General features: G+C 46.4%; 2 protein-coding genes and 1 long non-coding RNA gene across 7 annotated transcripts; 2 read left to right on the forward strand and 1 right to left on the reverse strand.

Annotated features, from left to right (window-relative positions):
* Nucleotides 1–13,379: 13,379 nt before the first annotated feature.
* Nucleotides 13,380–62,271, reverse strand: LOC141076126 (uncharacterized). Its single transcript, XR_012227420.1, has 2 exons — nucleotides 62,135–62,271; nucleotides 13,380–14,561 (listed from the first exon to the last, which is right to left on the reverse strand). It is a non-coding gene; the product is annotated as an uncharacterized lncRNA (long non-coding RNA).
* On the forward strand, nucleotides 20,161–41,878 carry SKIC8 (SKI8 subunit of superkiller complex). Of its 2 annotated transcripts, none has more exons than XM_073563433.1 (11): nucleotides 20,161–20,241; nucleotides 20,413–20,447; nucleotides 24,100–24,127; nucleotides 24,624–24,729; nucleotides 31,997–32,169; nucleotides 32,285–32,433; nucleotides 32,531–32,624; nucleotides 34,524–34,617; nucleotides 36,147–36,239; nucleotides 36,340–36,418; nucleotides 40,545–41,878. In XM_073563433.1, exons 2-11 carry the CDS (start codon nucleotides 20,436–20,438, stop codon nucleotides 40,632–40,634), a joined length of 918 nt encoding a protein of 305 aa, XP_073419534.1. In that variant the 5' UTR covers nucleotides 20,161–20,241; nucleotides 20,413–20,435; the 3' UTR covers nucleotides 40,635–41,878. The 2 variants fall into 2 exon arrangements, with proteins under 2 accessions (XP_073419534.1, XP_073419533.1); XM_073563432.1 differs by having other exon boundaries at nucleotides 20,225–20,337.
* CNPY2 (canopy FGF signaling regulator 2) lies at nucleotides 57,461–101,918 on the forward strand. Of its 4 annotated transcripts, none has more exons than XM_073563435.1 (6): nucleotides 57,461–57,612; nucleotides 64,414–64,538; nucleotides 71,074–71,189; nucleotides 90,298–90,495; nucleotides 99,913–100,009; nucleotides 101,741–101,918. In XM_073563435.1, the coding sequence occupies exons 1-6, from the start codon at nucleotides 57,596–57,598 to the stop codon at nucleotides 101,782–101,784; spliced, it is 597 nt and encodes a 198-aa protein (XP_073419536.1). In that variant the 5' UTR covers nucleotides 57,461–57,595; the 3' UTR covers nucleotides 101,785–101,918. The 4 variants fall into 4 exon arrangements, with proteins under 4 accessions (XP_073419536.1, XP_073419535.1, XP_073419537.1 ...); XM_073563434.1 differs by having other exon boundaries at nucleotides 57,469–57,774; XM_073563436.1 differs by having other exon boundaries at nucleotides 57,475–57,664.
* Nucleotides 101,919–118,293: the final 16,375 nt, after the last annotated feature.

The raw sequence follows: 118,293 nt of genomic DNA on the forward strand, positions 1-118,293 counted from the left end.
AATACGCATAAGGTCCAGCACTAAATACATAATTATAATGCCTTCCTAGTACGAACGTCTGCAGATCAGCAGATTGAGGGCTTTCAAGATTTAGGAGAAGGGGGTGACAGCTTCTACCCCATTTACAGCCCCTAAATGGTTGCAGAAGGGCTGTTAGATGCATTCATAAACGAAGACTCCTACCCGTCCCATCCTTGGGGAACATGGCTTCGCTAGGTTTATATCCCCAATCATTCCCCGTACTCCAGGCAGCATCTGTCCAATAATGACAATTATTGTTGTCTTGTCTGGTAACACACATATAGAACTGGATGATCCCCTCTACCACCCGTTCAGTCTCAAGGCACTTGACTACATCACAGAAATCAAATCGCCAGATATTCACCGGGGCTGTCAGGTTTACCCAGAGAATAAAGGGACCAGAATTCTTATTTACAATAGGGGCCGAAGAGGTAGGGGCGAGGATGGCCCCCAGTCCCAAGGTCAAAAACAACAGCAACATTTCCCTTCAGTCACTACTGTGACTAAACACTGGTTCGGTCTCTTTTACAGTGTGAAGCATGAATCCAGGTGCTCTTTCCTTCAAGTTTTACTGCAGTGGGGGTGACCAGGATCACCGTGTGGGGTCCTTCAAATCTCGGCTGGAGACAATCTCTGCGCACAAACTTTTTCACATACACCAGGTCTCCTGGCACAAAGTCATGGACCACGTCACCTGTGGATTCTGGAAGAGAAGCAGAAACTGTAGAGTGGGTGTTAGACAGTTCCTTAGACAATGCAATCACAAATTGTACAACTTTATCATTTGTCTCAGACAACTCTTGTGGCCTAATGTCTCCTATTTTAGGTGGAGCACCAAAAAGAATCTCAAAGGGAGTCAGGCCGTGTTTTCCCTGTGGGGTGTGTCTGATATGGTATAGGACCACGGGGAGCAAATCTGGCCATGGGAGTGGGTGGTCCTGGCTCATTTTAAGCAACTGGGTCTTAATTGTGGAGTTCATTCTCTCAACTTTGGCTGAACTGGAGGGGTGATAGGGGGTGTGCAGACCCAAATCTGTCCCTAACATGTGCCACAATTCCTCGTAGACATTGGCAGTGAAGGCTGGGCCTTGATCTGATTCAACAACTTCGGGAATTCCAAATCTGCACGAAATTTCAGTGATGAGCTTCTTAGCTGTAGTTTAGGCAGTCATGTTGGTCACTGAGTAGGCTTCGGGCCATCCTGAGAACATATCCACAGCCACTAGGACGTACTCATACTTTCCTGACTTGGGCATCTGAATATGATCAACCTGGATTCTCTGCCAAGGGTAGTCTGGTTTGGCAAGATGCTGAAGTGGAACCTTGGCGGTGGCTGTTGGGTTACAGATGGCACAGACTGGGCAGGCTCTTGAGTAGGCTGTGACAGTGGTAGAGATTCCTGGGGCCCAGTAGAGCTTCTTGATACAGGCCAGAGCTTGGTTCTTTCCTCGATGAGTTGATCCATGAGCCCATGCTGCAACGGCTGGATACATTCTTTTGGGTAGACAGGGTTTCCCATCCACCTTATAGAGTCTAGGAAATTGGTATTGTCCGGCAGAACTACGATTCCCATGAATGGCTCCTGCAGCTTCCCACTGCTTCTTTTCTTCTTTAGAGGTCAACTTTTGTTCTTCCCACAATCTCTCTTCAGGTGGTCGGGCTGGCTTCCAGACAGATCCGGTGGCAGGGTATTCCATTTCCATGTCTTCTATCAACTCCCTCTTCTTTCTTCGGGCTTCGGACTTCTCAAAGTCTCATTCTTCTTCGGCTTGGGTAGCTTCTTTGGTTGCCTGTTCTCTTGTTTGTGCTCTGGTAAGCACAGGCATCACAGGTGTATCAGTGCCTTCCCAACAGGGTTTTTCTGGTGCTGTTTCTTCTTCTTCCCACTTTGCTGAGACATTCTTTATGGCAGCAGCTTTGGCAGCTTGATCTGCTAAATGGTTTCCTCTAGTCTCCTTCGAATTGACTTTCCCGTGAGCTTTGACCTTGATCACCGCAATTTGTACAGGTAGCTCCAATGCCTTCATCAGGGCTTTAATCCTTAGTGCATGTTTAACAGGGGTTCCTGTAGCCGTAATGAACCCTCGGGACTTCCACAGGAATCCAAAATCGTGACAGATTCCATAGCCGTATCTTGAGTCAGTGTAGACATTGGCCGTCTTCCCTTCCGCTAGATAACATGCTTGTTGTAGGGCCACAAGTTCGGCTTCTTGAGCCGAAAGGTGAGGTGGCAAGGCTTCAGCCAGAAGGACTTCTGTTTCAGTGGTGACCGCATATCCAGTGTGGAACTTGCCATAAGAGTCTGCAAATCGAGATCCATCAGTCCATAGTTGCAAATCAGGGTTGAGAAGTTCTTGAGTTACCACATTTTGTGGTGCAGAGGCTTCTTGTTCCAGTGCTTTTACACAGACATGCGGGTCATCAGGTGACCTCCCGTCTGGTAAGTCCTTATACCCGTCAGGGAACTCCCCCCTAGAATGTGGAAGCAAAGTGGCTGGGTTGATGGTAGTACATTTCTGGAAGGTGATGTTGGAGGGCAGAAGTAGAGAGCACTGAAGTCTGAGATGTCTTTGGCTCCTTAGATGCTTAGGAGATGTTTGTTGGAGGACAGCAGAGAGATCATGTCCAGCTTGAATGACCAAGTCATGACCAAGTGCTATGTCAGCAGACTTATCCAGAAGAACATGGGCTGCATGCACAGCCTTGAGGCAGGAAGGAGCAGTTCTGGCAACAGGGTCTAGCCTGGCTGAGTAGTAGGCCAGAGGACGGAAACGATCAGCATGTTTCTGTGCCAGCACACCAGAGGCATGTCCTTCAGATTCTGAAACAAAGAGATGAAACGGCTGAGTGTAGTCAGGGAGACCCAGAGCAGGGGCGCTGACAACAGCTTCCTTGAGAGCCAGGAAACAGTCCTTTTGCTGAGCATAGATATACGGATTTTCAGCATGATCCCAGTCCGGTCCTCCAGTCTTGAGGCAATCATACAAAGGTTGCATGAGTCTTGAAGCATCCGGAATCCACTGTCTGCAGTAGGTAATGAGTCCTAAGAAAGACTGCATAGCAGAGTATGTCTTTGGATAAGGGATATCCTCGATTGCATGTTTTCTGTCCTCGGTGAGGTGTCTCGAGCCTTGAGAGATGCAGTGTCCGAGGAAGACGACTTTCTCTTTGCACCACTGGACCTTGGCCTTTGAGACTTTGCAGTTGGCAGAATGAAGAAAAAGGAGCAAGGACTCAGAAGCAGCAAACAGATTCTCTTCAGTTCCACAGAGGAGTAGGTCATCAACATACTGGAGAAGCGTGACATGAAGATTCTGTAACACCCACGGATCCAGGGTCATCTTCATAGCATGAGTGAACTGGTTAGGGGAGTTCTGGGCACCCTGTGGTGTCCTGGTCCAGGTCAGCTGAGATCCTTGAAACGTGAAGGCAAATAAAAACTGTGAGTCTTCATGAAGCGGGACACTGAAGAAAGCATTAGCCAGGTCAATAACTGTGAAGAGTGTTGCTGAAGTAGGCACTTGAGAAAGCAAGGTGTTTGGGTTGGGTACCACAGGAGTTTCCAAGATGGTGGCTGAATTGACTGCTCTGAGGTCCTGTACAAGTCTGTACTTCGAAGGGTCTCCAGGAGCTGTCTTCTTCTTCACTGGAAACAGGGGTGTGTTACAGGGTGAAACACATCTGATTAGCACTCCAGAATGTAAGAGGGAGGTAATCTGAACTCCAAGGCTCCGCTCTTGGGCAGCCTTAAGCGGATACTGAGGTAGTCTGGGGTATGGGTGCCCAGGTTTGAGGTGGACTTTTACTGGAGGCACTTTGAGCAGACCCACATCCTCAGGTCCAGTTGACCACAGAGTGGTAGGTAGATTGGGCAAATCCGGGGAAGGTGTCGTTTGCAGAGTCATCATCATCAGAGGGAAAGCCTTAAGGACTAGTGTTGAGCATTCCGATACCGCAAGTATCGGGTATCGGCCGATACTTGCTGTATCGGAATTCCGATACCGACTTCCGATATTTTTTCAATATCGGAATTCGGCATCGGAATCGGAAGTTCAGTTGATTGACGGCCTGACGTCATCATGATGCGCGGTGTGTGCGCATCATGATGCGCCGTCATTTCGGGCCTTCCGGGGGTCTCTGCCGGCCTGCCGGGGGGCTGTGCCGGCCTGCCGGGGGGCTGTGTGGACTGCCCGGGGTCTGTACCAGCCTGCCGGGGGGCTGTGCCGGCCTGCCGGTGGTCTGTGCACCCTGTGGGGGTCTGTACCGGCCTGCCGGGGGGCTGTGCCGGCCTGCCGGGGGGCTGTGCTGATGTCCGGGGGTCTGTGCAAGCATCGTCCGATGGGACTACAAGTCCCATCGGGCGATGCCTGCTACCATGACAGTGATTGACACATTAGCCAATGATGGGACAGTAGTAGTCCCATCATCCGGCTAATGTGTTAAATGTTAAAAAAAAAAAAAAAAAAAATACTACATACATACTACATGCATGCTACATACATGCTACATGCATGCTACATACATACTACATATATACTACATACATACTACATACATGCTACATACATACTGCATGCTACATACATACTACATACATACTACATGCATGCTACATACATACTACATATATACTACATACATACTACATACATGCTACATACATACTGCATGCTACATACATACTACATACATACTACATGCATGCTACATACATACTACATGCATGCTACATACATACTACATACATACTACATACATACATACTACATACATACTACATACATACTACATGCATGCTACATACATACTACATATATACTACATGCATGCTACATACATACTACATGCTACATACATACTACATATATACTACATACATACTACATACATGCTACATACATACTACATGCATGCTACATACATACTACATATATACTACATGCATGCTACATACATACATGCTACATACATACTACATATATACTACATACATACTACATACATACTACATACATACTACATACATGCTACATACATACTGCATGCTACATACATACTACATATATACTACATACATACTACATACATGCTACATACATACTGCATGCTACATACATACTACATACATACTACATACATACTACATGCATGCTACATACATACTACATGCATGCTACATACATACTACATGCATGCTACATGCATGCTACATACATACTACATGCTACATACATACCACATATATACTACATACATACAATACATTCATACAATACATACATAGACATACAGTACATATAACATAGAGTAACATACTTACCAATACTTGTCACATTGTTCCCCGAAGCCATTGTCTTTTCCGGGATAAATATTAACATAACAAACCACAAAAATACTCACCCACGATCCGAAGCAGTCCACGAGTGTGTCCCACGACGATCTTGGGTAGAGAACTGCAGCATCAGATGATGCTGCCGTTCTCTACGGGCTGCAGGAAACCAATGACGGAAGGTAGGTATCCTTCCGCACTGTATTCCTCCGCCACTTAAAAAAAAAAAGTCCCTAGTCTCACTTTATGCCATTGCTGTGTGGGAATTTCCCACACAGCAATGGCATAAAGTGAGACTAGGGACTTTTTTTTTTTAAGTGGCGGAGGAATACAGTGCGGAAGGATACCTACCTTCCGTCATTGGTTTCCTGCAGCCCGTAGAGAACGGCAGCATCATCTGATGCTGCAGTTCTCTACCCAAGATCGTCGTGGGACACACTCGTGGACTGCTTCGGATCGTGGGTGAGTATTTTTGTGGTTTGTTATGTTAATATTTATCCCGGAAAAGACAATGGCTTCGGGGAACAATGTGACAAGTATTGGTAAGTATGTTACTCTATGTTATATGTACTGTATGTCTATGTATGTATTGTATGAATGTATTGTATGTATGTAGTATATATGTGGTATGTATGTAGCATGTAGTATGTATGTAGCATGCATGTAGCATGCATGTAGTATGTATGTAGCATGCATGTAGTATGTATGTAGCATGCATGTAGTATGTATGTAGTATGTATGTAGTATGTATGTAGCATGCAGTATGTATGTAGCATGTATGTAGTATGTATGTAGTATATATGTAGTATGTATGTAGCATGTAGTATGTATGTAGCATGCATGTAGTATATATGTAGTATGTATGTAGCATGCATGTAGTATGTATGTAGTATGTATGTAGCATGCAGTATGTATGTAGTATGTATGTAGTATGTATGTAGCATGCATGTAGTATGTATGTAGTATGTATGTAGTATGTATGTAGTATGTATGTAGCATGCAGTATGTATGCAGTATGTATGTAGCATGCAGTATGTATGTAGTATGTATGTAGTATGTATGTAGCATGCATGTAGTATGTATGTAGTATGTATGTAGTATGTATGTAGCATGCAGTATGTATGCAGTATGTATGTAGCATGTATGTAGCATGCATGTAGTATGTATGTAGTATGTATGTGGTATGTATGTAGCATGTAGTATGTATGTAGCATGCATGTAGTATATATGTGTTATGTATGTAGCATGTAGCATGCATGTAGCATGCATGTAGTATGTATGTAGTATATATGTGGTATGTATGTAGCATGCAGTATGTATGTAGCATGCATGTAGTATATATGTAGTATGTATGTTGCATGTAGTATTTATGTAGTATGAATGTAGCATGTATGTAGTATGTAGTATGAATGTAGCATGTATGTAGTATGCATGTTGTATGTATGTAGCATGTAATTTTTTTTTTTTTTTTTTTTTACATTTAACACATTAGCCGGATGATGGGACTACTACTGTCCCATCATTGGCTAATGTGTCAATCACTGTCATGGTAGCAGGCATCGCCCGATGGGACTTGTAGTCCCATCGGACGATGCCTGCACAGACCCCCGGAGCCTGCACAGCCCCCCGGCAGGCCGGCACAGCCCCCCGGCAGGCCGGCACAGCCCCCCGGAGCCTGCACAGCCCCCCGGCAGGCCGGCACAGCCCCCCGGCAGGCCGGCACAGCCCCCCGGAGCCTGCACAGCCCCCCGGCAGGCCGGCACAGCCCCCCGGCAGGCCGGCACAGCCCCCCGGAGCCTGCACAGACCACCGGCAGGCCGGCACAGACCACCGGAGCCTGCACAGACCCCCTGGCAGGCCGGCACAGCCCCCCGAAAGGCCCGTACAGACCCCAGAGAGGCTGTACAAGGGCAGGAAAGGGTTTTTCTTATTCCGATACCGGAAGTCCCATAGACTTGAATGGGACTTCCGGTATCGGAATCGGCGATACCGATACTTTTTTTAAAGATCGGCCGATACCATCCGATACGATACTTTGAAGTATCGGACGGTATCGCTCAACTCTATTAAGGACACAACGATCTTCAGTGCCTTGTTGTGAGGCAGGATCTTGTAATTGCAATTCCATCCCTTGATCACCGAAGATGATGGTAGCGTGAAGCCTTTGAAGGAGGTCAGCTCCTAGAAGGTTGACGGGGCAGGTTTCAGACACCAGAGATTTGGCAAAGACACCAGAGAATGGGCCAGCTGGGACGGGAACAGTGAGTGGTGATGAGGTTTGTTGACCTTCAACTCCAATACATGTGAGGAAATCTGAAGACAGGGAGATTGTAGGAGGCAGCTGAGATGAAGAGATAACAGAGGTGGCCGCCCCAGTGTCCACTAAGAACTTGAGAGGTTGATTGTCCACTTCCAGGGTCACTGTACCACAAGACGAGGAAGTACAGGTGGCGGGAAAAGTGGGCACCGGTTGGCCTGAACTTCATGAGTGTGGAGGAGGAAGAGGTCTCTGAGGGTGCCCCCTGCGAGGACAACTTCTTCTCATATGACCAGGGCTGGCACACTCCCAACACAGAGGTCTCCCTTGGTCATCACGAACTGGTCTGTCCCTGTAGTTTTGGCCCTGGGACCCTCTCGGCCTCAAGCGTGGTGATCCATACCGATCCTGAGCCTGATACACCATAACAGGTACTTCTGAGGCTTCTGCCATATACATGGCTGGTTTCTTCTTGCCTTTGTCCTTCTGTGCTTCCTTCTCTGCTTCCTTTTCTGCTTCTTTTTCTTCCCTTTGAAGCATTTTCTGATAACTCTTCACAACAGTGAGGGCCTGTTTTAGGGGACCATCAGGTAATTCGGGACGAAGCTTCATGACCTTATCCTTCAGTGGATCTTCCAGACCATCAATAAAAGCACGGACCAACAAGGCTGCCTGCGTCTTCACATGAGTTGAATAACCCAAGTCTTCAAACTGCATAGTTAGTCTGGCAGCGTATTTCTCCACAGCTTCACCAGATTCTTGTTGTATATCCTGTATTGATCCTGCTTCGTCACAGAGACGATCCTGGGCCCACTTTGTGAGTTGAGCGATAAACTCCTTTCCAGACTTGAACTTGTTGAGAGGTCCTGCTTTAGTGGGGTCCAATTCCTTCATGATGGTGGGGAGAAAATATTCGGAGGCTTTGATTGAGGTGATGCCTGATAGATCAGACCATGTAGCCCCGTAGATGCTCCTAGTCTGTTCCAGTTTCCTTACATACTGCATGGGAAATTTGTCCGGGTCAGGTAACTTGTTAACAATAGCATCAATTTGTACCGGAGTGAAGGGTTTGTATTTCAGCTTCAGCCCTTCTTCTTCTTCGTCATGTGTCACTGCCTCATCCTTCGGGGCAGTTGGGGGTGCTGTGGGTATTACCTCATCCAGGGGCTTTATACCTGTGTGCATCAGTGGTATCATGTATTCAGCTACCAAGGGCATGATGCCCTCTAATCCGGATTCATGGTAACAGACGATCCTAACTTCTTGTAAATCGAGATCTGGGGTTGATTGGAGACAATTCTTGATGACTTCAACGTGTTCCTTCATACAGGGGCCCAGTGGGTATCCAAAGAGTCCTGAAGATATCAATGGTATAGCCAAAGTTCTACGAGGAAGTGTATCTTTCCCTAGCCGTCCTGCAAAGATAAGCACTGTCTGTAAGGCGGTCTGCAATATTGTACGGCAATGCTCGGGTGTCCTGTAATCATATATAGGGCCTGCAGTGTGTAACACTATATCACAGGGCAAATTCCCTCCCTGGGTGGACATAGCGTCTCCTGGATGCAAGGGGCCATAATTGGTAAGGTAGGCCTGACACTCTTGGGTTATGGCTGGGCCTCCCTTTTTAGCTATCTGTTGGGCCAAACCACCTCTATGCGACAGGGTAGAGTTAGCTGGGTTCACTATGGCTCCTACCTGGTGGGTAACTATGTCCCCATACCCCACTGAGAAAAGAACCTGGGAGCCCTGAGGTGTGATGTAATAGCGTGAATGACAGGGGAACCAGATTTCAGGGTCATGGGGCAACCTAGAGGATTTGTTGAGAGGGGTAGGTAGTGGGCTCCTTCCGGGCCGGGGGGATTCGAACGGACCTAATAGCAGTGGCGGGGCAGGGGGAATTGTAGCAACCTGATTGTCAGAATCTTCTGATCCCTCATCATCTCCGATAGCTTGGCGCCTCATACGCATTACGGACCGGAAAGCCGTACTGCCGGTCAGGGCATCAAGAGTGAAGGGACCTTGACCAGGTGTATTTACAAATATCACAGTGGGTTGCACCGGGAGACTAGGCCCAGAGGCCGGAACAGAAACAGGAACATTAGAGGTGGGAACAGCATCGGTCGGTGCCGGAGGTTTCTCAGGAAGTGGTGGTCCCTGATAGTACTCGCCGGAAAGTGTTACCAGCGGACATAGTGGCTGGGGAGGAATTCCGGGTGCACCAAGATGGCTGCCGGTGGAGGCGTGGCATGCCCCACTTCCGTCCATGGTCTGGGCGGAACCCCAAGGACGGCCCGCCCCACACACACGGCAGGTTTCCACCCAGGTTGGATTCTGCACGCCACAAACAGGACACACCCACGCTTCTGGAGAGCTCGTCTTGTCGCCATTATAGGGCGGTGGTTGGGACTGCATTTTCATCATCAGTGGCACGGCGGCCATTTTACAATCTATAAGATCACAGTTCAAAGGCATTTTATAACCAAACACAGGTTCCGCATTGTCTGATCCTCCTTCCCCATCAATCTCTTTCCATCCTTCATTCTTCAAGCCTCGCGCAACTCGCAGATGAGCTTGTGCTTGTTCTAACAATCCTTTATCTTTCAACATGCCTCGTTTGTTCTCTATGAGATTATGCCACATAGCCGGCTGTAATCTCCCTGACGAGGGCAATCCTACATGCTTATACAATCTCTCAACATTCTTGACTGCCTTCTTGCCTTCCCGTGACGCTACTATTGCCTTGACCTCCACAGCATCCTCATCTAACTTGTGGGGCACAGACTTCTTCTGCTTTAAGATACGCAGCATGACTCTTACAGAATACTATGGTTCTCTGCAGAAAAACCACTGGTAGCGATATCAACACTGATGTTCCACAGTACGGAGCCTCACGTTCGACGTACTAGGAAAAGAGCCTCGCGCTCAATATTTCCTTTCCCTAACCTTGAACAGCAGTGATTAACAGATTATCCTGCCACGATATTCCAACAGTCGGGAGGCGGTCTCCTAGTGAGAGCCCTCCACAGAAATACAGGTGGTCCCTTCTCGGGACGTCTTAATTACCTAGCTGGTACAATATCACAGAGGCTGCGTCTCCTATCCCTTCCTCTAAGTTGCCCCACAATCTGCAACTAGCTCAATTTATCACTCCACTTCACTACTAGACAATAGTCACGGGTAGGGTGGTTAAATGGAGTACAATGACCGGTGGAGGAGGTGTGGTGTACACGAGGACGCGCAGAATGCGACGTCTCTCAGTTGCTGGTTCAGAGCGTGGCACAGGATCGCACTCAGTCTCACCACTCGACCGGTCACCCCTCAGACCCAAGGAGACCACAGACAAACCAATAACGGCTGAGACACTAGCAAGTGTGACACATACAGTGTATATGATCTCACTTACCGTGTTTTGGAGGGTGATCAGTCCTCGAGGTCAGCCACTACAGGTATCATCCACAGACATCCAGGCATGGGTCCAGAGGAGCCTCGGATCACTGTCCACGCCCCACGTTGGGCGCCAAATTGTCGGGGTCGTAAACGACAATAAATCCTCATTCACCAGTCATTCCAAATCATTGTGCGAGCGCAAAACATCTGGTACCAATTAAGAATGACTCAGACACGCAGCTGATTCAGTCTTAGCTAATGTCCCGCATCCACACCTGTCAGGAGCAGTACAACAACTGGCTTTATTTACAAATACACAATACTATATTGAGTGTTAGGGGAAGGCGTGCATTAGGCGGGGTTTATGCAGTATACATCTAGTGTCCAGTCTCTCTCTGATTCGTCAAAAAGTCTCCCGATGGTTACTTCTTCTTCACATTCCTGAGTTATCTTTTTTTAGGAGAAATGAAACTTAACTTAACTCTTTAGACACTGAATTTAAGTGAAAGTGAACACTGGCAGCCATCTTTAATACAGTTACATTTGCATTAGCAAGCAATTAGGAAAAACTTATTGTTTCACAGTATAAAAGTATAAAAGTTATATAAGAAAATATATTTTCACCTTGACAATATGGTGTGCTGCTTTCTTTTTTGATGGACTATATATATACTGTATATAAATATATATATATATATATATATATATATATATATATATACACACTGCTCAAAAAAAAATAAAGGGAACACTAAAATACCACATCATAGATATCACTGAATTAAATATTCCTATTGCAAATCTTTATTCATTACATAGTGGAATTCGTTGAGAACAATAAAACACAAAAACGATCAATGTAAGTCAAAATTAATATCTCATGGAGATCTGTATGTGGAATGATACTCAAAATCAAAGTGGAAAATCAAATTGCAGGCTGATTCAACTTCAGTGGAAATGCCTCAAGACAAGAAAATGTAGTGTGTGTGGCCTTCACGTGCCTGTATGACCTCCCTACATCGCCTGGGCATGTTTCTGATGAGACGGCGGATGGTTTCCTGACGGATCTCTTCCCGGACCTGGACTAAAGCATCCGCCAACTTCTGGACAGTCTGTTGGGCAACGTGACGTTGGTGGATGGAGCAAGACGTGATGTCCCAGATGTGTTCAATCGGATTCAGGTCTGGGGAACAGGCGGTCCAGGCCATAGCTTCAATGTCTTCATCTTGCAGGAACTGCTGACACAGTCCAGCCACATGAGGTCTGGCATTGTCCTGCATTAAGAGGAACTCAGGGCCATCTCCACCAGCATATGGTCTCACAAGGGGTCTGAGGATCTCATCTCGGTACCTAATGGCAGTCAGGCTACCTCTGGTGAGCACATGGAGAGCTGTGCGGCCCTCCAAAGAAATACCACCCCACACCATTACTGACCCACTGCCAAACCAGTCATGCTGAAAGATGTTGCAGGCAGCAGATCGCTCTCCACAGCGTCTCCAGACTCTGTCACGTCTGTCACATATGCTCAGTGTGAACCTGCTTTCATCTGTGAAGAGCACAGGGCGCCATTGGCGAATATGCCAATGCTGGTGTTCTGTGGCAAATGTCAAGATTCCTGCACGGTGTTGGGCTGTGACATCCCACATCTGTGGACGTCGTGCACTCAGACCATCCTCATGGAGTTGGTTTCTAACCGTTTGTGCAGACACATGCGCATTTGGGGCCTGCTGGATGTCATTTTACAGGGCTCTGGCAGTGCTCCTTCTTGCTCCTTCTCCTTCTGGCAGTTCCTTCTTGCACAAAGGCGGAGGTAGCCATCCTGCTGCTGGGTTGTTGCCCTCCTACGGCCCCCTCCACATCTCCTGGTGTACTGGCCTTTCTCTTGGTAGCGCCTCCAGCCTCTGGACACTACGCTGACACAGTAAATCTTCTTGCCACAGCTCGCATTGATGTGCCATCCTGGATGAGCTGCACTACCTGAGCCACTTGTGTGGGTTGTAGAGTCCGTCTCATGCTACCACGAGTGTGAAAGCACAACCAACATTCAAAAGTGACCAAAACATCAGCCAGAAAACATTGGTACTGAGATGTGGTCTGTGGTCCCCACCTGCAGAACCACTCCTTTATTGAGGGTGTCTTGATAATTGCCAATAATTTCCATCTGTTGTCCATTCCATTTGCACAACAGCATGTGAAATTGATTGTCAATCAGTGTTGCTTCCTAACTGGACAGTTTGATTTCACAGAAGTTTGATTTACTTGGAGTTATATTCTGTTGTTTAAGTGTTCCCTTTATTTTTTGAGCTGTGTATATATATATATATATATATTCTAACCTATTCTATTCTATACTCCACACAGAAAAAATGGAGCAGAGAGACACCATCCAATAAAAAACAATAGAAATTTTATTGATTCAAGGAATATATAAAAGATGTACATGCCAACATTAAGGCTTTTGCAATAAAAAGGAAAGGAGGAATACCACGGCCAATACAGGGGTACACATAATAATACTGCAACCAAAGGTCATACAGTATGCATGATAGTGATACAATATGGTAGGATAAATCCCAAGCAAAAATTTCCATAGATGCGTGAGCAATTCAGTACAACATTGTCCAAAAACAATCACCAAATCAATACGCTCATCCACATCAATGTGAATAACACTTGCCCATTATCACCAGTACGCCAATGTGTCCTCCTGTAACCCCCTGATGCGCGTTTCACGTTGGGTGCTTTTTCAAAAGGGGTACAAAAAGACGCCATATCCTTGTAATTATATAGTGGTGCCTATCAATGCCGGTATACTGGGCACGCGCGCCGATGACATCACACGCCAGGAGAATTTACTCCCACCTCCATGGCCGTCAGTGAGCGGCGCGCATGTAGGTGGAACTCCACCTGCTGACGTCAAAGACATGCGCGCCAGGCTGGTATAGATAGCTGTGGAGGAAAGTAGGAGGAGCGTGGAGTAAAAGTGCGCGTGCTTACCTAAACCGCCATTATAATGGAGACCATAGCGGCGCAGCCATCTTGGAGAAGATAAATATCGGCCCATATAAAGTGCATATAATGTTAATATAGCCCGAACTATAAAAGGGCTGCAGTGATCACGTGCTAAATGAAACACAAAAACATAATAATGACAAAAACAACAAGTCGTTGATTATATCTCAAATAGCAATATAAAGTGCAAAAGTGCATATTAAAAGTGACAGTGCAAAATCATGTATTCATATCACAATATAGTACAATATTATAAATGCACACATATTACACAGATCAGTGATAATATACAAAAATTACATAAATAAAAATAGTAATAAAGAAAAAAGAAGTGACAAAAAAAGTATGTATAAAAGTGCAAGGGCAGAAAAAATAATAACAAAGAAAAAAACAGACAAAAGTAGTCTTCTTCTCCAATTGGAAAAAATCCTTTGATTCTGTTTAAATATTAAGTGATATCCTAATATATTTTCCACAATGTTGACTGATGAGATATCATGTCAGACGCAGGCTCCAAAAATCAAGACCCGGCAAGGCAAAAACTAAAAAGAAAAACTAAGAGAAATGACAAAATTAAAATTAATACATAAAAACGTTGGACGGTGAAGCAAATTTATTTTTTATGTAAAAATACATATATAGAAGGACGCTACCACAAAGACTAAGACAGAGATGGGTGGAAATAACAAAAAAGAACCCATCAAAGGAAGGGAACAAAGGTTTTTCATTGAGTCCTTTCGGTGTGACGGTGTCAAGAGTGACAATCCACCTACATTCGCGTTGTGCAAAAAGGCAAACCAAATTGCCACCCCTGACACCGCCATGGACCCTATCAATGCCCCTTACCCTAAGGCCGCTGGGATCAGAATCGTGATACAATAAAAAGTGTCTTGGTAGAGTCTTAAGCATGTAGGATCCACAGCGTCCCTAGCGCTGCATCTGCCGGCTTTTAATCTATCTATTGATATATGTTTTGAAGACTATTTGGTTTTAAAATGATGTGTACAGATGTATTTTACAATGCGATTTTAGCATGAGTTTTTACATAGAGAGAACTGCTGTATGTAAAACCTCATGTTAAAATCGCATTGCATACGGATTGAATACGCATGTTATACGGATGTACCGTGGGAAAAATCGCACGGAAATCGCATGACACTCGTCCGTTTTTTCTGTCTGGAAATCATACCGTTTTTTTCTCACAAATGGGTAGGAGCCCTAATGCATACTGTTGTTGAGGCAATAAATAGGGTTGATGATTAGGATTTACATTAATTTCAGGCCATGGATCTGTTAAATGTCCATTTTGCAAGGTTGTGAGAAAATAACAGCATACGGATGTCACATGAAAATCGCATCCTTGCATTGAAACGGATTACACACGGATCACCATATGCAGAATATTGGTGCAATTCTTGGCCGTCAAAATCGGACCGATTTTTTATACGTTAAGTGTGACTCCAGCCTTATAGAGCAGAAAAATCTCTGATTACTTGATGGACATGACATCATACTGTTTGCATGTACAGAATTTAATTATTTATCGTTTCTTGTCTCTTTCCTTGTACGAAGCCATAATGTTTATTCTCGCTTAAAGTAACTCCGAAGCCAAGAGTACTGGGATTTTTTTCACTGAAATAGTAACGTGTTTGTAATGGTTATTGTTGATAAAATGTACTATCTACTATATAATCGTCTAATTCTATCTGTCTCTCTGTTTGTAACGGAAATCCCGCGTCGCTGACTGGTCGCACCCGGCCGGCCGTGACCAATCAGCGACAGGCGCAGTCCGGCCGCGTATTAGCGCGGAATTTGATTTGAACGACGCACACTACCGCTACCGTCCAGAAATCTCCCGACGGTTGCCGCGGGTCATCTCCTGCCGCACGGAGGTCAGCTGCGGAAGTATCCCAACTGGCGCTAGCGATGTCGCTCAGTGTGGAATCTGTCACCGGAACTTGCAGGCCTATGTAAATGGCCTGGGTCCAGTCCAATGGGCGGAGTTTCTTCTTTTTTCTCCACCCCATCCGTGGCCCCCGTCAGCGCTCTTCTCCGGTATTCTTCTCCATCGTTTGCGCATGTGCAAAGCAATCTTGGTTCGCGCACGCGCAGTATGCTTTGCCCAACTGCGGGCAAAGCCGAAAATCATTACTGCACATGCGCTGGTACACTATGTCCCGGAACACAGAAAAATACTTCTGGGACATAGTGTACCAGCGCATGCGCAGTAATGATTTTCGGCTTTGCCCGCAGTTGGGCAAAGCATACTGCGCGTGCGCGAACCAAGATTGCTTTGCGCGAACGATGGAGAAGAATACCGGAGAAGAGCGCAGACGGGCACCAGGAATGGGGTGGAGAAAAAAGAAGAAACACTGCCCATCGGACCGGACCCAGGCCATTTACATAGGCCTGCAAATTCCGGTGACAGATTTCCTTTAAACTACATACATATTCTAGAATACCCGATGCGTTAGAATCGGGCCACCATTTAATTTTATATACAGTTGTGGCCAAAAGTATTGACACCCCTGCAGTTCTGTCAGGTAATACTCAGTTTCTTCCTGAAAATGATTGCAAACACAAATTCTTTGGTATTATTATCTTCATTTAATTTGTCTTAAATGAAAAAACACAAAAGAGAATGAAGCGAAAAGCAAAACATTGATCATTTCACACAAAACTCCAAAAATGGGCCAGATAAAATTATTGGCACCCTCAGCCTAATACTTGGTTGCACAACCTTTAGCCAAAATAACTGCAACCAACCGCTTCCGGTAACCATCAATGAGTTTCTTACAATGCTCTGCTGGAATTTTAGACCATTCTTCTTTGGCAAACTGCTCCAGGTCCCTGATATTTGAAGGGTGCCTTCTCCAAACTGCCATTTTTAGATCTCTCCACAGGTGTTCTATGGGATTCAGGTCTGGACTCATTGCAGGCCACCTTAGAAGTCTCCAGTGCTTTCTCTCAAACCATGTTCTAGTGCTTTTTGAAGTGTGTTTTGGGTCATTGTCCTGCTGGAAGACCCATGACCTCTGAGGGAGACCCAGCTTTCTCACTCTGGGCCTTACATTATGCTGCAAAATTTGTTGGTAGTCTTCAGACTTCATAAAGCCATGCACACGGTCAAGCAGTCCAGTGCCAGAGGCAGCAAAGCAACCCCAAAACATCAGGGAACCTCCGCCATGTTTGACTGTAGGGACCGTGTTTTTTTCTTTGAATGCCTCTTTTTTTCTCCTGTAAACTCTATGTTGATGCCTTTGCCCAAAAAGCTCTACTTTTGTCTCATCTGACCAGAGAACATTCTTCCAAAACGTTTTAGGCTTTTTCAGGTAAGTTTTGGCAAACTCCAGCCTGGCTTTTTTATGTCTCGGGGGTAAGAAGTGGGGTCTTCCTTGGTCTCCTACCATACAGTCCCTTTTCATTCAGACGCCGACTGATAGTACGGGTTGACACTGTTGTACCCTCGGACTGCAGGGCAGCTTAAACTTGTTTGGATGTTAGTCAAGATTCTTTATCCAACATCCGCACAATCTTGCGTTGAAATCTCGTTAATTTTTCTTTTCCGTCCACATCTAGAGAGGTTAGCCACAGTGCCATGGGCTTTAAACTTCTTGATGACACTGCGCACGGTAGACACAGGAACATTCAGGTCTTTGGAGATGGACTTGTAGCCTTGAGATTGCTCATGCTTCCTCACAATTTGGTTTCTCAAGTCCTCAGACAGTTCTTTGGTCTTCTTTCTTTTCTCCATGCTCAATGTGGTACACACAAGGACACAGAACAGAGGTTGAATCGACTTTAATCCATGTCAACTGGCTGCAAGTGTGATTTAGTTATTGCCAACAGCTGTTAGGTGCCACAGGTAAGTTACAGGTGCTGTTAATTACACAAATTAGAGAAGCATCACATGATTTTTCGAACAGTGCCAATACTTTTGTCCACGCTCTTTTTTATGTTTGGTGTGGAATTATATTCAATTTGGCTTTAGGACAATTCTTTTTGTGTTTTTTCATTTAAGACAAATTAAATGAAGATAATAATAACAAAGAATTTGAGTTTGCAATAATTTTCAGAAAGAAACTGAGTATTATCTCACAAAACTGCAGGGGTGTCAATACTTTTGGCCACAACTGTATATATATATAATCTGTATAGATGTTTGGTTCTCCTGTCTTGAATGTAGTTTTGAGCCGCTATGTGTATAGGCCAAGAGTTTTGTTGACAGATATGTGAATCTGGAATATTTTCTGAGTTTTTCTCCAAAACAAATCTTTTGGGTATCACTGCATTAGTAAAAGTCCCAGCTATGAAAATATCACATTTATTTTCTTATGTGGTAAACATTATAAAAAAAAGTGAAGTCCCAGCGTTGCCGTTTGATCTCCGCACCTCTTTTAATACAGTAAAAAGCGATCAATATGTCTTTTGTACCCCAAAGTTTTATCCATAAAGAAACATCAGTTCACCATCCAAAAAAACAAGCCCTCACCCGGCTCTATCGAACCAAAAATAAAAAAAATTGTTACCGCAACTTCCATTCTACCGTAATCACAGCAACCCGGAGAATGTCGTCAGCTAATATTCACCGCACAATGAACGCCCTCTAAACCCAAAACAGCAACTGCATTTTCACGGCTGCGTTGACAGAAAAATAGAAAAGTTATGGATTTTGATAAAAAGGACTAAAATGGAAAAAAACATAATTTCCCAGTTATGAAGAGGTTAAAACAAACAAACAATGCAGACACAATCTAACTTAACCCCTTAATGTCCAATGACGGACACAGTCCGTCATCAGACAACTCCCCTGCTTTGATGAGGGCTCCGGCGGTGAGGCCGCATCAAAGCCGGGACATGTCAGCTGTTATGAACAGCTGACATGTGCCCGCAATAGGCGCGAGCGGAATCGCCGTCCGCCCGCGCCTATTAACTAGTTAAATGCCGCTGTCAAAGCTGACAGCGTGCATTTAAATAGCATTTCCGGCCGCCGGGCCGGAAATGACGTCACCGCCGACCCCTGTCACGTGATCGGGGGTCGGCGTCATGTTGCCTGGACAACCAGAGGTCTCTATGAGACCTCTATGGTTGTTCCAGGCATATGGCTTTCAGCGCCACCCGGTGGTCGGCGCTGAAAGCACAGCAGTAAATCTGCCACATATGGGCGATCTGCTCATCGCCCATATGTAGCAGAGCCGATCGGGTTGCGCAAGCTTCTAGCCTCCTATGGAGGCTATTGAAGCATGCCAAAAGTAAAAAAAAAAAAATGTTTAAAAATAAAAAATTTTTAAAAAAACCTAAAAGTTCAAATCACCCCCCTTTCGCCCCAATCAAAATAAAACAGTAAAAAAAAAATCCCACATACACATATTAGGTATCGCCACGTTCAGAATCGCCCGATCTATCAATAAAAAAAAAGCATTAACCCAATCGCTAAATGGCGTAGCGAGAAAAAAATTAAAAACGCCAGAATTACGTTTTTTTGGTCACCAAGACATTGCATTAAAATGCAATAACGGGCGATCAAAAGAACGTATCTGCACAAAAGTGGTATCATTAAAAACGTCAGTCCGGCACGGAAAAAATAAGCCCTCACCCGACCCCAGATCATGAAAAATGGAGACGCTACGGGTCTCTGAAAATTGCGCATTTTTTTTTTTTTTTTAGCAAACTTTGGAATTTTTTTTCACCACTTAGATAAAAGAGGACATAGACATGTTTGGTGTCTATGAACTCGTAATGACCTGGAGAATCATAATTGCAGGTGAGATTTAGCATCTAGTGAACCTAACAAAAAAGCCAAGCAAAAAACAAGTGTGGGATTGCACTTTTTTTGCAATTTCACCACACTTGGAATTTTTTTCCCGTTTTCGAGTATACGACATGCTAAAACCAATGGTGTCATTTAAAAGTACAACTCGTCCCGCAAAAAATAAGCCCTCACATGGCCATATAAACGGAAAAATAAAAAAGTTATGGCTCTGGAAAGAAGGGGAGGGAAAAATGAAAATGTAAAACCAAAAATACCCCTGGTCATTAAGGGGTTAATTCTACTTGTGCAGGACAGCACTGCCTCCTGCCGTCATATTCACACACAGCGTCAGTCAGTCTGCAGACGGCGGAGAAGAGAAAACGCAGCCAGAGCCCAACCTTCCCCGCCCCGAGCCACGCCCCTTCGTAGTCGTGATCTCTAGTGAGGGGACACGTGATAGCGCAGTCTTTCCTCTAGCGCCCGGTAAGTTCTGTGGTGGTGACGTCATCAAACAGCGACTTTTATGTCTGTGTCGGCGCTCGTGAGCTGCTAGTAGCAACGACAACTAGAAAACCACAGGTAGAAGGAAAGCGGCGCTGAGGGCGCGGGAGAGCGGGTGTGGCGGGTAATAACCGGACTCCTTGTGTCTTTCAGATCCGTTATTGTGACGCCTGGACATGAGCACGCAGGTAACTCACCGCACACATCCGCTATAGTGGGCTCAGCCGGACTCCTGACCCGCTGGCTCTATACGACATAGAAATGGTGTTATAAGGCTGCCTTCCCCCGTTATAAAGCTGCTCTCCTCCTCTGCTGCTCCCTGGGCATCACACGGAGACCACTGACCATCTCTGGTGACAGCTGTGCAGGGAACCTAGAACATTTACCTAATAATCACCTAAAACTGAGTGAGGGCAGAACATTGTGAAAAATTCCCCTTTTTTGTAACTTTTTATGTTTTGATTTTGTTTTTGTCCCCAAATGTTGAGTGAAAGTTTGTATTGAACTAAGAAAATTGCTGCACATCTTGTCCAGTTACTGTGCAATTATTGCCTCTCCTATGTAGGACGTTAGCAATATGAGATCGGTGGGATCAGGGTCGCCAACCGTCCACAATTTCCAGGAGAGTCCGTAATATTAGGATTCCTTGTTTTTACCGTCACTAAAAAAAAAAATTGACTTTTTTTTAAATTATTACTTATCAGCAGTTTTTAGTGATTGCAGCTGATGTCTACATATCAGAGTTATGGGCTGGAGACATGGATCACTTAATATTATAATGATTTATTATGGTTATCCAATGTGTCTGTAAAAAAATATTGCTGTCTGTGGCATTTTTAAATGGAATCTGTCAGCAGGTTGTGCACAGTAACCTAAACACAGTGTCAGGTCAGCGCTGTTATACTGATTACAATTATACCTGGTGATGAAATCTGTCTTAAGCCGCGTTCACACGTTGCGGTTTTCAACCCGCGTTTTTGCTGCGAAAATGCAAAAAAACAGCATCCCATGCATTCCTATGGGATTGCGCAATGCTGTGCTAATGATGCGTTTTTTTTCCGCGGCGGAACCTCATCGTGGAAAAATACGCAGCATGCTCATTAATTTTACGGAATCGCGGGGATTCCACCCACATAGGAATGCATTGTTCTCCTTACTTTCCGCATGTGGCTGTGACCACCATGCGAAAAGTACGCAGAACATTTGTGGTTGGTACCCACGGTCCGGAGGAGAGGAGACTGTTCTCCGGGCTCTGGGTACTATATCCCTGTAAAAATAAATAAATAAATAAAAATTGGGTTATATTCACCTTCCGGTGTCCCACACAGCCTTCCCGGGCCTCAGCGATGCTCCCGTTCCCAGTAATGCCTTGCGAGACCTTTGATGACGTTGCGGTCTCGCGATTACTGTAGCGGTCCCTATTCCTCGCGAGATGGCTACAGTATCGCGAGACCGCGACGTCATCAAAGGTCTCGCAAGGCATTACTGGGAACGGGAGCATCGCTGAGGCCCGGGAAGGCTGTGCGGGACGCCGGAAGGTGAATATAACCCGATTTTTTAAAATTACTTTTAACATTAGATCTTTTTACTACTGATACTGCATAGGCAGCCTCAATAGTAAAAAGTTGGTCACACTCGTCAAACACTATGTTTGACGAGTGTGACCAATCTGTCAATCAGTCTTCCAAGCGATGCTGCAGATCGCTTGGAAAACGCTAGCATTCTGCAAGCTAATTACGCTTGCAAATCGCTAGTTTTTCCGCGGGAATTTAAAATGCGATTTTCCCGTGGAATGGAATTGTGGAAGTTATCGCTGGAATTCCGCAACGTGTGCACATAGCCTTATGGTTGTTGTTTAATTTTTATTTTCAGTTAATGAGACTTTCGTGCTCCGGGGCGGCCTGTGGGAGGGTCTTTATGTGGTGCTCTGATTACATATGCATCTGTATGAGCTTATGACAGGTGACTGATCCCTCGGTGACCTGCCTCCTATTTTATATACTGAATATAATATTTATTGAAAAAAAAAATCACACTCAGCAGACAGGCGCTAACGACTGCTCCTACTCTGCAGCATGATTGCATTTGTAATATGCATTAAATTTTATTTAGTGATATACATTTATTCTAAAAAAAAAAATGACGCCGGCCGCACCTGCATAGTAGCATCTATCTATAGTATAATACACACCCCATAGTGCAATGGAGCAGCTGAGTATCGAGGATGGGTGAATATCACACTGACTCAGTTCCTGACCTAGAAGGGTATTTCATTTAGGTCAAACTGTGGGCCTCTATTTTCTCATACCTATGGATGCTGCCTTTTTATGATGATTAAACAGCTTCATAGTGAGATGAAAGTACACAGCCATAGAGCTGAAGCGAAAGAAATGCCTAGATGAATGATAAAAACTTAACACACTAGGTACTAGTAATTTCGCTGCCCTGTATCTCCACAACGTAGTGGAGTTAAAAATGAAATATGTATGTACATTTCTGCTACAGTGTGCAGGAATGTACATTTTATAAGCAAAAATTATTGAAAGGTCCTCCTTAAGATATTGAAAAGTCTTACAAATTATCATCTTTAACAAGCAGCATTTAGTACGTTAGTATAAACCTTTTCTAACATTGTGAAGTTTACTACCATGCCAAAAAGATGAGCTGGTGAAATTTGCACCGCATTTAGGGCTTGCTCACACGAGTGTGTAACATGACCAAATGCTATTTGACGTTTTATCGGAAAGTACTCGGACCCGTGACATTCTATGGGGCAGTACAGATCTGCAATTATTAGAGAAACTAGGAGCACAGTGCACCTAAAGTCGGATCAAACGCTATCAGAGTGTCATTTACATAATCGTCCCTGATTCTCTCACACGAGAGAACATAAGCTTGTGTGACCCCCCAGCCTCATAAGAGCTTGTTCAGATATGTGTTTATACATTTGTTTGTGTTTTTCATGGCCAGAATATATACCCATTATAGTCTATGGATATATTCGCGTATTCTATTTTTTTGTGGACCATGTGACTGCAAAAAAAAAAAAAAAAATCGGAGAAATGTCCTTATTGATCGAAGGTCACAGACCAAAGTCAACCAAATGAGTCTATGGGTCAATTACAATCGCTGACCGCACACAGATGCCATGTCAATTTTAAACATTGTAATGTTTTACATTTTTTGGAATATGATGAAAATTGTTCCTTTTTTTTCACATACCAGCAAAAATCGGAAATCTGAATGAGGCCTAAGTTTTGACATATGATTAAATATGGAGTTTCAGAGTTGAATGAGTACATTAAAGGTTTGGTGAAACTAACTCCATTTTTGATAAGTGTGGTCCTCTGGTAAAGTGATTGGCTCCATGGCACAAACCCCAAACCCGATGGATGTCATTATTGCCAATAGGGTCTGGCAAGTCTGAGATGGACTAGTACATCGGAAATAACTAATGCACATGTGTGAGCATCCAGTGGCAGAAAATACTGCTGCAGTGTGAGTGAGCTCTGTCCATTCTTCTCTTAGTACAGATAGGCTATCTTTTCACTGCACAGTCAAAATCGCAGTTTTATTGGTTGTATCCACATTGTTGAAATATGCTTATTGGCAGCGGTTTTTACTGGTGAAATGTCAAATGTGACTCGCCTGTATAAAAATAAGTGTGGCCTGAAAACACATCTTAACTACACGACAATTCACTGTAAAACCATGAGCATTTTTCTGATGTGGTTCTCGCTGTGTCCAATGGAAGTGTGGTGTGCAAAGACTAATAACACCACAATAGTTGCAGTACATCTTGGGTTACTAATTTTGGTGTTGTATTTTGTCTTCCTACAGTATAGTATCCTCTACAAGCAAGAGCAAGGTAAGCTCATGGTGGAGGGGCAATCTGGACATTGGGGAAGATTTAATAAGATAACTGCTCCAGAGTTCACACACAAGTCCTGACCGCAGGTCTAGTGTCCCAACAGCTTGATGTATGAACCTGACAGTCTGGGTTGTTAGAACCATGGTTAGGACAGAATATGCGTCTGTAATAATCTCTTCTCAAATTGCATTACAATGTTCTGTCTAGTACATACATGGCCTGGGATAGGGCTGTATGGGTCAGAGATTCCTACTTTTTTAGCGTATAAATCTGTGACTTGTGCCTCTCCTTCTGAGTATTTCTACTTGTATCTGCAATTGACATAAAAAGATGCAACATTAGACAGGCCGGTCCAGTGGCCTCTGCAACTTATAATTTCCCCAAAGTTTGTCTTCATCTGTGACCTCCATATTACCCTAATGGGACACAGTCTTTCAAACATCAGCTATTATTACAACTTGTAACATTTGTATGTTTTATATATTTTTTCCAGCCCATAATGATGCTATATGGTCTGTAGCATGGGGGAAGAATACAAATGATGGAGCAGAAACTGTAATTAGTGGTTCCCTGGATGATTTGGTGAAAGTTTGGAAATGGTAAGTTGATAGGATCCATATCTGCATAGTTAAAAAGTGTAGGTTTGGATGCCTCACATTTTGTACCCGAGTATACTGGGGCACTTGTGACTTTAAATAATAACTATACTCCTTTTGTAAATCAGTTGTACAAGTGAATTTAGGAAACTCAAAAATTGCCAACATCTGTAAACAGGACAAAAAAGGCAGAGCACATGAAGAGAAAATACTGCTAATAATAAAGGACACAAGTCATTAAAGGCCAGAAATAGTGTTGTTCCTCACATACACACATTTGACAGCTCACTCTGAAAAGTCACCTTAAAGTTTCAGTGCCAGTGCATTACACGTTAAGCTTTTTTTTTTGTTTTGTTTGTGAACTGTCTTACTTTTACCAAGGAGTAGAGTTGAGCGAAACGGGTCGGTCAAATTCATAAGTCTCCGACTTCCGCTAAAGTCGGGTTTCATGAAACGAAACCCGACCATAGCATGAGGTCGGCGACCAGAGCGCCAAAGTCGCGTTTCAAATGATGCTTCCAGCGGCCTTTTTCAGCCAATGATGGAGGACGCACACTGTGGGCAACGCGATGAAATGGGCAGTGGTCACCGCCATCTTTGAAATGGGCATGCAAGTGATTGGCTTGTTTTGTGTGGCGTCACAGGGGCTATAAAAGGGCGTGCACGCCGACCGCCATCTTACTTCTGCCAATCTTAGCATAGGGAGAGGTTGCTGATTCTGAATAAGTGAGAGCGTTAGGCAGGGAAGAAGAAAAGAAAACCCGCTTCTGCTGGTAGCGATTTTCACTGTACAACACAACAGTTTGTGTGCAGTGGCAGGGGAGGATATATTTTTGTGCATCAGCTCTGTTGGTTATTAGGCTGCCTTATAAGGCTCCCTGATAGCTGCATTGCTGTTTGCACACTTCTGTGCAAACTGCTTTTTTAAAAGCAAAAATACTTTTCTTCCTCTTTTCTGCACAGTTACCAAGCGTTCATTTTTCCACACTTTTGTGTGCAGCAGTCCTGCTTATTAGGCTGCCTGCTGCCATACTTGGACTGATAGCATCATTGTCAGCCTCCTAAAATCTCTAGGGAGATTCAAATTCTCCCCAATACTATATACACCTTGTACCTTATCATACACCAGCCGATTTCAGCCTGTTAAATTGAGGTGTAATCTATAGTGGGCCTGAGATAATAGTTCAGCCTCCTAAAATCTCTAGGGAGGTTCAAATTTTCCCCAGTACTATATACACCTTGTACCTTGTCATACACCAGTGTTATGAATAAGTCACCGAGGAGGAAAAACAAAAACAAGCTAAGCCACAGAAAACCAGAGAGGTTGGTAACTAAGCGGATTGCAGACCCCTGATTCTATCCACACAACTAGCAGTAGCCGTGGAGCGTACCTACGATGATCCTAGATGCCTCGTCACAGCCAGAGAACTAAATAAACCTAAAGCAAGAAAAGAGGAAATCTAAACTGCCCCAGAGCAGACCCCAAAGCAATAGACAGCCCCCAAACATGTATTGTCGGTGAGACAAGATGAAAACACAAACACAGATAGAAAAATAGGCTGAGCAAACGATGAGGCCCACACTAACTAGAAAGGACAGGAAAGGAAAGATGCTGTCAGCAATCACGCACAAAACCCTGCCAAAAAATGTCCAACACTTTCTGATAACAAAAACCCTGAAGTCACTAGACTTCAATTCCCTATATCAGCACTCTGGTATATTCTGAAGACAGAGCAAAAAGAGACCAATCTGATCAGGGACAAAAAGAAAAATGGCATAAACAGAGACATAAGAATGGAAATTCAGCGCAGCCCCAGCAGGGGATGGCTGACCACAAAACCTGAGTAAACCAGACCAAATCTCATGTGAAAAAATAGCAGAGCACACTTAGCTTGAGAAGGCAGGAACAGAACTGGAAACCAGAACCTCAGGGCAGGAATAATCACCAGCACAAAATTAGGGAGTCGGCTGTCTTAAATCCAGTCAGAGACTCCTGATGTCCACTCACAGTCCTCCTCCTCAGGTGGCAGGTCTCTGCCATTTAGATCAGCTTCATTACATACTGTCACCACTAGAGGGAGCCCGGATAGAGAACTCACGACTCCTCTGTCAACACAGCCAGCTCCACCACCCTCACCAGAAGCCAGAGGTAAACCAGAAAATGACTTCACAACACACCAGCCTATTTCAGCCTGTTATATTGAGGTATAATCTATAGTGGGCCTGAGATAATAGTTCAGCCTCCTAAATTCTCCCCAATACTATATACACTTTGTACCTTGTCATACACCAGCCAATTTCAGCCTGTTAAATTAAGGTGTAATCTATAGTGGGCCTGAGATAATAGTTCAGCCTCCTAAAATCTCTAGGGAGATTAAAATTCTCCACAATACTATATACACCTTGTACCTTGTTTTACAGTACCATATAGCTGGTGGTATTTTGGGTACATTTTCCCAAAAATGAGGAAGTATGGTGGAAGAGGCCGTGGAAGTGAGCGGGGGATGCCAGCTGGTACTGATGATGGTGGTGCATCTGCTGGTAGTGGCAAAAGCACAATAGCATCTAAGGCAGGAGGTGTTGAGCCTGCGTCATCGTCTGGCTCCACAAGGCCTCGAAGGCTCCCTTTTCTGGGAGTAGGTAAACGCTTTCAAAGCCGGAGCTTCAGGAACAAGTTTTGGCTTACATTGCTGACACAGCTTCCAGCTCTATCGCTACCTCTTCAGAAGTTTCAAAAAATAAAAGCTCTGAGTCGTCAGTGGAGGCTCCTGGTCAGGAACAACACCTTGAGTCCTTCACCCCTACCAAAAGTGAAGGATGCGGCAGGCCACACTACAGATTACTCCATGGAACTCTTTTCACATACCATGCCTGGGTTATCAAATCAAATCGTGAATTCCCCAGTCCAAGATGAATCTGACATGGAGTGCACTGATGCACAGCCACATTGTCCTCGCAGTGTACTGAGGCAGATTCAGACCCTGATGAAACTCAGGTGCCCCTTCCCGCATACTATACCACCTTTCACGGTGACACAGAGGAAGGTGCACATGAAATTGAAGAGGAGGTAATGGATGACCCAGTTGTTGACCCAGATTGGCATCCATTGGGGGAAGAGGGTGCCGCTGCCAATAGCTCAGAAGAGGAGGATCCGCAGCAGGCAACGACATCGCAACAGCTGTTATCTGGCAGGACCGTAGCAGTCCAAAAACGTGTTACAAAACCCAAAAGAGTTGCAGGACAGCTTGGCCAGATGGTCAAATTAGCACAGCGTGCAAGGTCTCAAAATGTCTTCCATAGTAGGAAGAGTGCAGTGTGGCACTTTTTTGAACAAAATCCTAATGATCAGGCAAAGGTTATCGGTAAGAAGTGTGCAAAGAACTTTAGCCGAGGGAAAAATCTGAGAAATTTGAATACCAGTTGCATGCTTAGACGTTTAACCACATGTGCACCTGCTCCGAATGTTGAGGTGTCGTCGCAAAGCCAAAGCAGTCAGGGAATCACAATGTTATTGCTACGAAAGACTGAATCTAGGCCATCAGCAAGACCACCAACACCATCCCCAACCCTCTCTGTCCGCCATGTCCACCGCTAGTTCCACCATTTGCAGCTCTCAAGTCCAGCTCACCCTACCAGAGACTCTGAGTAGGACAAGAAAGTACTCATCCTCTCATCTGCGTACACTGTGTTTGAACGCCCACATTGCCAAACTAATCTCGTTAGAGATGATGCCCTACCGGTTGGTTGAAAGCGAAGCTTTCCACAAGCTCATGGCCTACGAAGTACCACGCTATGACCTACCCGGTCGGCACTTTTCTCGAAAAGCCGTCCCAGCCCTCCACCTGCATGTGAAAGACCGCATTGTCCATGCACTCAAGCAATCAGTGAGTGGAAAGGTGCACCTCACAACAGATGCATGGTCCAGTAGGCATGGCCAGAGCCGTTACGTGTCCATCACTGCGCACTGTGTTCATGTGGTGGATGCAGGGTCCACAGGGGACAGCGGCGGTGGGACAGTGCTGCCTAATTCACGGTATAGGAAACAGTTGGCTGTAGGCCACCCTCCTCCTCCAGAAGCGAAAGCTAGTCCACAGAGCGCAGTCGCACGAGCACTCAATCCGCAGCTGCCAGTGTTGCACACGAGCTGTCCCACTATCGAACAGCTAGTGGTAAGCGTCAGCAGGCTGTGTTGAAGATTGTGTTTGGGCGACAACAGACACATCGCGGAGGTACTGGCCAACTACTTGCAGTGACAAACTGAGTCATGGCTGGGCAGTCTACATCTTGAGGCAGGCAAGGTAGTTAGTGATAACGGACGGAATTTTGTGGCAGACATAGCTCTTTCAAAACTCAGGGAAACTCAGACACATACCTTGCCTTGCTCACACTTTGAACCTGGTGGTGCAGTGCTTCCTCAATAATTATCTGGAGTTAACAGCCCTGCTCCATAAGGTGCGAACACTGTGCTCGCACATCTGCCGGTCGCCCGTACACTCTAGTCGTATGCAGAAGCTGCAGCGATTGCTCCACCTTCCCAAGCAGCGCCTAATTATCGACATTGCAACAAGGTGGAACTCCACCCTGCACATGGTTGAGAGGCTGTGCGAACAGAGGCAGGCTGTAATGCGTTTGTGGGAGGATACACGGGCAGGCAGTTTGAGTGCAGACATGCAGTTGTCGGGTGTGCAGTGGTCGAAGCTGAAAGACCTCTGTAAAGTCCTTCAGTGTTTTGAGGAATGCACACGGCTGGTAAGCGCAGACGACGCCATCATAAGCATCCCACTTATGCGTCTGCTTATGCAAACTTTGACGCACATTAAGGAGCAGGCGTCTGCAGCCGAGGAGGAGGGAAGCCTTGATGACAGTCAGCCATTGTCTGCTCAGGGAACTCTCCTGGACGAGGTGGAGGAGGAGAAGGATGATGGGGATGATTATTTAGGGGAGGAGGATGCTTCTCAGGGGGCAAGAGAAAATGTTGGCGTGGCAAGGTCAGGTACAGGGTTTGTGTGTGACTGGAGGGATGTGGATTTGCCAGAAAGTGCTCCTCCACCCAGCACTCGCAGTGCATCACTGACACCTGGAACATTGGCCCACATGTCAGATTATGCCTTGCAGATCCTAAAAAGGGACCCCCGCGTTGCCAAAAGGATGAACGATGACGACTACTGGTTGGCCAGCATCCTGGATCCACGCTATAAAGGCAAATTCCAAAACATCATGCCACAGGAGAACCTAGAGCTAATATTGACTAACAAACAAGCAACTCTGGTAAACCGTTTGTTTGAGGCATTCCCAGCACACAGCAGCGGTGATGGTTCTCACACGAGCCGTAGGGGGCAACATGGAAGAGGTGTTCGTGGTGCACACATCCAAAGTGGCGTTGGAGACAGGGGTTTCATGACCATGTTGTGGACTGATTTTTCAAGTACCGCTCACACGACTGGTAATACTGCATCGATTGAAAGTGACAGGAGACAGCAGTTGTCAACTATGGTTACAAACTACTTCTCCTCCCATATCGATGTTCTCCCTCACAGGTCATTCCCCTTTGACTATTGGGCCTGTAAACTGGACACCTGGCCTGAATTGGCACAATATGCCTTACAGGAGCTCGCTTGCCCAGCTGCAAGTGTGCTATCTGAAAGAGTCTTCAGTGCTGCTGGATCAATCCTGACAGAAAAAAGGACCCGTCTGTCGACCCAAAATGTTGATGATCTAACCTTCATTAAAATGAGCCATACATGGGTTTCAAAGGATTTTGTCCCACCTTCCCCTGATGACGCATAGGTTGCCAGAAAAATGGCTCGCTTTTGTCCTCCACTTCCTCCATTTGCAGCTGCTGAATGTCCAACATCAACATATGCCATTTTTTCAACCTCCCTAACTGGGCTGCCCCCCCCCCCCCCAGGGCCGGGGTCACCACCTGGCGCACGCACCCGTGCGAGTGCCGTTGCCCTGGACAGGTGGGTGGGCCCACTCTTGGGCGATGGCACTGGGTCCCTCATAGTACAATCAAGTGTCTCGGACGGTGGGAGTGCACACCCACCGTCAGACACACCGCCATACTATGAGGGACTCTGTGCCAGTGCTGTCGCCAACGAGTGGGCCCCCCCTCTTTGCTCAGGATCATAGCAGTTGCAAAGTTGAAATACTTACCTCTCCCTGCTCCACCGCCGTGATGTCTTCCGCGTTTCCTGACAGTGACATTCTGGTCAGAGAGCGCGATGACATCATGTCTGTACGCCCTCTGCCTAAACAGGAGACGAGGAGTCCAGAGTACAGGGATTCCCTAGCGAGGAGATTTATTTAATTGTTTTAAAGGTTGGGAGCAATTTTTGGGGAGCACTATACTCGGGAGAATGATATATGGGGCCCACCATACACTGGAGCATTCCAAAGGTGGACATCAGACACTGGAGCAGCATTTACAGGGCCCGTTATACACTGGAGCATTAGAAATGGGGCCCATTATATATGGAGCATTATTTGGGCCCATAAGACACTGGAGCATCATCCATGGGGCCCATCAAATACTGGAGCATTGTAAATGGGGCAGATTATATATGGAGCATTATTTGGACCAATCGTACACTAGAGCATCATCCGTGAGGCCCATCATATGCTGGAGCTATCCAAATGGGGGACATCAGACACTGGAGCAGCATTTACAGGGCCCATTATACACTGGAGCATTAGAAATGGGGCCCATTATATATGGAGCATTATTTGGGCCCATAAGACAGTGGAGCTTCATCCATGGGGACCAACATATACTGTAGCATTATGTGGAGCTCATCATATACTATATTGAACATTATATGGGACCAATGATTCTGTATGGAGAAATATATGGGCCTCAATACTCTGTATGGCGCACTATGCGGTGGCCATAATACTGTATGGAGTAATATACTGTCCGTTTTTGGAGCTATTGAAGAATTTAAAATGGATATCGGTCATGTGATGTAAGAAGTGAAGTATTTTTCATTGTACTATACCGCTATTTCTCTGGCGTATCAGAGGATCATGAATTGTGGCATGTGTTAAAGGAGCCCAGTGACACACTGTCCCAGCAATGGGTTATTTAGTCTTATATAGAGCAATGCATGCATTATTTGCAATAGAGACTTGACTATAGACCCTCATTTTATTGGTAAAGTGGTCCTATATACCAGTTAATGATGTGAGGCTTGGTAGTGTAAATCAAAAACCCCATGGATGACTTTTGGTCACAGGAATATTAGTTTATATGTTGATTCTCCTTCTGCAGGTCTGATGAACACCTAGAACTACAATGGACACTTGAAGGCCACCAGCTAGGGGTGGTTTCTGTAAATGTGAGTCCTAATGGAAACATTGCAGCCTCTAGTTCATTAGATGCTCACATTCGACTTTGGGACTTGGAGTTTGGCAAGCAGATCCGGTCCATAGATGCTGGGCCAGGTAAGAACGAGACCTTTAGTTCACTGACCTTTATTTATGAGTGTTTTAGTCTATGTAAGATGATTAGCTTCTAATCCATGCCCAGATGTATTGTCTAACCTCTTTATGTCCCCAGTGGATGCCTGGTCTGTTGCCTTTTCACCGGACTCACAGCATTTGGCTACTGGAAGTCATGTAGGAAAAGTGAATATCTTTGGCGTAGAGACTGGAAAAAAGGAATACTCTCTGGACACCAGAGGCAAATTTATCCTTAGTATTGCTTATGTACGTTGCTTTCTTTAGTCTGTCGGACTAGTGTTGTTTGCCTGTTTTATACTAGTCACACTCCCCTCCCGCCCTTTTTTTTTTTTTTTTTTAACAGAGCCCAGACGGAAAGTATTTGGCTAGCGGTGCCATAGATGGCATTATCAATATCTTTGATATTGCCACAGGGAAACTTCTCCACACGTTGGAAGGTAAGATGGTCTCTCTGAAATTTATATGAAGGAAACATTAAACAAAGAAAAAAAAAAAGCCCTCCCATAATTATTACGATAACAGCTTGCCGAATCTCCTTGTCAAACCTATTTTGTCTCACACTGCTATTAAAAATAAGAAAAATAAAAAATCTGTCACAGGAGATTTATGAGCCACTTTTCCATGATCTTGTGTTTGGCCTTAAGACAACTGTCTGCAGCAGGAGCCTCTCCCCCCCCTCTTCTTTGTCTGTAGCAGGACAGTGATATTTGGAAGCTGCCTCCCCATGGCCTTTTGCCAGCAGGAAAATAACCCTTGCATTCTCTAAAGAATGTTTGCAAATCATTTGTTTGTTTCAGGATCTTGCTGCCGACTTGACAAGCAGTATTGACTAGTTTATCTCCTGTTTACTGTCATTTTTAGGTTTAGTATTCTTTTCTCCAACTCAACTTACCTGATTAGATTAGTTCCGATCTACAGTTACCGCTACAAAATGTAGTTTTTTTCTTAACCTGTGTACAGATGCCATATAACTAAAATAACTAAAGGAAAATACTATAAGTGTTTAGAAAGCCTAGCAAGGGACAGCGCAGGGACGAGCACAGCCCCTGAAATGAGCGTCACTGATGACATTTCTTTTCAGGGAAGAGAAAGAGGCTGTGACAGTGATCGCTGCCTCTTCCCCCTGCTCTGATGATGCTTCATTTCAGTATCAGCATGCACTGTGGACTCTAAAACTAATCGTCCTCAGACAGGAAGTGAAAACAAAATAAAATAGACAAACTAAATAGTGTAGTTAGGGAATTTTTAAAACCAAGTATATTAGAAAATAGCTTAGATTATGGTATCAAATGGATAAGGAGTTAGGAGGAAAATAATTTTTGCCTTCGGAACACCCCTTTCAATAATGCCACATTTGACAGAGGTTGGCTGTCTGACTCAATAGTCCCTAAAGGTCCAGATTGAGATTGACCTGTTATCACCCCGCTCATTTATAGCTCTCCTACCCTTTTATCAAACTTTATATTACTCTCTCCTAGTGCCCATTCTCTCATCCTCTGAGGAAATTGCAGGAAAACTGTAAAAAGGCAGCCCCCCTCCCCCATATTAGCCCTTTTATTAGGTAGATCAGGCAAAATGTAAACCTGTTTGACAGCTTCATTCCTTTTTCACAACTATTGCAACATGACCTTTTATTTCCCCCCACTGCAGCTAATGTAAGGCAGGATTCACACATCTGTGGTTCGTGATCCAATGATGGACTGCAATACACACACCGACTGTGTGTCTCCCGAGATCATCTGCATCATTTGTGCATCTCTATGGCTGTCTAGTCCATGCAAAGCAGACCCTGAAACACAGATGTGCGAGTCAGATCTAAGGCTCAAATTTTCCATTTGCTCTTTACTCCCTCAGGGAATTAAGGTAACTAAAAGCAAATATTGTTAATATGCCATAACAGCCCATTAATAGTCACAGTAGTGAATTTGTATTTTTGGCAGTAGTTTAGTACAGGGTTCCCCAACTCCAGTCTTCAAGACCCACCAACTGATCATGTTTTCAGGATTCTCTTTGTATTGCACAGGTACTGCAATTATCACCTGAGCAATACTAAGGAAATCTGAAAACATGATCTGTTGGTGGGCCTTGAAGACTGGAGTTGGGGAACCCTGGTTTAGTATATGCAAACTACCAAATGGACTGATAGAGACAAATTAAAACCTATCTCATCGTTCCAAAAGACGACGTTTCACAATGAATACAGAGGCTTCAATGGCCCTGGTCTTTAAAAGGTTAATCAAAATTATGATAATCTGTGTTTTTATAGTTTTCGCTTAAAAAAAAAAAAAAATGTACAACTTAGGATTACCTCTTTATTTTAATTTCCCCCCCATCAGGTCATGCTATGCCTATTAGATCACTAACTTTCTCTCCGGATTCCCAGCTGCTAGTTACAGGATCAGATGATGGATATATCAAGATCTACGATGTGTGAGTTGCTGCCTCTTATAGCTGCAATGTTTTCTTTTATAATTTATTGCTATTCCATTTGTAGCATATTGTTGTCCACAGTCATTATAGTTGTTACAGTCTCTTTGTAGCTACATGTTTGAAGATTCTTTAAAGAATCGATGATGAAACTGCATAACTAACAATTTCCTTATTAATTAGCTTTAATATTTGCTGTGCTGCTTATTTGAGAGCAAAGTACATTTTTCATCTAATTTAATAATCTAGGCTGCATACATGTAATCTAAACAACTTAAAGGGAGGTTTTTGGCATGCAATCCAAGCATAGCATGATGTAGGGGCAGATGACCTGATTCCAGCGATGTATCACTTACTGGACTGCTTGGTGCAGCTTTAATAGAGTCCCCGTTTTATATCTGCTGGACCTGTAGCTGTATCAGTAGCCAGAATGCTGAGCTGTGTATAACTCCACCCACAGTTTTGATTGACAGCTTCCTGCATGCACTGTACATTGTCAGCAAACTGTCAATCAGTGGTGGGGGGTGTGGTTGCATAGATTAGCTGGAGTGTCTTACACGCAACACCTAGTCCTGTAGTGATAATTTTCTGCTGATAAAACATTGGTTGTATGGAAACTAGAGTCAGGGTCCCGTTACACATAGCGACGCTCCAGCGATTCCCGACAACGATATGACCTGGTAAGAATCTCTGGTACATCTCTACATGGTCGCTAGTAAGCTGTCAAACAGGCAGATCTACTCAACGACGCAGCAACGATACGGCGATCCGTATAACGACCTCGGCGGTCGTTGGGACCTTGTCACACAGCAGCTATTCTGACGACTCAGACCTCGATAGGCGTGCTTCAGCGTTGCCTTTTCCACGCCCCTCTGCTCCGATTGGTGGCCACTACTGCGCTATCACTACGCGGTTTGCTTCAGTGTCCCTGTTTGAGTCGCTAGTGCGCTATTTATTCGTGGATCCACAGTCACTGACACGAGGACACGCGATTATTATAACTGTACATGTTAAATGTTATGATTGCATATAATTGATCCTATAAAAGGAAACGCTACAAAGATCCTAATTTGAGACCACCAATCAGAGCTGAGGGGGCATTAAAAAAACAAAGCAAAATCACGCCTACGTCCCTGAGTTCTGAGTCGCCAACGAGGTCGCTCGTCGTTATGGCGTCAAACACAGCAATGCTTGCTGGCCAGCAGGACACCAACGATCAAAAAATGTCCTAGGACATTCGAGCACGATCAGCGATATCGCAGCGGGGGGCCGGTCGTCGCTATGTGTCACACGTAGCGAGATCGCTGGCGCATCACAAAACCTGTGACGTTTCAGTGATCTCGCTAATAATCTCGCTATGTGTGAAGTACCCTTAAGCTGCTGAGTAATCAGTCTCTATGCCCCTACATTATGCTGCTGCAGATTAACTAGTATAAACCTGCTGACACATTCCCTTTAATAGGTTGGAATGGCGGGTAAGACAGAATAAATGAATGTAAGCCAATGCATTATATCTGTATTTATTTTGTTAGGCAACATGCTAGTTTGGCCGGAACACTGAGTGGACATGGCTCCTGGGTGCTGAATGTGGCCTTCTCTCCTGATGACGCTCACTTTGTCTCTAGGTAGGACACATTGGTGACATGTGTCTTTCTGTATACAGTACATATCTGTAAGAGATCTGTGGCTGATGGGAAATATTATACATCTATCATCTCTTTTTAGCTCATCTGATAAAAGTGTAAAGGTCTGGGATGTTGCCAGCAGAACATGTGTACATACTTTCTTTGACCACCAAGAACAGGTAACACAAAGTAGATCTTTTTATTTTCATAATACTTCAAAATGTATTTTATTTTGTGTCTCACAGCTGTCTGAGGTGTATGGCCACGTTAATATTTTACTTGGAATGAACAGGGTTAGGGCTCATTCCCACTTGCGATGAAATCGGACGAATGCAATCCGATAAAAAAATCGGATTGCATTCGGACCAATTATATTCTATCATTTGTGTGTTCATCTGCGTTTTTTTTCCCAGATCAGATCACGATCGGACTAGAAAAAACTTGCAGCATGCTGTGATTGTAATTGTAAATCGGATAGCATTCCGCAATAGAAGTCAGTGGGTGCGAGAAAAAAAAATTGCACAACACTCAGACCATGCGAGTGCTGTCCGATTTTTACACACCATTCGCCCTTGAAACGCTGGCAATTCACTTGCCGCATACAGTAATATCACAGCGTGACCCAACAGAATAGATATATACATATAGGAGATATATATATATTTCTGGCATTTAGCCTCACTCTTCCCACTTGCCCTGTAGCGGTGGCAAGTGGGGTGATAGTTGGGGGGGGGGTTGATATCACCTTTGCATTGTCAGGTGACATCAAGTCCCGAGATTAGTAATGGAGAGGCATCAATAAGACTCCCCCATTACTAGCCCCATAGTCATATTGTATAACAACACAAACAGCCAGAATAAAGTCCTTTATTTGAAAGATTGACCTTTTAATAAATCTTTATTAAACCATACTTATGACCTCGCCCATTCCCCCGACACCATTGTCTTCTGCAAAAGAGTTAATATAAAAAACAACAATATCCTCGCCTTTCCCCAGAGAAGATGATAATCCATTTGTCCCATGAAGGGTCTAGCTGTGGTACATGTAGATGACAGGTTGCATGATGCGACCATACAGTCTGTCATCAGGCAAAGACACTGAGCACGTGTGTTCAGTCTCTCTCTGTGAACTCCTATTACCTATCTGATGGCACTGTGAGTGTAGGAAAGTTCTCCTGCTCGTGGGGCTGCCAGACAGGTCCTGGGAGTTCACAGCCAATGAACTCACTTCACCTATCTGACGTCAGTGGGAGGGCCGTGTGAGAATTTTTTGTTTTGAAGAATATTTCCTTTGAAAATGATGTGTAAATGACATACAGCAATTCTCTATGTAAAAGCTCACTTTAAAATCGCATTGCAGTCTGAAAGCAATCACATTGTATTCAGATGGAAATCGGATGCTAGGTGTGAAAAGTCGGATTGTACTCGCATGAAAAACACATGACACTTGCATTACATTCGTCCGACTTTGCAGGAACAAAATCAGACTGATTTTAAAATCACTAGTGTGACTCCAGCCTTAGGCTATATTCAGAAACTCAGTCACTGAAATCTTTATTATGTGCACATTGTTGGTGGCCACACTGCTCTTGGGGGGGGGGGCTACATTTTTTACAGAGTAAATTACAAACTAGAAGCAATTATTTGTGCTAAAAATAACCCAGCTATACACATTATAAGGGGGTGTCTATTCTGAAGATTACTTATCCATCCTCATCCATTTATGGGAAAGGGTACGATAAGAGATGCTGTTAACATGTGTGAGCAGATACTGATAATTATAGATGTGTCTGTAGGACTGGAACAGTAGCCTCTAAGGCCTGTTTCACACCTCCGCTTTTTGACGTCAGTTGCAATCTGTGAAAAGTGCTAACAACGGATCCGTTTCCGTTGAGACACCGTGTGGCACCGGACCGTTGTTTTGACGGATCCGCTGAAGTCGGGTTTTTAAAGGAACCGCTGCCTGGAAAAGGAGAGAGAGAGAGACGCATTTCATGGTTAAAATGCGCTTCCCGGTGTAAAGCTTCCGGGCATGCGCACTTCAAAATACCGGACCGTCAAGGAAAAAAAGCGTTGCAGGCAGGGCTGTGGAGTCGGTAAGCCAAACATGCGACTCTGACTCCTCAATTTCCCTTACACTGACTCCGACTCCCACATATATTGCTTATATTTAAGTGAAAAATTTATTGTAGTACAATGTGAACATCAGACATTTAATCATTTTTATGATACAATAATCAAGACATTTAGATAGAACATAATATATATTTATTGGAATACAACTTTAGATAAAAAAAACTGTAATAAATTGTAAATATGTAATACACTATAATATCTTTTATATATATATATACATATATATACACACACACACACACACACACACACACACACACACACACACACACTCTATAATAAACTATGTAAGTGGCAAAAAAGTTTTCAACAGCAACATACTAAATAACACTTGTGAAGTCTATGAATTTGTTCTAAGAAATAGAATTGCCTCCATCAGATCCTCCTTCATAGATGACCTAAAATCTGACCTAATAATTTTAAGGCCAGAAAGCAACCTCTCTACACTAACTTGAGTTGGAGGCAAAGCCGGTAACCACATGGGCAACATCTCTAACAATTTCCAAGTGTAAAGGAATTGCCTCATGCACAGTCAGTTTTGATGAACGGTTGAATTTTTCTTTTTCTTTGAGAGCAAGTGAAACATTTTGCTGAAATATGGTCAATCTGCTTGCTATAGGAGACAGAGTGAAATCTTTTTTCTTGCAGCAACGCTTTGCCTGCTCCATATCATCCAAATACTTGTCAAAGTCAAACTCCTCATCTGATGAGGATGAAGATATGGCAGCAGTAGCACTGTCAGGACCCAAGTCCTCTTGCGCCTGGCAGTCCTCCTGTAGGCCACTCATCCTAACTGCTACCTCAGTCAGAGCTTCTTTTCCTTTAGTAAGCTGTTGATCATCAAGCAATATACGATGACTTGGGTCCACATAAACAGCTGCCAGAAAATTTTTATTTTCCAATAGCTGTGTCTCTCCGTTTCATTGAAGCAGAAATGCCATCTGTGATTAAATCTCTTTGGGACAGGCAAAATAGCAAGTTCTTCCACTCCCTTATGAAAATGCCAGGAGTTAAATCCTCAGCTTGTAATTTTTTAGTCACGGTAAATAGGTGACTAAGCAATTCCTTCAATTCAGCCACCTGTGTCCATTGACCTTCATTTAGGGTTACCTGAGGGTTTGCCATATCTATAAGAAACTGTTTTAGCCAGGATCAAAACTAGGGGTGGGCAGAATCTCATACTGCACACCTCAGCTGCTGCAGAACCTTGTACTGCACACCCCTACACTTGAAAATAAAGCCTGCACCTTAAGATGTGGTGAATGCAGTCTATTTATTCCAACTATCAATTGATGTTGATGTGTTACTGAAGACGAGCAATGCCTGTCCTGAGCGTCCTTTTGGGCAGCTATGATGTGTACCTGACTAGTGCTTAAAAAAAAAAAAAGGAGTGTTAGTCTCTATGCTACCCGGCTTTCATTCTTTTGGTACAGATAAGATGTGGATAGACAGATATGGATAAATGGATAGAACAGATTTCTAACCTGCTTTTGCTATTGAAACCATTATCTATGAGCTCAAAAATCTTTCAGGTGATGCGGTTTTTTAAAAAGCTGATCTGCTTTTGCAGCTGAAAAACGTATCCTCAAAAAACGCAGCAAACACGCTGTGTGTGAATGTATCCTTAGATCAGGAATAGATCAGCCATTTATAGGACATTTCATAACTTTCCCAAATTCCTATGAAAAAATATTCAGCACATTCTGCATTGAACTACTGTACCCAATTTATTATATATTTTAGGAGTCTGAGTCGGACCATTTTATTCCGACTCCACCAAAATGAGCTACGACTCCGACTCCACAGCCCTGGTTGCAGGGTCCGTCTCATCCGCACGGGAGACGCTAAAATCTTGGCGGATCCATCAAAAAACCGGGGGGACTGACGACCGTCAGTCAAGATCCGCCAATAATGTAAGTCTGGGGGGAAAAAACGGACCCGTCCCTTTTTTTTTGCGGATCCGGTTTTTTTTTTTTCAAAATTGGCGGATTTTGACTGACATCTAAAAACGGAAGTGTGAAACAGGCCTAACAATCACTTAGTCTTTTTAGTCCCAAAATAAAATGAAATCTTTTACTATGGATGAATGTTTTGCAAAGAAAAAAAAATGTAATTCTTTCAGTGCATAGTAGTAATTTACCAAACATGACTCCTGTGTTTTCCTCTTAGGTTTGGGGTGTACAGTACAATAGAAATGGATCGAAAATTGTCTCTGCAGGAGACGACCAGGAAATTCATATTTATGACTGTCCTATTTAAGACGTCTGATCTTTCTCTCGTGGGGCGATGATCTGGCAGCGATCTGTCATTCCAACTTGTCTGATTCTAATATAAACTGTTATCTGACCATCATTATCCCGGACCTGTATGTGGTACTATAAATGAGGAAGCATATTTATATTGTGGAAATATGGCACTGCATTGCGTGAACCCATCTAAAACAGAAATGGCTTTTGGAAATAACTGGCTGTTTTATTTTTAGGTTATTTTTCCCTTTTTTGGCAGTGCAAATGTGATTAAATTTTTAATGTGTCACCTTTTTTTTTTTTTTTTAATAGTGTGCACTTCTTGCGATCTACAGTTTACTAATGACTATTTCTTTTTCATTTTTACTGCAAGTGCAATCATGAACTAATTTAGGATAACTCTGTTGTATGTCAGAAAGGTGCAGGATACACACACTATTGTCATTTCTTTCTACAGCATATTGTTATTGGATTGTGCAATTAATAACGTGGAGTAATATATTCTTTAAGGGTAAGTTCACACTGGGCGTTTTTGCTGCAGCAGAATCTGATTTCTTGGCAGGAAAGAAGCTGCCGCGCAAACGCAGGTTTGGTTGTGTTTTTTGGTGCATTTTTTGGGTTAACCTTGTGTCTTTGTCCATGCTATTGTCCATGACTTTTTAGCAGCAAAAATGCTGCAAATAATGATACCTGCATTTTTGCTGCATTTTTTCAACACCCATTCAAGCCAGTGGATGAAAAACACAGCAAAAACGCTGAAAGAAGTGATATGCTCTATGTCCAAAAAAGCAGCAAAGCACAATATCCTGATGACACAAAAAAACAATGTGTGTGCATGAGATTTCTGAAATCTCATAGGCTTTGCTGGTACTGTAAAAAGCAGCTGAAAATTAGTATAAAAAAAGCAGGAAAAATGTCCAGTGTGAACATACCCTTATAGCACAATATAGATGTCATGCAGATTTGTAGACTACATCTCCGATATATCCTGCTACAGTTAGGTCCATATATATATATTTGGACAGAGACAACATTTTTCTAATTTTGGTTCTAGACATTATCACAATGAATTTTAAACAAAACAATTCAGATGCAGTTGAAGTTCAGACTTTCAGCTTTCATTTGAGGGTATCCACATTAAAATTGGATGAAGGGTTTAGGCGTTTCAGCTCCTTATCATGTTCCACCCTGTTTTTAAAGGGACCAAAAGTAATTGGACAGATTAAATAATTGTAAATAAAATGTTCATTTCTAGTACTTGGTTGAAAATCCTTTGTTGGCAATGCCTGCCTGAAGTCGTGAACTCATGGACATCACCAGACGCTGTGTTTCCTCCTTTTTGATGCTCTGCCAGGCCTTCACTGCGGTGGTTTTCAGTTGCTGTTTGTTTGTGGGCCTTTCCGTCTGAAGTTTATTCTTTAACAAGTGAAATGCATGCTCAATTGGGTTGAGATCAGGTGACTGACTTGGCCATTCAAGAATATTCCACTTCTTTGCTTTAATAAACTCCTGGGTTGCTTTGGCTTTATGCTTTGGGTCATTGTCCATCTGTAGTATGAAACGACGACCAATCAGTTTGGCTGCATTTGACTGGACCTGAGCACACAGTAAGGCTCTGAATACCTCAGAATTCATTCGGCTGCTTCTGTCCTGTGTCACATAATCAATAAACACTAGTGACCCAGTGCCACTGGCAGCCATGCATGCCCAAGCCATCACACTGCCTCCGCCGTGTTTTACAGATGGTGTGGTATGCTTTGGATCAGGAGCTGTACCACGCCTTCGCCATACTTCTCTTTCCATCATCCTGGTAGAGGTTGATCTTGGTTTCATCTGTCCAAAGAATGTTCATCCACAACTGTCCTGGCTTTTTTAGATGTTTTTTAGCAAAGTCCAGTCTAGCCTTTTGATTCTTCATGCTTATGAGTGGCTTGCACCGTGCAGTGAACCCTCTATTTACTTTCATGCAGTCTTCTCTTTATGGTAGATTTGGATATTGATACGCCTACCTCCTGGAGAGTGTTGTTCACTTGGTTGGCTGTTGTGAAGGGGTTTCTCTTCACCATGGAGATTATTCTGCGATCATCCACCACTGTTGTCTTCCTTGGGTGCCCAGGTCTTTTTGCATTGATGAGTTCACCATTGCTTTCTTTCTTTCTCAGGATGTACCAAACTGTAGATTTTGCCACTCCTAATGTTGTAGCAATTTCTCGGATGGGTTTTTTCTGTTTTTGCAGCTTAAGGATGGCTTGTTTCACCGGCATGTTTCCTTGACAGCAAAACCTTCCAAATGCAAGCACCACACCTCAAATCAACTCCAGGCCTTTTATCTGCTTAATTGAGTGACATAATGAAGGGATTGCCCACACCTGTCCATGAAATAGCCTTGGAGTCAATTGTCCAATTACTTTTGGTCCCTTTAAAAACAGTGGCACATGTTAAGGAGCTGAAACTCCTAAACCCTTCATTCAATTTTAATGTGGATACCCTCAAATGAAAGCTGAAAGTCTGAACTTCAACTGCATCTGAATTGTTTTGTTTAAAATTCATTGTGGTAATGTCTAGAACCAAAATTAGAAAAATGTTGTCTCTGTCCAAATATATATGGACCTAACTATGTGTGAGCACAATGGTATATGAATTATTATCCCTTTGTGATAACATCACAACCCCTATTGTTGTGACATTGTATGTTCTTGATGCTGTGATTTCACTTTGTCCCTTAACCCACACACAACACACATAATGTGTTATCTGAGAAAATAACAGTTCTGTACATTGTGCCTGGTGCTAAAATCAGACAGTTACAAAGTGATTATGTACTTATTAAATCTGCACCGAAATGTCACAGCAAAGTACAGTATATTATAAGTGGGTTTTATAACAAACCCCATTCACATTGTGTGGAAAAAAACCCATTGTGCATTGCAAGTAGACCTGCTGCAGATTAAAGGTGCATTCACACTGCGTTTATGCACCCATTCAGTGGCTTCATCGGTGCTTACGTCTGAGCACCCAGAAAAACGGGATTTAGACGTTTCCACCGATGGGGCCGTAGACTTTAATAATGCAGAGTGAACGTGCACTCTTCCATGCATCATTTTCTGGATTATATTCCTACTGGAGGTGGACAGTCAGATGTAGTAGTCTGGGTGTCCGCCTCTAGTATGTGTCATTTTCTGGCGTATATACCTAACAAAATGCATTTTCACTCTGTCTGCATCATTATAGTTTATGGCCCCATTAGCGCATATGCCCGAATCCCATTTTGCGGGGGAGGGGGTTCGGACTTAATTCCTGATGGACACACTGAATGGGTGCCTGATCGCAGTGTGAAAGCACCCTAAGGGCCCTTGCAGCCAAGATTATGAGAAGACGTCCCAAGTTTCATCTAGATAACTCGAACGATGGGGTTTTTTTTTTTTTCTAACAACATGCGTGTACCATCCATGTGTCTGGTTTTTTTTACAGTGGTGTAACATCATGTGCTGTCAGTTTTAATACAACTACATAAAAAAAAGTACATGATTAGTTTCCTAATTTTGTAATAGATATTTATCCGTAATAATTGGATATTACTCGGATGTTATGTGTTTAGTTTTTTCTTAGCATACCCATATGCTTGAATGGGCAAGTCTCATTTGAGAATCAGAAGAAAGTATTGACTGCTGCGATTTTTTTTTTTTTTTCCCCTCTCTCATTTCTGATCGGACCGAGAGAATAACGTGGGTTAATGCTCTCTGTGCTATCTGATTAAAAATCTGTCAACACACGTCCGATTTTCCGCTCGTCTAAATAAGAAAATGATTGAAAATATGTTTTCTATTTATGATGTAAAGAAAACCCATTTAAAACAATGTACTATGCAATATACTGCTTATTAAAAATTGCAAATAAGTAAGTGCTAATCTACCCAGAAACTGCATAAGATGATGAAATCAAGGACATTCCCTCTGAAAGGCATAGGATAATTTTAGTGATGTCACTCATGCTCGGAGCCGCAGGTTTTTTTTTTCATTCAGTGTTTTAGCAAGTGTGGTTGGTCGGAACGCTGCAAACCCTATAGATAGCACAGCCCTAATCTGGAACTGAGGACTTATCATCACATGCATGCATCATTGGTGTCCGCATCGATTCTTTCTGCTTGGCTGATGTGCATATTCAGTGCAGGAACACGCTTTTGTTGGGCTATTAGCGTGAATTCACATGCTGCAGAAAGTTCAGCAACTGCCTGATTCATCTGAAACAGTCCCATTAAGTTCAATGGGACCAATTGTCACAGAAACAACTGTGGTGAAGGCATTGCCCTTAAATTTCCAGTATGTCCATCAGTTGCAGAAATGTGCCTTGGTGCAGACTTTACCCATTCATTTCAACTTAAACCTCAATTTCTATAACATAAAACACAATCAGTGTGGAAAATAAACAAATTTTTAATGAAGAAATGCTGCAGATTTCGGTTGAGAAATCTGCATCTATGTGACCCTAACCTCACAGGTGGACAGCAATCCTAAGGTGTGGTAAATGCAGGGGAATGAGGGCTCGAAGTGACGTACCCAGCTGCACAGCCAGTGCGGCATCATCATCCTCACAGCCAGTAAAACATCATCCTCGCAGCCAGTGCGGTATCCTCATCCTCACAGCCAGTAAAACATCATCCTCCCAGCCAGTGCGGCCTCATCATCCTCACAGCCGGTAAACCATCATCCTCATAGCCAGTGCAGCATCATCCTCCCAGCCAGTGCGGCCTCATCATCCTCCCAGCCAGTGCGGCCTCATCATCCTCACAGCCGGTAAACCATCATCCTCATAGCCAGTGCAGCATCATCCTCACAGCCGGTAAAACATCATCCTCATAGCCAGTGCAGCATCATCCTCACAGCCAGTGCGGCATTATCATCCTCACAGCCAGTGTAGCATCATCCTCACAGCCAGTGCAGCATTATCCTCACAGCCAGTGCGGCAGCATCATCCTCACAGCCAGTAAAACATCATCTTCACAGCCAGTGCGGCATTATCATCCTCACTGCCAGTAATAATAATACATTTTATTTTTATAGCGCCGACATATTCCGCAGCACTTTACATTTCAGAGGGGATTTGTACAGACAATAGACATTACAGCATAACAATAATCACATACAGTAGGTTATAACAAATACCAAGAGGAAAGAGGGCCCTGCTCGCAAGCTTAGTCTATGAGGAAAGAGGTAGACACGAAAGGTGGGTGGTAACAGTTGCCCTGATTGTATGGACCAGCCAGTAAAACATCAGCCTCACAGCCAGTGCGGCATTATCCTCACAGCCAGTGCGGCATCATCCTCACAGCCAGTGCGGCATCATCATCCTCCTCACAGCCAGTGCGGCATCATCATCCTCCTCCTCACAGCCGGTAAAACATCATCCTCACAGCCAGTGCATCCTCCTCCTCACAGCCAGTGTGGCATCATCATCTTCCTCACAGCCAGTGCAGCATCCTCACAGCCAGTGCGGCATCATCATCCTCAGCCAGTGCGGCATCATCATCCTCCTCACAGCCAGTGCGGCAGCATCATCCTCACAGCCGGTAAAACATCATCCTCACAGCCAGTGTGGCATTATCATCCTCACAGCCAGTAAAACATCATCCTCACAGCCAGTGCGGCATCATCATCCTCCTCACAGCCAGTGCGGCATCATCATCCTCCTCACAGCCAGTGCGGCATCATCATCATCCTCACAGCCAGTGCGGCATCATCCTCCTCACAGCCAGTGCGGCCTCATCTTCCTCACAGCCAGTGCGGCAGCATCATCCTCACAGCCAGTGCGGCCTCATCATCCTCACAGCCAGTGCGGCAGCATCATCCTCCTCACAGCCAGTGCGGCAGCATCATCCTCCTCCTCACAGCCAGTGCGGCATTATCCTCACAGCCAGTGCATCCTCCTCCTCACAGCCAGTGTGGCATCATCATCTTCCTCACAGCCAGTGCGGCATCATCATCCTCACAGCCAGTGCGGCCACATCATCCTCACAGCCAGTGCAGCATCCTCCTCACAGGCAGTGCGGCATCATCCTCAGCCAGTGCGGCATCATCATCCTCCTCACAGCCAGTGCGGCAGCATCATCCTCACAGCCGGTAAAACATCATCCTCACAGCCAGTGCGGCATTATCATCCTCACAGCCAGTAAAACATCATCCTCACAGCCAGTGCGGCATCATCATCCTCCTCACAGCCAGTGCGGCATCATCATCCTCCTCACAGCCAGTGCGGCATCATCATCCTCACAGCCAGTGCGGCGGCATCATCCTCCTCACAGCCAGTGCGGCCTCATCTTCCTCACAGCCAGTGCGGCATCATCCTCCTCACAGCCAGTGCGGCCGCATCATCCTCCTCACAGCCAGTGCGGCCGCATCATCCTCCTCACAGCCAGTGCGACAGCATCCTTCTCACAGCCAGTGCGGCAGCATCATCCTCCTCACAGCCAGTGCGGCAGCATCATCCTCCTCACAGCCAGTGCGGCATTATCCTCACAGCCAGTAAAACATCATCCTCACAGCCAGTGCGGAATCATCTTCACACCCAGTGCAGCCTCATCCTCACAACCAGTGCGGCCTCATCATCCTCACAGCCAGTGCGGCATCATCATCCTCACAGCCGGTAAAACATCATCCTCACAGCCAGTTCTGCCTCATCATCCTCACTGCCAGTGCAGCCTCATCATCCTCACAGCCGGTAAAACATCATCCTCACAGCCGGTGCAGCATCATCAACACAGCCAGTGCGGCAGCATCATCCTCACAGCCAGTGCGGCAGCATCATCCTCACAGCCAGTGCGGCAGCATCATCCTCACAGCCGGTAAAACATCATCCTCACAGCCGGTAAAACATCATCCTCACAGCCAGTGCGGCATTATCATCCTCACAGCCAGTGCAGCATCATCCTCACAGCCAGTGCGGCAGCATCATCCTCACAGCCAGTAAAACATCATCCTCACAGCCAGTGCGGAATCATCTTCACACCCAGTGCAGCCTCATCCTCACAACCAGTGCGGCCTCCTCATCCTCACAGCCAGTGCGGCATCATCATCCTCACAGCCGGTAAAACATCATCCTCAGCCAGTTCAGCCTCATCCTCACAGCCGGTAAAACATCATCCTCACAGCCAGTGCGGCAGCATCATCCTCACAGCCAGTGCGGCAGCATCGTCCTCACAGCCAGTGCGGCAGCATCGTCCTCACAGCCAGTGCGGCAGCATCGTCCTCACAGCCAGCGCGGCAGCATCGTCCTCACAGCCAGCGCGGCAGCATCGTCCTCACAGCCAGTGCGGCATTATCATCCTCACAGCCAGTAAAACATCATCCTCACAGCCAGTGCGGCATTATCCTCACAGCCAGTGCAGCATCAACCTCACAGCCAGTGCGGCATCATCATCCTCACAGCCAGTGCGGCATCATCATCCTCACAGCCAGTCCGGCAGCATCATCCTCACAGCCAGTCCGGCAGCATCATCCTCACAGCCAGTGCAGCCTCATCATCCTCACGGCCGGTAAAACATCATCCTCACAGCCAGTGCGGCAGCATCATCCTCACAGCCAGTGCGGCAGCATCATCCTCACAGCCAGTGCGGCAGCATCGTCCTCACAGCCAGTGCGGCAGCATCGTCCTCACAGCCAGTGCGGCAGCATCGTCCTCACAGCCAGTGCGGCAGCATCGTCCTCACAGCCAGCGCGGCAGCATCGTCCTCACAGCCAGCGCGGCAGCATCGTCCTCACAGCCAGCGCGGCATTATCCTCACAGCCAGTAAAACATCATCCTCACAGCCAGTGCGGCATTATCCTCACAGCCAGTGCAGCATCAACCTCACAGCCAGTGCAGCATCATCCTCACAGCCAGTGCGGCATTATCCTCACAGCCAGTGCGGCAGCATCATCCTCACAGCCAGTCCGGCAGCATCATCCTCACAGCCAGTGCAGCCTCATCCTCACAGCCAGTGCAGCCTCATCATCCTCACAGCCAGTGCAGCCTCATCATCCTCACGGCCGGTAAAACATCATCCTCACAGCCAGTGCGGCATTATCATCCTCACAGCCAGTGCGGCAGCATCATCCTCACAGCCAGTGCGGCAGCATCATCCTCACAGCCAGTGCGGCAGCATCATCCTCACAGCCAGTGCGGCATCATCATCCTCACAGCCAGTGCGGCAGCATCATCCTCACAGCCAGTGCGGCAGCATCATCCTCACAGCCAGTGCGGCATCGTCCTCACAGCCAGCGCGGCAGCATCATCCTCACAGCCAGTAAAACATCATCCTCACAGCCAGTGCGGCATTATCCTCACAGCCAGTGCGGCATCAACCTCACAGCCAGTGCGGCATCAACCTCACAGCCAGTCCGGCAGCATCATCCTCACAGCCAGTCCGGCAGCATCATCCTCACAGCCAGTCCGGCAGCATCATCCTCACAGCCAGTGCGGCAGCATCATCCTCACAGCCAGTGCGGCAGCATCATCCTCACAGCCAGTGCGGCAGCATCATCCTCACAGCCAGTGCGGCAGCATCATCCTCACAGCCAGTGCGGCAGCATCATCCTCACAGCCAGCGCGGCAGCATCATCCTCACAGCCAGTAAAACATCATCCTCACAGCCAGTGCGGAATTATCCTCACAGCCAGTGCAGCATCAACCTCACAGCCAGTGCGGCAGCATCATCCTCACAGCCAGTCCGGCAGCATCATCCTCACAGCCAGTCCGGCAGCATCATCCTCACAGCCAGTCCGGCAGCATCATCCTCACAGCCAGTCCGGCAGCATCCTCACGGCCGGTAAAACATCATCCTCACAGCCAGTGCGGCAGCATCATCCTCACAGCCAGTGTGGCAGCATCATCCTCACAGCCAGTGCGGCAGCATCATCCTCACAGCCAGTGCGGCAGCATCATCCTCACAGCCAGTGCGGCAGCATCATCCTCACAGCCAGTAAAATATCATCCTCCCAGCCAGTGCGGCAGCATCATCCTCGCAGCCAGTGCGGCATCATCCTCCTCACAGCCAGTGCGGCATCATCCTCCTCACAGCCAGTGCGGCATCATCCTCCTCACAGCCAGTGCGGCATCATCATCCTCACAGCCAGTGCGGCAGCATCATCCTCACAGCCAGTGCGGCAGCATCATCCTCACAGCCAGTGCGGCGGCATCATCCTCACAGCCGGTGTGGTGGCATCATCCTCACAGCCAGTGCGGCATCATCCTCACAGCCAGTGTGGTGGCATCATCCTCACAGCCAGTGCGGCATTATCATCCTCACAGCCAGTAAAACATCATCCTCACAGCCAGTGCGGCATCAACCTCACAGCCAGTGCAGCATCATCCTCACAGCCAGTGCGGCATTATCATCCTCACAGCCAGTCCGGCAGCATCATCCTCACAGCCAGTCCGGCAGCATCATCCTCACAGCCAGTCCGGCAGCATCATCCTCACAGCCAGTCCGGCAGCATCATCCTCACAGCCAGTCCGGCAGCATCATCCTCACAGCCAGTCCGGCAGCATCATCCTCACAGCCAGTCCGGCAGCATCATCCTCACAGCCAGTGCAGCCTCATCCTCACAGCCAGTGCAGCCTCATCATCCTCACAGCCAGTGCAGCCTCATCATCCTCACGGCCGGTAAAACATCATCCTCACAGCCAGTCCGGCAGCATCATCCTCACAGCCAGTCCGGCAGCATCATCCTCACAGCCAGTCCGGCAGCATCATCCTCACAGCCAGTCCGGCAGCATCATCCTCACAGCCAGTCCGGCAGCATCATCCTCACAGCCAGTCCGGCAGCATCATCCTCACAGCCAGTGCAGCCTCATCCTCACAGCCAGTGCAGCCTCATCATCCTCACAGCCAGTGCAGCCTCATCATCCTCACGGCCGGTAAAACATCATCCTCACAGCCAGTCCGGCAGCATCATCCTCACAGCCAGTCCGGCAGCATCATCCTCACAGCCAGTCCGGCAGCATCATCCTCACAGCCAGTCCGGCAGCATCATCCTCACAGCCAGTCCGGCAGCATCATCCTCACAGCCAGTGCAGCCTCATCATCCTCACAGCCAGTGCAGCCTCATCATCCTCACGGCCGGTAAAACATCATCCTCACAGCCAGTGCGGCAGCATCATCCTCACAGCCAGTGCGGCAGCATCATCCTCACAGCCAGTGCGGCAGCATCATCCTCACAGCCAGCGCGGCAGCATCATCCTCACAGCCAGTAAAACATCATCCTCACAGCCAGTGCGGCATTATCCTCATAGCCAGTGCAGCATCAACCTCACAGCCAGTGCGGCATCAACCTCACAGCCAGTGCGGCATCATCCTCACAGCCAGTGCGGCAGCATCATCCTCACAGCCAGTCCGGCAGCATCATCCTCACAGCCAGTCCGGCAGCATCATCCTCACAGCCAGTCCGGCAGCATCATCCTCACAGCCAGTCCGGCAGCATCATCCTCACAGCCAGTCCGGCAGCATCATCCTCACAGCCAGTGCAGCATCATCCTCACAGCCAGTGCAGCATCATCCTCACAGCCAGTCCGGCAGCATCATCCTCACAGCCAGTGCGACAGCATCATCCTCACAGCCAGTGCGGCAGCATCATCCTCACAGCCAGTGCGGCAGCATCATCCTCACAGCCAGTGCGGCAGCATCATCCTCACAGCCAGTGCGGCAGCATCATCCTCACAGCCAGTGCGGCAGCATCATCCTCACAGCCGGTAAAACATCATTCTCACAGCTAGTGCGGCATTATCATCCTCACAGCCAGTAAAATATCATCCTCACAGCCAGTGCGGCATCATCATCCTCATAGCCAGTGCGGCATCATCATCCTCACAGCCAGTGCGGCAGCATCATCCTCACAGCCAGTGCGGCAGCATCATCCTCACAGCCAGTGCGGCAGCATCATCCTCACAGCCAGTGCGGCAGCATCATCCTCACAGCCAGTGCGGCAGCATCATCCTCACAGCCAGCGCGGCAGCATCGTCCTCACAGCCAGTGCGGCATTATCATCCTCACAGCCAGTAAAACATCATCCTCACAGCCAGTGCGGCATTATCCTCACAGCCAGTGCAGCATCAACCTCACAGCCAGTGCGGCATCATCATCCTCACAGCCAGTGCGGCATCATCATCCTCACAGCCAGTCCGGCAGCATCATCCTCACAGCCAGTCCGGCAGCATCATCCTCACAGCCAGTGCAGCCTCATCATCCTCACGGCCGGTAAAACATCATCCTCACAGCCAGTGCGGCAGCATCATCCTCACAGCCAGTGCGGCAGCATCATCCTCACAGCCAGTGCGGCAGCATCGTCCTCACAGCCAGTGCGGCAGCATCGTCCTCACAGCCAGTGCGGCAGCATCGTCCTCACAGCCAGTGCGGCAGCATCGTCCTCACAGCCAGCGCGGCAGCATCGTCCTCACAGCCAGCGCGGCAGCATCGTCCTCACAGCCAGCGCGGCATTATCCTCACAGCCAGTAAAACATCATCCTCACAGCCAGTGCGGCATTATCCTCACAGCCAGTGCAGCATCAACCTCACAGCCAGTGCAGCATCATCCTCACAGCCAGTGCGGCATTATCCTCACAGCCAGTGCGGCAGCATCATCCTCACAGCCAGTCCGGCAGCATCATCCTCACAGCCAGTGCAGCCTCATCCTCACAGCCAGTGCAGCCTCATCATCCTCACAGCCAGTGCAGCCTCATCATCCTCACGGCCGGTAAAACATCATCCTCACAGCCAGTGCGGCATTATCATCCTCACAGCCAGTGCGGCAGCATCATCCTCACAGCCAGTGCGGCAGCATCATCCTCACAGCCAGTGCGGCATCATCATCCTCACAGCCAGTGCGGCAGCATCATCCTCACAGCCAGTGCGGCAGCATCATCCTCACAGCCAGTGCGGCATCGTCCTCACAGCCAGCGCGGCAGCATCATCCTCACAGCCAGTAAAACATCATCCTCACAGCCAGTGCGGCATTATCCTCACAGCCAGTGCGGCATCAACCTCACAGCCAGTGCGGCATCAACCTCACAGCCAGTCCGGCAGCATCATCCTCACAGCCAGTCCGGCAGCATCATCCTCACAGCCAGTCCGGCAGCATCATCCTCACAGCCAGTGCGGCAGCATCATCCTCACAGCCAGTGCGGCAGCATCATCCTCACAGCCAGTGCGGCAGCATCATCCTCACAGCCAGTGCGGCAGCATCATCCTCACAGCCAGTGCGGCAGCATCATCCTCACAGCCAGCGCGGCAGCATCATCCTCACAGCCAGTAAAACATCATCCTCACAGCCAGTGCGGAATTATCCTCACAGCCAGTGCAGCATCAACCTCACAGCCAGTGCGGCAGCATCATCCTCACAGCCAGTCCGGCAGCATCATCCTCACAGCCAGTCCGGCAGCATCATCCTCACAGCCAGTCCGGCAGCATCCTCACGGCCGGTAAAACATCATCCTCACAGCCAGTGCGGCAGCATCATCCTCACAGCCAGTGTGGCAGCATCATCCTCACAGCCAGTGCGGCAGCATCATCCTCACAGCCAGTGCGGCAGCATCATCCTCACAGCCAGTGCGGCAGCATCATCCTCACAGCCAGTAAAATATCATCCTCCCAGCCAGTGCGGCAGCATCATCCTCGCAGCCAGTGCGGCATCATCCTCCTCACAGCCAGTGCGGCATCATCCTCCTCACAGCCAGTGCGGCATCATCCTCCTCACAGCCAGTGCGGCATCATCATCCTCACAGCCAGTGCGGCAGCATCATCCTCACAGCCAGTGCGGCAGCATCATCCTCACAGCCAGTGCGGCAGCATCATCCTCACAGCCGGTGTGGTGGCATCATCCTCACAGCCAGTGCGGCATCATCCTCACAGCCAGTGTGGTGGCATCATCCTCACAGCCAGTGCGGCATTATCATCCTCACAGCCAGTAAAACATCATCCTCACAGCCAGTGCGGCATCAACCTCACAGCCAGTGCAGCATCATCCTCACAGCCAGTGCGGCATTATCATCCTCACAGCCAGTCCGGCAGCATCATCCTCACAGCCAGTCCGGCAGCATCATCCTCACAGCCAGTCCGGCAGCATCATCCTCACAGCCAGTCCGGCAGCATCATCCTCACAGCCAGTCCGGCAGCATCATCCTCACAGCCAGTCCGGCAGCATCATCCTCACAGCCAGTCCGGCAGCATCATCCTCACAGCCAGTGCAGCCTCATCCTCACAGCCAGTGCAGCCTCATCATCCTCACAGCCAGTGCAGCCTCATCATCCTCACGGCCGGTAAAACATCATCCTCACAGCCAGTCCGGCAGCATCATCCTCACAGCCAGTCCGGCAGCATCATCCTCACAGCCAGTCCGGCAGCATCATCCTCACAGCCAGTCCGGCAGCATCATCCTCACAGCCAGTCCGGCAGCATCATCCTCACAGCCAGTGCAGCCTCATCCTCACAGCCAGTGCAGCCTCATCATCCTCACAGCCAGTGCAGCCTCATCATCCTCACGGCCGGTAAAACATCATCCTCACAGCCAGTCCGGCAGCATCATCCTCACAGCCAGTCCGGCAGCATCATCCTCACAGCCAGTCCGGCAGCATCATCCTCACAGCCAGTCCGGCAGCATCATCCTCACAGCCAGTCCGGCAGCATCATCCTCACAGCCAGTGCAGCCTCATCATCCTCACAGCCAGTGCAGCCTCATCATCCTCACGGCCGGTAAAACATCATCCTCACAGCCAGTGCGGCAGCATCATCCTCACAGCCAGTGCGGCAGCATCATCCTCACAGCCAGTGCGGCAGCATCATCCTCACAGCCAGCGCGGCAGCATCATCCTCACAGCCAGTAAAACATCATCCTCACAGCCAGTGCGGCATTATCCTCATAGCCAGTGCAGCATCAACCTCACAGCCAGTGCGGCATCAACCTCACAGCCAGTGCGGCATCATCCTCACAGCCAGTGCGGCAGCATCATCCTCACAGCCAGTCCGGCAGCATCATCCTCACAGCCAGTCCGGCAGCATCATCCTCACAGCCAGTCCGGCAGCATCATCCTCACAGCCAGTCCGGCAGCATCATCCTCACAGCCAGTCCGGCAGCATCATCCTCACAGCCAGTGCAGCATCATCCTCACAGCCAGTGCAGCATCATCCTCACAGCCAGTCCGGCAGCATCATCCTCACAGCCAGTGCGACAGCATCATCCTCACAGCCAGTGCGGCAGCATCATCCTCACAGCCAGTGCGGCAGCATCATCCTCACAGCCAGTGCGGCAGCATCATCCTCACAGCCAGTGCGGCAGCATCATCCTCACAGCCAGTGCGGCAGCATCATCCTCACAGCCAGTGCGGCAGCATCATCCTCACAGCCGGTAAAACATCATTCTCACAGCTAGTGCGGCATTATCATCCTCACAGCCAGTAAAATATCATCCTCACAGCCAGTGCGGCATCATCATCCTCATAGCCAGTGCGGCATCATCATCCTCACAGCCAGTGCGGCAGCATCATCCTCACAGCCAGTGCGGCAGCATCATCCTCACAGCCAGTGCGGCAGCATCATCCTCACAGCCAGTGCGGCAGCATCATCCTCACAGCCAGTGCGGCAGCATCATCCTCACAGCCAGTGCGGCAGCATCATCCTCACAGCCAGTGCGGCAGCATCATCCTCACAGCCAGTAAAATATCATCCTCACAGCCAGTGCGGCATTATCCTCACAGCCAGTGCAGCCTCATCCTCACAGCCAGTGCGGCATCATCATCCTCACAGCCAGTGCGGCATCATCATCCTCACAGCCAGTGCGGCAGCATCATCCTCACAGCCAGTGCGGCAGCATCATCCTCACAGCCAGTGCGGCAGCATCATCCTCACAGCCAGTGCGGCAGCATCATCCTCACAGCCAGTAAAATATCATCCTCCCAGCCAGTGCGGCATTATCCTCACAGCCAGTGCAGCATCATCCTCACAGCCAGTGCGGCAGCACCATCCTCACAGCCAGTGCGGCAGCATCATCCTCACAGCCAGTGCAGCAGCATCATCCTCACAGCCAGTGCGGCAGCATCATCCTCATAGCCAGTAAAACATCATCCTCACAGCCAGTGTGGTGGCATCATCCTCACAGCCAGTGCAGCAGCATCATCCTCACAGCCAGTGCAGCAGCATCATCCTCACAGCCAGTAAAACATCATCCTCACAGCCAGTGTGGTGGCATCATCCTCACAGCCAGTGCGGCCTCATCCTCACAGCCAGTAAAACATCATCCTCACAGCCAGTGCGGCATCATCATCCTCACAGCCAGTGCGGCATCATCATCACAGCCGGTAAAACATCATTCTCACAGCTAGTGCGGCATTATCATCCTCACAGCCAGTAAAATATCATCCTCACAGCCAGTGCAGCCTCATCCTCACAGCCAGTGTGGCATCATCATCCTCACAGCCAGTGCGGCATCATCATCCTCACAGCCAGTGCGGCAGCCTCATCCTCCCAGCCAGTGCGGCATTATCCTCACAGCCAGTGCAGCATCATCCTCACAGCCAGTGCGGCAGCATCATCCTCGCAGCCAGTGCGGCATCATCCTCCTCACAGCCAGTGCGGCATCATCATCCTCACAGCCAGTGCGGCAGCATCATCCTCACAGCCAGTGCAGCAGCATCATCCTCACAGCCAGTAAAACATCATCCTCACAGCCAGTGTGGTGGCATCATCCTCACAGCCAGTGCGGCAGCATCATCCTCACAGCCAGTGCAGCAGCATCATCCTCACAGCCAGTAAAACATCATCCTCACAGCCAGTGTGGTGGCATCATCCTCACAGCCAGTGCGGCATCATCCTCGCAGCCAGTGCGGCATCATCCTCCTCACAGCCAGTGCGGCATCATCATCCTCACAGCCAGTGCGGCAGCATCATCCTCACAGCCAGTGCGGCAGCATCATCCTCATAGCCAGTAAAACATCATCCTCACAGCCAGTGTGGTGGCATCATCCTCACAGCCAGTGCGGCATCATCCTCACAGCCAGTGCAGCAGCATCATCCTCACAGCCAGTGCAGCAGCATCATCCTCACAGCCAGTGCAGCAGCATCATCCTCACAGCCAGTAAAACATCATCCTCACAGCCAGTGTGGTGGCATCATCCTCACAGCCAGTGCGGCCTCATCCTCACAGCCAGTAAAACATCATCCTCACAGCCAGTGCGGCAGCATCATCCTCACAGCCAGTAAAACATCATCCTCACAGCCAGTAAAACATCATCCTCAGGGTATGTGCACACTTTGCGGTTTCTGCTGCGTTTCCGCAGCGTTTTTGGTTCTGCAGAAACGCAGCAGATTTTGCTGCGTTGTACATTACCTTTATTTCCTATGGAAATAAAAAAAAGCTGTGCACATGCTGCGTTTTTTTCCGCGCGGTTTTGCTGCGGTTTTCAAAACGCAGCATGTAAATTGTTTGGTGCAGAAACGCTGCAGTTTTACACCTCATCCATTATGAGGTGTAAAACCGCAGGGCAAAACCGCAGAAAAAACGCAGATAAACCGCAGCACTTTGTCCTGCGGATTTCCTGCGGTTTTCTCTACAAAATCCGCAGAGACAAAAAACTATGTGTGCACATACCCTGACTCCTCACAGCCAGGAAAGATGGAAGTTGCTCCTTGAGCCCCTGGTGTGAGCAGCCTTCTGGCCATCGTCCCTCAGTCACTACCTCCTAATATAAACTGGTTAATATGTCAGTCTATACATCCCATTATGTACATTACTCTTACTGCGCTTGCGCATACACCTTTCTACAGGTGTGGGCACAGGATGGCGTTTAGACACGTGTCACATGATACTGACGTCACGGCAACGTGACCATGGAAATCCATTCCCAAGTCTTTCTAGAAAGTAGCGGCTCTACTTCGCCACGCAGCGCACGCATATTCTCTGGGGGCCTACTCAGGGAGATGTAGCTGTCTGTGCTCTGCCTGATCACAACTAATGAATGAGCCGATTGTCGGGGTCAGTTGTATGCCGTGTACTCACTGTACTGCGGAGTCCAGCGGCAGGACAGGTGATGGCGGCTACCACTCCTCCCCATTATCATAAGGCGGGCTGCCGGGCATACTCACAGGGGGGCTTCTCTGTTAGTGCTGCTGAAGCTGCCGATGTGGACAGGAGCCGGTAACCAGCTGGGTGGTCGGGGGAGGGACGCGGGACCTTTGGAGGATGCTGGGGAAGTTCGGTACTGGGGGGCAAAGCTTTCATGCAGTGCAGTGTGAGGAGAATGGAGGGCATGATACTCCATCATACTTACAAGGAGTTCCATAAAATAATCTGCTGCAGTATTGTAGCGGTGCTCGGCTGCAAGCGCCATCCCCAGCGGCGTAGCGGTGCTCGGCTGCAAGCATCATCCCCAGCGGCGTAGCGGTGCTCGGCTGCAAGCATCATCCCCAGCGGCGTAGCGGTGCTCGGCTGGAAGCCCCATCCCCAGCGGCGTAGCGGTGCTCGGCTGGAAGCCCCATCCCCAGCGGCGTAGCGGTGCTCGGCTGGAAGCCCCATCCCCAGCGGCGTAGCGGTGCTCGGCTGCAAGCATCATCCCCAGCGGCGTAGCGGTGCTCGGCGGGAAGCGCCGTCCCCAGCGGCGTAGCGGTGCTCGGCGGGAAGCGCCGTCCCCAGCGGCGTAGCGGTGCTCGGCTGGAAGCGCCGTCCCCAGCGGCTTAGCGGTGCTCGGCTGGAAGCGCCGTCCCCAGCGGCTTAGCGGTGCTCGGCTGGAAGCGCCGGCCCCAGCGGCGCTCGGCTGGAAGCGCCGTCCCCAGCGGCGTAGCGGTGCTCGGCGGGAAGCGCCGTCCCCAGCGGCGTAGCGGTGCTCGGCGGGAAGCGCCGTCCCCAGCGGCGTAGCGGTGCTCGGCTGGAAGCGCCGGCCCCAGCGGCGTAGCGGTGCTCGGCTGGAAGCGCCGGCCCCAGCGGCGTAGCGGTGCTCGGCTGGAAGCGCCGGCCCCAGCGGCGTAGCGGTGCTCGGCTGGAAGCGCCGGCCCCAGCGGCGTAGCGGTGCTCGGCGGGAAGCGCCGGCCCCAGCGGCGTAGCGGTGCTCGGCGGGAAGCGCCGGCCCCAGCGGCGTAGCGGTGCTCGGCTGGAAGCGCCGGCCCCAGCGGCGTAGCGGTGCTCGGCTGGAAGCGCCGGCCCCAGCGGCGTAGCGGTGCTCGGCTGGAAGCGCCGGCCCCAGTGGCGTAGCGGTGCTCGGCTGGATGCGCCGGCCCCAGCGGCTTAGCGGTGCTCGGCGGGAAGCGCCGTCCCCAGCGGCGTAGCGGTGCTCGGCGGGAAGCACTTCCCCCAGCGCTGTGACACCAGATGTTCCTGCACTCACTGTTTGGAATTATCTGGTTAGGGTTAATCAGCAGCTTACAAGTGAAGTATACCACTGTATAAAATCTCACTCAAACCAAAAACCTTGATAATGTGATATACTGCTTATGTGAGATGACAAATATATTATAACTGACTTCACATACGCCAGTGGCAGGAGAGATTTTAACTTGGTTTAATAATGATTACTGTACATTTTTAAAGGGCAGAAAATCCTGGCTTCACAGTGGAACCGTTCATCCCACTCGCCTCCGCAGTCAATATTCGTCTTTATGTGAATATTTTCCTCCCTTTCTTCCAAGAGTTGTAACTTTTTCTTAATCTCTCTACTTACATACGATCCTGTGTTTTGCAGTAAAACTTGTAGGTGTGAGTGACACCATTCATTTCACCATATAGTGTACTGAAGACTGGGAAAAAATGGGACACACTTGTGGAAAAGATGCAATTCTTCTCCTTCCCCTGCGCCCAAAAGAAAAAAATATGTTTATATTGGAGTGGCCAACCTTTGCCTTCAGAATTTATCAATTCTGTACACTTGTACACCGTTTTTGAAGGAATGCGGCAGGGAGGTTGTTTCTAACACTTTGGAGAACTAACCACAGCTATGTGGATGTATGTATGCTTCTACAAATCCTTCCATCCTTTCTTGAAATCTCAGGCAGACTTAAAAGGGTTGTCCACTATGAGGACAACCCCTTCGTAAATGAAATGTTTGGCCCCCAATAAAATAATAAAGCCTATACTCGCCTCCCAGCTGTGTCGGTACTCATGGTCCTGGGGCTGTGATGCGGTGGAATGACGCGTAATGCCTGGTGCCCAATTGGCGCTGGCGTCACTGCCTCCACCTTTGGACAAACTGAACATGAAGAGGATGTCCGGAATCAGCTGCTGCCCTGGCTTCCTCTTCAGTTCATAAGAAGGTGGTGACGGGAACACCAGCGCTGGGCATCACAGCCCTGGGAGAGCGAGTGCCAACATTGCGGGGCCGGCGCGGGAGGTGAGGTTTTATTTTATCGAGGCCGAACATTTAGCTTAAGAAGGATGTGTCCTAGTATTGGACAACCCCTTTAATGATGAGATCAAGGCTCTGTGGGGACGATGGCATTATGTCTTTATGCATAATTGTTCTTAATGGCATGGCGGTATATTCGGGTCATTGTCCTGCTGCAGAATATAATTGGAGCCAAATAGACACCTCTCTGATGGTATTACATGATGGATCAGTATCTGTATTTCTCAGCATTGAGGACAGCAATAATCCTTGCTAAATCCCCAACTCATTTGCAGAAATGAAGCCCCAAACTTGCACAGAACCTCCACCATGCTCCACTTCTGCCTGCACTCATTATTTTACTTCTCTTCAGTGCTTCGTCTACAAACGGTCTTCTATTACAGCCATGTATTTAATATTTTGAATTATTGTTCCAGAGCACCTGCTGACGTTTTGCTACACCACAGTTTCAGTGTTTAACAATTATGTAGGTACTATGGAATAAAATGGATCTGAGACCAAAGTTGAGACAAGTAAACTGTATTTTAACCCCTTTCTGACTGCTGACGGGATAGTACGTCAGCAGTCAGACTCTCCTGCTTTGAGGTGGGCTCTGGCAGTGAGCCCACCTCAAAGCCGCGACATGTCAGCTGTTATGAACAGCTGACATCCGCCCGCACCTATTAACTAGTTAAATCCCGCTGACAGCGGGCATTTAACTAGAGCTTCTGGCCGCCAGGCCGGAAGTGAGCTCATCGCCGACCCCCGTCACGTGATCAGGGGTCGGCGACTCGTTGCCTGGACCAGAGGTTTCATAGAGACCTCTATGGTTGTTGCAGGCAGATCGCTTTGAGCGCAGCCCAGTGGCCGGCGCTCAAAGCACTGCAGCAAATCTGCTACATATGGGCGATCTGCTCATCGCCCATATGTAGCAGAGCCGATCGTATTGTGCATGCTTCAAGCCTCCTTTGAAGGCTATTGAAGCATGCCAAAAGTAAAAAAAATAAATAAATAATCTTTAAAAAATAAAAAAATTAAACCTAAAAGTTCAAAACGCCCCCCTTTCGCACCAAATCAAAATAAAACTTTTAAAAAAAAAAAAAAAATCCCACATACACATATTAGTTATCACTGCGTTCAGAGTCGCCCGATCTATCAATAAAAAAAAAATTAGCCTGATCGCTAAACAGCGTAGCGAGAAAAAAATTCAAAACGCCAGAATTACGTTTTTTTGGTCGCCGTGACATTGAATTAAAATGCACTAACGGGCGATCAAAAGAATCTATCTGCGCAAGCGTGGTATCATTAAAAACGTCACTTCGGCCCGCAAAACATAAGCCCTAACCCGACCCCAGGTCACAAAAAATGAAGACGCTACGGGTCTCGGAAAATTGCGTTGTTTTTTTTTGTTTTTTAGCAGCAAACTTAGGATTTTTTTTTTTTTCACCATTTAGATAAAAGAGAACATAGACATGTTTTGTGTCTGTGAACTCGTAATGACCTAGAGAATCATAACGGCCGGTCAGTTTTTGCATTTATTGAACCTAGCGCAAAAAAAGCCAAGCAAGAAACAAGTGTGGGATTGCACTTTTTTTTGCAATTTCACCGCACTTGGAATTTTTTTCCCGTTTTCAAGTACATGACATGCTAAAACCAATGATGTCCTGCAAAAAATAAGCCATCACATGGCCATATTGACGGGAAAAATAAAAGTTATGGCTCTGGGAAGGAGGGGAGCGAAAAATTAAAACGAAAAATTGAAAGAAGCTCCGGTCATGAAGGGGTTAACAAAGTAATAAACGCAGCAAAAACTAACAGAGGCTGTCCTGCAATTACGGCGAAATGCACAGCACAAAACAGAAATGTCTAGCAAATGTAATAGCGGTGCGTGTTCGCTAAAGCAAACAAGTCCAGCTGTAATATAACGCGAGGGTGTGAACTGCACTGATACGTGGAAGTCAATCAGTAGTGCGAACAGCACTTATAGGTGGAAGTCCAGCAATAATAAGAAGCAATAGTGCAGCAGCACTTATACGTGGAAATCCAGCAGTAATAAGAGGCAAGAGTGCGACCAGCAATTATACGTGGAAGTCCAGAACTATGCAGACAGAGGAGACGACACCTTTCATGGAAAGCCAGAAAAACACGGGTGGAGTATAACAAAGAGAAGATCCTTAAGAGTACCTTTTTGGGCTGAAAAGTCCTGCTCAAGTCTCGCACAGACACAGTCTTAGAAGTCAGGACAATAGGTAACCCCAGCAGGATCCGGAAGCAGCTCAGAGGACTGAAGGCAACTGGTAGCAGTTAGGCAGAGCACCGAGTAACGAGCAGCAGCAGGGACTCCAGAGGCAAGCCAGGAGGGAGCTCAACAGCAACAAAATACTCAGGTAAGGAGAATCTCCCGACCCGGCCTTAAAAAGCAGGACAGAGAGGAAGTTCCAGGACAGGGCGAAGTAACAGACTCCATCTTAGACAAGGGCAAAGAGGCTCCAAGTAACATCCAGAATCCTTACACAGTGTTTTGAGCATAGCTGTGTCTCTTAATTTTTTCCATGACAACGGTAAGGCTAAAAGCATGAAGACCCTTCTGTCTGGACTTCTCCAAATAGTAGATTGGTCTAGCTGAGTCTCATGGGTTGCTGCCAATTCTGATGATATGGCGCTGCTGGACATCTTCTGATGTCGAGGGAAAGTAAGCATGATGTATCTTTCACCTGCTGAACTAAGTTTCCTTGGCTAACCACTGTTTCTACAGTCGTCAGTGTTGCCCATTTATTGGTGTCCTCAATGCTAAGAAATGCAATCAGATATTTATCATGTAAACCATCAGGGAGGCGTCGGGTTCCAAATTTATTTTGCGGCAGGACCCAAAACATACAGCCAATGTCATGAAGAACTGTCGTAAGTGTAAAGAATGAGAAGTTGTGGAAGTGATGATATGGCCCCCACAAAGCCCTGATCTCAACATCTTTGATTACATGAAGAGACAGAAGGATTTTCACAACTCGACATCCACAGGAGATCTGCATTTTATTGTCCAAGATGTATATGAGAAGAGTTGATACTTTGCTCGTTTGTAATTTGTAGTCAAATTATGATTCAGATTTTCCATTTGTCATTCACTTTGCATTTTAGGAATTGTTAAAAATAAACAATTTTCACTTCTAAACATTCTTAATTTCAGCATTTTTTTTCTACACTTGCCTAAAACTTGTGTCCTGGACTGTGTGTATAAATTTTTTTTTAGAATTTTAGTTTCTAATAAAATGTGTAAGTGCTTGTTTTATTGATGCTAATTTTTAGGCTTATTGCATTTTTTTAAGAGAAATGTGATGAAATAAAAAGCACAACCTAGGCATTATTTTTCATAGCATTTTAAGTATGTCACTACGCACATCTCCACATCAGAGTTTAACGTACATATTCTAACTTTTTTCTTTTTTAACAATTTGAGTCTAAAGTCTTTTTCATGTTTTCTTTCTTTATTTTTTCTGCAGACCCCAAAAAGGGGAGACATGTCCAAGTTTGGTCTGATTTGCAGACCATGCTTGCCCGTTTAAAGGGAATCTGTCACCTACCCTTTGGCGGGCGATGAAAACGAGGTCGGTCCGGTCCGATGGGTGGTGTTCCCGATGTGTGCCGCCTCCCCATCCTTGCCCGCCGTCCGCAGATTATTGCTGAATTGGAGTAGGTGTGCGCCATTTTTTGCGCGTGCGCTAAGCATTCATAGCTAGCGCACGCGCAGTATGCTTTGCCCAACTGCGGGCAAAGCCGGAAAGCGCATGCGCCGGTTAACTAAGCCCCGGAAGTATTTTGCTGTGTTCTGGGGCTTAGTTAACCGGCGCATGCGCAGTCCGGCTTTTCGGCGTTGCACGCTGTTGGGCAAAGCATACTGCGCGTGCACTAGCGTACACCTACTCCAATTCAGCAATAACCTGCTGATGGCGGGCAAGGATGGGGAGGCAGCACACATCGGGAATACCGCCCATTGGACCGGACCAATCTCGTTTTCTTCGCCCGCCAAAGGGTAGGTGACAGATTCCCTGTAAGTTAACGGGTCATCAAAAATAATAAAAAAAAAGTATGATGCGATTATCATTCATGTTGCATCCGCTCGCTGTACATTTTCTTCTGAGCTGATAATCAGAAAAGCTTGACAGATCTTTAGTTATTTGTTTCGTTTGTTCCCCATATGAGGAAAAACTGGTGATACGTTGATGAAAATCAGTCTTTTTTTTTTTTTTTCCATACAGGAAAAAAATGACATGAATTTGGCCTAATGTAGAGTGCATTTCTATTATGCAATTATTATAAGATTTGTATTTATTGTCTTTCAAAATTAACGGGAAAGGTGTGGGGTTTTTTTTTTCTTGTTTTTTTTTTTTTTTTTGCAAAAACTGAGAAAATATTGCTGTCTGGTTATGAGCATTAAGTCATTTTCTATGTGTTTGATCAATCTGCAGGTTTTGGGGTGGACACTATATAAAGATGGTGGTCCCTAAATCCCACTGGCTTCTGCTTGCTGTTACTTTGGTTCCATTATTCACTTGTACGCTGGCCAGAAGAGGGCAGGATGTGCACTGCGGAGGTGAGACCTGACGGCTGGCATTGTGTGCTTCACACTGGCTTTTATAATACCCGTGTAATGAATTATATAGAACCCTCTATCATTTCTAAGGGGAAATATTTGTGTATTACCATGGTTTATTACTTCCTTAGGGTAATTACCGTAATACCTTTTGAAGGGTTACATGAATTTATTTATTTTGTTATGAAAAGTAGAAAATGGGTATCCAGACATAATCCACTAACATACTTTGTATACCAAAATGACTCTAGCAGATAACTCAGGAGAACTTTGCACCTCTAGAAGTTCACACACCACAGAAACTTTGCACTACAGATTTTACCATAAATCTGCTGTGAAAGTAATTTGTGAGAATTTTCACATCTAGCCAAGGTATTTGCTGCAGATATCGCTAATGAATTACACACCCAAGTACATTATTCTGCCAATTAGGGTATGTTCACAAGAACATATTTTCAGTTGTGTGCTCAGTGGCTTGCACACAGACCAATGTTAGCCCATGTACTAGTGCACAGAGGTCCGTACAGAAGAAATTGCAACAGGTGCTTGTGTGATCTGATTTATGGACCAGACAAGTGTACGGTATGTATATGTGTGTGTGTATATGTATTGCATACACATACACACACTCAGTGGCTTAACTGTAGTCCCATCCTGGTGTGTGTGTGTAATAAATATATATTTATTGTTATTGTGAACAGTTAAGCAAGTTGAAGGTGAAATGATCTCTAAAAGGCCTAAAGTTAAAGATGACACATTTCCTTTGTATTTTAGGGAAAAAAAAATATATTGTCATTTTTTACATTTTAACAATTACGAAAAGATTTTAGACCTTAATTAGCCCGTTAGGGTTATGACTTGTTCACTATCATCGTTTCGGAAGGGTCAGGTGATGTAGGTGATAGCGCACTGAATTGCCGGCTTTTCTAAAGGACACCGGTGCGTATTTCTCGCAAGTCACACGCATGGTCCGTGTGTAATCCGTTTTTTCTTGCACCCATAGACTTGCATTGGCGAGTCTCGGGCATAATACAGTGCAAATCGCAGCATGCAGCGATTTCCTCCGCACATATAATACGGGCGAGAAAAAAACGGATGATGGAGCTGCCCCATAGGTTAACATTGGTCCGAGTGCTATGCAATTTTTTTCTCGAATAGCACTTAAGAATCATAGAATCATAGAATCGTAGAGTTGGAAGGGACCTCCTGGGCCATCTGGTCCAACCCCCTGCTCAAAGCAGGATTCGCTAAATCATCCCAGTCAGATGTCTGTCCAGCCTCTGTTTGAAGACTTCCATTGAAGGAGAACTCGCCACTTCTCGTGGCAGCCTGTTCCACTCATTGATCACTCTAACTGTCAAAAAGTTTTTTCTAATATCTAATCTGTGTCTCCTCCCATTCAGTTTCATCCCATTGCTTCTAGTCTTTCCTTGTGCAAATGAGAATAAAGTTGATCCTTCTGCAATGTGACAGCCCTTTAGATATTTGTAGACAGCTATTAAGTCTCCTCTCAGTCTTCTCTTTTGCAAACTAAACATTCCCAAATCCTGCAACCTTTCCTCATAAGACAGGGTTTGCAGACCGGTCACCATTCTGGTCGCTCTTTTCTGAACTTGCTCCAGTTTGTTGATGTCTTTTTTAAAATGTGGTGCCCAAAACTGGACACAATATTCCAGATGAGGTCTGACCAAAGAGGAGTAGAGGGAAATAATGACTTCACGTGATCTAGACTGTATGCTTCTGTTAATACATCCTAGAACTGCATTTGCCTTTTTTGCTGCTGCATCACACTGTTGACTCATATTCAGTCTGTGATCTATTAGTATACCCAAGTCTTTTTCACATGTGCTGTCACTTAGCCCTATTCCTCCCATTCTATATATGCTTTTTCCATTTTTATTGCCCAGATGTAGTACTTTGCATTTCTCCCTGTTAAAAACCATTCTGTTTGTTGCTGCCCACTTCTCCAGTTTATTTAAATCTTTTTGAATCCTCTCTCTCTCTTCTCTAGTATTAGCTATCCCTCCTAGCTTTGTGTCATCAGCAAATTTAATCAGTTTACCCTCAATGCCTTCATCTAAATCGTTGATAAAGATGTTGAACAATACAGGGCCCAGGACAGAGCCCTGTGGTACCCCACTTGAGACATTCTTCCAACTGGATGTGCAGCCATTTACGACCACTCTTTGGGTCCGATCTCTAAGCCAGTTATGAATCCACCTAACAGTTGCCTTGTCCATTCCATACTTAATCATTTTTTCAATAAGGATTGTATGAGAGACTTTGTCAAATGCTTTGCTGAAGTCAAGATATACTATATCTACAGCATTTCCTTGATCCACCCAATCAGTGATACCGTCATAGAAGGAAATTAAGTTAGTCTGACATGACTTATTAGTTACAAACCCATGCTGACTCTGTTTAATCACTTCATTCTTATCCAGGTATTGACATACATGTTGTTTAATAATTTGTTCAAAGATCTTTCCTGGTATAGAAGTCAGACTCACCGGCCTATAGTTACCTGGGTCCACCTTCTTCCCCTTTTTGAAGATAGGAACAACATTTGCTCTTCTCCAGTCTTCTGGCACTTCTCCTGTTCTCCAAGAATTTTCAAAGATTATAGAGAGGGGTTCAAAAATTTCTTCTGCTATCTCCTTCAGTACTCTGGGGTGTAATTCATCTGGACCTGGAGACTTGAATTCATTTAGGCTAGCTAAGTGTTTCCTCACTATCTTTCTGTTTATAGATATCCTGGATTCTTCTATTCCCTTAATAGGACAGTGAATAACAGTTGATGTTACATTTCCTTTCTGAGAGAAAACAGATGCAAAATAGGAATTTAAAAGTTCAGCCTTCTCAACATCCTGTCTTACCATTTCATCATTTTCATCCTGTAAAAATCCTATAGCATCTTTGACTTTTCTTTTACTTTTGACATATCCCCAAAATCCTTTATTATTGCTTTTGACATCTCTTGCAAGCCTCAATTCATTTTCAGCTTTAGATAATCTGATTTGTGCCCTGCAGGTTCTGCAGACAGCATTATATTCTTCTTTAGATATGCCTCCCTCTTTCCATTTTATAAACATTTTTTTCTTCCTTTTTAGCATGTGCTTAAGTTCTGTGTTCATCCATCCTGGTTTCCTTAACTGCTTCCTATTCTTCCCTCTTTTCTTACTTGTGAGTATTTCTCTCTAATGTGATTCTGGCCTAATCCAGATAGTCATACCACACTAAAACATGCATAAATTATAGATGATGTTCATAATAAACAAGTATATATGGAGGTGGGAAAGAGTATCGGAATAGAAATGAGGAAGATACTGAAGGGCTCTCGGAGGGGGGGGGAAGGGGGGGGAGTTTTGTTAATAAAAATTTATGATTATATGTGAACAACTGCTTGATGTCATATGATATACTTGTTATCATTTAATAAAAATTTATCTGATTAAAAAAAAACATGCATAAATAACATTTCCTACACGTCTGCTTTACATCAGCACCATTTGTAAAATGTTACTTTAATTTGTTAGCCTTTTAGGAGGTTTAAAGGGAATCTGTCACCCATATTTAGTGATATCATGTAAAGATATCACTAAATTGTGCGTCCCATAAGGATTCTATTCGGGCTTTTGACTCCCCCCGACCCCGCACCTTTGAGGCACAAATACCTTTTTTAGCTTATTGGTGATGCATGTAAATTGCCGTGGTCCGGTCCGATGGGCGTGACTTAGTGGTCTTCTCCCCCCCACCTCCTCGGCTTGCTTCACGTAATCTTCGTCTGTGAATACCACAGACGCCGTTGGTTTCCGCGCTTGCGCAATGTAAAGGCCCCTGGCGCCTGCGCAGTATGCTTTGCCCAACTGTGGGCGAAGCATAAAATCGCTACTGTGCAAGCACCGGTATTTTCCAGCGCGGTCTATGCCCCGGAAGTCTTCACATGCAGGACACACTTCTGGGGCATACACCGCGCTGGAAAATACCGGCGCTTGCACAGTAGTGATTTTATGCTTCGCCCACAGTTGGGCAAAGCATACTGCGCAGGCGCCGGGGGCCTTTACATTGCGCAAGCGCGGAAACCAACGGCGTCTGTGGTATTCACAGACGAAGATTACGTGAAGCAAGCCGAGGAGGTGGGGGGGAGAAGACCACTAAGTCACGCCCATCGGACCGGACCACGGCAATTTACATGCATCACCAACAAGCTAAAAAGGGTATTTATGCCTCAAAGGTGCGGGGTCGGGGGGAGTCAAAAGCCCGAATAGAATCCTTATGGGACACACAATTTAGTGATATCTTTACATATCATCACTAAATATGGGTGACAGATTCCCTTTAAAATTGTAGCAGTTATTTTTCATTTTTTCAAGGAAATTTACAAAACTTATTATTTTGAAGGATGTATTCAGGTTTTAAATGACTTTTGGGGTCCTAGATATTGGAAAATCTCCAAAAGTGATGCCATTTTAAAAACGGCACCCCTTGACATATTGAAAACTGATGTCAGGTATTTTATTAACCCTTCAGGTGATGTTAAGGAATGAAGAATGAAAAAATGTATTTTTACCACTTAAATGTTGCTGACTTCTGAACAGGCCACTGTAGCCGGCAGACTCTAAGGCCGCTATATGTCTGTGAATTGCCATGACAAACATCAGGCCCACAGAATCATGATCTCAGGGTGCCGATAGGGTTAAAGATGAAGCCCCCACACTTTATTAACCATTTATATGATGTCACTATTGACAGCAGCATCTAAGGGGTTAAACAGATATGGACGGTGCCAACACTGACTGTGGCTGATGCAGCAAGTTGTCAGCTATAGTGGACAGCCGACAGCTGCTGGATTGTCACCTGTATGGGGATGCTAGTCTCTTATATCTCAGGTCAGTCAAAAGACGTATTGGCTGTCATTAGGGGGTTAATACACAGAATGACATTTTAAGTTGGCAAAAAAAAAAATTGTAAAAATGTTTAAACAAAAAGAAATGTAACTCAAAAACTTGATTTAAACAAAGTCTTATTTTCACTACATACATATAATATATACATATTCCCTTTAATGAAATGGACACAGTGACAGCAAACGTGTAAATTCAAGGTGCATAAAATGGTAAATGGGAACCATAAAGGGTCCTTGGCTAACATTACTAATTACCCTTTAACCCCCTTCACGCACCCTGACATAACTATATGAACAACCTGGGGCCTTTGGAGCCGGCGCAGGATCTGAGCTCCCTCCATATCTGGTAGATGCCAACTGTAAAAAACTGCCAGCATCTACCAGTAACAGCAGCGATCAGAGCTCGCTTATCGATCACTGCCAGCGATAATTAAATGACGTGATCAACCAGTATGTGGCTTCCATTGCTCCATGTGACTCGATCATGGGGTGCAGAATGGTTACTATGGCAGCCAGGGACCTGCTGAAGGCCCCCATCCCTACCATTTTGGTACCCATCAGAAGCTCACTCGGCCAGAGTTTCATTAGAGATTGTAGTTTACACTATATTATTGCAGTATATAGTATGAGATCAAACAGTCACAGGTTCAAGACACCAATAGAGGCTAAAAAAAAGTTTAAAAATAAAGTATAAAAGTTTAAAAATCTTAATTGGTATCAACACATCCATAAAACTATGGTCTATTAAAATGTAAAATTATTTAAAATAAACGAAGAAAAGAAATCAAACCACAATATTTGTATATTTGTGTTTTCACTGCAGTTTCACCAAAAAAAGAAATAAAAAAGAACATTATGTTGTATGAACCCAAAATGGTATCAATAAAAAGTCAGCCCTCACACAACTCCAATGACTGAAAAATAAAAATCTAAAAAAAAAAACTACACAAGGTTGGTAACGCATAATCGTATTTACCTGGAAAATCGCGTTGCATGGTTATTATTACTGCACAGTGAACACCGTAAAAACAAAAGCTAAAAAAAAAAAGCAATGGAAGAATCGTTTTTTCGCAATTTCACCCCATTTGGATCTCCACCCCTGTTTTTCAGCACATAATAAAGTAAAATGATGAGTGTCATTCAGAACTACAACTCATTCCACCAAAACACTCCATTGTACAGCTATGTGGACGGAAAAATAAAGATATGGCTTATGGAATAAGGAGAGAAAAATGTGAAACCACAGAAACTACAGGTTGGGAGAATTGTAGGTGTGACTTTATACAGTGTACAAACAGCAAGCCTGGAGTGTCATGTCTAGGAAGGTAGAACAAGCAGGTGGCGTAATTGACTAAAACAGACTTCAGTTTCTCATCATTTTAATGAAGTATTGTTCACTTAATTATCAATGTGTTCCAACCTTCTTTATGTCATAATTTGACCCTATGATGTGGTATCTGATGGTCACGGTAGCAGGCAGGAGGCCTGTACAAATCAGTCTGTCTGGATGCTGTTCATACATTGATCCTTATGTATGCGCCATATCCGTATTCTTGCCATCTCTATTACTTTTTTTGATCTGTTGCTTTCATAAACTCATTCAGAATAATGACTTCTGTCTTCTGCCAGCTTGTCGGGCTCTTGTTGATGAAATGGAGTGGGAGATCTCACAAGTGGATCCTAAGAAGACAACTCGGAAAGGATCTTTTAGGATAAACCCTGATGGCTCCCAGTCTATAACAGAGGTATGCTGACTGTGGGGCATTTCCATAGTAGTAATATAAGGGTTATACATGTCACTTATTAACCCCTTCACGACTTTTGACGCCACATAGGCGTCATGAAAAGTCGTGTCAAAACGACCCATGACGCCTATGTGGCGTCATGACTTTAAAGCCCCCCTGCGGGTCGGGTGACCGGGGTCACTGAAAGGTCACCCGACCCGCACACAGAGGACACCTTAGAGTTAACCCTAGGGGGCGTGACTTTGATGAAATATTACAAATCCAACCATGGCCGATGCTGAAATAGCATCAGGCATGGCTGGAGACACTGAACCGACCCCCCCCCCCCCAACTGACTGACGGCGCCGATGGGGGTTCAAAGTGCTTACCACACATCTAGATTAGTTCCTTGGGTGGTCTAGTTTCCAAAATGGGGTCACTTATTGGGGGTTTCCACTGTTTAGGTACATCAGGGGCTCAGCAAATGTAACATGACACCCGCAGACCATTCCATCAAGTCGGCATTTCAAAACGTCACTACTTCCCTTCCGAGCCCCAAAGTGTGCCCAAACAGTGTTCCCCCCCCCCACATATGGGGTACCAGCGTACTCAGGACAAACTGGACAACAACTTTTGATAAGCTCCTTGGGGGGTCTAGTTTCCAAAATGGGGTCACTTGTGGGGGAGTTCCAATGTTTAGGCACACAGGGGCTCTCCAAACGCGACATGGTGTCCGCTAACGATTGGCGCTAATTTTCCAATCAAAAAGTCAAATGGCGCTCCTTCCCTTCCGGGCCCTGCCGTGCGGCCAAACAGTGGTTTATGACCACATATGAGGTATTGGTGTGCTCAGGAGAAATTGCTCAACAAATTTTAGAATCCATTTTATCCTGTTGCCCATGTGAAAATGAAAAAACTGAGGCTAAATAAAATTTATGTGAAAAAAAGTACTTTTTTTTTTTTACGGATCAATTTGTGAAGCACCTGGGGGTTCAAAGTGCTCACTATGCATCTAGATAAGGTCCTTGGGGGGTCTAGTTTCCAAAATGGGGTCACTTGTGGGGAAGCTCCAATGTTTAGGCGCACAGTGGCTCTCCAATCGCGACATGGCAACCGCTAAATATTCAAGCATATTACTCTGTCGCCTTATTGGGGGACACAGAACCGTGGGTGTTATGCTGCTGTCCACTAGGAGGCGACACTATGCATAATCTGCAAAAGATTAACTTTGGCTCCTCCTCTGCAGTATACACCCCTGGACGGCCTCAGCCTTCTCCAGTTTTTGCTTAGTGTCGCAGGAGGCACACCTAAGATTTTTTTTTACTCCGTCTTTTTCCTGGATTTTTTTCCAAAGGACTACAGATGAAGAAAAGCGGGTCTCCAGCGAGACTCCCGGCATGGCTCCCTCCTCGGTCCCCCATTAGGGGTACCCGGTTGAGGTCGAGGTGGCTATTCCCCGTGTCGCTCCCTCACCAGTACCTCGGGTACTGGTTCGAGGTCGAGACCCCCCTCCTTCCTCAGTTCCGTTCGGCTCTGGGTCGAGGTCGAGGCGACGATGAAGCCCCGTGACGGTGACAGCAGCACCCTCCCTAATCCCCCTCTGGGGGTATTAGGTTGAGACACCGCAGGGTAGGGCCTGTACCAGGGACCCCAGTCCACCTGTGGGCTCCTTTTGGGACCGGGGAGGTGCAGGGAGGCACGGCACTTATCAGAGAACGGGCTCCCTGCGCCCCGGTCTCTGCAGCAGCAGTAGCTACATGGCGCCCCAAGGGACCCTCCACAGGGCCCCAGTCACGCGCATGGCCCCACTGCCAGCCTTCCTTTCATTCTGGGGGGGTCTGGTTTAAATCTGACCACCACCACCCCCCCCCCCCCCGGACGACCGCGCCATCCTGGAGCCCTGCTGGGCAGGAGACCTCAAATTTAGGCCGCGGCTTCGGCCTAGCCGAAGTCCCCGCCCCCCGGATGACGAAAATGACACTGCAGTGTCATAGAAGGGGCGGATCGAGGCAGGAAGGGCGCGCTTTTACATGGCTCAGCGCTCCCTTTTCCAGCTCTCTGCCCCCTTCCCTCTCCACCTCAGAATCCGGTGGCCATCTTGCTGCACCTGGAGGAAGGCAGCACAGCAGTCTCTGGGGGGCACAGGACGTGGGACTTATCAGCGCTGGACCTAAGGGGGAGCACCGGTGGGGTAAGATCACAGCTGGGTTCTTTGTACTCAGCTGTGAATTCCTATAACCTATAGCGCTCTCCTACTCCTTTCCTCTGCGTAGATACCCCTGTAGGGCCTCCACTAATCAGCCTAGGTACTATGTCGGGCTCAAGGAAAAGAACCAGGCAAGACTGTTTTTATACAGTCTGCACAGCCTGCAAGGCCACTCTCCCCAGCGGCAGCACGTACCCGCACTGCCGGGATTGTACCCAAAAAACAGGATCAGAACCCCAAGAAGTCCCTACCAACGCTTCTGCGACCGCTACTGCGCCGGAATGGGCGACTCAGATGTCGCCTCCACATTACTGCAGGGTCATGTCTCGGCTATGAACGTTACCCAGCAAAGGGACGTCCGGTCTCATGATCAGGACGCTTCCGACAGTTCGAGGCGTAAGCGGACCCACAGGTCGCGTTCATCTGCGTCCTCACATAGCAATAGGTCTTCCCCCTCCAGGGAAAGACACAGTGGCCTCAGGTCACCGAGGCCATCCCCTGATAGAGAAGGACAATGCGGATCTCCACAACGATCCCAGACCACGGGAAACCTCCGCTCTAGTTCACCCGCTAGGGAGCTCCTTAGCGATGCGCAAGACTCAGAGGGCATATGTGACTCCAATTCAGATAACGAAACAGAGAACGCTTTGCTCCCTTGTCCCCCTAGCAATACTGCGATAGTTGAGGATATTGTCTCTTCCATGATTCGAGTGCTGGACATTTCAGATCCAACCCCGGAAGCACCAGAACACAAGATTTCCTTTGAAAGTGTTAAGAAACCATCGAAGGTCTTCCCTAATCACCCGGAATTTCAAAAAATCCTTTCTAAGCATTTTTCGCAGCCTGAGAAAAAATTCGCCAATCGCAAATATTTGGAAGCAAAGTACCCCTTTCCACAGAAAGACACCAAGGATTGGACAGATCCGCCTGAAGTGGACCCTCCAGTCTCTAGACTAGCAGCACAAACGCTTCTCTCGCTGCCGGACAGTTCAACCCTCAAGGACACAGCAGACAGACAAGTAGAACGCATGGCTCGTTCAATCTTTGAAGCGGCAGGTGCCTCTCTGGCTCCCGCATTTGCTTCAGTTTGGGCAGCCAAGGCCATCATGGCCTGGGCTGATCTATTGCAAAAGGGCCTTCAAGCTTCAAATCCTCAGCTGGCGGACCAGGCAGTGCAAATTGCAGTAGTGGCAGATTACATGGTCCATGCAGCGTTGGATTCTGCAAGAGGGATAGCGGGAATAGCATCAAACGCCATCACAATCCGGCGTATTCTTTGGCTAAGAGAATGGAAAGCGGATGCGGCCTCAAAAAAGTCCCTAACAAATCTCCCGTACTTCAGTGGCCGTCTTTTCGGTGAAAAGCTGGATACAATGATATCCAATGCTACCGGGGGCAAAAGTACTTCCCTCCCTCAACTAAGACCAAAACGCACGTTTAAAAGAAGTAATCAATCTCGTTTCCGATCCTTTCGGAATTCTTCAGGCTGGTCCGTCTCACGCCCAGCACAAAACCGTAATCGTTCCCCCTGCAGGGACAACACACGTGCGGCACAGAGGCCAGACAGGAACTGACAGTCAAAGGCAAGCCAGGCAAAACCTAAAGGAGGAAAATCTCAGACTTTTCCCTCATCCTGACTCATGCCCTCTGGAAGACACCCCACTGGTAGGTGGACGACTGCTACTCTTTCAGTTTGTCTGGCTGCCTATTACAGAAGACAAGTGGGTCAAGGAAATAGTGTCTTCAGGATACAAAATCGAGTTTACTACCAGCCCACCGCACAGGTTTTTTCCCTCTGACCATCCAAAATCCCCGCTCAAAGCTCAGGCCTTCCGTCAAGCGGTTTCTTCCCTCCTGCAAGCAGGAGTCATAGTGCCAGTCCCAGCAGAAGAGCGCTTCCGAGGGTTCTACTCCAACCTGTTTGTGGTGCCCAAGAAGGGAGGCAGCGTCCGACCCATACTAGACCTCAAGCAACTCAACAAGTATGTTCGAGTTTGTCACTTCCGCATGGAATCCCTCCGGTCAATCGTTGCGTCTATGGAAAAAGGAGAATATCTCGCCTCCATAGACATACAGGACGCATACCTGCATATACCGATTGCTCCCGCCCATCAGAGGTTTCTCAGATTCGCAATCAACCAAGACCATTACCAGTTTGTGGCCCTCCCGTTCTGTCTCGCCACGGCTCCCAGAACATTTACAAAGGTCATGGCAGCTACCATGGACGTTCTGCACTCCAGAGGCATAGTAGTCGTTCCATACCTGGACGACCTTCTCATCAAGGCCCCCACCCTCAAGGACTGCGAGGTCAACGTCTCGATCACGATCGACACTCTGAGGCGCCTGGGATGGTTAGTCAATTTACAGAAGTCCCCGACTACCCGGAGTCAGTCTCTGACCTTCCTGGGGATGCTATTCGACACCTCCAAGGGTCTGGTGATCCTCCCCAGGGACAAGGCACTGGCTCTCCGTCTGGGAGTTCACACACTCCTCCGCAAGTCCCCCAGATCTCTCCGGTATGCCATGAGAGTACTTGGCAGGATGGCAGCAGCAATGGAGGCGGTACCATTTGCCCAGTTTCACCTCAGACCCCTTCAACTGGCCATCCTCAAGTCCTGGGATAGGAATCCGTTCTACCTCGACAGGGAGTTCCGGTTATCAGCAAACACCAGGAGGTCCCTGCACTGGTGGCTCGAGCCAACCTCGCTTGCAAGGGGAAAATCCTCTCTCTCCGGTCAATGGAAAGTTTTGACCACCGACGCAAGCCTTATGGGTTGGGGTGCGGTGCACCTACATCACAGAGCGCAAGGCAGGTGGTCACCAAGGGAATCGACCATGCCCATCAACATCCTGGAAATTCGGGCCATCTTCCTGGTGTTGAAAGCCTTCCATCACTTGCTAGCAGACTCTCATATCAGAGTACAGTCGGACAATGCCACGGCAGTGGCATACGTGAACCATCAAGGCGGCACCCGCAGCATCCAGGCGATGACCGAAGTAACACGTATCCTACAATGGGCGGAGGCTGCAAGGTCGGTACTCTCCGCGGTCCACATTCCGGGTGTGGACAACTGGGAAGCCGACTCAGTCGACAAGGAATGGACTCGGGGGAGTAGTCTCTCCATCCCGAAGTTTTCTGTCAGATCTGTCATCGTTGGGGGACCCAGGACTTGGATCTGATGGCATCCCATCTCAATGCCAAGGTTCTCAATTTCATGGCCAGGACCCGCGATCCGCGGTCGCTCGGAGCAGATTCCCTGGTTCAGGACTGGACCCAGTTCCAGCTTCTGTACATTTCTCCACCCCTCCCCCTGATCTCCAGAGTCCTGAGGAAGATCAAACAAGAGCGTGTTCCCACCATTCTGATCGCTCCAGATTGGCCCAGGCGTACATAGTACCCCGACGACGTGCAACTCACAGAAGATGCTCCCTGACGTCTCCCCACACGTCCCGACCTCCTGTCACAAGGCCCGTTCTTCCACCAGAACTCAGGGGCTCTCAATTTGATGGCATGGCCATTGAGACCTGGGTTTTGACCCAAGCAGGTTTTTCACCGGACGTTGTTAAAACCATGATCAGGGCTCGAAAGCCAACTTCAGCCAGGATTTACTATCGTACGTGGAAGATTTTCTTCACATGGTGCGAATCTCGTGGGCAGATCCCACTTCCCTATTCTCTTCCAAAGGTCCTCGGTTTCCTTCAGTCAGGCCTGGACGCCGGGCTATCCCTGGGCTCGCTGAAGAGCCAGGTGTCAGCGCTTTCAGTGCTCTTCCAGAGGCGTATTGCTAACAAGTCGCAAGTGAAGACTTCTCCAAGGGGTTTCCCGATTGGTTCCCCCCTACAGACGTCCGTTGGGAGACGTGGGACCTCAACCTGGTCTTGACAGCACTACAGTCCCCTCCTTTTGAACCCCTTAGGGTGGTCTCACTCCGCTTTCTATCACAGAAAGTGGTTTTCCTGGTGGCAATCACCTCGCTACGCAGGGTGTCTGAACTTTCAGCTCTTTCCTGCAGACAACCCTTCCTGGTTTTTCATCAGGACAAGGTGGTTCTCCGTACAGTACCATCCTTCCTTCCGAAGGTCATGTTCAGCTTCCACCTCAATGAGGAAATATCACTACCGTCTCTTTGCCCAGCTCCCGTTCATAGGGTAGAGAAGGCTCTGCATACGCTTGACCTTGTCAGGGAATTGCGTATTTACGTGTCTAGGACTGCTCCCTTCCGCAAGTCTGATTCACTTTTCCTTCTTCCAAAAGGCGTTCGCAAGGGCCTACCGGCTTCCAAAGCCACCCTTGCTAGGTGGATCAAGTCCACCACTCAAGAGGCTTACCGCCTCAACAATTCTCCCCTTCCGGCCGGTATCACTGCACACTCTACGCGGGCGGTAGGGGCCTCTTGGGCCATTCGGCATCAAGCCTCGGCACTTCAAGTGTGTAAGGCAGCCACTTGGACTAACCTGCACACATTTACAAAACACTACAGAGTGCATACCCAGTCCTCAGCGGATGCAAGCCTGGGTAGACGGGTCCTGCAGGCGGCAGTGCCCCAAGTCTAGGGGACTGTCAGCACAATATTCATCCACTGCTTCCCACCCAGGGACTGCTTTGGGACGTCCCACGGTTCTGTGTCCCCCAATAAGGCGACAGAGTAAAGGAGATTTTTGTGTACTCACCGTAAAATCTTTCTCTTAGCCTTTAATTGGGGGACACAGCTCCCACCCTGTTGCCCTTGCGGGCCGTTGTTACGGTTGGGTTCTCATATTGTTGTTTGAGCCTGTTTATAGTAGCCTTTTTTACAGGCATGGTTATGTTTCTGGTATATTCCTCCTAATGCTTTTGCACAAAACTGGAGAAGGCTGACGCCGTCCAGGGGTGTATACTGCAGAGGAGGAGCCAAAGTTAATCTTTTTCAGATTATGCATAGTGTCGCCTCCTAGTGGACAGGAGCATAACACCCACGGTTCTGTGTCCCCCAATTAAAGGCTACGAGAAAGAGATTTTACGGTGAGTACACAAAAATCTCCTTTTTCCATTCAAAAAGTCAAATGGCGCGCCTTCCCTTCTGAGCCCTGCCGTGCGCCCGAACAGTGGTTTATGACCACATATGAGGTATCGGTGTACTCAGGAGAAATTGCCCAACAAAATTTAGGATCTACTTTATCCTGTTGCCCATGCGAAAATGATAAAATTGATGCTAAAAGAAAATTTATGTTGGAAAAATTAAAATGTCCATTTTTTCGTTCCATGTTGCTTTAGTTCCTGTGAAGCACCTGAAGGGTTAATAATCTTCTTGAATGTAGTTTTGAGTAGCTTGAGGGGTGCAGTTTTTAGAATGGTGTCACTTTTGGGTATTTTCTGCCATATAGACCCCTCAAAGTGACTTCAAATGTGAGGTGGTCCCTAAAAAAAATGGTTTAGTAAATTTTGTTGTAAAAATGAGAAATCGCTGGTCAACTTTTAACCCTTATAACTTCCTAACAAAAAAAAAAAATTGTTTCCAAAATTGTGCTGATATAAAGTAGACATGTGGGAAATGTTATTTATTAACTATTTTGTGTCAGATAACTCTCTGGTTTAACAGAATAAAAATTCAAAATTTGAAAATTGCAAAATTTTCAAAATTTTCGCCAAATTTCTGTTTTTTTCACAAATAAACGCAAAAATTATCGACCTAAATTTACCACTAACATGAAGCCCAATATGTCACGAAAAAACAGTCTCAGAATCGCTAGGATGCCTTGAAGCGTTCCTGAGTTATTACCTCATAAAGGGACACTGGTCAGAATTGCAAAAAATGGCCAGGTTATTAAGGTCAAAATAGGCTGGGTCATGACGGGGTTAAAGGGGTTATCCAGGACTTTTCTTATTTTTGTGTATAGGCTAAGCACTATCAGAGGATGATCTCTGCCGCCTCAGCTGATGATTCCTTCTTCATTTCACCTCTCCTAAACCAAGCAGCTCTTCTGCTCTGCCCTGACAATGAGGCGTCACTGCAGACATCATTCTGATTGACAGGTGGCTCTGCCTGTGACGTCAACAGAATCGCCGTCATGTGCGGACAATGAAAGCCCTGAGCCGGCAGAGATCGATGCCAGGCAGGACAGATGGATAGTTGGCAACTGCCTGCCTGTTAATTCTTAGCCCCATGTGCAAAAATAGTAAGTCCTGGATAATCCCTTAAATACTAGTCATGTATATAAAATCTTTGCTTGTTAAATTGGTAAAAGTGCCAGATGTATCCAGTGCATTGTGGAAAGATTGCAATTTGCATTAGAAGATGGCAGCATTTGTATGATGGACCATAGTCAGGAATTGCAGTGGTTGGAGTTCATCTAGCCTGAAACCAAAAGGATCGGGCAATGAAATTCCACCACCTGAACCTTCTTTTTCCAAGCCATCTGTCAAGTGAGAGTCATGAGACCCCCATACACGTCAGATGTTGATTTTTATCTAATGTGTATGGAAGCCTTTAACAATATAGGGACCAGCACGAGAAGCTTATGAGTGTCATTAATATTTTTGATATCTTGCCTACTTTATCAATCTGTTATTTACTTGGTCATATCAGTAAACAATTTCATATTTTTAATAGCTGTCTACAAATATCTAAAGGGCTGTCACATTGTAGAAGGATCAACTTTATTCTCATTTGCACAAGGAAAGACTAGAAGCAATGGGATGAAACTGAATGGGAGGAGACACAGATTAGATATTAGAAAAAACTTTTTGACAGTTAGAGTGATCAATGAGTGGAACAGGCTGCCACGAGAAGTGGTGAGTTCTCCTTCAATGGAAGTCTTCAAGCATAGGCTGGACAGACATCTGACTGGGATGATTTAGGGAATCCTGCTTTGAGCAGGGGGTTGGACCAGATGGCCCAGGAGGTCCCTTCCAACTCTACAATTCTATGATTCTATGTTTGCTTTTTTGGTTCCACCCATGCAATTTCAATAGGCCCGACCATTTTGTACATAAGCCATGTATGCGCCCCCTCGTCTGCACCTTTGGTGGAGCTGAACTTGCATGCGTATGGGGTGGTCAGGAGGAATAGCTGTTGGCCACCTTTTAATTAGAAGATATCTAATCTTGCCTTATTTAATAAATAGAACCTGTGATCTTTTATTTAAATGGATTTTATTTACAATATTTTTTCATATTCGTGACTTTTCTTAAAAAAAAACAACTAATCTTGCAATTTAATTACTGGTCCCTGGAGCCTTTTTTTAAACTCGTAGCTCCTGGCCTTTGGGTTAGAATTTTCAGCATGGCTTCTTATCAGTAGAGGTAGGATTACATGACACTTAACACCTCTATACACAGCTGATTATATGTGATCCAGCAATATCACAACTTAAGGCCCTTTTACATTTAGCGATGCACCAGCGATCCGACCAGCGATCCGACCCGGCCAGGATCGCTGGTGCATCGCTAAATGATCGCTAGTGAGCTTTCATACAGAAAGATCTCACAGCGATGCAGCAGCGATGCAGCGCATGATACTCACCTTTCACACACAGCGATCCTGACGTCCTCCCGCCCGCGTCCACGCGTCGCTCGTCGTCACAGCAGGAAGTCTCAGCAGGAAGCGCCCGACGAGAAATGGAGCTGGACATTCTCGCGCGATCAGCGATGGACAGCGGTGGAGCCGGTCGTTGGTAAGTATCACACATAGCGATATCGCTAGCAATATCGCTATAACGTCACAAAACCAGTGACGTTTTAGCGATATTGCTAGCGATATCGCTTAGTGTAAAACCCCCTTTACCCTGCTCCCCTTTCCTTTATGACCTTTGCACACGCTCAATACCGTAGATGCTTCACTACACATGACAGTCTGGATCTGTTAATTGTGGCTAATGTACATGTTTGTTTCCTGAAACAGCAGGAAGTTAGAGTGTAAGGGCCCCGTTACACGCTTCAATGTCCCAGCGATCCCACCAACGATCCGACGTGGATGGGATCGCTGGGACATAGTTAGCTGATCGCTGGTGAGCTGTCACATAGGCAGACTCACCAGCGATCAGGACCAGCAAACACGCTGGTATCCAGGGGAAAACAGCGGGTAACCAAGTGCCGTGCGGCGCTTAGTTACCCGCTGTTTACCCTGGATACCCGATCAGGACCAGTGAGCAAACTGGTATCCAGGGTAAACAGCAGGTATCTAAGCGCCGCGCGGCTTAGTTACCTCTGTTTACTCTGGATACCAGCTCCCAGCATCTGCTGTATGGCGCTGGGAGCACGCTAATCGTTGGTCTCTCGCTGTCACAAGCAGCGATGTGTGCTGCCCAGCGTGAGACCAACGAAAGATTTATGGCCCAGACCATTAGGCAACGATTAACGATCAGCCAACTGATCGTTGCTACATGTTACACGCAACAATGTCGTTTCGACATCGCTGCAACGTCACCAAACTGGCTATGTTCACATGCTGCATTTTTTATGCAAATTAAAAGCTTTCTTTTTTTTTTTTTTTTTTTACAGTACCAGCAAAAGCTATGAGATTTCAGAAATCTCGTGGACACACATTGGGTTTTCTTATTGACTGAATAGGAAAACTGCTTCTTTTTTGAAAACTTCAGCATGCCACTTCTTTCAGCATTTTTGCAGCGTTTTTCTAGAAAGTAATAGTTAAGTGCAAAAAAGCAGAAAAAAAGTTGCAAAAACAAAACTCAGGTACAGCAGTATGTGAAACCCATTTATTTTTGTGATGTTCCAAAGTTTAAACCATAACATCTTGGTCTGAGAATGGCAGTTAGGATTAGTACAATTTAACCTCTTCACGACCGCCCACAGTAGATAAACGTTGGCGCTTGCTGGGCTTTGTGCAGCGCCGACGTTTATCTACTGTCGGCGGTTTTGTGCCCCCCGGGACCCCCACATACCTTCCAACGCGGGGATCCCGGTGCGCAATGCATGCTGGGACCCCCGACGTCATCGAGACCTGATTGGTTCAGGTCCCGATGACGTCAGCGTCACAGCAGCCAATGGGAGCGATCGCTGGGAAAGCTGCTTGTTTCCCGGCGATCTCCCTCATTGTAACGTGGCTTCTCCCTCTGATCTAACACTGACAGCTGATCAGAGGTGAAGCAGCGTTATTGTGTGACTAGATCGCTGCCTGGCACAGCTGATCGCTGCCTGGCACAGCTGTGCCAGGCAGCGATCTTGTCACACAGTAACGCTGCTTCACCTCTGATCATCTGTCATTGTGAGATCAGAGGAGAAGTCGCGTTATTATGTGCCAGGCAGCGATCTTGTCACATAGTAACGCTGCTTCTCCTCTGATCTCACACTGACAGATGATCAGAGGTGAAGTGGCGTTACTATGAGTCAGATCGCAGGGCAGCGATCTTGTGACAAAAATAAAAAAAAATGTAAAAAAAAAAAATGCTAGGGTTAGGGTTAAGGTTATGGGTGTGTTGGTGTTAGGTTTGTGGTTAGGGTTATGGTTAGGGCTGAGATTAGGGTTAGGGGTGTGTTGGGGTTAGGGTTAGAATTAGAATTGGGGGTTTCCACTGTTTAGGTACATCAGGGGCTCTGTAAATGCAATATGACGCCCGCAGACCATTCCATCAAAGTCTGCATTTCAGAACGTCACTACTTCCCTTCCGAGCCCCACCGTGTGCCCAAACAGTAGTTTTCTCCCACATATGGGGTACCAGCGTACTCAGGACTCAGGACAAATTGGACAACAACTCTTAGGGTCCAATTTCTCCCGTTACCCTTGTGAAAATAAAAATTGGGGGCTAAAAGATCATTTTTGTGGAAAAAAAAATGATTTTTTTATTTTCACGCCTCTACATTATAAACTTTACTGAAACACTTGGGGGTTCAAAGTGCTCACCACACATCTAGATAAGTTCCTTGGGGGGGTCTAGTTTCCAAAATGGGGTCACTTGTGTGGGGTTTCCACTGTTTAGGTACATCAGGGGCTCTGCAAACGCGACATGACACCCACAGACCATTCCATCAAAGTCTGCATTTCAGAACGTCACTACTTCCCTTCCGAGCCCCACCGTGTGCCCAAACAGTAGTTTTCTCCAACATATGGCGTACCAGCGTACTCAGGACAAATTGGACAACAACTCTTAGGGTCCAATTTCTCCTGTTACCCTTGTGAAAATAAAAATTGGGGGCTAAAAGATCATTTTTGTGGAAAAAAAATGATTTTTTTTTTATTTTCACGGCTCTACATTATAAACTTTAGTGAAACACTTGGGGGTTCAAAGTGCTCAATCTGAAATATAATCCTTAAAGGGTTCTCAAATCAAACTCATATATTAAATCCCTAAACCGATACTTTATTGTTTAAAAACCACAAATGTGGTACACACCAGAAAAAATGTGACAGAAAATGAAAAAACAAAGAAGTGTTCAAAAATAGCCCACACTAGGGTAACCCCTGTGAATCCCTAATTGTTCACTGAGCTGTACCCTGCCTGGCTGCGGAGGTTGGCACCCTAAGGGGGGAACGTTGTGGCGCCCCCGCTCACGATGGCTATCCCTGGGGGCCCTGACAAACCCTACAGCCACTAGTGGTCCCTTCTACCCGATATAAGGGAACCCCTAGTTCTATACAGAGATCAAGCCTGCTCTATAGAGGACCCTGTGTCCCAAGAAAAGAGGTTAAAAACAATTTAGAACACACATGGCATGGGGTGGCATGTTAAAGTCCCACAAAAAAATATAGACAGCTTCAAGGCAGCCCAGTGGGATAACTCAGTTCAGATCATGCCTAAATCTTATACACAAGATACGGAGAGGCATCTTTTACTCAATAAATGATTGAGACATGGCTAAAAAATGCCATAAATAGTCTCCCACTAATAAACATATATGGGGAACGCAGAGCTGCAACAGCGGTACTTATCTGCGTTTTTCGCCACCTGCCATCAAATCATGAATGCCTCAACGCGTTTCGCCTTCCAGGGCTCATCAGGAGGCCCGATGCTACGATAATTCGTGTCCCATAAAGGTGCAAATAGCTTACCGATGTTCCATACTTCTCCACTCTTATAATCTGCCGCGCAGAGCCTAAGCTCCGCCCACTCCAATCCCATTGCCTCTCTCAGCACCACCCATTTGCTGCTGCCCCAATCGGTTAACAGATCTCTGATGCACCGTCTTACTGACCAATCACGTGTCCTCACACACAGGGTTCCCCATAGCTCCCCTGTCATCCTGGCTTAGATTGGTTACTGCACCTAGCCTGCATGCAGCGTCACTGCTGACTCACCGGTCACATGTCCTTAGACGGAGAGTCTCACAGCAATCACCAATCACTGCGCCCCAGGCATATTGTCATCTCTGCAATTTAACCCCATATGTGCAGTAAACCAGACGTATATACACACATCGCTACATTTAACCCAAAGAGCTCATGTCTGACGATCTCATTTAATATGTTACCTATTGATAATGATAATTAGCGTTTTGCTCGATAAATACAAACCGCATCATCGCCTACAACAATGTGAGCAGGCGTCTACAGTTACCTATCTCAATATATGTAATCAACATATGACACTCATACTTCTCAAAGAGATAGATATAAATCGCGTCACAACCTTTAATAATGTGAACAGGCGTCGATATGCAACTACCCCATCAAGTTCAAGGTATCTGCTCTCCCAAGATAGTCACTGTGAGGCAAATATGTACAGATATCTTACTTCTTTCTATCTTCAGACAGTCTACGCATTCTAAAGATGATCCACACCATGGATCACTTAAATATTATGCAACTGCCCCGTCAAAGTAATATAGTGAGAACATTATTAAGAGGCAACAAGGGTTCAGATTCAAAATGCTCCTAGATCCTATAGGGATATGCGTCTGCGGCAGTAAAGAGGGACTTTCTATATATGCAATATTCCACGCCAATACATGGAGATTCCACTATAACAGGGAACCAACAGAGCAAAATCAAGGAGGCTGGTATCCTCTAGAAAAGGAACATATAATTCAATTGTGGCTCATAAGAAGCAGGCATATGACAATTGCTCATTCAGCCCTCTCGGTTCGAGTGACTCCATCCTGAATATCCATTCACACTCTCTCCTAAGCATCACCTTATCCACATTTCCTCCTCTTGGATTTACATGGACTACCTCTATAGCACAGAAATTTATGTCACCGAGATCACCATTATGATACATCCACATGTGCTTTGCAAGCGGGGTTTCTCTTTTGTGTCTGATGTCTCCAAGATGTTCTCCTACTCTTCTTCTGAATTCTCTCCTGGTCTTTCCTACATAATTTTTTGGGCATGAGCATATAGCCATATAGATGACCCCTGTGGTTTTACAATTTGAGAAGTCACGATGAAAAAACATCCTACCAGTGCTCGCACTGCAGAAAGACTTCCCCGGTCTCATATATTTGCAAAAGCTGCAGTCCCCACATTTAAAAAAACCACAGGGTCGCCTATCCAGCCAAGTACCACCAGCCAATGGTCTCCTATATTGGCTGTGGACCAACATGTCCCTAATAGATCTACCCTTTCTAAAGGTAATGTTGGGACGCTCGCCAATAATATTCTTCAAATCTGGATCCAACCTGAGAACATCCCAATGCTTAGATAGGACCTTTCTGACCTCCTGATGGTTAACGTCAAATGTCCCAATTACTCTTATTAATTCTGTCGAGTCTTCAATCTCACGTTTCTGCAGCAATTTAGCCCTATCTGCTTTTCTAGCAAAATCATATGCAGTGTCTAGAACATGTTGCGGATATCCCTTGTTCTTAAACCGACAAAACATATCCCCAGCTTGCCTTTGGAACAGGTCATTCCTGGAGCAATTCCTCCTCAACCGTAGGAATTGTCCCTTCGGAATACCTCTCTTAAGAGGGACTGGATGGTGGCTCTGCCAATGTAGCAAGCTATTCGTACTCGTAGGTTTCCGAAATATACTTGTAGAAATGCCTCCCATCCTATCTTTTTGGATTTTAATGTCCAGGAATGGTATTTCCGTTTTCTGAATTTCTGAGGTAAATCTCAAGTTAACACTATTTTGATTCAACTCTCTCTCAAATTCTTCAAATTGGTCTTTATCCCCTGTCCATACCATAAAGACATCATCTATGAACCTATACCACAAAGAAATCAGGCAGTGCCACCACTTCTCCTCTCCTCCAAAAACAACAGTCTCCTCCCACCAGCCCAGAAACAAATTTGCATTTAGAAAGGGTAGATCTATTAGGGACATGTTGGTCCACAGCCAATATAGGAGACCATTGGCTGGTGGTACTTGGCTGGATAGGCGACCCTGTGGTTTTTTTAAATGTGGGGACTGCAGCTTTTGCAAATATATGAGACCGGGGAAGTCTTTCTGCAGTGCGAGCACTGGTAGGATGTTTTTTCATCGTGACTTCTCAAATTGTAAAACCACAGGGGTCATCTATATGGCTATATGCTCATGCCCAAAAAATTATGTAGGAAAGACCAGGAGAGAATTCAGAAGAAGAGTAGGAGAACATCTTGGAGACATCAGACACAAAAGAGAAACCCCGCTTGCAAAGCACATGTGGATGTATCATAATGGTGATCTCGGTGACATAAATTTCTGTGCTATAGAGGTAGTCCATGTAAATCCAAGAGGAGGAAATGTGGATAAGGTGATGCTTAGGAGAGAGTGTGAATGGATATTCAGGATGGAGTCACTCGAACCGAGAGGGCTGAATGAGCAATTGTCATATGCCTGCTTCTTATGAGCCACAATTGAATTATATGTTCCTTTTCTAGAGGATACCAGCCTCCTTGATTTTGCTCTGTTGGTTCCCTGTTATAGTGGAATCTCCATGTATTGGCGTGGAATATTGCATATATAGAAAGTCCCTCTTTACTGCCGCAGACGTATATCCCTATAGGATCTAGGAGCATTTTGAATCTGAACCCTTGTTGCCTCTTAATAATGTTCTCACTATATTACTTTGACGGGGCAGTTGCATAATATTTAAGTGATCCATGGTGTGGATCATCTTTAGAATGCGTAGACTGTCTGAAGATAGAAAGAAGTAAGATATCTGTACATATTTGCCTCACAGTGACTATCTTGGGAGAGCAGATACCTTGAACTTGATGGGGTAGTTGCATATCGACGCCTGTTCACATTATTAAAGGTTGTGACGCGATTTATATCTATCTCTTTGAGAAGTATGAGTGTCATATGTTGATTACATATATTGAGATAGGTAACTGTAGACGCCTGCTCACATTGTTGTAGGCGATGATGCGGTTTGTATTTATCGAGCAAAACGCTAATTATCATTATCAATAGGTAACATATTAAATGAGATCGTCAGACATGAGCTCTTTGGGTTAAATGTAGCGATGTGTGTATATACGTCTGGTTTACTGCACATATGGGGTTAAATTGCAGAGATGACAATATGCCTGGGGCGCAGTGATTGGTGATTGCTGTGAGACTCTCCGTCTAAGGACATGTGACCGGTGAGTCAGCAGTGACGCTGCATGCAGGCTAGGTGCAGTAACCAATCTAAGCCAGGATGACAGGGGAGCTATGGGGAACCCTGTGTGTGAGGACACGTGATTGGTCAGTAAGACGGTGCATCAGAGATCTGTTAACCGATTGGGGCAGCAGCAAATGGGTGGTGCTGAGAGAGGCAATGGGATTGGAGTGGGCGGAGCTTAGGCTCTGCGCGGCAGATTATAAGAGTGGAGAAGTATGGAACATCGGTAAGCTATTTGCACCTTTATGGGACACGAATTATCGTAGCATCGGGCCTCCTGATGAGCCCTGGAAGGCGAAACGCGTTGAGGCATTCATGATTTGATGGCAGGTGGCGAAAAACGCAGATAAGTACCGCTGTTGCAGCTCTGCGTTCCCCATATATGTTTATTAGTGGGAGACTATTTATGGCATTTTTTAGCCATGTCTCAATCATTTATTGAGTAAAAGATGCCTCTCCGTATCTTGTGTATAAGATTTAGGCATGATCTGAACTGAGTTATCCCACTGGGCTGCCTTGAAGCTGTCTATATTTTTTTGTGGGACTTTAACATGCCACCCCATGCCATGTGTGTTCTAAATTGTTTTTAACCTCTTTTCTTGGGACACAGGGTCCTCTATAGAGCAGGCTTGATCTCTGTATAGAACTAGGGGTTCCCTTATATCGGGTAGAAGGGACCACTAGTGGCTGTAGGGTTTGTCAGGGCCCCCAGGGATAGCCATCGTGAGCGGGGGCGCCACAACGTTCCCCCCTTAGGGTGCCAACCTCCGCAGCCAGGCAGGGTACAGCTCAGTGAACAATTAGGGATTCACAGGGGTTACCCTAGTGTGGGCTATTTTTGAACACTTCTTTGTTTTTTCATTTTCTGTCACATTTTTTCTGGTTCAAAGTGCTCACCACACATCTAGATAAGTCCCTGGGGGGGTCTAATTTCCAAAATGGGGTCACTTGTGGGGGGTTTCCACTGTTTAGGTACATCAGGGGCTCTCCAAATGCGACATGGCATCCGATCTCAATTCCAGCCAATTCTGCATTGAAAAAGTCAAACGGCACTCCTTCCTTTCTGAGCTCTGCCGTGTGCTCAAACAGTGGTTTAGCCCCACATACGGGGTATTGGCGTATTCGGGAGAAATTGCACAAAAAATTTAGTGGTTCATTTTCTCTTTTTACACTTGAGAAAATAAAAAAAAAATGGTTTTGAAGTAAAATGTTTGTGAAAAAAAGTTAAATGTTTATTTTTTCCTTCCATATTCCATTCATTCATGTGAAGCACCTGAAGGGTTAATAAACTTCTTGAATGTGGTTTTGAGTACATTGAGAGGTGCAGTTTTTAGAATGGTGTCAATCTTGGGTATTTTCTGTCATATTGACCCCCCAAACTCACTTCAAATGTGAGGTGGTCCCTAAAAAAAATGGTGTTACAAATTTTGTTGTAAAAATGAGAAATCGCTGGTCAACTTTTAACCCTTATAACTTCCTAAAAAAAAAAAAATTGTTTCCAAAATTGTGCAGATGTAAAGTAGACATGTGGGAAATGTTATTTATTAACTATTTTGTGCGATATCACTCTCTGATTTAAGGGCATAAAAATTAAAAGTTTGAAAATTGCAAAATTTTCTAAATTTTTGCCAAATTTTGATTTTTTTAACAAATAAGTGCAGATCATATCTAAAAAATTTTACCACCATCATGAAGTACAATATGTCATGAGAAAACAATGTCAGAATCAGTAGGATCCGTTGAAGCGTTCTAGAGTTATGACCTCATAAAGTGACACTGGTCAGAATTGAAAAAATTGGCCCGGTCACGAAGGCAAAAACAGGCTTGGGTGCGAAGGGGTTAATGAAATTAGTGATCAATGCCTGACCAACTCAATGGAACAATGTGTGAAAGTAAACCGTGTCTTAGAAACTCAATGCTCTGCCAGTGTCTTGGGTTAACTGCCCGACAAATTCACCTGCCCCCGCTGTTTTTCCATTTTTAATTGTGTACTTTTCCATGAACTGACATAACCTTTTTTGTTCAGAATAGTCACTACACTAAATAATTTGAATCAAATTGCTCTTTTTTCCAAAAATAGTTTTATGGTTTCACATATGTCTTGCATTGGTGACCTAACATCTTGCATTGTTCATGCGTCTATTGTGGAAGCAAAGCTGAACTTTAGGATTCTGAAAAAAAAGTAGCAAGAAAAGCAGTAAAACAAGCTTTTTTACTGCCAAGAGATCAGGTTTTTGCTGCAGCAAAAAAGCAACTTGCGAACATGGCCTAAAAAAAGCCCCAGTGGACCGTGAAAATTGCAGCTTTTCTAAAAATAGATTGAGGTTTGCATGATGGTAAAAAACACATTGCTAAAAATGGAAAAAAAAAAAAAAAAAATACATTTAACACAAAAACCTGATTTAAACAAAAGCTCATTTTCAGATGATGGCTTCCCATTAATATTTTAAATTTAGGTCCCCTATGCCCGAACTGAATCTCATCTTATGGAGCTTCTAGAAAATGTTTGTGAAAACATGAAACATTATGGCGAAAAGGTAGACCCAGACACGCAGCGAAAAACCTATGTACGTGTCCTTTCTCGTGATGGAAAAAGTATGGATGCCTCGAACACCAACATCGATAAAGAAATGATATCCGATTTGAAATTTACAGTGAGTATGACTGATTGTTAGCATTTATAAATCTGTGTGTTATAGCTTCAATGTGGTGATCGCATTCAGTAGCTTTAATTCTGAACAACCAATCAGTGATTTCAGTGTTTCAGGCAATTAAATTTTCTGAAACACTGATGTCCAGCCTATGATCAGTGCTGTAACAGATCCAATCAAGGGGAAGGGGCGACGAAAGTAGTGGGGGAAGGGAGATCAGGGATGAAATTGGAAGCAGGATGACACACATTAGGAGGAGAGGGTGGGAGGGACAAACAAAGTCTTTTGTTTTTTTGGCCTCTTTGGGGCAGGAGTCTCCTGCCTGGACCGACTTCCACCGTGTGACCGCCTTACATTGCTCGACCACCTTGAGCTGGTAGACCGAGGCCTTGATGTGTAAAAGAGGGAATGTGGGACACCCCTCTGATGCTCGGTGGTGGCAGTGCTCCTAGAAGGAGGAGAAGTGGTGGCGGTGCTCCTACAATGATGAGGAGTGTTGGCGGTGCTCTTACAATGATGAGGAGTGTTGGCGGTGCTCTTACAATGATGAGGAGTGTTGGCGGTGCCCCTACAATGATGAGGAGTGTTGGCGGTGCCCCTACAATGATGAGGAGTGTTGGCGGTGCCCCTACAATGATGAGGAGTGTTGGCGGTGCCCGTACAATGATGAGTGTTGGCGGTGCGCCTACAATGGTGAGGGGTGGTGGCGGTGCTCTTACAATGATGAGGGGTGGTGGCGGTGCTCTTACAATGATGAGGGGTGGTGGCGGTGCTCCTACAATGATGAGGAGTGGTGTCGGTGCTCCTACAATGATAAGGAGTGGTGGCGGTGCTCCTACAATGATGAAGGGTGGTGGCGGTGCTCCTACAATGATGAGGGGTGGTGGCGGTGCTCCTACAATGATGAGGGGTGGTGGCGGTGCTCCTACAATGATGAGGGGTGGTGGCGGTGCTCCTACAATGATGAGGGGTGGTGGCGGTGCTCCTACAATGATGAGGGGTGGTGGCGGTGCTCCTAAAATGATGAGGGGTGGTGGCAGTGCTCCTACAATGATGAGGCGTGGTGGCGGCGCTCCCGCAATGATGAGGAGTGGTGGCGGTGCTCCTAGAATGAGGAGTGGTGGCGGTGCTCCTAGAAGGAGAAGTGGTGGCGGTGGTCCAAGCAGGTTCTGCGATGACGGTGCTCCAAGATGGTTGACCGGTGGTGGTGCTCCAGACAGGAGCAGCGCTTGCCATGGTGGTGGCGGGGGTGGAGTGTCCAGCAGCACTCGGCATTGGTGTGGTGTCCGGCTTGGCTTGGAATGCAGGTGGCCGTGCAGTAGTCAGTAGTGAGGTGTAGCGAGTCAGTGGTGGCACAGTTGGAAATGACACCAATGACTGCTGCACGTACCGATTCTGCTGCATAGCCTGCAAGTAAGCAGTGTTGCAGGCCTGCAACACATTCAGCTGTTGCTCAGGAAGGACTAAGGTGTTCTGCCATGCCCCGTTCAATTTTACTGAAAAAATGGTGCGCTGGTCTGCTGAGGTCGGCCTCCAGCCGGTCAAGGTGCTAGTCGGCAGAGTGGAAGCGGTGTTCCATGAGGGTAAAACCGTGTTCCATGAGTGAAAATCCGCTTTCCACTCTGTCTGACAGCGCCTTGAGGCTGGCATGAAAGGCCTCGCTCAAGTGCATTAACTTGGGCAAGAAAGGCCTGTCCGAGGCCCTCTGCCGCTGGCGGGAAGTGCCCGCATAACCAGTGGCAGAGACCTGGGACAGGGGAACACCTGATTGACCAGCTTCCTGGTCACCAGCTGCCCGTGTTGCTGACCTGCAAGATCCTTCCTGGCTGTCGGATGGCTGGGACGGGTCCGAGGTCGTCCGATGAAGGACCGCTCCAGGGACAGGTTGCAGGGTGCTGCTCCAGGTGCTGTGGAAAGAAAAGAAAAACATTACTGTCATGCATTTACAAGAAGCATCAGCTGTGGAATAGAAAAGCACAGATTAAAAAAATAAATAAAATACTTGCGCTTTGGTGGCAAGGACCGGTCTTAGGAACGCCAACTCGCAATGGTAATGGTATTTTGTTCTGGTCCTTGCCGCTGAACCACTGCGAACCTGTCCCTCAGCAGGAAAATCAGTGTTGAAGCGGTCCTTCATCGAGCGCCAACGTGTGCAGACTTTGTTCACTGTTGGAAAAACAAAGAAAAAACGTTATACAATGCACTGATGGCAACATCTGTATCATCACACACACCTGAGTGAACTTGGCAAACAGTCAGTGCGGCATCACAAAAAGAATTCCATATGCAATGCAGGGACTGTTGATCCTAATGACACTGTTGTGTTTCCTGCTAGAATATATATAGCAGGAAACACAACAGTGCCATCAGGAACAAGAGTCAAAGCAGGAACAATACAGCAATACAATGCACCATCCAGTCACTGTTGATCCTGATGACACTGTTGTGTTTCCTGCTAGAATATATCTAGCAGGAAACACAACAGTATCATCAGGAACAATACAGCAGTACAATACACAATGCAGTCACTGTTGATCCTGGTGACATTGTTGTGTTTCCTGCTAGAATATATCTAGCAGGAAACACAACAGTATCATCAGGAACAAGAGTCAATGCGGCATCACAGAGCAAGGAAATACTTACTAAACGCCTTTTTGGAAGTTGGAGAGGCACTGTCCCAGCCATCCATCAACGCTGCGCCCACCTCATTCCAGAGCTGCCGGGTCACCAGTGTCCTTGTACTGCTGGTCACGGCTGTCCCACAACGGGATACGCTCCTGGACCAAGCGGATCAGGTGCTCGTTGTCCAGATAGATGTCTTTGTCCCGTTGTGGAGCCTAGAAAAAAAAATACATTATAATCTTGGAAATTTTTTTGAAGGAAAAAGATAGAAAAATAGAAATAAAAGAAGCAAGATAGAAGATGAAAAACAGGACAGAAAAAAAGGAAGAGAAAAGTCTTAGTTACTCACCGGTTAACGGTGTTTTTCGGAGTCCATGACAGCACCACCTGAGAGAGGGGATCCGCCCTTCAGGAACAGGAAACCTACAGATACAAAAGGACGGCACCTCTCCCACGCATCAGTTGGATTACAGAGCACAAGAGGACCACAATGGTTAATAGCATAATTTATATACAATACTTTTACACAACTATTCCTTACCAGTGTACATACAAGAGGAAGAAGTGCACACCCAAACTAAAGGGAGGGAATATACGGGTGCTGTCATGGACTCCGAAAAACACCGTTAACCGATGAGCAACTAAGACTTTATCAGTCGTCCATGACAGCACCACCTGAGAGAATTACAGAGAGTAAAACTATTTAGGGAGGGACTACAGCCTGCAGCACCCTTATACCAAAGGAGAGGTCTGTGGAAGCACCCAAGTCTAACCTATAATGACTATAAAAGGTGCTCAGAGAGGGCCAAGTAGCCGCCTTACATATCTGGTCAATGGAAACTTCTGATCTCTTGGCCCACGAGGTCGCCATGGCTCTGGTGGAATGCGCCCTCAGCTTCCGGGGTGGCGACCTGCCTTTTGAGGTGTATGCTATTGAGATCGCTTCTCTAATCCACCTGGCTAGTGTATTTTTTGACGCTCTACAACCTTTCCTAGGGCCTTGATGGGAGACAAACAGGGCATTATCTTTTTTCCAGGGATCGGTAACTGCCAGATATTCTATGAGGCAATTCCTAACATCCAAGGTGTGAAGTTTCTCTTCCTTCTCATTAGCTGGATTAGGGAGGAAAGATGGAAGGACTATCTCCGGTGTCCTATGGAAGCTGGAAACTACCTTAGGTAAATACGCCGGATCAGGTCTGAGTATTACCCTATCGTCCTTGAACTGTATATAGGAGGACGTCTAGATAATGCCTGGATGTCGCTTATCCTACGAGCTGAGGTTAGAGCTACCAGGAAGGCTACTTTGAGGGACAGGTTTTTTTTATGGAAGCTGATGAGATAGGTTCGAATGGGGCTTCTGTCATAGCCGTGAGGACTAGGTTCAAGTCCCACGGCATGAATCTATCTTTCGCTATTGGCCTGGATCTACCTGCTGCCTTAATGAGTCTACTGATCCAGTAATTACCCGCGATGTTGCAGCTAAAGAGGGCCCCCAAGGCTGATACTTGTACTTTAAGGGTACTAGTGGAGAGCCCCATATCCAGACCTTTCTGAAGAAACTCTAAGATTTGGTTTACAGGTGCCGAACCGCCAGCGACCACTCCAGAGTTCTGCAGGAATTTTTTCCAAATTCTGACATAGATTTTGGTAGTGATGACTTTTCTACTTTTAAGTAGGGTGTTAATCAGGTCTGGGGAGAAGGCTTTTTCTCTCAGCAGTGTCCGTTCAAACTCCACGCCGTCAGATGTAGGCCAGCCACCTGAGGATGGAACACTAGGCCCTGGGATAGGAGATCCGGGATGTCCGGAAGGACCCAAGGGTCGGACACCGACATGGTCCTGAGGCAAGAAAACCAAGCCCTTCTGGGCCAAAATGGAGCGATAACTATCACCCTTGCTCTGTCTCTCCTGATTTTCTTCATCACCAGGGGTAGTAGCGATAGGGGAGGGAAGGCGTATGCTAGTCTGAAGTCCCACTTTACCAGAAAGTCATCTACCGCCAGGGGGTTCTCTCTGGGATTTAGGGAGCAAAATTGTTTTAATTTTCTGTTTTCCCTGGTAGCGAAGTGGTCTACCTCTGGTTGTCCCCATTTTTGTACAATCAGGTCGAAGATGGAGGTGCTTAGGGACCATTCTCCTTGTTTTAGTGGATTGCGGCTTAGGAAGTCTGCTGTGATATTTTCCTTCCCTTTTATATGTAGAGCTGTTAAAGATTGAAAATGCTGCTCTGCTAGCCGGAACAACCGTTCTGCCACATTCATCAGGGGTTTGGAACGAGTCCCGCCTTGGTGGTTGATATAAGCCATGGTGACCTGATTGTCGGAGAACACTCGCACATAATGGCCCTATAGATACACAAGTAGCTCCTTAGCTGCCTGCTCTACTGCTGTCAACTCTTTCAGGTTAGATGACATTTCTATTTGATGATGCTCCCATAGGCACTGGACTAGGATCTCCCCCATATGAGCCCCCCAACCGGTAGGGCTAGCATCCGTGGTGATTATGCGGGATATGTCATACTCCCAGGGGACCCCTTTGGATAAATTATCCTTGTCTAGCCACCACTCTAGGGACTCCCTTGTGTTTCGGGACAAGGTTAGCTGGCCCTCTAAGTAACCCTCAAGGATTCTTTGATGCCTTAAGACCTCGAGCTGTAGTGTTCTTGAATGAAACTGGGCCCACTGGACCGCCGGGATACAGGCCTTAAGGGAACCCAGAAGGGACATGGCTTTCCTGAGGGACATGATGGGGTTATTGCAAGCGTTCAGGACCTGATAGTGTAGGCGAACAAGCTTCTCCGGGGGCAGACAGCATTCCTGTTTCTCAGAATCTAGGATCAGGCCCAAGAATTGTTGTGGCTGTAACCGAGACTTTTTAATGTTAAGCAGCCATCCTAACCCCTCTAGGGCAGACATTGCCCTTTGTAGCTGTTCCAAACAATGTTTTGCCGTTTTCCCTACGATCAGGAAGTCATCTAAGTAGGGGATCACAAGAATGTCTGATTCACGTAGATGGGCCATAACTTCCGCTACTACTTTGGTAAACACACGGGGAGCGACTGTCACCCCAAAGGGGAGGGCCGCATATTGGAAATGTTGGACTGACCCATCCAGCTGAACCGCCACTCTGAGAAACCACTGATGAGCTGCATGAATGGGAATATGGTAGTAAGCGTCCTTTAAATCTAACACCACCATAAAACAGTTTTGAAACAGCAATTTTATTGTTGATTTAATTGTCTCCATCTTAAACGGGCGTATGACCATTAATTCGATGAGGGATTTAAGATTTATTATAGTCCTAAAGGACCTGTCTGGTTTACGGACCAGGAACAGGGGGGAGTAAAACCCTTTCCCCATTTCTCCCTCTGGGACCACCGTTAGGACCCTCTTGCGGCAAAGATCATGCACCTCGGCCTCCAGAGCAGCTTGTTCTGATGTGGAAGAAATGACCTGAGCGGGGTAACCTTGAATCGATCTTGGGGAACCCGAGCGAATTCTAGGCGTAGACCCGCAGCTATCACCCCCAGTATCCATTTACTATTGGAAATCATGGACCAGGCTGGGTAGAAGGCAGCTAGTCTCCCCCCTACCAGAGCAACTAGTCATTGGGGCGGTTTTTTTAGTGTCACGTGCTGGACCTTCTTGGCGCCCCCCTCCTCCGAACATGAAACCTGTACCTCTCCTTCTTTTGTCATCCCATCTGCCCTGATCTCTGGACGGCCTTCTACGGAAATAGCCTTTCCTGGTAAAGGGACGTCTGTAAGAAGGATTCGGTAGACTGGGGAACTTCTTTTTATCATCCCCGGCTTTCTCTAAAAGTTCATCCAAGACGGGGCCAAACAGATATTCACCCTCACATGGAATGGAGCAGAGTCGTGATCTGGCCTGGCCAAAAAAGCTGCCGCACTTTGGATGATTGGCAGCGTTTTCCGGATAGATGCTCTTGAGACTCCGTCCTTTAGTTGGGAATCCAATTGGTCTAGCCAGACCATCATGGATCTGGCCGTACATGTGGCAGCTATCGCTGGTCTTAGAGCACCTGCTGATATCTCCCATGTTCCCTTCAAAAAAGAATCCGCTTTCTTATCTAGCGGGTCTTTTAAGGAGGCCATGTCGTCGAAGGGTATGGAGGATTTTTTGGAGGCTTTGGCTACTGCCGCGTCCAGCTTAGGGGCCTTATCCCATCTGTTTACCACTGGGTCGTCAAACGGGTACCTCCGCTTGAATGCAGGAGGTAAGGAGCCCCTTTTTTCAGGTCTCTTCCATTCCCTATCTATTAGGCTCTGGACCTTATCATTTAATGGAAAGGCCTTCCGCTTCCTGGGATCTAGACCCCCGAACATCACGTCCTGAGCTGAAAGTTCCGGCTTTGTGTCTGCTACCCCCATGGTGGACCTTATTGCTTTAACTAGCTTATCCATCTGGTCTAAGGGGAAGCAGAATTGACTCGAGTCTTCCTCCGAAGACGAAGTGGAGGCCGGGGAATCTGAGGAGTCATCGATCTTTAGGGCGGTCGAGGACTCTGAACCTGAGAAACTAATTTCTCTTCTCCTAGAAGAATCCTTTTTAGATAGAGCCTTTATCTCTGTCCTGATTATCTCCCTCAGGCTTGTGGTGAAGTCCGGCATTTCTTCCGCTACCTGTATGGACGGGGGAGAGTGTAAGGGCCTGTCAATCTACCCCTGGGCCAACGTCCCCTTCCACCCCTACCGTTTGTCTCAAGCATGGCTGACAACTTTTTAGTGTGGCCATCCGGCAAGGGGCAACTACAGAGAGCACATTCCCTGTGCTTCTGTTTTCCCGTAGCTTTCCTCCCCTGCGAAAAAAACATAAGGGAACACTGCATCAGGGTACATTCACGGAGATCTCTTACCCATGCAGATGAGGCAGGTACCGGATCACGGAGGGAGGCAGGAGGGTCCTTTAGCCTGGGGGAACTTCTGTGGCTTTGTTCGCCCGTCCGTTTCTTCTTCTGCTGGCCACTCGCATGCGGTTTCACTGTGGCCTGTTTCTGTGGGTGCTCCTGCACCTCGTCCAGCTGCTCTATGGGGGCTTCTGTCGTATCCATCGCTGGGCCTTCAGAAGCACCCCAGCAGCGTCACCTCCTGCCTTTTAAGGCCTCCTTGTCCGGGTCAGCAGGGTTCTGGCACGGCACCTCCCACCCGGGACCCCCCGCGACCTCCCCCCCGCATGCTCCGGTCATCCCCCGCCGCCCAGTACCCCCGTGCGCACACCAGAAGCCGGCCGGCACCCGACTTCTGGTTTTGGCGTCCCCGGCCCCGCCCCCTCCGCCGCGTCACTTCCGCCACCCATCTGAGGCCTGCGGGGAGCGCGCAGAGGGAGCCGTCACGGCGCCCCCGTCTCAGGCAAGGCCACAGCCCCCACGCGCGCCGACCTGCCACCGCCGGCCTGGACAGGAAGAGAGACCGGACCACGGGGAGAGCGCACCAGGAGGGGCCCGGGACATACATACCTCCTGGTGCCGGCATTATGGAGGCGGCTGTCCACCGGACCCTTGGCTCCACCTGCTCTTACCACCATCGTGGCGACCTACCCGGCCCCACCGTGGTGCTTCCAGGGACCCGAGCTTGACCGAGGTAGGAGACCCCCTCGCTACCTGGGTCGGTCAGCCGGCCTGGGAATTCCTCGACGACTCCATGATGGACGATCTGAAGGAAGTCCCGTCCTCTAGGAACAGGAAACCAACTGATGCGTGGGAGAGGTGCCGCCCTTTTGTATCTGTAGGTTTCTTGTTCCTGAAGGGCGGATCCCCTCTCTCAGGTGGTGCTGTCATGGACGACCGATAAAAATAAATTAAAAAAAGGGACATTGAAAGACTGTATACTTACATTCCGTCTCCTCGCCGGGACTTGGCTAGGCTGCTCCCGCTGTTCGGCCTCACTTGCCGGGTCCGATGATGATGTCTTTTTAGAGGCAGCTATACTTACCCAAAGGCATCAAGATATTCACATCACGCTCGGCTTGGACCAGTTCTTGCTGAGATGGAGAGTATTCCGATCCAGAAGACAATTTACAAAAAAAATAAACATTAGTACATAATAAATTTGAAAGGACAGGCAGACATCAGGTTTAAGAATACTCACATTTTGGCTGCTGCAGCTTGGATCCAAAGTGGGAAGGCTGTCTTGTCTCTTCAAGGCTGTCTGTAGAGTAGTGGTCTGACAGTGCAGACACCTTCTTTTATCTAGACTCCTGTTAAACAATGTTACTTGTTTAGGGGGTGGTTTAAACAAGTGTCTAGACATTGTTTACTCTAAAATCGCGTGCGCACGCATGCGACCCCATAGACTGTAATGTTATATTTTTGCGCATTCCGTGCGCACACGTTCGCATGCGATTTTGTTCCGCCTAACCTCGTTAAAAAAAAAAAAGTGCAACATGTAGCGTCTTGCGCGTCTGGGCGCACACCTGGAAAATGCGCTGGGCACGAAAACGCTGATGAACGCGTGCAAGCGCAAGACCCTGCGCCCGCCATGTTAAATATAGGGGACCATTGCACGTGCTCCCAATAGCGCACCATGCGCTGCCCGATAAAACGCTAGTGTGAAACCAGCCTTAACACGGAAAACATGCTATTTTTCTGCAGCTTCTTTACTGCTAAGAGATCAGATTTTGTTGCAGAAAAAAAACTCCTAGTGTGATCTTACTCTAACTGATATACAGTGGGTGCTGACTCTCATTTGCTTCTAGCTTTCTGTGTGATTCTCATCAGTTGCCATAAAAATTTCTACAAAACAAAATTCATGAAAATATCTATCTTGTGCTCCTTGCAGTGTGAACGCATAGTTGAGGAATACGAGGATGAGCTAATAGAATTCTTCTCTCATGAAAAAGAAAATGTAAAAGACAAACTCTGCAGTCAACGAACAGGTAATGTATTCTCTGCTACAAGGTAACAGACACTTAGTAATTAAAGTGAAACTACAAGATGCGTCTGGAAGTGCAACTGAAACTCTGCCCCCCCGTGGTGGTCAGTGGACGAACAATTATGAAACTACCGTTTATACACGTGTATAAGCCGAGATTTTCAGCACGTTTTTATTGTGCTGAAAACGCCTTCTCGGCTTATACACAAGTCATATGCCAGTAAACCAGCGGGGGGGTGATGGGGAGCGGGGGAGCAACTGACAAAGGGATCATACTCAACTTCCTCCGCGCCATCGCTGGTCTCCATCCCTGTATCTCCGTCTCAGGGCCTGCAGCTTATTCCTGTGTTGAGCAGTCATGTGGTACCGCTCATTAAAGTAATGAATATGCACGCGACTCCACGCCCATAGGCGTGGAGCGCATATTCATTTCTTTTACATCATATGAGCCTATTCTATGATCCTTTTACATTGTCGCTTTGACAAGGGCTGTTGTTAGGGTAACAATACACTTTGGAAAGCTCCATGCTTAACGAGCTACTAATACTGACAGTAACCGCCCTTCCCCCATAGGGAGATGCATGTTTATTGGGGAGTAGGAATAAGCTTCCATCAGACACCTCTGGCGGCAGCCTATCATCCACAATAATAAAAGAATTGGGCATGTTGGGGGACCAGCTTAACTAAGGGGGCGTTACCCAGACCGCTTTACACATTTGGTGGTCAGTCACTTTTAAAGAGGTGGTCCACCTTTGAGGACAATTGTTTCTTGCTTAAATACATGCAGTTGGGACTAAAAATAATTTTGGCGATTGGATTTCATTAAAAATGTTGCTCTGTATGCCTCCTATAGCCACTGTATTACACTGTCTACTCCTGGCTGCAGAAAGAGGGTTGTCCACAATATCCTTATTTTAACAGATGTGTTGAGGACATGGTTTTGTGGCACTTGCCATTATATAGGTGTGACAGGTTCTCCTCCTGCTCTTTCCTCACAGACAGCACAGGTCTCCAGTCCATGCAGTGGAGGAGCATGTGACCAGACCAGTCCATCCGTCTTCTCCAGTTGAAAACCTCACATGGAAAAACTACTTTTCTATTGGAGGAAACTGATCGATGGCTGTCTACTATGACAAAAGGCTTTTGGAGATGTCATTGAGACGAAATCTCAATGTGCGCATGTGCCCCCCCTGGCTCCATTGCATTGAATTGAATACCAGCTGGGAAACCTATCTGTGCACACTTCGTCAATGGCAATGATGACGTTAGTAAAAAATTTCCCATAGGAGGCAGGTCACTGAAAAAGCAATGATCTGTCATGGAAACATAGGAGGCAGGCAGAGGGGCAGGAGCAGAAGACCCCGTGTGCAGTCCTGCCCCCCCCCCCCCATGCACCCAAATTTCATTACCAGAAAACTTCAAATGTTGATTAAACAACCACAAAGTGGATTTCTTCACCAAAGGTATCAATTTAATCTGTAGGTTAGTCCCATTACAGCCATGTCTTTAACTCTTTAAAGCAGAATGTAGGCTGTAATTATACAGTCGAAAACCTGCCCAAGGGCGGCATGAGACCACATGTGCAGGAGTTATTATACCGGGCTGTAAAGGCACAGCCCCATGTCATAAAGATGTATTGGTGCTCATTAAGTGGTTATTGTTAGGTCTTTTGTTGGGAAGCGTGTTATACGGCACCTTACCTGATGAGTAATTGTTACTTTCTTTTCCTCTGCAGATTTGTGTGACCACGCCGTGCACATACCACATGATGAACTTTGAGCTTCTGTTTCTACCTCTTAGATGGTCCCTAAAGCTTCATAGAAAAGGGGAGAAATAATGGAATGTGAATGTTAGTACTTTTTGTTTCTTAAATATTTTTTACACTAAAAGAAAAAGTAGTTACTTTGTCAACATGCACTGTTTGCATTTATTTTGCGTTTCTTTCTGTACATTACAATGTACATTATCTGGACTAGTATTTGGACACAAATAGTGTTCTACTTGTTTCAGCATCTCAACAAAGCATAAGGCTGGGTTCACACGTAGCGGAACTCTCGCGGAAATTACCGCGAGAATTCCGGAATTCCATTCCGCTGGAAAATTGCATTTTAAATTCCCGCGATTTTCCTGCGGAAAAACTAGCACTTTGCAAGCATAATTAGCTTGCAGAATTGCTAGCGTTTTCCAAGCGATCTGGAGCATCGCTTGGAGAACTGATTGACAAGTTGGTCACACTCGTCAAACATAGTGTTTGACGAGTGTGACCAACTTTTTACTATTGAGGCCGCCTATGCGGCTTCAATAGTAAAAGATAGAATGTAAAAAATAATAATAAAAGAAAAAATGTTGTTCTCACCTTCCAACGTCCCACGCAGCCTTCCTGCCTCTCTCCACGCTCCCGGTCCCAGTAATCCTTTGCGACAATTACCGCGATGACGTCTGTTCTCGCGGGATCGCGACGTCTCGTGGTCATTCGCAATGACGTCGCGCGAATGACCGCGAGAACGGACGTCATCGCTCGCAAGGGCTTACTGGGACCAGGAGCGTGGAGAGAGGCAGGAAGGCTGCACGGGACGTCGGAAGGTGAGAATAACAATATTTTTTATTTTAAATTCTATTTTTTACAGGGATATGGTACCCAAAGCCCGGAGGACAGCCCGGACCGTGGGTACCATCCGCAAATGTTCTGCTTACTTTTCGCATGGTGTGTACAGCCACATGCGGAAAGTAAGCAGAACAATGCATTCCTATGGGTGCGGGATCGCCGCGATTCCGCAAAATTAATGAGCATGCTGCGTTTTTTACCACGAAGCGATTCCGCCGCGGTAAAAACCGCAGCATTAGCACAGCATTGCGGAATCCCATAGGAATGCATGGGATGCTTAGTTTTCGCGGCAAAATCGTACGGTTAAGGCTGGTTTCACATTTGCGCTTTTGTGCGCTGCGCATCGTGCGCACCCGTGCGCATGCGCACTGCGCACCTATGTTTAACATGACGTGCGCATGGTCTTGCGCACACTTGCGTTTTCGTGCGCATGCGTTTTTTGTCTTTTGCGCCAGGCGCGCCAGACGCAACATGTTGGATTTTTTGGTGCGCCCTGTCTCGGCAAAAAAACGCATGCGCACGCTTGCGCACGGAATGCGCAAAAACAACACATTGAAGTCTATGGGAACGCATGCGTGCGCATGGTCTTGCGCACGGTTGCGTTTTTTTGCACATGCGTTTTTGAGTGAAACAAGTCTAGAATGTTCTCTAGACAATGGAAAAAATGTCACACCTAAAAACGCATGTGCATAAAAAAACGCAAACGCATGCAAAAACGCATGTAAGGCTGGTTTCACATTAGCGCTTTTGTGCGCAGCGCATCGTGCGCACCCGTGCGCATGCGCACTGCGCACCTATACTTAACATGACGTGCGCATGGTCTTGCGCATACTTGCGTTTTCGTGCGCATGCGTTTTTTTGTCTTTTGCGCCAGGCGCGCCAGACGCAACATGTTGCATTTTTGGTTCCGCCCTGTCTCGTCAAAAAAACGCATGCGCACGCTTGCGCACGGAATGCGCAAAAACACCACATTGGAGCCTATGGGAACGCATGCGTGCGCATGGTCTTGCGCACGCTTGCGTTTTTTTGCGCATGCGTTTTTGAGTTAAACAAGTCTAGAATGTTCTCTAGACAATGGAAAAAACGTCACACTTAAAAACGCATGCGCATAAAAAACGCCAACGCATGCAAAAAACGCATGTAAAACGCAAACAACGCTGCGTTTTTTTTACACATCAGCATGCGCATGACGTTAAAAAAACGCGCGTTTGTTTTGCGTTTTTCTTTGCGTTTTTTATGCGCCCGATGCGCTGCGCAAAAAAACGCTAATGTGAAACTAGCCTAAAACGCAAGCAACGCTGCGTTTTTTTGACGCATCAGCGTGCGCATGATGTTAAAAAACGCGCGTTTGTTTCGCGTTTTTCTTTGCGTTTTTTATGCGCACGATCCTATGGGATTCCGCAATGCTGTGCTAATGCTGCGGTTTTTACCGCGGCGGAATCGCTTCATGGTAAAAAACGCAGCATGCTCATTAATTTTGCGGAATCGCGGCGATCCCGCACCCATAGGAATGCATTGTTCTGCTTACTTTCCGCATGTGGCTGTACACACCATGCGAAAAGTAAGCAGAACATTTGCGGATGGTACCCACGGTCCGGGCTGTCCTCCGGGCTTTGGGTACCATATCCCTGTAAAAAATAGAATTTAAAATAAAAAATATTGTTATTCTCACCTTCCGACGTCCCGTGCAGCCTTCCTGCCTCTCTCCACGCTCCTGGTCCCAGTAAGCCCTTGCGAGCGATGACGTCCGTTCTCGCGGTCATTCGCGCGACGTCATTGCGAATGACCACGAGACGTCGCGATCCCGCGAGAACGGACGTCATCGCTCGCAAGGGCTTACTGGGACCAGGAGCGTGGAGAGAGGCAGGAAGGCTGCACGGGACGTCGGAAGGTGAGAATAACAATATTTTTTATTTTAAATTCTATTTTTTACAGGGATATGGTACCCAAAGCCCGGAGGACAGCCCGGACCGTGGGTACCATCCGCAAATGTTCTGCTTACTTTTCGCATGGTGTGTACAGCCACATGCGGAAAGTAAGCAGAACAATGCATTCCTATGGGTGCGGGATCGCCGCGATTCCGCAAAATTAATGAGCATGCTGCGTTTTTTACCACGAAGCGATTCCGCCGCGGTAAAAACCGCAGCATTAGCACAGCATTGCGGAATCCCATAGGAATGCATGGGATGCTTAGTTTTCGCGGCAAAATCGTACGGTTAAGGCTGGTTTCACATTTGCGCTTTTGTGCGCTGCGCATGCGCACTGCGCACCTATGTTTAACATGACGTGCGCATGGTCTTGCGCACACTTGCGTTTTCGTGCGCATGCGTTTTTTTGTCTTTTGCGCCAGGCGCGCCAGACGCAACATGTTGGATTTTTTGGTGCGCCCTGTCTCGGCAAAAAAACGCATGCGCATGCTTGCGCACGGAATGCGCAAAAACAACACATTGAAGTCTATGGGAACGCATGCGTGCGCAAGGTCTTGCGCACGGTTGCGTTTTTTTGCGCATGCGTTTTTGAGTGAAACAAGTCTAGAATGTTCTCTAGACAATGGAAAAAATGTCACACCTAAAAACGCATGTGCATAAAAAAACGCAAACGCATGCAAAAACGCATGTAAAACGCAAGCAACGCTGCGTTTTTTTGACGCATCAGCGTGCGCATGATGTTAAAAAAACGCGCGTTTGTTTCGCGTTTTTCTTTGCGTTTTTTATGCGCACGATGCGCTGCGCAAAAAAACGCTAATGTGAAACTAGCCTAAAACCGCCGCAGAAACGCGAAAAAAAGCCACGTGTGAACTCAGTCTAACTGTCAAGGGTGACATCTGTGAGGGTCGCGCAGATCCTACATCTGCCACCACTGAGACCCTACTAGATTTGGTTGATCTGCGCAAGGTGCGCTTTATTTTCTTTTCTCTTCCTATATACAGCTACCACCAGTTTGTCAAGGAGACGCAATGCCACTGCTTACATTCAATCACATTTGGTTCCAACCTTCCTATATATACATACAGGCTTTTACCACGTTAATAGCCAGAGGTAAGTTCACATTAGGCAGTTAGGTTGGGGACCCATCTGATTATGAGATTACCTTGACGTTGGTAGATGGGCTCACAATGTTTGGCCAACTTTGGAAATGTGTAGAAGAGACCTGGGATAAGATTTCGGGCGAGACATGCTTGAATCTGATCAAGAGCATCCCCAAAAGGATTCTGGCAGTGTTGAACGCAAAAGGTGGATTTACAAAGTATACTAAATATTAAAAATTAGATTTTTAGAAGCAAAATAGTAACAATGCAGTGACATGACAAGAATCTGCATTACTAATCATACGCTAAATAGTTGCAAGTCAAATTTATGTATGAGATAGCCAAGGTGGTTGTCTATAAAATGATGGCAGTCTCACATTCAAAGCAGCAGTGGATGGTGAGATATGGAGCCTGAAAGTCAAAAGTTCAAAACATTTTGCTCATCAGTGTATACCCTGGTACTTTTGCTGCCAACTCCACAATAGCAAAAAGAACTACTACAGTGGCTAGTAAAGAAAACACCAAACTATACTCTTGTGTTAAAGTTAACCTGTCACCACTTTTGGCCGAAATGAAGTAAGGCCACCACCTTTCAGGGCTGATATACAGCATTCTATAATGGGCATAGCAAAGTCCTGCAGTGCCAGGCGCTGGGAAAGGTCAAAGAGGCCCGGCACCTGCACACTGTAGTACCTTGCTCTGCCCTCAACAGGTCAGAGAAGGAAGCCTGCACAGGAGCGTGATGCCGAGGACATTGTGTGGATGACATAGGGACACGTCATCCACATGAAGCAAGCAGGAGGGCGGAGATCATAAAAAGATGGGAGGCGCCGGACCAAGACCTGTGACACCCCTCGGACCACCTGCAGGTGATTATAATAAAAGCTATTTTTCTTCTCTTACAGGTCGGGTTGGGGGCAGATATACAGCATTATAGAATGCTATGTCTCAGTCCTGAAAGGTGGTGACCTTACTTCATATCAGCCAAAACTGGTGACAGGTTTCCTTTAAACTATGATATTGTGTTTAATTATGGATTTACAGTGAGTACGGAAAGTTTTCAGATCCCTTTAAATTTTTCACTGTTTCATTGCAGCCATTTGGTAAATTCTGAAAAGTTCATTTTTTTCTCATTAATGTACACTCTGCACCCAGTCTTGACTGAAAAAAACAGAAATGTAGACATTTTTTCCATTTTATTAAAAAAAGAAAAACTGAAATATCACATGGTCATAAGTATTTAAACCCTTTGCTCAGACACTCATATTTAAGTCACATGCTGTTCATTTCCTTGGTTCCTCCTTGAGATGGTTCTTCTCCTTCATTGGAGTCCAGCTGTGTTTAATTAAACCGATAGGACTTGATTTTGTAAAGGCACACACCTGTCTATATAAGACCTCACAGCTCATGTCAGACCAAATGAGAATCATGAGGTCAAAGGAACTGGCTAAGGAGCTCAGAGACAGAATTGTGGCAAGGCACAGATCTGGACAAGGTTACAATAAAATTTCTGCAGTACTCAAGGTTCCTAAGAGCACAGTGGCCTCCATAATCCTTAAATGTAAGAAGTTTGGGACCACCAGAAGTCTTCCTAGACCTGGCCGTCCAGCCAAACTGAGCAATCATGGGAGACGAGCCTTGGTGAGTGAGGTATAGAAGAACCCCAAGATCACTGTGGCTGAGCTCCACAGATGCAGTAGGGAGATGGGAGAAAGTTCCACAAAGTCAACTACCAGCCATTGCAGCCCTCCACCGGTAGTGACCCGACAGAAGCCTTTCCTCAGTGCCAGATATGGAAGCCCGCACAGAGTTTACTAAAAAAACATATGAAGGACTCCCAGACTATGAGAAATAAGATTCTCTGGTCTGATGAGATGAAGGTAGAACTTTTTGGTGATAATTCTAAGCGGTATGTGTGGAGAAAACCAGGCACTGCTCATCACCTGCCCAATACAATCCCAACAGTGAAACGTGGTGGTAGCATCATGCTATGGGGGTGTTTTTCAGCTGCAGGGACAGGATGACTGGTTGCAATTGAAGGAAACATGAATGCGGCCAAGTACATAGATATCCTGGATGAAAACCTCTTCCAGAGTGCTCTGAATCTCAGACTTGGCCGAAGGTTCACCTTCCAACAAGACAATGACCCTAAGCACACAGCTAACAAAAGAGTGGCTTCAGAACAACTCTGTGACCATTCTTGACTGGCCCAGCCAGAGCGCTGACCTGAACTCAATTGAGCATCTCTGGAGAGACCTGAAAATGGCTGTCCACCAACGTTCACCATCCAACCTGACAGAACTGGAGAGGATCTGCAAGGAAGAATGGCAGAAGATACCCAAATCCAGGTGTGAAAAACTTGCATCATTCCCAAGAAGACTCATGGCTGTACTAGCTCAAAAGGGTGCTTCTACTCAATACTGAGCAAAGGGTCTGAATACTTACGACCATGTGATATTTCAGTTTTTCTTTTTTAACAAATTTGCAAAAAATGTCTACATTTCTCTTTTTTCAGCAAAGATGTGGTGCAGAGGGTATATTAATGAGAAAAAAAATGAACTTTTTTGAATTTACCAAATGGCTGCAATGAAAAAGAGAAAAATTTAAAGGGGTCTGAATCCTTTCCGTACCCACTGTAAGTCTTTTTTCGCCCTATGTAACAGCTGTGGGTGGATCGCGATTCCACCAGCGACTGTCATGAACACATGACAGCCGATAAAATCGGAGCCAGCATCAAAGGGCAAGACACAACATATGACGCATTTATACGTCATATGTCGTGAAGGGGTTAAACCCAGGTTGTAATGTAACAAAATAGGTAAGCCAAGGGGACTGAATACTTTTGGTAGTCAATGTACAAGCTCATTTACTTTTATTTCCCCTCTTCACAGACCCTTTATTCAGTGCAGCAATAACAGACATTTTAGGCCATTTAGTACTGATGCATCAAACACAAATATTACAAAAATATATAAACACAGTTTGTTTGTAACAAAATGGGTAAAAAGCCAAGGGAGTGAACACCCATTATAGGTAGCATATGCCTTCAGGGGTGTGGTTTACAGAGCTGTTACATTTTATATATTTAATCCAGAAAGGTAGGCAATGTTTACACAAAAAATATACAAAGATGATACAAAATGGGAACAAAACAATACAGTATATACAATTACATAGAATAAAAGGGATAGAACAAGAAAATGACTAACCTTGATGCCACGGAAATGGCTTAACCCCTTTCTGACTGTTGACGGGATAGTACATCAGCAGTCAGACTCCCCTGCTTCGAGGTGGGTTCCGGCCGTGAGCCCACCTCAAAGCTGCGACGTGTCAGCTGTTATGAACAGCTGACATGTGCCTGCAATAGGTGCGAGCGGAATCGCCATCTGCCCGCACCTATTAACTAGTTAAATCCTGCTGTCAAGCACTGACAGCGGGCATTTAACTAGAGCTTCTGGCCGCCGGGCCGGCAGTGAGCTCATCGTCGACCCCCGTCACGTGATCGGGGGTCGGCAACGTGTTGCCTGGACAACCAGAGGTCTCATAGAGACCTCTATGGTTGTTGCAGGCAGATCGCTTTGAGCACCGCCCGGTGGCCAGCGCTCAAAGCACTGCAGTAAATCTGCTACATATGTAGCAGAGCCGATCGGGTTGTGCATGCTTCTAGCCTTCTACGGAGGCTATTGAAGCATGCCAAAAGTAAAAAAATACCTAAAAGTTTAAATCATCCCCCTTTCAAAATAAATCTATATAAAAAAAAATCCCACATACACATATTAGGTATCGCCGCGTTCAGAATCGCCCGATCAATAAAAAAAAGCATTAACCCGATCGCTAAATGACGTAGCGAGAAAAAAATTTAAAACACCAGAATTACGCTTTTTTGGTCGCCGCGACATTGCATTAAAATTTGCATCAAAAGAACATATCTGCACATAAGTGGTATCATTAAAAACTTCACCTCGGCCCGCAAAAAATAAGCCCTCACTCGACCCCAGATCACGAAAAATGAAGACGCTACGGGTCTCTGAAAAATGCAGTTTTTTTTTTTAGCAAACTTTGGAATTTTTTTTCACCACTTAGATCAGGGGTCTCAAACTCGCGGCCCTTGAGACAATAGTTTGCGGCCCTCACCACATGGGCCCTCTGGACGATAGTTTGCGGCCCTCACCTCGGCCGGGATCACACATGCGAGAAACACGGCCGAGTCTCACATGTGAAATCCCAGTCACACGTAGTACCACTCATTAAGGTCATGAATATGGACGCCACTCCACTCTCATAGGCGTAGCGCCCATATTCATGAGTTTAATGAGCGGTACCTCGCGTCCATACAGGAAGAAGATGTCGGCGCTGGACCATCGGAGCTGCAGCAGGAGGAGGCGAGTATGATGATGGCTAGACAGTCACAGTAGACTGCTGTCACACTCACAACACATGCAGCAGGAGCAGCCGAGCAGGGACTGGACCGCGCTACAGACAGGTGCTCCGGGTTCAGAATGGGCGGTGCGGTATATTGCTCTCGGAGGCGGGACATCAGCCGGCCTTATTGCGAACTTGCGCCATTACCCCGGGCTCAGAAGCGGAGGCGGCCATGGAAATTGCTGCTCAGCGGGACAGAAAAAAAAACGGAAAAGACGCATCGGCTAACACTGAAACAGTGACACCAAGTGGAATTATCTATTACACTGCCCCAAACATGTCTTTTTCAAAACCTGCAGTGAAAAGAGAGGTTGGTGATGAGCACAGACAATTTCAGGAAAAGTGGGAAGTGCAATATTTCTTTGTTGAGCACAGGGGCATCCCGACGTGTCTTATTTGCACAGAGAAAGTTGCGGTGCACAAAGAATACAATTTGAAACGTCATTACATAACTAGACATGCTGAGGAGTATGCAAAATACCAGGGAGATGAAAGAGCCAACCGGGTTGCTAATCTTAAAAGATATCTACTGAGGCAACAAGATTTCTTTAAGAAAGCAGCCAAAGAGAATGATGCAGCAGTCGAAGCTAGCTACGTGGTTAGGCTATGTGCACACACTGTGGATTGATCTGCGCGGATTTGGTTAAATCCGCAGGACCAAAGTCCTGCGGTTTATCTGCGGATTTGCCTCCGGTTTCACATCTCATAAGGATAAGGCTCTGTGCACACGGTGCGGATTCTGCTGTGGATCCGCAGCAGAACTGCAGGTGATGTACAGTACCATTATTGGCTATGTAAAAAAATAAAAAACGCTGTGCACATGCTGCGGATTTTTCCACACGGATTGCAGCATGTCACCTCTTTTGTGTGGTTTTGCTGCAGTTTTCCACCTGGTCCATACTACAAATCCGCAGGTGGAGAACCGCACAAAAACGGCAGTAAAACCGCACAAAAAATGCACTAAATCCGCAGGAAAAATGCAGGTCATTTGACCTGCGGATTTAGTAAAATCCACGCGGAAAAATCCGCGGGAGAATCCGCACCGTGTGCACATAGCCTAAGGTGTGAAACCGCTGCGGATTCCACACAAACAATTGATATGCTGCGGATTGTAATCCGCGGCAAAACCACGCTGAAAAATCGGCAGCGTCTGCACAGCAGTTTTTGTTTTGCATAGGCTAACATGGTAGTGTACACCGCTGCGGGTCCGCAGGGCCAGATCCGCAGCAGAATCCCCAACGTGTGCACATAGCCTTAGTGAGATGATTGCTAAAGCAGGAAAGCCATTCAAAGAAGGTGAATTTGTAAAAAAGTGCATATTACAGGCTGCAAGTATTGTCTGTCCAGAAAAGAAAGGTCAGTTTAGCAACATCAGCCTTTCTGCCAACACCGTAGCAGAGCGCATTTCTGACCTGTCAAGTGACATTTATGATCAACTGTGTGAGAAAGCAAAATGTCGCTCTTGATGAGACCACAGACCTCAGCGACACTGCCCAGCTCACAATCTATGTCCGTGGTGTTGATGACCATTTTGAAGTCATAGAGGAGTTGCTCACAGTAATTCCAATGCATGGCCAGACCACCACTCAGGAGATATTTCACCAGCTGTGTGTGTCATTGAGAATGCCGGTTTAACTTGGAGGAGGTTTGTTGGAATAACAATTGATGGAGCGCCATCAATGACAGGGAGGAAAAATGGACTGGTGGCACTTGTTAAAAAAAGAACTGGAAGAGGAAGGTGTGGAGGAGGTCATTGCTGTGCACTGCATTATCCATCATCAGGCCCTTTGCAGCAAATGCCTGAAGTTTGACAATGTGATGTCTTTCGTTGTGAAATGCATCAACCAAATCCGATCCAGGGACTTAAACCACAGAAGGTTTTGTGCTTTTTTTTTTTAGAGGAAATGGAGTCAGAATATGGGGATGTGCTCTAGTTCACCGAGGTACGTTGGCTCAGCAGGGGAAACATATCGAAGAGATTTTTTGAGTTGAGAGCGGAAGTGAAAGCCTCTTGGAGAAAGATGGGGCTGCTGTTCCTGTGCTAAGTGATCCAAAATGGCTCATGGACTTAGCTTTTTTGTTGATATCATACATGAGCTTAATGTACTGAACAAGAAGTTACAAGGCCAGGGGAAACTTGTCAGTGCTGCCTATGACAACATGAGAGCATTCTCTACAAAACTTATGTTATGGAAAGCCCAGCTTTCTCAGACAAACCTGTGCCATTTCCCATCATGCAAGGCACTCATGGAAGCAGGCACACCATTCAGTGGTGAGGAGTATATGGATGTCATTTTGAAGCTACAGGAGGAATTTGATCACAGATTTGCAGACTTCATGACGCACAGAGCCACATCTCAAATTTTTGCGGACCACTTCTCCTTTGATGTGCAAGATGCCCCTCCTGTGCTTCAAATGGAGCTCATTAACCTGCAGTGCAACTCTGAACTCAAAGCCAAGTTCAGGGAGGTGAGTGGAAAAGCAGACAAGCTCGGGCAATTTTTGAGAGAATTGCCCCCAGTTTCCCTGAGCTTTCCCGAATGTTCAAGTGGACCATGTGTCTTTTTGGGAGCACATACTTGTGCGAAAAGCTCTTCTCTACCTTGAACTTCAATAAGTCCAAGTACAGGTCCAGACTTACTGATGAGCATCTTCAAGCCCTACTGCGGGTCTCAACTGCTTCCTCCCTTAAGCCAAATGTGGCTCGGCTATGCGAGAGTAAGCGCTGCCAGATCTCTAGCAGCAAGAAGTAGGCAGAAGAAATCATGTTCAAAACAGTTTATGTTCAATGTTCCATTCATGTTCAGAAAGTTAAATGTTAAAGAACTGTTAATACAGACAGCTGAATCTGAAGAATAATAATTACATTTCTCTAGTCAGCAACTATATGTGGTTTCTTCAGTGTTCTATATCTGCTGTATTATCATTTTCATTTTATTTATTACTGATTGATTTATTTTTTTCTTATGATTTTGTTAAATTATTTTTTAACACAAAATAAGATGAAAAAATAAAGACATTTGATAACATTGGAATGTTTTTGTAAGAGCTTTTCTTGTGGAAAACCTGATGCGGCCCAGCCTCACCCAGATTCTACCTCCAGCGGCCCCTGGGTAAATTGAGCTTGAGACCCCTGACTTAGATAATAAAGAACCTAGATATATTTGGTGTCTATGAACTCGTAATGACCTGGAGAATCATAATGGCAGGTCAGTTTTTGCATTTATTGAACCTAGGAAAATGCATGCCATGTGAACAGACACCGCAGTTTACAAGACCAAATAGGCCCAACTGCACCCTGAATAAAAAGTGTAAAAAACACAAAAAATTTGAGGTATTAGCTGATATTTTGGCCAAAATACATGAGCCCGTAACCTGCGCCAAAGGTCCCCACGTTTACGAGTCTTGCACCTGTGTTGTCATCTTAATTATATGGGTCCACTGCATCCTGATAGTGCATTTGTCTGGAGGCCTGGACGGGTAAACCTCTCTGCTTTTTTTTGCTGTTTTCTTGTATTATTGGAGGATTTTTAAGTCCTCTTTTTGTGCAATTTCAGTGTTAGCATTTATTGAACCTAGCAAAAAAAAAAAAAGCCAAGCAAAAAGTGTGGGATTGCACTTTTTTTTGCAATTTCACCTTTCACCGCACTTTGAATTTTTTTCCCTTTTTTGAATACACGACATGCTAAAACCAATGATGTTGTTCAAAAGTACAACTCGTCCCGCAAAAAACAAGCCCTCACATGGCCATATTGACAGAAAAATAAAAAAGTTATGGCTCTGGAAAGGAGGGGAGCAAAAAACGAAAAATCGAAAAAAGCTCCGGTCATGAAGGGGTTAAAGCTTAATGGTGGGAATTACTCCTTAGGAAAATGGACATAGCTACAGCAAGCTGCACCTTCCAGGACAGACAAACGACCAAACACAAATTCTGCCTTTTATTAGATCAAGTATACGCCCATATACCTCCCCTAGGTGAGCTCATGTGGGGGCTGGTTGTGGGATGTGCTAGGTCTGGTAGAATTTTAGGAGATCATCAACTTATAGAATATCTTTGTCCCAGATGGTAGAGATTGCCGTCATGTTTCTTATAATGTTACCTGTATATAGAGACAAAACATGGCATGGTTAACACAATCGATCCGACCAATATTAATTTGGAGGGGTTGTGCCGGCATTACAGTAATGTGAGTGAATGTGTTATTTTCGTCCCTTTTGCAAATATCCATCACTGACCACTGGCTCCAAAAAGTCTCAGAGCTGTGCTTTGATCAGAGGAAGCTCATGCTTGGAAAGTGTACTCCCCCACCCTGCATAAACAAATCTGTCTTGATGTCCAAGCTCCCACCCCCCCCCCCCCCCCCCCACCGAATATATCTCCTGTTGTCATTACCCGTTCACTGCAGGGGCCCCTACATCAATAAAAGTTGAAGTGTCAGTTCCCTCCAACATCCCCAATTTATAACTAGTTTTTCTCTTCCCCAGAGATCAGTGTCAGTGTGTGCTGTATTGATGAAAGGAACAGGATATATGGTGTGGCCTTCTAGGTGATATGTTGTTACTATTATCACACCATTTATTATTTCTGTTTACTTTGCTGGAAATGATCAATTTAATCTCTACTAGTCACTCACCTGTACCTGTAACCTGATCCTCCTGAATCCACAATGATAAAATACCTGTGTCATTTAGCTGTGTTACATATATGCACACTAAAATAGCAGTATTGTTTTGGTAACTCTAAACTGAAGCCATTTTATGGCATAGGACGACAGTGGTGCATCGTGGAGATCTGATCTTCCACCTGTAGTATCTGCGCTGAACCATACTGAGGCAGATTTACTAAGTAAAATGAGTCAGAATTGAATTATTGTGATAGAAACTTTCCTGCCTCAACTGAGAAGACTATTGGTTTATCAAGCAGAGGTGTGATTTATATGTGAGTGGTGTGGTACAAGTTAAAATTTTGACATAAAGAAATTGAATAGCAAAGAGTTAGTTTTGTCTAACTTCATACCATCTAAAGACGTGTCGCATTCATCATCCAGCGTGAGCCGCTGTCATTTATTTGGAAACTTAGTCTAATGCTAATCTGTCACTATATATTATAGGGCTTCAGCTTGCCAAATTTAATGTGTAATACACACATCGCTAGGCTTCGGCTCCACTTGCCATATTCAGCAGTCTTCACATGACTTGCAGTCAAAAGGCAACTAGTTTGTCATCTACGTCTCAACATTGCACAGGATCACAATTATGCATATTGGATACTTGCAGTCAAGTGGTGACCATGAGAACTGACAAGCGGAGCTGCATCTTAATGGTGTGTGCATTACACATAATTTGGATTCATCAAGCTGCTGTCAAATCCCTTTAAATTCTAGGGACATCCCCACACTAGACTGAGGTTGGCCATATACATTAAGGTTGGCCATATACATTAGAAGGCTGCCAGCTGAATGATTCTTCGGAGGACAGTCATCTCAGCCAGCACTCCCATACACAGGCGCAATCCTGTGTTATTAATGTGAAAGCCACCGACAGACATGTCGGACAGGGATTTATTTCTGGAAGAACAATGCGATGGGCAGTCCAAAATCGGACATGTCCGATTGGCAACTTTCCCGACCATCAGTTGGCCGGCGCCCCCCTCACACACTAGACCGTACCTATTGATAGACAGGTTCAGCTGACAGCCTAATATGTACACACGTGGTCAAAATTGTTGGTACCCCTCATTTAATGACAGAAAAACAAACAATGATCACAGAAATAACTAGAATCTATCAAAAGTAATAAATCAAATATCTATGAAAATGAACAAATGAAAGTCAAACATTGCTTTTCAACCATGCTTCCATAGAATTTAAAAAAAAAAAACTTCATGAAATAGGCCTGGACAGAAATGATGGTACCCCTGAAAATAATGTGACAAAAGGGACATGTTAAATCAAGGTGTGACCACTAATTAGCATCACAGGTGTCTACAATCATGGAATCAGTGAGTGGGCCTGTATAGAGGGTTACAGATACTCACTGTGCTGTTTGGTGACATGGTGTGTATCACACTCAACATGGACCAGAGGAAGCAAAGGAAAGAGTTGTCTCAGGAGATTATAAAGAAAATTATAGACAAACATGTTAACGGTAAAAGTTATAAGACCATCTCCAAGCAACTTGATGTTTCTGTGACTACAGTTGGACATACTATTGAGAAATGTAAGCTCCATGGGACTGTAGCCAACCTACCTGGATGTGGCCGCAGGAGGAAAATTGATGACAAATCAAAGAGATGGATAGTATGAATGGTAACAAAAGAGCCCAGAAAAACTTCTGAACAGATTAAAGGTGAACTTCAAGCTCAAGGAACATCAGTGTCAGATCGCACCATCCATCATTGTATGAGCCAAAGTGGACTTAATGGGAGACGACCAAGGAGGACACCATTGTGGAAAAAAGTCATAAAAAAGCCAGACTGGAATTTGCCAAACTACATGTTCACAAGCCACAAAGCTTCTGGGAGAATGTCTTATGGACAGATGAGCCAAAAATTGAACTTTTTGGCAAGGCATATCAGCTTTTCAGATGGAAAAATGAAGCATATCAAGAAAAGAACACTGTCCCTACTGTGAAACACGGAGGAGGCTCTGTTATGTTCTGGGGCAGTTTTGCTGCATATGGCACGGGGTGTCTAGAATCTGCAGGGTACAATGAAATCTCAAGACCATCAAGGAATTCTAGAGAGAAATGTGTTGCCCAGTGTCAGAAAGCTAAGTCTCAGTTGCAGGTCATGGGCCTTGCAACAGGATAATGACCCAAACCACACAGCTAAAAACACCCAAGAATGGCTAAGAGGAAAACATTGGACTATTTTGAAGTGGTGGGCAGCATGGTGGCTCAGTGCATAGCACTGTAGCCTTGCGGCGCTGGAGTAATGGGTTCGAATCTCACCAAGGACAACATCTGCAAGGAGTTTGTATGTTCTCTCCGTGTTTGCGTGGGTTTCCTCCGGGTTCTCTGGTTTCCTCCCACATTCCAAAGACATACTGATAGGGAATTTAGATTGTGAGCCACATCGGGGACAGTAATGATAATGTGTGCAAATTGTAAAGCGCTGCGGAATATGTTAGTGCTATATAAAAATAAAGATTATTATTAAGTGGCCTTCTATGAGCCCTGACCTAAAACCTATTGAACATCTTTGGAAAGAGCTCAAACATGCCATCTGTAAAAGGCAACCTTTAAACATGAGACAACTGGAGCAGTTTGCTGTTGAGGAGTGGTCCAAAACACCTGTCAAGAGGTGCAGAAGTCTCACTGACAGTTACAGGAATCGTTTGATTGCAGTGATTGCCTCAAAAGGTTGCGCAACAAAATATTAAGTTAAGGGTTTTTAAAATTCTGTTGAAGCATGGTTGAAAAGCAATGTCTGACTTTCATTTGTTCATTTTCATAGATTTTTGATTTATTATTACTTTTGTCAGATTCAAGTTATTTCTGTCACCATTTTAGGTGTTTATGTCATTAAGGCTGGATTTACATTTACCGCATTTTTTGCAGTCCGTTTTTGCGGGCCGTATCGCCGCATTTTTTGTGGTGTACCACAATAACGGGTCGCAAAAAAAATGCCCGTTTGTTTTTCGGCCTCATTGAGTTACAATGGGGGCCGTATCCGTACTCCATATAAGGCTATGTGCACATGCTGCGGATTCTGCTGCGGATCCGCAGCGTTTCTGGCCCTGCGGGTCTGCAGCAGTTTCTGCTGCGTTGTACAGTACCATTCTTTGCAATTGTCAAACCAAAAACGCTGTGCACATGCTGCGGATTTTTCCGCGGGTTACAATCCGCAGCATGTCAATTCTTTGTGCGGAATCACACCTTATCCATTGTGAGGTGTGAAATTGCAGGGCTAAACCACAGGCTAATCCGCAGGACTTTTGACCTGCAGATTTTTACAAATCCGCGGGGAAAAATCCGCAGCTCTCCAAACTACGTGTGCACATAGCCTAAGAGATTGAGCAAGCTCGATCTTTTTTCACAGCCACAAAAACAGCCGTACGGCGCACCATGGAATTTTTGCAGGCCGATTTTGCGGCCGCATAGAAATATATTAGGGCCGCAAAAACACGGTAAGTGTAAAACCAGCCTAAACAAGGGGTACCAACAATTTTGACCAGTGTGTATGGGGGCCTTTAGTGGCCAATTCATTACGACTGACCTTTCATATACCAGC

Source organism: Dendrobates tinctorius, unplaced genomic scaffold (genome assembly GCF_039654945.1).
Source record: "Dendrobates tinctorius isolate UK_male_01 unplaced genomic scaffold, ASM3965494v1 ptg000388l, whole genome shotgun sequence".
In the NCBI taxonomy this organism is placed as follows: domain Eukaryota; kingdom Metazoa; phylum Chordata; class Amphibia; order Anura; family Dendrobatidae; genus Dendrobates; species Dendrobates tinctorius.

Coding starts and splice junctions, on each gene's coding strand:
- SKIC8 (XM_073563433.1), top strand. Junction 24,730..31,996: donor TTGGTGAAAGTTTGGAAATG/GTAAGTTGATAG, acceptor CTCCTTCTGCAG/GTCTGATGAACACCTAGAAC. Junction 34,618..36,146: donor TATATCAAGATCTACGATGT/GTGAGTTGCTGC, acceptor TTATTTTGTTAG/GCAACATGCTAGTTTGGCCG.
- CNPY2 (XM_073563434.1), top strand. CDS start 57,596: ATGAGCCGATTGTCGGGGTCAGTTGTATGCCGTGTACTCACTGTACTG. Junction 64,539..71,073: donor GCAGGATGTGCACTGCGGAG/GTGAGACCTGAC, acceptor GTCTTCTGCCAG/CTTGTCGGGCTCTTGTTGAT. Junction 90,496..99,912: donor TATCCGATTTGAAATTTACA/GTGAGTATGACT, acceptor TGCTCCTTGCAG/TGTGAACGCATAGTTGAGGA.